The sequence below is a fragment of the Puma concolor genome, chromosome C1 (assembly GCF_028749965.1).
Source record: "Puma concolor isolate L17-30 chromosome C1, mPumCon1.1.hap2, whole genome shotgun sequence".
In the NCBI taxonomy this organism is placed as follows: Eukaryota; Metazoa; Chordata; class Mammalia; order Carnivora; family Felidae; genus Puma; species Puma concolor.
The window spans coordinates 158,866,155-159,010,333 of NC_141674.1; the positions used below are offsets into that span (position 1 = coordinate 158,866,155).

General features: G+C 39.8%; 4 protein-coding genes, 1 long non-coding RNA gene and 1 pseudogene across 14 annotated transcripts in view; 4 read left to right on the plus strand and 2 right to left on the minus strand.

The window, feature by feature from the left end:
* Positions 1 to 11,935: 11,935 nt before the first annotated feature.
* On the plus strand, positions 11,936 to 70,702 carry NOSTRIN (nitric oxide synthase trafficking). 6 transcript variants are annotated; one of them, XM_025934807.2, is made up of 17 exons: positions 11,936 to 12,075; positions 20,766 to 20,851; positions 33,851 to 33,934; positions 34,939 to 35,055; positions 37,600 to 37,662; positions 37,862 to 37,943; positions 40,612 to 40,674; positions 43,220 to 43,318; positions 49,168 to 49,293; positions 57,214 to 57,312; positions 57,408 to 57,533; positions 61,161 to 61,269; positions 62,132 to 62,220; positions 65,295 to 65,420; positions 66,345 to 66,444; positions 67,519 to 67,608; positions 70,482 to 70,702. In XM_025934807.2, exons 1-17 carry the CDS (start codon positions 12,049 to 12,051, stop codon positions 70,616 to 70,618), a joined length of 1,623 nt encoding a protein of 540 aa, XP_025790592.1. In that variant the 5' UTR covers positions 11,936 to 12,048; the 3' UTR covers positions 70,619 to 70,702. The 6 variants fall into 6 exon arrangements, with proteins under 6 accessions (XP_025790592.1, XP_086574951.1, XP_086574949.1 ...); XM_086718825.1 differs by having other exon boundaries at positions 66,345 to 66,392; XM_086718823.1 differs by having other exon boundaries at positions 43,220 to 43,237.
* Positions 20,860 to 33,842, plus strand: LOC147578518 (large ribosomal subunit protein uL4 pseudogene; annotated as a pseudogene).
* SPC25 (SPC25 component of NDC80 kinetochore complex) lies at positions 64,137 to 98,651 on the minus strand. 3 transcript variants are annotated; one of them, XR_015255290.1, is made up of 8 exons: positions 98,530 to 98,644; positions 97,329 to 97,481; positions 97,149 to 97,214; positions 92,403 to 92,549; positions 91,864 to 91,968; positions 86,827 to 86,925; positions 68,432 to 68,579; positions 64,137 to 64,274 (listed from the first exon to the last, which is right to left on the minus strand). XR_015255290.1 is itself a non-coding variant. In XM_086718828.1 (7 exons), exons 2-7 carry the CDS (start codon positions 97,465 to 97,467, stop codon positions 68,551 to 68,553), a joined length of 585 nt encoding a protein of 194 aa, XP_086574954.1. In that variant the 5' UTR covers positions 97,468 to 97,481; positions 98,530 to 98,644; the 3' UTR covers positions 68,428 to 68,550. The 3 variants fall into 3 exon arrangements, 2 of the variants coding, with proteins under 2 accessions (XP_086574954.1, XP_086574955.1); XM_086718828.1 differs by lacking the exon at positions 64,137 to 64,274 and having other exon boundaries at positions 68,428 to 68,579; XM_086718829.1 differs by lacking the exons at positions 64,137 to 64,274; positions 68,432 to 68,579 and adding an exon at positions 84,504 to 84,803 and having other exon boundaries at positions 98,530 to 98,651.
* On the plus strand, positions 77,440 to 100,840 carry LOC147578519 (uncharacterized). Its single transcript, XR_015255292.1, has 2 exons — positions 77,440 to 78,302; positions 100,522 to 100,840. It is a non-coding gene; the product is annotated as an uncharacterized LOC147578519 (long non-coding RNA).
* Positions 100,841 to 116,509: 15,669 nt separating this feature from the next.
* G6PC2 (glucose-6-phosphatase catalytic subunit 2) lies at positions 116,510 to 123,950 on the plus strand. Its single transcript, XM_025912274.2, has 5 exons — positions 116,510 to 116,743; positions 117,297 to 117,406; positions 119,300 to 119,411; positions 121,668 to 121,783; positions 122,570 to 123,950. The coding sequence occupies exons 1-5, from the start codon at positions 116,526 to 116,528 to the stop codon at positions 123,079 to 123,081; spliced, it is 1,068 nt and encodes a 355-aa protein (XP_025768059.1). The 5' UTR covers positions 116,510 to 116,525; the 3' UTR covers positions 123,082 to 123,950.
* Positions 123,951 to 138,289: 14,339 nt separating this feature from the next.
* Positions 138,290 to 144,179, minus strand: part of ABCB11 (ATP binding cassette subfamily B member 11) — a 91,532-nt gene continuing 85,642 nt past the window's right edge. For all 3 annotated transcript variants that reach the window (XM_025934958.2, XM_086718830.1, XM_086718831.1), the window contains 3 exons: positions 142,442 to 142,648; positions 140,326 to 140,472; positions 138,290 to 139,235 (listed from right to left, as the gene is read on the minus strand). In XM_025934958.2, coding sequence (XP_025790743.1) covers positions 139,035 to 139,235; positions 140,326 to 140,472; positions 142,442 to 142,648 — 555 coding nt within the window. In that variant the 3' untranslated portion in view covers positions 138,290 to 139,034. The remainder of the gene's footprint in view (positions 139,236 to 140,325; positions 140,473 to 142,441; positions 142,649 to 144,179) is intronic.

Genomic DNA, 144,179 nt, shown 5'->3' on the forward strand with positions numbered 1-144,179 from the left:
TTTGGAAACATCTACCAAAAAATTGAAAAGACGGGACTGTGACTAGGTACCATTTTTACTGCCATTATTTCAGATAAAGAGACAGATGCACAAAAAGAAACAGAACCTTGTCTTGGTCTCAGAGCCAGAAGACAGATACAGATAACTTAGTTAAGCTCTGAGATATTTCTCCATTGCCTACTAAAGTGGAACCTTGAGGAATGCCTACCAGAGAGATACAAGGAAGAAGATAAGCCAGCAAAGAACTCCACTATAACAGAGATAAGAATACAATGATGTTAATGACAATGATCACCATCCCTACTGCCTCTTTCTCTCTCCCTTCCCTTCTCTTTTCTTCCTGAAGTGTTCAGTTCCAAAGCCTTGGATGGGACAAAGCAGGGTGGATGTTTAGGCCGGGTGAGGGATTGTGGCCCAGAGTGGAGTGCTGGGTGCCAAATAGGGTCATGAAAATGTCTACAGAGGAGATTAGTATAGCATGGAGAATCAGGATGGGGTGAAGAGTGTGTCCACAGAAGGGAGGCCCAACATCAGCTACCAGGCCTAAGCAGGATGATGAAGGCATACCTGCCAAAGAGCAGCCGGTATGGGAAGTCAGAGTGGCTGCATTCAGAGAATAGTTGCATGCAGGGAAATTGAATGAACACAGAATATCTTAAGAATAACTGAAGACAGTTTCTTACAGTTAGAAAAGGGAGTTATATATATAGAGGGGTAGAAAACCCAATGAATTTAGTATTAGATTAAAATTATTATAGGTATCCATGTAAAGTCATGTCTTTCAATATATAGACTGATATCGTTAGAAGAGCAGACGTTAAGTGTTTATCTGTGTAAATGTGACTATATCTCTACATATTCCCTAGCCGTCCACCTGAGGGCCTGCCCTCAGTGAATCCCTGACGAACACAACTAGCACCCCAGGTCTTGGTTTCTAATCCAGCCTAAGTCCATTTTCCATTAAAAGGAACCAGCCTCCTTGAAGAAGTGGCTGAATCCTGGGCTGAGCAGGAAAGCACAGGCTGAAAGGGAGGATTTTTTTGAACTAGAAAGCAAGAAAGTACTCAAAGAATGATGGGAAAATGGTATAAGGACCAAGCTGTAGGGCCTGTCACTGGTGAAATCTGAGACATGTTGTGCACCAAAATTCATCATAGTAACTGATTATAATGCATTGAATAAAAAGGGAAACTGAGGTTCATATAAATTAATAAATAAAAACTGAAAGGTTGAGGAGGAGCAAGGTGTCTGCATAGTTTCATGGTAACTCCCCACAAAATATTTATTAACTGCAAAGGTGAAAGTAGTCATGTTTACAGCCAAGAAGACTGGCAGACATCATCTCAAGTGAATGCCATCAGGAATGGAGCAAATGAAATCATGAGTCACTTGACTGGATCCAATAAGAAAGCAGCATCACTTCCGTGATATTCCTGCCAAAGATGCAGATATCAGATAAATGCAAACTGAGGGGCATTCAGCAAAGTAACTGGTAATCTTCAAATGTGCAAATGGCATGAAAGTCAACCAAAGAGTGAAAACTGTTCCAGAGTGAAGGAGACGCTAAGGAGACATGACAACTGAAAGCAACGCAGGAATCTGAACTGGATCCTGTTGCCATGGAGACATAATTAGGACAATTGGTGGAACTGAGGAGTAGATTGTGGTAGTAAATCAATGTTAATCTCCTGACTTTGATGGTTGCATTGTGGTTTTGTTGAAAAATGTCCTTGTTTGCAGTAAGTACACACTAAAGATTAAGATGTAAAAAAAGAAAAAGTTCTGTGTACTGAACTTACACTTTGCCTGTAACTTTGAGATAATTTTTTAAATCAATATATTTGTTTTCACAACTCTAATAATTTCTCAAGTGAAATTTTCAGAAACCTGGATGCAGTAGAACTCTTCCTAAAAATGACAATGCCATCTTCGAGTTCCAAGAACAATAAAGTATACAAAATGCCTCAGCCTATTAAAGGGAAATTTAGTGAAAGAAGAAAATGCATTAGCTAAAACTTCTCAAGAATTCTAAATTGTTTGGCAAGTAGACTATTTATGTTAGTTTTTGCAAGTTTTTGAATTATAATAGTTGTATTTTTCAACGCTTTCTAAGTGTAATAAACCATCATCTTTAATATAATGCCTCAATTTGTTATGCAAAAATAAATGAAAATAATAACAGTAATAATAAATAGCTACTGTTCGTTGAACATTTATTATGTATACTCTGCTATGAGGTATGCGATATTATTATTTACAGCTTGCATATCAGAAAAACGATGTTTAAATAGGTTAAGAAATTGCCCATAAATAGGGATACTAATGTATAGTATAGCCAACTTTTGGACCCACGTTTTTCACACTCCAAAGTCCGTATTAATAATTCCTGCCCTCTGATGCCTCCCATAGAAGCCCAAAGAAGGGAATTTTAGGAAGGATACGAGAAGCCTGGGCTTCCCTCTAGAGTCCCCCTCTCCTTCACTGTTTACTCCCAATCCAATCTATTACCAAGTCCTGCTGTTTTCATTTTACAATTCTACCCCTCTTCTCCCCATGTTAGTTAAGGCCTCACCATTTTCCTCCTGCTTCCTGGCAACAGGTTTCCTCTCTTCCGATTCTTATCTCAGCCTTTTTCGATGTCTCCACGTTGTTGTCAGAGTGATCAGTCTAAAATGCGCATCTGAATATCACAATGTGCTTAAAGTTCTATATGGAATAAAGACTCCTTTGTGGTTCTAATTACCTTTTGGTTAAGGTCAAAACATGGCACCCAAGTCTTTCCGTGTCCAGTCTCTGGATATCTCTTCAGCCTCACTAACTATGAGGTCCCATGCAAATGTCCCCCATGCTGTGTGCTCAAGGAACTCTTGTGGGATTTATAATTCTCCGAATACACCAACACACCCTAATGCAAAACTAATGTGTGCCCTTCAGCAAGTGTGACTATGTCTCACCAGTGTTTTCTGGCATTCTCCCCTTCCCCAAACAGGCTGAGCTGGGTACCCTTTGGAATTCCCAACACATTTCTGTAAAGACCTCTTTTGTATAATCTATCGCAATTTATATAACCTTCCTTCATCACACTGAGCTCCTCGAAAGTGGGATTAGAGCTTGTTCGTCGTTGTATACCTCCTAATGGCTGGATCAAAGAGGGTGCTATAGAAAGACCCCACTGAATGAGTGAGCGAGTGAGTGAATAATCATCAGTGAATTATCAGTTGTATTAAATGCTACAGAGAGGCAAAATGACAGAAATAGTGATTTTCTGGAGAAAATCTGACTAGGGGGTTAGATAATTTGAGTAGGAAGACAGCAGGGGAAGTTTTCAAACAAGTACACAGAAAGCTGGTTGGCTGAACCTAAGTTCTGAGTAAACGTGCTTCAAACACTAGGTGCCCTCAGTCCCAGAGGTATGTGATGGCTTTAACAAATGAATTAGTTCATACTTGTGAATAGGTAATGCAAGCACATCGTATAAAATTCCAAACTGTAAAGCTCCCTCCCCTCTCCGTGCCCATCTCCAGCCCCTCAGTTCCTGGTGCAGAAGGAACCACAATAAATAACCATTTAGAGTGCTTTTGTTTTCTAAGATTCTGTCTTCATAACCTGGCAATGATTTATAGGAAATAAATGTAAATTGATGATTTGTACCATGGATATGTAAACAAGAGGCAAAGGTAAATAAATCTTGCAGGTGGCACTCTATTTCCATCTGCAAAGCTGCCAAACTCGTACTTGCCCCTGGAGACGAAAGCAACTGTGTACTGGACATTCCAGTGTGCTTATTTATCGAAATCTGTAAGACTGGTCCTAGATGAGCTTAGAAAAATGTAAGTAATGGCACACGAATATTAACATAGGTGATCGAATAGAAGATATAACGTGATTTGGAGGAATCTGCGTTTGTAAAATATTCTTCCTGAGCTGTGTTTTGTTTAATTGAAGCCGCAGACATGGCTGTCGGATGACTTAGTTGTTAATTAGTTGTCCATTAGTCTTCATTTCCTTATTAGGGAAAAGCAAATGTATGCTAATGTGTTGGAGGCAACTTAATCTATTGAATTTCATCTTTATTCCCTATTAACCCCCGAGATTTTTCATTAATATATATGAAACTTGGACATGCACAGTGACAGTTCACCCTAACACGCTGAATACAAGGCTAGTTTGCGCATATAAAGTTAGTTACGACCATTTGGACTTTGATTTAAAAACTAGGAAATTGGGGGTTGGGGGTGCCTGGATGGCTCAGTTGGTTAGGTAGGTGTCTGATTTTGGCTCAGGTCATAATCTCCCTGTTTGTGAGTTCGAGCCCCATGTCGGGCTCTGTGCTGACATCTCAGAGCCTGGAAGAACCTGCTTCGGATTCTGTGTCTCCCTCTGTCTCTGCCCCTCCCTGGCCCGTGCTGTGTGTGTGTGTGTGTGTGTGTCTCAAAAATAAACATTAAAATTAAAAAAAAAAAAAACCCTAGGTAATTTTTATGAAGTGGAAAGTGGTAAAAAACTTATTTTGTGCAATTTTTAAAGCTACAATATAATTAATACATACTGAGCATAAAAGTTACCTTAGATGCTACAAATTAGGCTGGCTATTAATAATAACAGTGTTGCTGTGTGCATCCCTGCTCCTGTTATGGCGTGACACACTCATTAGGGCTTCTGAATTAGATTTTTTTTCCATCCTGCGGGTTTGGGCAAAGTTGAATTTTTTTTTTTTTTAATGTATGCATTAAGGCAAGGCTTTAGAAATGTATTTTTCAGCTTTGGAAAGATATGGAAATTAAGCAGACTAATCACTGCAGCAACCAGAGACTAAAAATAAAAAGTAATTTAGTCAGAATGAGATTGCTTCTCCACTTCTGAGGGTGATTGGTGGGAATGATGATGTCATGTCTTGTAAATACTGTTCATGATTCTCACAGCCTGAAATGGTGGCAGAGACGGCACTGGTCCTCTGTCAGTTCAAAGGAACCAACACATAGACTTCATCCAGCACTCAGAAATGGGGTGGCCCTGGGGAGATATGTCAAGGCACTTGGAGGATGTGGTGTGCTGCTGGCCAGCCGCTCTGCCTGACCTGCTAACCCCTGGAGCCTGGCAGCCTGGCCCAGCTTTCCTGCTCACTCTGTCGTCGGGAATGCAGGCCAGGTGCTCCAAGCCAAGGGGCCATCCCTTGACATTCCTCTTGCTGTGGAAATAGTGAAAATTCTCTCCGACATTCTTGGCAAACTTTGCAAAACTTAGCTCATTTTAGACTCCAGCTTTCTCCAATGTATTCTTAGCATTAGGCCGCTCTTTGGTCCCAAGATTCTTATTTATGTCTTTTTAACTAACATACCTCCAAGAAAGTTCTCTAAGTGGCCCCTGGGGATTCTTTAGATTCCTTCTCAGTTTCCTGTTTGTCAAGGCCATTTTTAAATAAGAGTGTCAGAGATTCCCAAGTGAATTTGGGTCATTTCCCATTTTAGAGATCCTGCCCAGAAGGTCACACTTATCTTCACTCTCAATGTTTTGAACTCTGCTTCCTGAGAACTGAGGATATAGGTCTGCCCATAAGCAACATTCCCTGTGTTGGCAATGGAAAGGAACTAGCTAATGAGGTCACTTTCTCAGTATGGAATTCAGTGAAATGAAAACAAGTATTTATTGAACATTGACTTTGCTCCAGGCACTTTGCCATAAAGATATGGCTGAGGAATGTGGGAGGCAAACCATTAAACTAATAATTTTCTTCTTTTTTAACTAATAATTTCAATACAATGGGATAAATCAATCAAAAGAGGTATGTGCAATGGATAGTGGCAGTACAAGGGCAAGAGTGTACTGTGTCTAGGGAAAATGGCACTAACTGGGCTTTTGGAAAGAAATAAAAGTCAATGAGGCCAACATAAAGGTAGAAGGACTTCCAGGTAGAAGGAACCAGCATTGTGCAAAGTCCTGGATGTATGAACTAACAAGGTTTGCTGTCATCAGCAACTTCTCAGTTCTTCCTTTTTATTTTTTTTGAAAAATCTTTAATGTTTATTTATTTTTGAGAGAAAGAGAGACAGTGTGAGTAGGGGAGGGCAGAGAGAGACTTGAGACACAGAATCTGAAGCAGGCTCCAGGCTCTGAGCTGGCAGCACAGAGCCCGATGCGGGGCTCAAACCCACGAGCATCGAGATCATGACCTGAGCCACCCAGGCGCCTTGGTTTTTCCTTTTTAAAAATTAAAGTTAGCATAACTGTTATTCTTAAATGTTGTTTGTCTTATTTTGTTTCTGAAGCGATATATGTTTGGTTTAGATATTGATATTACACAGAAATGTGTGCCAAGTAAGAATCTTCCATAGCCTCAACCTTCAGGGATATGCTATTACCTGTCTAGTATATACGTGTCTAGATCTTTTTTTCTTACATCTGTACCAAACTAGAATCATACTTATTCTTTGGCAACCTGCTTCTAAGTCAGTACATATAACTAAATGTTTTATACTCTATCCTCAATTTTTGGTATTTTGTATCCCATTGTTCAGGTTGAGTGGCAGTGTAGTGTAGTAATTAAACATGGAAGTCTTAGAGTCAGATGAATCCCAGCTATACCACTAGTAACTGTGTGGCCCTGGGTGAGTCGCTCAACCATTCTGTGTAACCAAACCAATGTGAGTTCTCTCCTTGGTGACTCATAGATAGAAACTATACCTGGTGAGTTGTCACACAAAGGAAACTTTATTTGCAGCAAATAAGAAGATGATGGGGAATAACTTCCAAAGCCATGACTCCCCAAGCAAGAGTGAATGGGCTTCTACCTAGAGACAGGTATAAGGTCATGCATGCACCTCAAGGAAACACTGTATGCTTTATAAATGAGGCTTGTGCTCCTCCTTGGGCAGAGATTTTAGTGTAATAATGAGATAAAGGTAAATGTTGGTCATCCCAGAGGTGACTCCATGGTCCATCTGCACAGGCGTGAGTTGGGGGTTTAGCTCAAACTGGTCTGGATAGTCTGGGCCACCAGAACTCTTCCTCTGGGCAGTCATTATTGCTTGAGTGCTATTTTCGGTTTCCATCATGGGATGTTATGCCTGTAGGGTTCATTGCCTGAGTTAAGAGATACTTTGGGAAGAAGAGCTTAAGGAGAAATGTGGGCCAAAAAAAATCCTACAAAAAAATCATATATATATATATATATATATATATATCCCACTTTATACATATATATGTGTATATATATATATATATATATATATATATCTCCCACTATATATATACATATATCCCACTATATATATATATATATATATACATATATATATATATATATGTATATATATATATATATCACATCTTTATCCACTCATCTATTGATGGGCATTTACATTGCTTCCATATCTTGGCTATTGTAAATAATGCTACAATAAGCATGGGGGTGCATATATCTTTTCGAATTAGAGTTTTGGTTTTCTTTGGGTAAATACCCAACAGTGAAATTACTGGATCATATGGCATTTCGATTTTTCATTTTTGAGGAACATGCTTTTTACCACAGTAGCTGCACTGGTCCCTGTTGACTGATATTTGTGCTATTTCCAATTCTTTACATGTTTTGGCTACTAAAGAATCTTCCAAGGCAAGTTATGAATTGCCCTTAACCTCTAATGCATTTGAGCACCTGTTTCTTTCTGAATTACCAACACTCAACAACAGCGTATAAGCACTTAATAAATGCTACTCATGGTGTTGACTCCCTTGGAGGCAGCACAAAATGGGGTGAGTGGGGGTACAGTAGAGTGGCTTCTAGGCTAGACCAAAGGACTCCACTGCAAGTTTTCTGTCTGCAGAGATGCCCTGACAGGAAGGCATATGCTAAGCATAGACTGGGAAAGGAAGCAGGAAGATTGGGACCTGAGATGTCAAGCTGGGCTGGAAAGAAGCCAGAGAATGTGTGTAGGCCAGAAATATATGGCCAGTGATGACCTTGAGTTCAAAGAACTCAAAAGGATGCCCTGGGATCCAAATATTTTTTTTTTTTAATTTTTTTTTCAACGTTTTATTCATTTTTGGGACAGAGAGAGACAGAGCATGAATGCGGGAGGGGGCAGAGAGAGAGGGAGACGCAGAATCGGAAACAGGCTCCAGGCTCTGAGCCATCAGCCCAGAGCCCGACGCGGGGCTCGAACTCACAGACCGCGAGATCTTGACCAGGCTGAAGTCGGACGCTTAACCGACTGCGCCACCCAGGCGCCCCATGGGATCCAAATATTTTAGGAAAAAAGGTGTAGCATACTTTTTTGTGAGATGCTTCACTATATATAGTTCTCATTAATCTGTAGATAGAAATAAAGTTATATTAATATTGATAAGGGCCAAAAACAGTCCCCCCCCAAGATGGACCACTTGACATGAAGATTATTTTGAGTTAAAAAGTAATCAAAACCCAGCAGATTCAGAAAAAGCTCTTTACCTCCCCCACAAATGCCGAAAAGAACTTAGATAAGGACCTGCTCCAGGAAAAGAGCTGTCACCATAGATAACTACATTATGATATGAAGTAAGTACGGTAGACATGGAGGAACCTAGCAAGGCCTGCTTTTTCAAAGTCTTCTCTTTGTCCCACTGTTTCTGAGTGGCCCAGCAAACATTGACTTAGCAAACATTTACTCTTTTTTATTCTTCCTGAAGATTGCATTCCTTCCCTTTGAAGACCCAGCCCCTCACCCCTTGTCTTTGGTTCAGAATGATGCATATACCTCTTTTTGCCTATCTTTAGAATTTCCATGTCTATGTGGATTTGTCATACGCTGTTAAGTTTGATTTTCTCCTGTTAATTGGTCTCATGTCAATGTGATTTTTAGTCCGGCTAGAAGGACTTTGAAAGGGACAGGATTCTTTCATAATATGAGTTCCAAAACTACAAGGCTCTTCCCTCTCATGTTGGCAGGGGAAGTCAGCTTCTTTCTCTCAGTCTCCCTGGACCATTTCCCGGGGTCAGGGGGCTGGGAGATTCTCAAATGCACAAGGACAAATTTACTCACCCCAAGGTGCCTCACCAGTCACAGCCTCAAGTGCAGGAAACACTGCAGAGAACCTGCTCTGCTATTTCCTCCTCCCCCACCATTCTCCCCACCCCTGCCCCCAGGGTAAGTGTGCTTTGCTGTGTTCTTTGGCAGAGTTTGTGTAAGATGGGATATGGAGTGAGAGGGAAGAATGACCCTATCTCCAAGTCTGGGTCTAGAGTGCTGGAGAACTTAACTCTTTATTTCTCTCCCTAAACTCAGTCTCTGCAGAAGTCCCAAACATGTCCCCTGAGGCAGAATTGGGGAAAAGGAAAGGACTACAGACAGATATCAGCCATGCCCTCCATTGTTTTTATTTGTCTTTTTAGCCACTCAAGCACAAACATTGACTGACCATTGTAGTGGGTTTAATGTAAATCCCAATTCCCTGACTTTTTCTGTACCTAGGGGTGGATTCTCCCCCAACTCCCTCCTTGAATCTGGGCTGGCCTGTGACTGGCTTTGGTCAGCTGCATGTGGCTGAAGTGATGGTGTGTGTGTCAGTTTCAAGCTTACACCTCAGGAGGCCTTGGGTGCTTCTGCCCACTCTTGGCTCCTCACCAGGCCCTGAAAACAACCCAGCTTTGACTACTGGCTGATGAAAAATCACCTCAGCCCACAGCCAAGCGCCTGCCCAGCAGAACCCAGAAGAGCTGTCCTGCCAAGCCCAGCCAAGATCAGCAGAGTTGTATCGATGACTTGCTTTCACATGAGTGATGCCAGGGAGACCAGGAGAACCATCCGGCTAAACCACTGACTTGTGAACTAAGTAAGGTCTGTGCCATTTGAAGCCACTGTATTTTCTCTTGGTGACACAGCATCATTGTGACAATGGATAACAGGTATAACCCTCTTTCTGACCTCCAAAATCAATATCATTTTTCTTTTCTTTTCTTTTTTTTTTGGGGGGGGGGGGTCAAATATCTCTCTGAGAAGCTCAACAAATAGCCAAACTCTAGTTCTCAGTCTAGATTCAGTCCAGACACTCTACTGCCCGTACAACAGTCTGTGGGAAAGACACTATAGCCAGAAGAAGATACTTTAATTTAGCAGATGTCCAGAAATCCTAAAGGAAAGCTAGTCGGCCTACTGGGAGAGACATACATGAGGAGTAAGTGCAGTAACGCCCTACAAATCTTCAATAAGGCCACAAAGATTCCAGTAAGTGTGGTGGGATGGCATTTCTTGTGAAACCAGTGAGGGAGGCCAATCTCCTCATTTTGAACTGAGTTGGAGCTGAAATGAGACCAAGAGCCGCCAGAACCAGAAAGGAGATGCCGCGCTGCCCCAGGCCTTGGAACCCAGGCTCCAGCTAAGTTTACCTACGATCTCTGATGGCAGGGAAGCCCTGCAATGGGAATCCGAATGATATATTTGTTAGGGTCAGGCGTAAGGCAGGGTAAAGATAGGAGTCAGAGGCTAAAAAATTTTAGCAGTCAAAGGCTTTATTTGGGAACTAAGGTCTCAGGCGAGGTTCCGTGACTCAGGGAGAGAGAGAGAGAGAGGAGTCAGGGAAGTCGCCCCCAGGTGTGGTGGGGTGGGGTTTTTAAGCTGCAGCTTCCGGGTTTAGGTCCGGGTGGGCCTTTTTCTCGTCAGGTCGTGCTGTCGCTTGGTGATTGGTTGACCTCCAATTCGTTCTGGCAGCTACTAGGGGCTTTTCGTTGGGTTGCACTGGCAAGATGACGGTCCCCTCTACTGTGGTTCCAAGGACATCCTAACAATATTAACTTGTTTATAACCTGTCTCTACACTTCTTCCAGGATGCCAAGTGGCCTCCTCTAATTCTAACCCCTAGGTTGCCACTGCTCCATGTTGTAACCTCCAGGGGTAAAGTTCTTTGGGACAAGATAAGGGGAGAGCTTTGTCAGGTACGTGAAGGGTGATCCCTGACCACAGACTGCTCTTCTCCATCTGACTGATTGCAAGGCAGCTTCTCTTCCCTCAGGGTCCCCTTCCTCATCATTTGTGATTTCTAGGGACTTTGAACGGAGCCTGCACACCTGGGGCAGATGAATAGAGCTTGCCCACCCAGGCGGCTCTGAAAGGTTCCCCTGGGCTCTCCTGATGGAGTTCCTTTCTGACTGGGGCCTGCCAGCCACACCAAAGCTGACCACAGCCCAGCAAACAGCTACCGCAAGGCAACAGGCCAGTAGCTGGAAATCTACGGATTGACAGCTGGGTGCGGAGAAAGCGATAAACGATAAGTTGTTGATTGATTTCTAGTTCTGTTTACCCTTTTGAGTAATAAAAAACAAAAAAAAGTGAGGGTGAATGTATGAAACAGGGTAAGGCCCTGTGAGGTAGTTCACGTGGGTCCTGCTCCCTGATAACCTTTTCTAGACATTTTCCCACTACAGTCATACTTATGTGGGTGTGGTCCTAATTGTTTGGTACCTGACCTTGGGGTGATTTGGGGCAGGGGAATATTGACTTGGTGTGTGACCTAGATAAAGGGAGTGGTTAAGCGTCTGGGCTCAGGACTGGTCAGTTTGCATATCAAAGTCACAAGCAAGTCGTTTGCTATCTCTAGGAATTAGCTCACCCTAAGAGGGCCAGTCCCTCCTCAAGTCTGAAAGGCCCCTACATGCCAAAGCACCGTAAAATACAGAAACTTAAAAATATATATATATGATAAACACAGCAGGCTGGGAGAATATGCATCCTCCATATCTGCCCTGAACACCCAAATTCTCAAGACACTTGACAGCTTCTGGGCCTTCCCTCAAGGCCACACAGCTTAGGACTCGGCATTCTGCCCTCTAACTATTTACAGAAGTCATTCGTAGCACCTCAGTCCAGCTCTCTTGTCCCAGAGCAGTTCTTTGCTTTTCCAGGAAACCAACGGGATGAGAGTCCAGGGCCGGGACTTCCTCCTCAGGGTGTTTGACAAGGACTGACGTACTCTAGGCCCTTTGAATACGAGAAGTTCCAGACACACCCAACCTTGACTGTAGTTTCTTGAATGCTGAATGCTGGAACTTAGGTAGAAGGACAGAAGCAAAAACATTTCAATATGAGGGACCCACTGACAGATTGTTCGGTGAGTAGCTCAGTGTGGTTTTGCGCCTGTGTGTGAGAGGGTGGCCTTAGAGGGATATGTTTATATATTAATGGGTTTTAACTTAAGAAATCTGAGACGTTTGGAAGACAAACATGTTAGATACTGGCTGTGATACAAAAGTCTTGTGGCTTTTCTTTGGTTCGATTTAAAAGACAGTGCTTTCTAGCAAGTGACGGGTCAAGGTAATAGTCATCTTTTATTCTCATATTGTTGGAAAGACTTGGAGTGGGTATAGCATCATATTTGCTTGCAGATGGTGGCTGTTTGGAAAGCATTCGTAAGATATACACCGACGGTGCCAACATCGTGTGTAGAGTGGCTACCCAAACACTCAGAATCTGCAGCTGATTTGGGGTTCTGAGAATGCAGTAGGGTGGAGGGCTTTGGCATATTTTCCCATAACATTTAGAGTCAATAACTGCAATACGTGCAAGAGGAAGGACGGGCTCCCCACGCTGCCTGCCCTACGGTGGTTCTCAGACAGGCTTCCCAACATGTTTGTTTAGTCCTGGGGAGCATTACCAAACAGAAGATTGGCCAAAAGTCCGAGGACAGTGTGAGGTCATTAGCAGCAATTTAGGAAATAAGGAGCAATTAAAATAAGGTGTGTGTGTGTGGGGGGGGAAGGGGGTATATATGCTCTGAACAGAAAATAATCAAGAATCATCAGCGTGTTAGCCCAATAAATGATGCCAAAAAACTGAAATTGGTGACATCGGAAGCAAGGGGTTACGTTCATTCATCCCACAAGTATTTTATCAAAAAACAAAACAAAACAAAAACCACCAACAATAACAAACTGGATAAACAGATAAATGAGGGCTGTAATAAAGCCATAAAGAAAAAAAAAAAAGCAACAGGGGCGCCTGGGTGGCTCAGTCGGTTAAGCGTCTGACTTGGTTTTGGCTCAGGTCATAGTCTCATCTCACCTGAGTCTCATCTCAAGTCATAGTCTTGCATAGTTTCTTGAGTTCGACCCCCACGTCAGACTCTGTGCTGACAGTGCAGAGCCTGCTTGGGATTCTCTCTCTCTCCTCTCTCTGCCCCTCCCCTGCTTGCTCTCTCTGTCTCTCTTGAAATGAATAAACATAAGAAAAGTTTTTAAAATAAATTAAAAAGAAAAAAGCAACAGAATTAACGGTTTCATTGTTGTTTATTCAATGGACAGAGCACAGGCTTAGAGCAGATGGAGCCGTAAGTGCTCCGCCACAAAATGAGTTCATGAATCAGATGAGCTAAATGACACGAAGTCATAATTGCTAGTAATATTATTAGTGATGATGTAATAGCAGATTCTACCTACTTTTACTCTTTTAAATGCAAAAGTAAATATGTGTCTAATGTAAAAACAAAAATTCCAACAGTATGGTTGTATATAGATTTTAAGACTGAAAATTCCCCCCTTTAATAAGCATGCATATAATTTAAAATATGTTTTAATAAAGGTATATCAATATAATGTTTCCTTTGCAATCCTATGTTACTTTATCTAATGCATTTAAAAATATTCTGAGTAAAATATAGATTTCACAAGACTGCCAAAGGGACCCATAATACAAAAAATATTTTAAAATCTCTTTTGTTGGAGCACCTGGGTGGCCTAATCGGTTAAGCGTCTGATTTCGGCTCAGGTCATGATCTCACGGCTTGTGACTTTGAACCCCGCATTGGGCTCTGTGCTGACAGCTTGGAGCCTGGAGCCTGGAGCCTGCTTCGGATTCTGTGTCTCCCTGTCTCTCAAAAATAAATAAAAATTTTTAAAAATTAAAAAAAAAAACTCTTCTGTTAAGTTCATGCTCCAATGGGCAAGATAGGCTAATAACTGGGCTATTCAACATCAGACAGCTTAGTCAGTGTCCATGCTCAAAAATGGGCTAAATATTGTGTAGGCTCTTAACCAATCTTAAGAGTGGCAAAATTTATTTGAAGAAGGTTTGTTTTTTTTTTAAGTTCCGGTTTTGAAAAGGAACAGAATTGGCTCTGGGCCTTAAGGTCTTGAAGTTTACAAGTTTAGCTTCTACACCTACAAAAAAAAAAAAAAAAAATGCCAACTGAAGTCATTTTCAAATCTATGTACAAGGAAGTGGATAGGATCAAATTGTCTCCAAATGAAATAATCCAATTATTTTTAAAAAGCAGCACCTTCTTATGAAATAATACCATAGAGATAGATCATGGGCAAATAACAAGCTATAACCAAGTTTATATTTTTATCCACTCCTGTGGTATCCAGGTCGGGACCTGTCAAATCAGGCATTCTGGGCTTCACCTAGTCTGTCCCTTCCCTTAACATCATCAGCTATTGAAACAGTACCAGGCTGTGGGACTGCTCCTTTAATCTGGCTTAGATGCCAATCTGAGCTTTCTACCTCAGTGGCTCTGCCTGGGTCATGGGATATTAACTGGCCCTAAGACAGAAGACACTGGCACAATGGCCCATGGCTTCTGTGGGATTCTGGTTCTTCACAGATATAAGGAAGCAGGTCGGGTCTGGCATAGACGTCCTATGGCCCACAGCATCCCTGGTGTACACATCGAGATATGTGATATGCCATCCACGTTTCATAGACTGCTGTTTCCTCATCTGGAGTAAGAGGAAGAAAGGATGGAATAGACTATGTTCTTTAATGTTCTGTATCTCATAATTTATGATGGTGTGCCATGGGGATTCCAAATGTTACCCAGGTAATCCCTTAGAGGGACAGTGGTTTGAAATATGATCCCCCATGAATCAAGATTCACATGAAATCAGTAGCACGGTGCCTGTCATATGAAAGACATCCAACAAAACTTATCTGATTAAATATAAGTGGAATATCATAGTTTATTTGACCTATGAGGATGCCACTGTCCAAAAAGTTTCCATACTGCCATCTACAATACAAATGGACTATTCTCGAATAACTGAATTTAACCTTAATCATTCAAATTGTAGAAAGTCAAAAAGAGCTGCTAGTCCAGGGTTGATACAGAGTGCATTTAGAAGTTATCTAATTATGTCATATGCCAATTGCTTTGATTACTGCATTTTTTTGTAATGACAGCATTTATACAACAGAATTTGCTTACAAATGCTGGGCAAAAATATTTTTGTAAAGACTGAATAGGAGGGGCATCTGGGTAGCTCAGCAGGTTAAGCATCAGACTCTTGATTTCTGCTCAGGTCATGATGTCTCAGTCGGTCGTGGGATTGAGTCCTGTGATGGACTCTGAGCTGACAGGCTCTCTCTCTCTCAAAATAAATAAATAAATGAAGAAAAAAAAAAAAAAAGACTGAATGGGAAATGCCTGTGTGTACTAGTTGTGTTGTGAAGGGATTTTTTTAGGGGCTTAGAAATGTCCCAAATATTCTACCACTAGCCTGGACTCTCTCTATCAGGAAAAAAACACATAACTTTTTTCCTAGGGATTCATGAGCCCTAGGAGAGACAACATGTTAATAAAAATTCATATGGAGATGTAAGATCGATAGCAGGTCTTTTCCTGGAATGAATATTTGGTAGGGTTGGAGTATTTGAAAGCTCAACTGGGTGGGAAAAGAACACCAAAACTTCACCTCCTGTACGACTTTGAGTAGAGAAAACCCTTCTTGTACTGGTTGATGACATTACGAAGCCATTTGTGCTAATCATAGCACTTAAAGGTAACTATTACTCTGAGTAAACTTAGTGTAATTATACTGATAAGCTATTTATAAATATATTTATTTCTGAAGGTTTCTCTAATTGATTGGCTCACCTAATATTTCTAATCACAGTTCTGCCCCTAACTAATGAAGTTATTTTCAGCTCTTTGGCATTTCACTATAAAATAAAAGGATTAGATGTTAATGATTTTCAAGCTATGCTCCATGGAATCCCTTCAGTGGTCTCTCTGGTGCATTAGAGTGGAGTGGGAAGGAGAGAGGTGGGATAGGAAAGGGAGAGCCAAAGCCAAGGTCAAGAGATTTCATACGCTCAAAGCAGATATGTTCCAAGGTTTTCTGATCTCACACACACACACACACACACACACACACGCACGGCAAGATGGTCCTGGATTCCACTTTGACATTTATGCAAGTCTGCTTTTCACAGATTTTTATCTTTAAGTTTCAGTGGATGGGACATGATGAAAGGTACAGAATCACTGTTTCCAAAGAAGGGGTTGTGCTGAAATACTGGAAGTATTCTTAGCTATTCTTTTATTTACCAATATCACCTTTATCTCACGTAGATCAGGGTTTGTCAGGGAGTGTCTGGTACATTGCATGTAGGGTTAGAGATAAAAAATCTCTCCATTGCTGTAATAAGAAGAACATCCTGTTGTCACCTGAGCACTAAGTTAACAACACAATGTATTCAGAAGCTTTTGAACTAGTGTGTGCCTGGGCATCCTGGAGTTTAGGGAATGGGTTATAAGTGTACCTGAGACATGAATCTCGGCAACCCTAAAACTGGCAGGATGTGGTTGGGGGACAGAGCTCATGGGCCAATTTCCTCTGCCTGGAACAACTTCGCTCATTTACCACACTGTCCTCGTACAAATAGCATTTTCTAGATGTGTCATAATGTGAAAACAGTTAGGAAGTACCAGTCTATTAAATAACAGGAAATCATCTTCCAAAATCCTGGCAGCTGCAGCATCGATTGAAGCATAAGATGTGCTTCGTTTGAGCAGCCTCTTGCTTTAACAAGTCGAGTTTGAACGCCTTTGGAAAAGACAGAAACTCCCCACTTTCTCACAGTCTCCCTGACTCCCTCCAAAAACAATTGAGCTTTGAATCAATGGTTTAGAAACATTTAAGGCTGTCTGGCCTCCTAGAACTGGTCCTCTGGAGATAGTATTTTAAAAACATGTCTTGGAGAGTTTTGATGGCTTGATAAATTTGGGAAATTCAGCAGCCCCTGAAGCCCAGCACATAAAAATTCTCAACTGGTTCTGCTCATTTCCACTTTGGTTAGGGGCAAGATTTCCCCTCCATGCTCCCATCCTCATACATGGGGTCCAAGGTATCCTATTCTCTCCCCAGGTCTGCTAGATGCAGACTCCTCAGGTGATGGGGCTGGTGTGGGCCCATCCCCTGGGACACCTCATCTCAGAGTCCCTTCCTTGCACTCCTGGCTCTCCTGATGGGAGGTTCTTCTCATGTTGCTCTGAAACCTCCAAATTCCTCCAGTCTACATCTCTGCTCTGTCTTTTCCCAGCCCCAGCCCCAGCCTCCTAATGTTTCAGAGCAAGAAAACTCACTCTGCAAGCACCCATTCAAATCTTTCTCTCTTGCACATGGCCCCCTGGCGTTTTTGCTGGGTCTTTGTTTCTGCTTTGCTGTGGGCTGGAGAGAGAAGCAGATAGGACATTACATTAAAAACTTAATATTTAATATTTAATATTGTGAGGTATTTCTAAGTAAATCAAATAAGAAAGCTACAGGACTTAGAAAGAAAATCATAAAATTTTATTGAACATAAAATAAGATTTGAACACACGAAAAGACTTACTATGTCCTTGGATGGGAGGTCTAAATACCATAAAAAAGTCAATTTCCCCAAATTGATATATTTATGTAATGACATTCCAATTAGGATTCCAACAGGGACTTTTAAAAAAAAAAAATGTAATTAGATAAATCCTCATATGCAAGAATAAATGCCCAAGTATAGCCAAAGAAATTATGAAAAGGAATGAAAAAAAAAACAGTTGTTTACAGAAAGCAGAAGCAAAGTGTTAAATATCTCTATAACTTAGGTAACGAGTTCCTGTGTGTATCATTATTATTATCTGTGTCATTATTTTATGAAACATAAAAATGTCTCATAATTTAAAACAAAAAGTTTAAAGACTGTGTCTGAGTTTGAACTATGTTCAGCTGCACATTTTAAAAGTCAAAAATAAGAGTGGCTTTTCAAAACCCCTATTATTACATTCCTCTCACACATAAAGTAAGTCCAAAAGTAGAGAGTTGAGGGCTTATATGGTGGCCCCCAGGGCCATCACGGACCCAGGCTCTTTTTCTTTTTCTACTCTGCCATCTTAGTACATGGCATCTATCCTCAAGGCCATCTCGTGGCCTCAGCCATCGTTTCTAAGTATAGGTATCGGGGAAGAGAAGGAAGGAAACGTCACTGAAACCTCACACAACACTTTTACCCATGCTTCCTTGGGAAACGTTTAGTCACATGGCTACATCTAAGGGAGAGACACGAGAAAAAACTTTATGCTGGGGATATGTGCCCTGCTTCACATTTATTTATTTTCTTCTCATGATACCTATGTGTGATTTGTGGAATGTTATTTGGTAGTGTAGTAAGAAAATAAAAAGGCTGGGGGTGATTTATTGAAAACGTTTAGGCAACAGAGGAGCAAACAAAAAAGCTAAACAATCTTAAAATGCTCACTAAAACTTTCCCATTGTACCTGTAAGGGAAGGAAGGAGGCCTTATAAGATCATATCGTTCACAGACAAGTTATTTTTATAGAAATAAAAGTGGGTTGGTTGCCAAATAGTAATTTTACTCTCATAACTCAGGGGAGAATCATTTCCTCAGACATCCTACATCTGAACCTCACTGTAGGCATGTTTTGCTTGCTCTGCAGACAGCTTAAAAATTTGTAAATTGTTTGCTACCATTGTTTTTTTAAAACCGTATTTCAGATGCCAATCCCTATGTCAGCTTTTTGGGACAGACTAGAATATCTGGCCATCCTGGGCTGCAGTCCCTTGGTCCAGAGCAGTGGGGACAGCTGTCTCTCCAGCTCGCTCTCCCCACCCTACTCCTCATTCTCGCAGGGGTCTGCCCCTGCCTGCAGACGCGTGATTTTGTCAACTCTGCTTTAGGAGTTCACAATGTCTTTATAAAGAGCATTGCTCCCTGACTACTGTCTTTGAGCCCGAGGTAGTTTCATTGGAGCCATTTGCTATTCCTGTGTGTCTGCCAAACCCTGCCCTGGCTCTCTGTGCTAAGTTCAGGTGAAAGGAGAACCACTGCATAAAGATAAAAGAACTTGGTACAGGGACACCTGGGTGGCTCAGTCGGTTAAGCATCCAACTTCTGCTTAGGTTGTGACCTCAGAGCTTGTGAGTTCAAGCCTTGCGTTGGGCTCTGTGCTGACAGCCCGGAGCCTGGAGCCTGCTTCGGATTCTGTGTCTCCATCTCTGTCTCTGCCCCTCCCATGCTTGTGCCGTCTCTCTCTTTCTCTCAAAAGTAAATACACATTAAAAAATTGTTTTAATTATAGTTAAAAAAAGGAATTTGGTATCTATAGGATTGTATTTCTATATCCTAGATTTCGTTCATTCCGCTCTGAAGTTAAGGACCTGGATCAGGTCCTTTCCTTTAGGTCCTTTCCTCCTCTGTGACCCCGTGTCCTCTGTTTGCTACTCTGCTAGCACACACACCAGGTGTTCCCATGACAACTGAAGGGTTGCCTTGGCCCTGAGGATTCACGTCCGTGAATCTGCCAGCTGCATAGTAGGTGCTCCCTGAATGTGAGCTCTCAAAGCCACTGGAGTGCTGGACGAGGCTGGCTCGTCGGAGGAACAAAGAGCCACAGCATGGCCCTCATTTCATACAGAACTTGCATCCTCCTCTGTAAAATCTCATTTTAAAAAATGCAATGAGGTATCACACCTCCCACATGGAAACTCTGAGGGAATGTGCTTGGGACTGTTCCACTGCCTAACTGATCCACTCTGTGTCAGGACAGCTGCAGAATTCATTCACGTTTAGTCTCTTCATTTGGGCACTTAAAATCTACCATCATCAATGTCTACTTTTACAAATACAATTTTCAGGGTGACTTCGTGGAGTTCGAAATCAAATGACAAAATCTTTCCCATTGAATTCTTGTGTCTGTATGCTAAATTCATATAGGAATGAATTTATAAAGATTTATTCATAAATTTGTAAAAGTTTGGTACAACAAAAATGTTCAATGCATTATTATAACATTCTTATTACTAGAGTTAGAAAAAAAATTTTTAATGTCTATTTTTGAGAGGGAGAGAGAGACAGAGCACAAGCGGGGGAGGGACAAAGAGAGAGGGAGACACAGAATCCGAAGCAGGCTCCAGGCTCTGAGCTGTCGTCAGCACAGAGCCGGGTGTGGGGCTCAAAATCATGAGCCGTGAGGTCATGACCTGAGCTCAAGTCTGACGCTTAACTGACTGAGCCACCCAGGTACCTCTTTATTACTAGAGTTAAATCAGATTTAGAGGGACCAGGACACATTTTATTAGCAAGTTATTTCACTTACATATTCATATCTCATCCAAAAAAAAAAAAAAAAAAAACACCTTCACTTCATGAGCTCATGGTATGGCACCCAGGAATATTATTTGGGAACTTGGGGTGGAGGCACAAAATGATTACTCAGTGTACATATTTCAGAATGTACTTTTAACCATCCTGGGAAACAATAGAAGTGACAGGAAGTCAGACTTCAAAATCACCCCACTGCTGACTTGTTGCCTGGGGACAAACAAACCAGCTGTATTTTTGAAAAGTTCTGCCGGGTATTTCATATCCAGGCATAAGACACTTAATCTTTATTTTAGGAACTCATCCAAAATGTGTACATCCCCTTAGCTTCACGATCATTTACAATGACAGTCATCATTACAGAGCAGTCTGAATTTATCGTTCTGTCTTTGAAAGTGCTCATAACCCTTCTGTGCTTTTCTTTTTCAGTATAATAAAGTGTACAAGAATCTAAAGGGGTTTTCTCAAAATGGAGAGAATTTCTGCAAGCAGGTCACATCCATTCTTCAGCAAAGGTACAAAAATGCACGTTTGCAATAAACAGTTCTTCTTTCATTGCAGCTAGCAATATGACCGGAGGAGTGATTACAAGCTGTCCTACTTTCCAGAACTCCGTGTTGTATTTTGGTACTGGAGAGATTAGTTTGAAGAGTGATTCTCCTCTATTGCACACTTATCACTTGGGTGCCATAAAAATCAGGAAACGATAGGAAGTAATTCTGCTTGCGAAGGCTCAGTCAAGTCTCTTTTGACTTCGCAGACTGAGTTTATCAACCCCCTCCTGGGGCACTCCACTGGGCCTGATGTATATGCCATTATTAGATTCCCATACTGATGGCAACTGTGAATTTACATTTCCATCTTCCTTACCAGGGCAGGGGCTGTATCCTATTCATCTTTTCATGTCTGGGCTTTGGACTTCCTCAGTAAATGTCTCATGAATGAAAAGTGATCATTTTCAGCATCATCTTCTCTTAATACTAGATGTGATCATGTGTAAAGTTGTTGACTATGCTAAAATGAGCACACCTAAGTCAGTCTAGAAAGTTACAGAAGTTCCTGCTTAAAATTAGAGAACCCAAGAACTGAATTGGGCCGTAAAGAGTCCTTAAGTCTTTTCCCTATATCTAGACAGCTCTATAATAAGCAACCCTAAAGAGTTAAACCTATTCTTTTAAGATAACCATTTCAAATTTAAAGTATGGCATGTGTAGTATATATGGATCAATTGCATCCTGCATTAGTAGGATGAGAGCAAATGAGAATATCAGCTTTATCAGGAACAATCAGTAAGGCCAGGGAAAGATAAGGGAAAGCTCAAACAGGCAGTTATTAAAAAAACAAAAACAAAACAAGCAAACAAACAAACAAAACACATGTTTGTCAAATGGAGTCAAAAAGAAAAAAAATTAAAATAAGTTACTTCTATCTTAACAGCCAATTGCTTTGATTCTGAGAGGAACAGGGAGGAACAATCTGGGAGGGAATTTCTTCTTTAAGAAAATATTTATTTTTTTAGTCTCAAAAAATTATTTAAAATAGGACCAGTTAGCTATTGTACAAATTCAACCCATTATCTAGATTAGAAAGCACCCCCCTCCTGCAGATTGGGAAGGATCTATACATATTTTAGCCATGCATGTGACCTGGATTAAAGTCCTCTGGGCCTTGATTATTTGGTGTCCCTGTGTTCAAAATTAGTGCCCCGTAGACAGCAATGAAGACAGAAGGCAGGTGATAAATAATGCTTGGCAAATGGACTTAAGAATGAATGGAATAAATATGGGGGAATCAGTGCTCCGAACTGTCTTATTGTTTTTCCCTGTCCAGGTCACTCCAAACCTCCACGCTGCCACAGACACATCTACTTTATATACAATCACAACCTTCATTTCTTACCTGGGTCTCTCAGAGTTGCTTCCTAGGGCTACTATCCTTCCCAGAGTTATTCACATGCAAAGCTTTCCACCCATAGGTTCTAGAGCAGCAAACAAGCTCCAAAGAAGAAGAAACACTTGGGTAGCTAAGAATGTTTCTCTCCATAGTTTTACCTTCCTATGGAGTGGAAATTAGAATTTGAAGATCTAAAGAACAGTACTGGTTAGCAAAATTACTAGCACTTTTCTGGGATAAAAACTGCATAGCATACATATGAGAGGGGAATCTAATGTTTACCTTGACTGGAGAAATTACGCTAGGTATTAGGTCATTTATGCAATAGATGCTTTCCTGGACATTTTTGTAAAGCTGAACTTATAGCTGAACTTATTCAACAATTAAATAATTTCTCCCTAACCAAGATGCCATTTGAGTTGCTTTATATTTACTCCTGATAAATGTGCTTTTGGCAATGTCTCCTCACACCTGAACTTTTGGTTCTCCTTCCTCGGCTCACTTGTTTGATCATGTAATTAACCTGAAGGATGTTCACCCACACTAAAAGAGTAGGTATTTGGAGACAACATTTTTCTAACAAACTTTCTTTTTTTTTTTTTTCAGACACAAACTTTCTATTAATCTTTGAATATGTAACACATTGTGTTTTTTTCCATCTATATTTCTATATGTTAGCTGGCAAATACAGAGACCACTTCACTTGCTAGAATTGGGTTTTTTTTCCCCCATGGGGAGTGATTCTGAAGTCACTAACTCTTCCTATAAGGTATTTGAACTGAGTTGACATAATAATCATAGCAAAAGGAGGAATGGTCACAACATAATTGGTACTATACTTGCCTTACCCTTTCCATTCTGAGAAATCAGTATCTATTACCTTAGATATACAAAAGATAAGAGCTAGGCCATCAGCCATCCTTGTAAATGGGTAGAGTTATTACATATAAGTCAATGATATCTTTCCTCTGTATTAGAAAAATACCTGGAAACCAATACTCTTTTTAAGATTTTATTTATTTATTTATTTACTTACTTACTGACTTACTTACTTGAGACAGCAAGCATGAGCAGGGGAGAGGCAAAGGGAGAGAGAGAGAGAATCCCAAGCAGGCTTGGGGCCCCATACCACAACTCTGTATAAAAACTATCCAGTTACTTAGAGTATAGACAAGTAATGAGAAACCCCATCAGACAAGTAAATGGTACTCCTGGAACACATATAGTAGGCATTCTCTGTGAAGGTTATGACACAGAAAATTATGAAGAAAAATTATGAAGAAAAATCCAGTGGCCAGGATAATAAAAGATATAGTGAGGAAGCATATGGGGCTTCTTAGGGCTAAAGGTGTATCAGTCATATAAAATACATTCAGTAAATACTTGTAGATTGAAAGAATAAATGAATGCAAGATAGTTAAAGGTTTCTTTCTTTTTAATTTTTTTTGTTTTTTAGAGAAAGAGAGAGAGAGAGCATGAGCAGAGGAGGGGCAGAGGGAGCAGGGGGAAAGGGGGATAGAGAATCTTAAGCAGGCTTCACACAAAACATGAAGCCCAATGCAGGGCTCTGTTTCAAGACCTTGAGATCACGACCTGAGCCAAAATCAAGAGTTGAACGCTTAAGGGACTGAGCCACCCAGATGCCCCTATTTTATCATTATGCCTACATTACTAGAACAAGGTCTTTACTGCCCTTGGATTTTAACAATTCCAGACACCTTGCTTACGAATACATTGGAATGTGTTTCCGCATGGTAGTTCCACATTAGCACATGGCTACAAGAGACAGCATCACGATCAAGCTTTAAGTCCAGATAATGCTTCATTTCCAAGCTCAGCTGCCTACCAATTTGTTCTAATTGGTGGTGATAGAAAAGTGCAGTTGTTATTAAAACATCATTTTGCCTGGCAATTCTGCAATTCATGGTCATGCTTAACTTCTTTTATCCAATTAGCAGCATCAGTTTCCCTTTTTTTTTTTTTTTTTTTTTTTGGTAGTAGCAACTCTGATTTAGCCAGAAACACACAGCAGCCCCTGACATGCCTAATGCCAAAGTCATCGGGTTCGCTTTAACACAATTACAGATTGGACTTAAAGGACAAAGGCACATTCCCCAAAACTGTTTATGAATGTTTGGTCCCCTGCACCCTCACAGCTAGGGCTTAAACAGGCTTTCGTGGGAAAATCAATTGTTCTCTGTAAGGAAGCTTCAGGGCAGGTTTGCAAATGGCCACTGGTCTGGACATTAAAATAAATAAATAAATAAATAAAAAGAAAGAAAGAAAAGAATGGAACAAAGAAGTATAGCTGGTCATTGTTCCATCCACGACTCATTGCAGATGCTGTCAACAAAGGCATAAATGATTGAAATGAAAATGTTGATAAATCCTAAACTTTTCAACTCTGCCCATGGCCTGGGTGATCTTAACTTCTACAGCTTCAGCTCTTTTTTTGCATATTGATGACTCATACATTTATATTACCAGGTAATATGTCTTATCTGTACTCCAAGCCATACATCTGACACTCTATCGGGCATTTCCACCTGGGTGTCCCATGCAACCACAAAGTCAGCCTATTCAAAACAAAGTTTATCAGCTTTTCCCCAAAGTGTATACTCCTGGATGTTTTACCATGGCGACTGGGACCTCTGCCCACCCAATTAAGCCCAATTATCTGGGAGTCACCCATGACCCTTCTTCTTTCTCACCTCATGACCAGATCTTCATGTTTCTCTCTTTTAAGCACCTGTTACACCCATAGCTTTCTTATCATTTCATGGACTCTGCCATTGTTCTGGGGGGAAAAAAATCTCTTAACCTATTCTTCGTCTAGGAGTACTGCCTTGAAGTTGTGCAGTTTGTACACTGCATAAAAGCACCTGCAGGGGCTGAGTGAAAGCAGAAATCTAACCCACTCTCCACCCTCGAGCCTTGCACCTTGGCTCCGAGCTGGGCCTTTTCAAAGAATCTCCTTTTTCTAATGCAAGCAAAGTTATCTCAACTAGGGAGCTGGCAAGAGCTCTGCCCCTATCTCTCTAACACATCTTCCACTCTGTGACCATGACCCTGTCTAAGACTCTTCAAAGGCTTCCATGACCTTTAGTATAAAATTCAGCCCTCATAGCATTTTATAAAAGGGCCTTTGAGATGTGGGCCCTGCCTCCCTATCCAATTTGTCTCCCTCCATCTACCCATGACCCCCACCCCTCTTCATCTATTGAACCACTGGTAGTCACAACTCTGCTTTGTGTCCTTGCCACCCCTCCTACCAACTCCCACCTGCCCTGATGGGTCCCTGAATTTGTGCATACTGTATCCTATGTCTGTTAGACACTTCTTCACCTTGGTTACCAGTCTGCATTCAATAGATCTCCAAGATTCAGCTATCCCACTCATATGAGCCTTCCCTGACTCCAGTCCCATCTCAAAATGGTACTCCTCAGGGATGCAGAGAACTTATCTCTGCTCTAGATCCTACTACTCTACACTGTTACAGTCTGTTCACTCGCCTGTCTCTTCCACTGGAGGCTGACCTCCTTGAGAGTCTCTGTATCCCATGTGACCAGCACAGAGCCTAGAATAGAACAAGCATTCAACAGATGTTTACTGAGTGAATGAATGTGTCAGTGTAGGAGTGACTTTAGGCAGTCCTATCTTTTAAGAAGTTCAAGTTAGGCTATTTCTGAGAAGCAATAAATAAATGTGTGAAAGAAATTTACTTACATGGTATATAGATTATTTTGAACAAAAAGCTAGACAAGAATGACAGAAACACTGAAGATACCATTTGTCCAGCACAATCTACAGATCAGGCACTGTGTTAGATATGTCTTATACTTGGTGTCTTTCACTTTTTTAATTCTCACAGCTCAATGCAATGTGACCATACTCTCACTCATTCATAATATAGAGATGGGGATGTGGAAAAAAAGGATACATTTTGATTTCTACCCAGCTCAACACACGCTTGGTGTGAGGGCATCTGGCCACTGGGCGCTGCCACTGTGGGTATCCCAACATGCTCAAGGGGTCCTAGTGTAGCCCCCTTCAGAGTCTTAAAGTCCTCTGTGGGAAATGACATCAGCGGCCATTAAGCCTAGTAGCTTCTAAATCTGGTAACACGGGGGCCTGGGGGAGCCCTCAGGGGCCACTTCAAGGAGTGAGGAGAAGTTAAGCGGGCAGGGCTCAGCTCCCTTGTGACTCCCTCTCTCATTATATCAGAGTATAGTGTTTCTATGACATGGTGAAATGCTGTACACAATTTTGTTTTCCAGCTAAAAAGTTAGGCATATGGCCCTTCTTGTCCATTTTACCTGACTCCCCCCCCAAAACAACACTCTCACCTGATTCCACTGACCTCACTCAGTTCAGGAATTACCAGCCATGGAGAATCTGAAGTTCTGGAGCTACCATAGCTGTGTACTCTCTGGGCCGGAAGTGAGCAGTAACTGAGTGGTGCTTGAATTCTGGGCAGCGAAGGAGGGTCTGGTCCTTGCATTTCATCTTCTCATACTGTTCTTAGCAGCCAGAATTAGGGCAATCGATACTGATGAGGTGGGCGTTGTGGGCTAGCCGAGAGCCCAGGCACTCGAGTAACAGAGAGCTTCCATGTGAAAATGTCCTTCAGATGGCTAATAACTAACTTTTAAATACAGCCTGGTTATAAAATGGGCTTAGGACCATCTTTCAAAAGGCAAACTGATAAGGCTTGGGTATAAAATATCAATATACCAGCCCCCAAACCAGAAGCTGCTGCTGGTGGAAAGTAAGAAACCAGAGGTGGGACTGATTCACAAACATTTTCGGATTACTAAAATTTCTTCTTAATTCATAATGAAGGGATGGCTCTGTTACCTGCTGTTTTCAAGCTTGAGAGAGGCTTAGTTCAATTTTAATTAATTCCTCATAGACACAGGGGCAGCTACAGTCTTTTTTTTTTAATCACTTTTTATCATCTTAATTTTAATAGAGCAGGATATGCTAAAATTGATGACATGGTCACTTATATTCTTACAGTTTAATTTGTGCTCTATCTAAAATATTGAATCTGATACCACATATTCTTCCTCTCCCCTTTCTTTCAAAAGTATCATTTATTTTAAAATTGAAGACAAATGTTGATCTTTGACTTACTGGTTGGTCTTCATTATTACTAATGAAAATTTATTGACCTGCCTCCACATGCTGAGAGGAAATTAGAATATAAATGGATTAAAAGTCAGTGCATGCCATTTCCCTGGTTCAGGATCTTTAAGGCTCACTGGAATATTCTGAGATTGAGTTATGCATCATAATATATATACGTACATCATCAATTTCACATGTGCCAAGACAGTTGCTTGGAGAAGAAATCTCGACCTCTACTACATATAGTAGCTATAGGGCTAGAATATTAAACAGAGTGTTCTTACAAGCTTGTTTCTGATTATTTTAATGAGGGAATGAAAATTCTCTGTCTCGATTCGACATTAGCTCTGCCTCTCTTAACTCCCTTTACATTATGGAACCCGTGATAAAACAGCTCTCTTCAAAGGACTGAGAAGAAACCAATGTATACAGGGGTACACTTGCCACCTTTGCCTTGGGAAAACACTGAGGTCAGTGCATTTCTGTTCAGGAATTCTAAAAGGATATCCATCTATCTACCTATCACCTATCTATCGATCGATTGATCAATCGATACATATATCCACACATACTCTTTATTAGACCATAAGCACAGACGAGCCACATGGCAGTGTTTATTTCAATTTACAAATGTCCCGGTTTATAAAAGTAAAAGCTCTCTCTATGCTTGCCAGTGGGAACATGGCTTCTTAGAGCAATTTTCTCTGGGGAGGAATTTACTCATTAACCTCTGTTAAGATGAAGGTCATTCGTTGCCAGAGGCAGGGAACTTTTCATTAGTTGGCAGACTCACCAGAAAGAGAGCTCAGAGTGTTCCATTCCTCCTGTACCCACACCCATCCTCCTGACCTTGTTTCATTTCCTTCTAACTGGCAGGGTAATCTGTTGAGGATTCTCAAGTGGTTATTAGGGTTTAAAATGTTGGCAGCCAGCTTTGCTTGGTCAATTTGAATGCTGGGTCTAAAACCCTTCAGGGTCACCATTATGCTGAAGGTGGAGGGACAGTTACAGGTGCTCTTCAAAGAGGCCGTGTCCAACTCGGTCCTGACTCAGAGACCTACATTGATGACAGCTGATATCACAGCCCCCTCCCTCCCACCTTCCAGACCCTTAACACCTCCTCCATGTCTGGGAACATGACTTATACTGATGTTTCCAGAAGATGCCCGGCAAGCTCAGTCTGCCTGTGCTGAGGTTGCTGTGAGTTCGGTCTCTAGCTGCTAAGCCACCAGGAGCTTTGGTGATTCAGAACACTGCCTTTAAAGGCGAAGTGAGAGGCGGTGACAGTTTTTAAAAGCACTTACCTTTGACTTCCCCCGCAATTCTCCATCCCCAGCCTCTTCCCCACAGTTTCAGAGGCAGGAAACTGGAAGGACCAAGCAGGCAGTTTCTCAAGCCCAGACTGCCTGGTTTCAAGTCTCAGCTCTGTCACTTCTTCTTATGTGACCTCAGGAAAGTTAATGGGGGTAAACTCTCTGCATCTTGGCGTTCCCCTCCATGAAATGGGGAGAGTATGTGTGCCTACTTGATGAGAGTTCTCCCAGATTAAGTGAGGAAGTTTCATGCCTTAAAACACTTAGAAGGGTGCCTGGCATGTTGTAAGTGCCCAGGAAATGTTGGATGTCGCTATTTTGTGGGCAGGCAGAACACAAGTCAAGCATCAGCAACACGTCACAAGGGATGGCAACACATTTATCAAGAGGGCACTGTTTGGAATTTTTAAGCTCTATTTCAACCTGTAAAACTACAGATCTGCCCAGATTTCTAAGATACTTGTGTGTAAAGAGAAATGCTGTGCAGTAATCAAATCTCTTTAGGCTGGTTTCCTATTGTGCTCAAGCAAAACCCAGCAGAAGTCCTGGGGCTCGGAAGCAAAGCTCAAGACATAAGAGTATTAGCTTCACAGCCAGCAGGACCCTTTTCCTTTCTTGATGACAAAAGCCCAACATTTTCCCCCAGGTGAATCTGATTTAGTTAGCAATTTAAAGGAAAACAACACTTCCTTCTGGCAATTGTCCTTTTTATTTCCGCCTGGCCTCTGAGAGACTCCTTGTACAGCCTCCAAGAACATCCTGAAAGTGAAAATGAATTCTGAGGAAAAGGCTGTGCCCAACAGCATTACCTGTTGTGTTAGAAGCCATTCTGGATTGTCCTGGAGCTGATGGATGAGCAAACTGTGGATTCTTCCCCCAACACTTCCCATCTCTGTATATTCGAGGTGTTCTGAATGTTTAGAGATCCTTTGGGGTACATAATAATGGTACTTGAAAAATTACTATTTATTAAGAACTTGTTTGGTGCCTAGCACTTAGCTGAGCAGTACGAATACGTCTTCTTATTTAATGTTCTCTGTGCTGCTTCCAAGAGAAAACGGAATGCTAAAAAAGAAAGTCTTAAAAAGCCCTCTGGTTAGCAATGGACTAGGTAAGTGGATCTAGCTACTCCAAGGGCTAGAAAGCAGTGTACTCTGACATTAGGACTGAACAATGCATCGGGGCAGGAATGCATCGAAATAGTTTAAAATTTTCAAAAGCTGTGGAGCAAGAACAGATATGGCAGAGACCAGTTAAAAATTCTAACCAAGATCTGATGGGAAGTCCATTCAAGACTTATATACTGAGTGCCTGGCACTGTTCTAGGCCTAGAGATTTAGCAAGCAGCGAACGAAACAAATTCTGGTCCTTGTGGAACTTACCTTCTAGGGGTGTTCACAGAATTGTTCATAGAAATATACTGAGAAAATATGTGGTGTAAGACAGTGGTTAAGTTCTAGAACATAAAGAAAGCCTTAAGAGAATATATAGTCACAGGGTAGCCTCTGAGATAGTGATGTTTGAACAAAACCTGTTGGGGTTTATATGAAGGAGATGCCATGTGGTTATATAGCAGGAGTATCCAGCAAGGGCCACAGCAAGTGCAAAGGCCCTGAGGCAGGACGGCATTTGGCTACTAAGCAGGAGTACAGTAAGCAAGGGGATGACTGGTAGGAGAGGAAATAGAGAGGGAGATAAGTGTCAGATTATGCAGGTCAGTCCAGCAATCAATCTAGGTATTGAGCCCCTCCTAGGTTTGGATCATTTGCATATTTTAATCATCATAAAACCTCTAGAGGTGGGTCTGATTACTCCCTTTAAGCAGTAACTAAAGCAACTCCAGTAAACGGTAGAGGTCTGGGCTTCTAGAACATCCAAATTCATCAAGGTGATGGTTTCTCCCAGTTTGCTGCTGATCAGCATTCTCTCTCTCCATCGATTGGAATATATTCTTAGAGCACAGAAATAGCTTTTTAAATGCAATGATGTATTTACCTATCAGCTTCATTATTTTAAAATACTTGCCACGACCATTACTTACACTTGGGAAAGGTTTAATTCAAAATGGTGTTTTAAGCAACTAGGCCTTAATATGCATTCTACAGTGACTTTCTTTCTTTCAAATAGTGGTGAAAATAACTTAAATCACAGCTATACTAACAGGGAAAGATGAATAGAAATTTAACAATAGATCAATAGCTCATGATCTCTGGATTCCATTTTATACAACAGAGCTATCTTTCCCCGTTCGATCCATGATATTAAATTCTAATTTCATTGCACTGAAAAAAATGCAGGTATTAAGTTAGTTGCTAGAGAATTCTGGGATTGTTTTTCCAATGAAATGAAGTCATAAATCTAAAGATATGTTATAATAAAAATAGAATCCAAAGACTAAAAACTATGCAATAATAGTAACAAAATAAACACACCCACTCTGGTCCAAATTAAGAAGGAATACAATATAAATTGAACTTAATGTCCTACATTTGTATTATCTTCAAAGAAAGTGAGAAGACTGAATAAGACTATGTCTTTATTTTATCTATAGATGGGCTTATAAGTAGGACATGGTAAAATCAGTTTAAGATAACGGTGATTCAATCTATTCAAAAGAACCGAGGAGTTTGTTTTTGGAGGCATGCCCAGATTCCCTACTGAGTCTTGTCCTGCATAGAAAGTAACAGAAATTCATTTTCTAAATCTAGTTTTGGCCCCTCTGCACTTTTCCATTAGAAAGCTACTTCTTGCTTTTTGTGTAGGAGCTGCTGGGTTGGGAGGAGTGCGACCTTCTCCCCTCCCTGCCATGGCGTGTGCTTGTCCACTGGTATCAGTGTATTCTGAAAAGGGGGAGTCATCTGGCAAAAATACAACTTTGCCTAGTGTGCTCAAGGCTCCCATTCCACCATATACTGTGAACTTTGTTCATACCAACTTGCGCACAAACAACAGACAGCCCCACACTGTTATGAATTAGCAGGTCACCAAACAAGTGCTGAGTCTTAGGGTACTGGCAGAGCTGTGGCTCGAATGTCCAGAGTTTGAGGCAGCGGGACTCACCACTCCAGCCTGGGTGCTTTTGGAAACCCGTGTCACGGGGGCTCCATGTTTGCACCAACCAAAACCTGGTGTCACTGGCACCAGAGTGAACACAACTCAGAAGTGGTGTGGTCTGCCCTGGGTGCCTCAGCCTTACCAGAGCTGGTCATGTCTAAAGGTCATCATATCGAGGAAGTTTCTGAACTTCCTTTGGTGGTTGAAGATGAAGTTGAAGGCTACAAGAAGACCAAGGAGGCTGTTCTGCTTCTTATGAAACTTAAGGCTTGGAATATCAAAAATGTCTAATGCATCTCAACAAAGGAGTGCTGGAAATGGCAAAGCGAGAAACCACTGTCGTCTCCAGTGTGGGGGACCCTGCATTATCTATAATGAGGACAACGGTGTCATCCAGGCCTGCAGAAACATTCTTGGAATTACTCTATTTAGTAAGCAACTGAACATTTTGACACTTGCTCCTGGTGGGCATGGGATGGTTCCACATTTGGACTGAAAGTGCTTTCCCCAAGTTAGATGTTTTGTATGGCACTTGGTGTAAGGCATCCTCCCTCAAGAATAACTACACGCTTGATACACACCTTAGCAGAATCTGGAAAAACCCAGAGATCCAAAGAGCCCTGGGAGCAGCATGCAGGAAGATTCATCACAGAGTCCTGAGCAAGAATTCACCAAAGAACCTGAGAATCAGGTTGAAGCCAAACCCATATGCCAAGACCATGTGCCGGAGCACCATCCTCCGCCAGGCCAGGCGTCACAAACTCTGGATGGATGAGGCAGCAGCCATGCTAAAAGCCATATCGGGTGAGAAGAGGGTTCCAGGCAAGCAGTCTGTGGTAGGGAAGAAGGGAAAGAAGCCTCTTGGTGTTAAGGAGCAGAAGAAACCTTTGATGGGAAAAAGCTGCAACTACCAAGAACGCAGAGGCTGAGAAGAAGCCTGTAAAAAAGAAAGAAACCCACCATGGAAGAAAAAATCCTGCTGCATAAATTTACATTTGTGTCTTCTATAAATGTTGAATCATTTTGGGCAGCTAATTTTTTTTAAATGTTTATTTATTTTTGAGAGAGAAACAGAGCATGAGTGAAGGAGGGGCAGACAGAGAGGGAGACACAGAATCCGAAGCAGACTCCAGGCTCCAAGCTGTCAGCACAGAGCGCGACACAGAGCTTGAACTCCAGCCGCAAGATCATGACCTGAGCCGAAGTCAGACACTTACTTAACCAACTGAGCCACCCAGGCACCACCCCTGGGTAGCTAATTTTGAATAAAGACCTGATCACGGGCAGTGAGAAACAAAACAAAGAAAAAAAAAGTGACTTCTTGGCTAACTTCATCATAATTGATCACTTCATTGCCAGCTATTATAATCTAGAGCTAATCTGATGGCGTTGATGTCCCAGAATAAGTAGGAAAGTTTTCCATTCTTTGCTCGATGAATTAGTTTGCTAGGTCTGCCATAATAAGGTACCATAGACTTGGTGTCTTAAATAAAGAAATTGATTGTCTCACAGTTCTGGAGGCTGGTAGTCTGAGATCAAGGTGTTGGCTAGGTTGGTTCCTTCTGAGAGCTGTGACGAAGAATCTGTTCCATGCTGCTATCTAGCCTCTAGTGGTTTTCTGCCAATCTTTGGGACTCCATGGCTTATAGATGCATCACCCCAATCTCTTGTCTTCATCTTCACATGGCATTCTCCCTGTGTGTGTGTTTGTCTCTATGTCCAAATTTCCTTTCTTTATAAGGACATGGCCATATTGGATCTGGCCCATCCTGATGAACTCATCTTAACTTGATCATTTGCAAAGCCCCTATTTCTAAATAAGGCCACATTCACAGGCTCTAGGGCTTAGGACTTTAACATCTTTGTGGGGGTGGGAAGGGAATACAATTCAACCCATAACTCTAGTGTAGAAGAAGGTTAAATTAAAAGCTCTCCCTCCGTAGGATCCTTTTGGATACCCTTAAGGATTTCACCTAAGGACAAGATCCTTATAGTAAACAAGGCGTGTCTTTGTGCAGGCATAGAATGGTCAGCCTGATCCCTCCTTCATTTGTGTGTGCGTATGTGTGTTTGTCTGTCGTTTGGCCAGAGCATCCTACCTAACAACCATCCCTTTGCTAACAGGGCAAACTTGGAGATTAACTATGCCAAAGGACTTCAGAAACTAGCAATCAAGTTAAGCAAAACATTACAGAGCACCAAAAAAAAGTAAGTATCTGTAAGAGGTAAGGCAAAATAGTTCTTAAAAGCTATCAAAAGTGACATATGTCCAATCCCAGCTTCCTCTTATAAATGTGGAGGAATAATGTCAAGCACGGCTTACAGTTCTTGGGCACTTACTATGTGCCAGGCACTGCATTACAAGCTTTTATAGATGCTCTCTTTTAATCTTCATGATCCTTGGCAAGTCTTCTTAATTGTCCCTATTACAGACAAGGTCTTGAAGCTTGGAGAGTTTAAGAAACTTGCCCCAATTACACAGGTATTAAGTGACAGAACTGGATTGATCCTGTGTCCTTACAATGTCTACACCCATATTCATAAGAAGTCCCAGTGATAACATGTTACTTTAGAAACAGTGTCACTGAGTTGGAAGGTCTTGGAGTCAAGAAGTGTGAATCCCACTTTATCTCAACTCCATGACCTCCAAAGAATAACCTGGCCTCCCTGTGCCTTGATTTCCTCCACTGTTAGATGGAGTAATGACATGTGCTTCATTGTGTGTATGTGTGTGTGTGTACACACCTCTTGGGGGAGGTGTGTATTATATGATATCACGTATGTAGAGATTAGCTCATCGGGTCCTGAAAAACTGGTGGTTCACATTTTCCTTAGTACATCTCAGAATGAAGTTGATATTTTCTTCCAGGGGAGAGAAGAAAGATATTGGATATTCTTTTTTTTTTTTTTCAACGTTTTTTTTTTTTTTTTTTTTTTTTATTTTTGGGACAGAGAGAGACAGAGCATGAACGGGGGAGGGGCAGAGAGAGAGGGAGACACAGAATCGGAAACAGGCTCCAGGCTCCGAGCCATCAGCCCAGAGCCCGACGCGGGGCTCGAACTCACGGACCGCGAGATCATGACCTGGCTGAAGTCGGACGCTTAACCGACTGCGCCACCCAGGCGCCCCGATATTGGATATTCTAAAAGATATTCTAAAAATGGTCCATCAATGATAATTTATAACAAAGATTCTTGACCAATACTTGCAGGTGTCATCCTAAACTGGAAGTACCATTGCAAAGACCACTTTTGATGGTGAAAGAGAGAGGGAAAGAAAAAAGAAGCCTTCTGGAGCTCACATTCCTATTCCTCCTCAGGAATCCTCTGTAATAGCAAATAATGGCTTTGAAATTGTTGGACTTTGAGCTCGATTTTTAGGACGGTACTTTAGTAGACTGCAAAGGAGCCAGTATAGCAGAATGGTTGAGTATAGACTTTATTTACGCCGACCAGATTTAAATTCTACCTCTACCCCTCATCAAGTGGGTGAATAGGGCAATTTATTTTACTTGTCAGTGTGTATTTAAAATGGAAATAGAACCTATCTCATATAATTGCTGTGAGGATTAAATGAGATAATTTTTGAGAAGTGTGTTTAATTCCTGGCATAGAGCAAAAGCTCCATAAGTGTCCATTATGATTTTGATTACTCCCTAATTACCCCCTAAAGAATGAGAGGTGTAGGGGTGCAGGGGGTGTGTCTTGTTGTGTTGTAATCCTGGCATCCAGCATAGATGCTCCCAGAGCGGTGGCATGTCCAGAATGTTTTGTTAATAATAACCATTGATTGATTAATAAACTTTTATCTATATGAAAATCTGTGTTAGCTACTTGGATAGATAACCTGAACTATTTCTATTTTAAAAGACCAGTTAAGGGGTGCCTGGGTGGCTCAGTTGGTTAGGCACCCAACTCTTCATTTCAGCTCAGGTCATGATCTCATGGCTCATGGGTTCAAGCCCCACATCGGGCTCTGTGCTGACGGCACGGAGCCTGCTTGGGATTCTGTTTCCCTCTCTCTCTGTCCCTCCCCTGCTTGCTCTCTATCTGTCTCTCTCTCAAAAACAAATAAATAAACATTTTTTTTTTAAGTTTAAAATAAATAAATCAATAAAAGACCAGTTAAGTGAAGGTCAGAGAAATCATGTGATCTTTTCAAGGTCAAAGACACAGACCCCTCTGAGGTCCAAGCTCTAGGCTTCCTGCTCTGCTGCTCAGCTCCTCTGAGGATCAAATGTCAGCTTCTCTTCCCCAAAGGGTGCCTAAGTTCCTATTTATTTGTTTATTTATTTATATACTTTTAAAGTTTATTTATTTATTTTTGGGGGGGGGGGAGAGGCAGAGAAAGGGAGAGAGAGAATCCCAAGCAGGCTTCTTGCTGTCAGCAAAGGTCCCAACATGGGATGAAGCCCACTAACCATAAGATCACGACCTGAGCTGAAATCATGAGCCCAAATCAAGAGTCAGATGCTTAATTGACTGAGCCATCCAGGCACTCCATGGGTTCCTTTTTTAAAAATCCACTCAGGGCATGTGGGTGGTTCAGTGGGTTGAGCGATCGACTTTGGCTTAGGTCATGATCTCACAGTCTGTGAGTTCAAGACCCGCATCGTGCTCGGTGCTGACAGCTCGGAGCCTGGACCCTGCTTCAGGTCTGTGTCTCCCTCTCTCTCTGCCCCTCCCCCACTCATGCTTTGTCTCTCTTGCTCTCAAAAATAAATAAACATTAAAATAAATAAATAATCAACTCTATTGAAGTTTAATTTGCATGCAATAACAAGCACCCATTCTAAGTAAATGGTATGGTTGATTTTGATATGTGTATACACTGTGTAGCTACCACCAAAATCAAAACATAGACATTTTCATCACATCAAAAGATTCTTTGTGCCTGTTTGCAATCCTTTCCCCACTTAAACAACCACTGATCTGCTTCTTATCAATACAGATTCATTTTGTGTTTCCTGCAATTTCCTATAACTTTGAGTCTATAGAAGGTAGTCTCTTGTCTCTGGTTTTATGCCTGGCTTAGGATATGCAGAAAATCTGTCATCCTCCGGTGTATCTCTCCAATTCTCTGCAAGGTGCAACCTAAGTCATTTGGAGGCACAACCTCTGCACCATCCTGACTTCAGTAGAGGCACAGGTCTGTCCCCTCCCCCTCCATCAAAGTCTACACAGGCCTCTGTCCCTGAACTTTATTAATGCAATTGAGCTTCTTGTTCTGGCTTCTGAAGGCCAAGGCTATGGGTTGCTGTCAGCTATGCCCCTTCTGTGGGAGAAAATAACATCACACTTGCTAACCCTCCCCCTGTGCCGTTAGGGAGAGGTCAGTGCTCTCTTCCATGAAGTGGAGACACTGCTTACAAGACAACAAAATATCTAAGCTGTTGTCCTAAAAGCCAGCAGGAAACGGGAGCTGGACCCTAACCCCAAGAGCAGTACATGGGCCGTCCCAGGGCTCTTGGGTGCTTCACCACTTAACTTTTCTGAGCCTAGCTCAGCTTATTCATTCATGGGATGAGGAGCCTGAAAAGATTGTCTTTAGGCCCCTCCACCCCTACCTACCGCATGATCTTCCACCTGTTCTAAATGCCTTCTCACCCTTGGCTACTTTATTTTCCTGACTTTCTACAGACATGAAATGGAAAATGAAAACTGAAATGAAAAATGATGGAAAGAAAGCCATATATGTAATGACTATAGTGCAAATCAGTAAGTTGGCAGAATTTAACCCCGTGGACAAAGTGAAATAAGATTAGGGAAATGAGTGCAATTGCTGAGTGTAGTGACTCAGACGGGATGCTGTATTTCTCAGACTTTACTGGGAAAATGACGCCCACTCTTGTGCTCCCTGTTTTTGCCTCCAGCTGTCTCGTCAGTGCCTGGGCCTGGGTCTCAGAGGGCATGAAATCTGCGGCGGACCTGCATCAGTGAGTGCCCCCACCCTGGCTTACTCCAGCCCCCAGGGAGGCATAAATATTTAAAGTGGGTGTGCTACAAATAGTCTGCTTCAAACTTGCCCTTAACAGATAGACTGGAACACACCATTTTATTTCCCCAGAAAATAATTTGGAAAGTAGATATAAATCCTAATACTATGCTTGTGTGTCTTTTATGTTCTATTTCCAGAAAACTTGGCAAAGCAATTGAGTTGGAAGCAATAAAACCAACTCATCAGGTCCTGAGTGTACATGAAAAGAAGAGAAAATCCGTGAGTCAAATCTTAAAGCAAGATTTCTGTCTTTGACCCTAGGAATAAACGGTGATCGAAAGTGATGCTAGGTTTCAGGAATTTGCCAGAATAAGAAACACAAACTCAAGATTTATCTACAGAGATGTTTGTTAAAGCATTGCTTATAATAGTGAAAAACTAGAAACATCTTCATCATCCAAAAATAAATCATGATAATTTGAATGGCATATTATGCAAGCATTAAAAATATTATAGAAGAATTTAATGATACGGAAATTTTTTCACTATATAGTGTTAAATAAAAATGATCTCAATTTTTTAGACAATTTGTAAATATATGTATATATGAATAGAAAAAAATCTAGAGAACCTCCTAAGAATATTAATAAGAATTATATCTACATAGTGGAATTCAAGGTTATTTTTATTTCATTTATTGTACTTTTTGTATTTACATTGTTTTTCAAGGAATAGATATTCCTTTTGTAAACAGGAATTATATGCACAACTTTTAGAAAGATGTGCTTTTCTGTGCTTAACAGCTTCAGATTAGGTAAAGGCAATAATGGATATTGTCCTCAAATAAAATTAGAAAAAAAAAAAAAAAAAGAGAGAGAGAGAACAACTAAATACTTTCAGGACACCTGGTCCTCTTATCTAGCCCATTCTGTAGTCTTCCTGTCTACCTCTCTTCCAGAATAGTTTCATCTGTGTTTCTTTTTCTTTTTCTTTGTGTGTCATACAGTTGTTAAGCACTTTAAAATATATTTTCAGGGGCGCCTGGGTGGCGCAGTCGGTTAAGCGTCCGACTTCAGCCAGGTCATGATCTCGCGGTCCGTGAGTTCGAGCCCCGCGTCGGGCTCTGGGCTGGTGGCTGGGAGCCTGGAGCCTGTTTCCGATTCTGTGTCTCCCTCTCTCTCTGCCCCTCCCCCGTTCATGCTCTGTCTCTCTCTGTCCCAAAAATAAATAAAAAAAATAATAATAATAAAATAAAATAAAATAAATAAAATAAAATATATTTTCAGGTGATGTGAAGGGGTGTTTGATTAACGCTGCTTAGCTCTGATGGGGTGAGGTCATGGTCACTATTTGTTTCAAGGCCAGGTGCAGGTAAGAAGCAGTAATGGTGGTCCTTGTGAAGGAAAGGGGTGGTGGTGAGGGGAGTTTCAAGTGACCACAGCCCGATAAAGCAGGTCCTAAAGGTAATAAGTTAGTAAGATGAGGGAATTTGTAAAAGTCCTGATGGAAGATAAATGATCCAAAAACATTTTTATTCAGATGCATTAAACTGAGTCAGGAAATGGATTTGATGTTTGTGTGAACCTATATGTATTTTTACCAGAATGGATGTTCTACTGAGGGCTGGGGTGATGGGGGAAATTTACAGTAATTGCTAAAAAGCAATATAATCTTCCACCTTCACAAACAAACTTAATAAACACTGAACACCAGTCAATATTTCATTAATTACAAGATAGTTCTCATAACCCCGTATTTATATGATAGTCACTAGCATTTCCTTAGTACTTACCATAAATTAGGCACAGTGACATTATCATTATTATCACAGTGCTTTGGATAATTCATTCCATGATCCCCCAAATCGCTGGTCCAGTTCAGAGTCTTCATTTTGGCCTTTCTCCTCCTTGCTGCTCCCCCAAAACCCCGGCCCACTCTCTCACAGAAGATAAAAATGAGCATTTTTTTAAAAAAGTGAACTTGTTCCACATTTCACAGAGTCAAAAGTGACATAATGCACAAAATTATTTTCATCGTATTTGTTACATAAATTGTATATTCCAAATTTAATCAGCTGGTAACATAAAAGTGCAATGTTGCTAGGTCTCAGTGTGGTTGAGTGATAGCTGAGCTGTGGGCCTGCAAAAAAAAGTCTATGGTCCAGGAAGAAAAAGTTTTGCCTCATAGAATCTGATCTCCTTGGGGGGTTGGCTAGGGGCATTTTTATCATTATTATTGTCCCTTTGGCTATTGAAAAGCAGGAGAAAAGTTAATTATAATTAAGCATTCAATCTCTTTGAGGGGTGCCTGGGTGGCTCAGCTGAGCATCTGACTCTTGATTTGGGCTCAGGTCATGATCCCAGGGTCGAGTCCCGGGTGGGGCTCTGCACTGAGCATGGAGCCTGCTTAAGATTCTCTCTCCCCCTCAGCTCCTCCCCCCTGCTCACGCACACTTGTGCTCTCTCTCTCTCTAAAATAAAAAATTAAAAAAAAAATTGTTTTAAAGAATTCAATCTCTTTGAAATTAAAACAGTATTCATTTCAGGGGCCATGAGACACTTAGTAAAATTAGCACTGCCAGGACTGTTATAGATTGTCATGGTGCTAGAAGTTGGGCCACGTGAAATGATGTGGAAGAACCAATGGGAGCGAAAGTGATGCCAGATTCTGCAAGACCCCCTCCACATAGATTGTACACATTTATATTGTTTCTACAAGTTTTTATATAGTCACATCGTTTGCGTAGAAATCATTCTTTTACCAAATGCACTCAAGCTAAATCCTGTCAAGAGATTTTTGACATGGGGAAAAGATAGTTTGACTACTTTTCTCAGGACTTTGAGATTCCTACGAACTGTGATCGTGACTGTGCCAGAATTTATAAGCCAGCCCCATGACTCAACAAAAAGAGAGAAAAAAAATCATTTTTCTTTTTTTCTGTTCATAGCTTGATAATGAAGTTGAAAAGGCAGCAAACCTAGTCATTAGCAACTGGAATCAACAAATCAAGGCAAGTATACATACAAATGTCATTTATGTGAACTCAGTTTTTAGGATCGAAACTTTTTGCCTTTGCATGAATGTGATCATGTGTTGTAGTGTTAGTCTTTCTAAGTGCTAACTGAAGAGAAACATGTTTCTTCACCTGATAGAAATAGATATATCTTTCAACTAAACCAACAGAAGAGCAGAGGTCTAAATATAGTTATTATTTATAACTAACAGACATAGCATTTATTGTATGCCACATGCTATATATTTTTATTAAATCATCACAACACCCCCCCCCAAAAAAAACCCAACCCAATGTGGTATGTGACCTGTATTGTTCCATTTGACAGATGGGTGGGGAAACTGAGACACAGAGAAGTAAATCATATGCCTAAATCTGGTTAATGGTTGAACCAAGAATTGTTATAAGTCGTTGGGTTCCAGAGTCACTGCTCTTACCCATTACACTACACTGACTGCCTCTCTTTATAATCTGTAACTTAGAGCAGGAGACAAATACTATCTGAGTTTTGGATTTATCATTCATAGAAGGGCATTCGTGATCACTGTGTCACTAGTGAGAGGAGTACCGGGAAGGGTGGGGAGCGATATGTAAAGAGGAACACATATATTGATTCCACAAATATGTATGGTCCGCTTCTTGTAGTCCACACTGTACTAGGATATAGTTCCTATTTTCAAGTAATTTAAAATGTAGTTGGCTAGATAACATATGTGCAGGAAACAGTAAATGAATTCTAGGGAGAGGAATTATGATCTGGTGTGAGAATTTAGAGCATATCATTATAGGTTCTTAAGAAGAGAGAATAACAGATGGAACCTATACATATGTACAGAAGATAATTCTAGAATAATCTGGTTTAGGAGGAATTCAAGTAGAAAGAACTAGAAACCAGTGCAGAGGGAATCTGCTAAGAAAGCCCAGTGATCTGTTTTACTAGAACTTGTGCTTCAAAAGTTGAACTCCATTTTCATCTCCAGAGTGTTAATGCCCAAAGAGAACTTTCCCCAGCAGTCAGCTGCTAGTGGCAAATAACTAGAGAGGCCCTCAAAACTATAAGGCAGCCCCAACTCAGCCCTCAGGGTTGACTTTGAAGCTCCTTCATTAAAACCAATGGCTCCATAAGACCAAGGACATTAAGAAATGTTTGAGATAAATGAATTTCTATACCCACAATAGTAGTAGTGGTAAAAAGAATGGTCATGAGAACCACTTTTATAAGAAATGTTTAAAAGTCCCATAATCAGCACCCAGGCATGTGTTTTTAGTTTTGCTCTTGATTTTAGGAGCTTTCTTAAACAGGCTTTGTGTTTAAAAATCCATTCTCTAAATATTCAGCTTTCACCAGAAACTCAATATAACGAACCAAAAGAGAGAAACCGGGCTCAGCAGCTGTAATTGCTTTCAAGAACAAAAGAAGCATCTTTTATTCTTTCCCAGTTCCCAGCAAGTAATTTTTCTAAATAAAATGATCCTATTTTTTTATGAAGAGTGACAGAGAAATTAGAGAACATAAAATTCTTGAGCTCGAATAATTTTCTCCCCAGCTACAGTTGAAGGGTTTCCACATGTAATGAAGTGTGGTCTATCTGGGAGACAGAAATGGAAGCCTTAAAGGACCAAATGCTCTTCCCTCACGCTCTCATTTTTCCGGGGTTGTGTGACTGGAGGCAGAGAGAGAGGGCCAGTGGCTTCCTGTTCCTTGAATTCCCTTTTGCAGAGCCTTCATAGGTTTAGAGACATTTAGAAGGCGTTGCCTCTGATTCCTAAAGAGAGAGGGAACTGAACTTTTCCCTTCATTGCCTGGTTTTGCAGTCCTTGCAACCTTGAGGTGAAAAACTAAACAGTCTTCCAATCAAGCCAGTTCCTGAACAGGCTGAATCCAATTCAAACCAAGTTCTGTTTGTTTATTTTCTCTCTGGAACAGCATCTTCTGCCAAGTTGGAACTGTGTAGAATAGGAAATGATCACCTGACTCATAACCCACTTTGAGGTTTAAGGCACCAACAGAGTAGGGAGACTTTGAACACTTCTTCCTTCCCAACTCCCAGTCCCCTGCCGCAAATGCAGGCCATTTCACAGAATGCCAGTCAAATGCGCAGGGTATCAGGAACAAATCTCCCCTTTGCTTTAAGTTTTAAGAGAGCATCTTAAAATGAGCTCAATCGTGGCCCAGGTTGATTTTTAAAAATGATGCAGGCAGTCTTCCATGTTTGCTGTGATGTTTTCGTGGGAAAGCTGTTCCCTTCATTATGCTAGCTAGAACAATGGTTTGGAGACTTGTAGGCCTTTGTGATTTGGAGAAATGTATAATGTTCTCGAGTGCACTTGCTATAATAAAAAATATACATTGTTTTCAGGGAAAAAATGTTAGCTACTGTTTTATTGTAGGCAGATTTTGAGGTGAGGGCAGAAATGAAGATCTCAAAATACACAATCATTTAAGTTAGCACATGAACACAACTTGTTTCAAAACAGAAGAGTTTTTCTCCTGACATCCATTTCTGATCCGTTTTTGGTTTTTGTATGTTTTTGACTCTAGGCCAAGAAGAAATTAATGGTGAGTACCAAGAAGCATGAAGCACTTGCCCATCTTGTAGAAAACTCCAAGCAAACTGTGACTAAGAAGGAGAAGCAGAAGGTAACCTGTCTTGGCCGGCTGTGTGCATGTGGCTTGGAGACCAACGGGTTTCCTACTCTGACTTCTGAACACAAGAGAACTGGCTGATTCTCTGCTCTGTATGGGGTCTCTGCAGAGCTGTTATGTAGCAGAATAGGAGAGGGATTCTAAATCATTTCTAATCCACATCTATTTTTAAAATTTTTTTAATGTTTATTTCTGAAAGAGAGAGAGAGAGAGAGAGAGAGTGGAGTAGGGGCAGAGAGAGAGGGAGACAAAGAATCCAAAGCAGGCTCCAAGCTCTGAGCTGTCAGCACAGAGCCGGACACAGGGTTCAAACTCACGGATCACAAGATCATGACCTGAGCTGAAGTTGGATGCTTGACCGACTAAGCCACCTAGGTGCCACCCGTGGTCCACATATATTTTTAAATTTTTTAAAATGTTTTTTATTTATTTTTGAAGGAGAGAGAGAGATAGAGCATGAGCGGGGGAGGAGCAGAGAGAGAGGGAGACACAGAATCTGAAACGGGCTCCAGGCTCTGAGCTGTCAGCACAGAGCCCGATGCGGGGCTCAAACTCACAAACTGTGAAATCAGGACCTGAGCCAAAGTTGGACGCTTAACCGACTGAGCCACCCAGGCACCCCGGTCCACATGTATTTTTAAAAGGGATTATTGACAGACGATAAATTAGGCCAAGGGTGTCCAAATTTTTTGATAGGGACCCCTTTCAATATCTCTCAGCCCAAAAAAATTTTTAAAAAAATACCCATTCATATATAATGAATTGTACAATGTACCTTATTGATGTTGTACATAATATAGAGCACTTTATATATTGTACTAATATGTTATGAACATTATAAAACATAAAAAAGTGTTTGAAGGGTGACATAAAGATAAAAAAGTATTTTAAATGATTAGCTAATGATGATGCCTTCAAACGATCACTGAGTGACATTTCCAGGCAAAACATACACTTGGGCAAGTTTCAGCCTTGATCTTAGGAAATGTAAACTCCTGTTTCTAATGCTCCTCTTGGTAGTGTTAAACCTTCTGGTTAACGTCTTGTGAGATTTCACCAGATCGTCCCAGATTTTGCTTTTCCTGTGGGCGATGACGCACTCATAACCAGGAGCCAGAGAAAGCATCAGCTCTGACATTTTCTCCTGGCTTTCTTATGCTTCCATTGGCAGTACTGATGTCAATCTACATCTTCTTAGCAGAAACCTTTTTAAGACATTTGTTAACTTTGTGTGTGTAACCTAATTAAAGCTAGATGATAATTCTGTAAATCCCCACGCCCCGGACACATGCGGATGGCCACATGTCCCAGGATGCTGAAAGTGAAGACATTTGTGAAGGCCTGTGTCAGCTGCCTATGCTGTGAAATCCCCACTCTCCCTCCAGAGCACACAACTGTCTATGTGTGGGCAACCGTGTTGATTCACATGTTAAATAAGAGTAAGCTCCATTACTGTTTTCAGGTAAAAATGAACACAAATAATACTGGAGACATAATAGATTATCTTGCACACTTCTGGTGGTGCGTGCTCCAAATTGGAAACCTTTGAAATAGTATCTTCCCTAAAAGATAGAGTCCCCCTAAGGAAATGTGGGCAGCACCACGGCAACCCAAAACACTATGAAAAGAGAAAGGAACTTGTCATTGCAAGTAACATTATCACTTCATCTGAAGCAACTATTAGTCAAATAACTTAAATTCATTGTTAGCAAGGTTTTACAATGTTCTCATTTCTTCCCATGTCAATCTTTGCAGTATGAAATGATCACAACGCGAACTGAATAATGAGGCAGCTTCTGTGGAGGCAAAAACCACAGTCTGTTCAAATGCTAAACACCAGGTCCAGTCCTAGGCATTCAGAGCCCTCATTAGAAGTTATTCTTCACTGATGTCAAGCAATAACAAAGAGAAAAGCTCAGGGCAGCTAAATGGTGGATTTCCTTTTCCTTTCTTCATTAGCAGCTTCCCTGGGCTGTCGAAGCCAATGGACTTCCTCTGGCCTCCTCCAGACTGATCCTGTAACCATGGCCCTTGGCTGTCATTTTATCCAGACCCTTACCATCTTCATTGCTTTTTCTGGGAGCTTCCTTTGTTTTACTTTTTTTCTTTTCTTTTTTCAGTCCTAAGGCTAAACACCTAAGGCAGCATTCCCTTTTTGCATTTCCCATTGAAGCGCCCCTCATCTCCGACCTGAGCAGGGCTGGCTTTTCACTGCTCAGCAGTTCTTTCTGTTTCCTGCTCAGCAGTCCTTGTTCTCAGCAGAAGCTGATCTAAATCATTCTTCTTCCACCTCCATCCTCACCACCCATCTCAGCAGACTGAGTCTCTCGCCTCCTTCCTCACAGAGTAAATGGAAGTCAGCTCAGCCACCTGCCTATTAAAGTCATATGTGCAATGGGACAAGCCAATTCTTCCTGTGCTTGGATTCCCATCCCATCCTGCCTCCCAGAGATGCTTCTTTTGACTCTTTCTCTTTCTCCTATATCTCGGACATACCCCTCTCTAATAGCTGCTTCTCATCAGTCGACATGTCTTTCCCCACCCTGTCTTGAGAAAGTGGGGAGAGGCAGGGATTCACCTTTTTGTGGCCCTGATCCTCTCCAGATTTTTAATCATCTCCTTTTTACAATAATATTTATTTACAAAATATTTATTTATAAAAATATTTATTAAAAGGGCTGTCTGTGCTCTGTCTCCATTTCCTTACCTCCTGATTCACACCTCAAACTATACTAATCAAGCTTCCCCCCAATCCTACTAAGAGTTTCTTGCCTGGAAAACAATGTCACCCTTGTTGCTAAAGCCAATGTGTACTTCCTGATTCTTATTTTATTTAACTTCTTGGAAGCATTAAGCATTGTTGACTTATGCCTTCTAAAAAAATTCTCTTCTAAAAAAAATTTTTTTACTGTTTATTTTTGAGAGAGAGAGAGAGAGAGAGAGAGAGAGAGAATTAGCGGGGGAGGGGCAGAGGGAGAGAGGGAGACACAGAATCCAAAGCAGGCTCCAGGCTCTGAGCTGTAGGGCTCAAACTCATGAGCCACAAGATCACAATCTGAGCCAAAGTCAGACACTCAACACACTGAGCCACCCAGGTTCCGCAACATTCTCTTAACTTCAGCAATATCTTACTCTTTTGGGTTTTTTTTCTTTTGGGCAATTTTTTCTTTAACTCCTTTATGGACTTCTCTTTTTCTGCCTGACCTTTATATATTGCTTTTCCTGATGATTTCTCTCCTGGGACTCATTCTGTTTTATTCAGCATTGTATTTCCAGGGTCCAACACAGTATTCTCAAAATCAGGTACTCAATAAGTAACCAGTACGCAATAAATATACTCTCAAAGTTTCAACTACCATATCTATGCTGTTAATAACCAAATTTATATCTCCAGCCCAACCAGTCTCTAAACTGCCTTCTGGCACCTCAAACTCAACATCCAAGACTAGAGACATTATTTCCCTCTACCAAAAATATTCTTTATTGCTGTGTTTTCTGTATCTTTTGAATATTACCAGTTAACATAACCTTGCTGTTCTACCTCCTAAATGAAATACTTCTTGAATTTTTCTACTCGCACTCATCTCCCAGACCACCATCACCATCGCTTGGATTACTCTGGCTGATTGGTCTCTTGGCTTTCAGCATTGCTTCCTTCTCCTCCCCCTGGCCCCCACCATCTATAAGCCCACCCAACTTTTCTGAAACTCAAAAATGAGCATATCATTCTCCTTTTTAAAGGCCTCCTTTTACTGGCTTCCTCACCAATTCTTACCCCCATTTTAAGTTCATTCACTCAGGGTCATTTCTGTGAGCACCCAAGTCTCAGCTTACATGTCATTTTAATCCCAAGGCTAGTTTAGGTGCCCCTCTTGGTGCCCCAGTGACACCTAATCCTTGTATCATTCCAGGATTGATCATTCCAGGATTGATCACACAGGATAGTGATGGCCCTGTGGGTCTCTGACTAGAGGGGGGAGACTACCCTAGCTCCCTTTTCTAGTCCCAGAGCCCAGTACGTGACGCATTGTGGCACTCAGTAAATGTTTGATGAATAAATTAATGAGATGTTTGTTCCTAGAGAAAGAAGAAAAAAGAAAAAATCTTCAATTTTTGCCAGATTTTTGGTAGAGGTTTCTGAGAATTTCCTTAAATAAGAATATAAAACTCTACATTCTTCTTTTATATCTATTTGGGATTATTTGTTGTAAATTTGTTGAGCAGAAACTTCTAGTCAATAGCCCTCTAGTGTAGGCTGATGAATGTGAGTAGTCACCTCAAAAGTGACTTCGTTCTCATTGCCAGGGTGGCGGGGGGTGGCGATGAGCATTCTCAGTAAGAATCTAAGGATTATTATGATTTAGCAAAGTATGGCCATGGCACACTTCCAGCCTTTTCACTATATTGTCATCAGGTTAAAATTCACAAGCTCATGTTTCCATAGATAAATGTGGTTCATTACACTTGATATACAAAACCAAATGTGTCCTGTGTAAGTCATACATCAGAGCCGAGGGAGAGCTGAATGGCTAGCATTTCAACTCAAATAATAAAGTGAGTGGTATTAATATTCACCATTTTGGATGAATGTTCTTCATTACTGAAACATTAGTCAAAATGTTCTTAAGCATAAAGAAGGTCATTTTTAAAAGTCTTTGTCTCTGTCCTTGAAATTCCTAAACTGCTTAAGTCCCAGGGATCTTTGGTACTCCTTCACCTGTGGTTTGGGGACCATTTGCATCAGAATTACCTGAAGAGATGGCGAAATTCAGATTTCCCAATCCCATTACAGAACTAAAGAGTCAGTATTGGCACTTGTGGGACCCCAAAAATCTGCAATTTTATAAGCACTCAGGTCCTTCCTAGGCATATTCAAGTTTGAGAATCATTCGTGTTAACACAACTTCCTTTGTTCTCAAAGATGTGAAATTACTTCTCTGAGTATTTTGAGAAATAATTTCAGCTACCCTGGTGCAGAGAATTTTTTATCACTTTGATTTTCCAAAAGACTTCACACTCAGATAGCCACGTTGGTGGCAGGCAAGAGGGGGTTCTTTGTGAAGGAGCAGATCACTGGGGAGCAGGATAAGGGGAAAGCACCTGTCAGCTGCCCATAACTTGTGGTGAACATTAGCATGTGCCTCAGGCTCTTCACCGGTGATCTAGTTCTAAAGTTACATGGCTGCATAATCTCTGCCTGTCCTGGTAGGAAACACCAGGGCACAAGGATTTACCAAATAGAGTACAGGAATCACTAGTAGGTGACAGTCTTGAGCTGGAGGTTCTTAATCTGTGCTTGTTTCCCCTCACCTGTCATTTGGTCTCCTCCTTGATTTGATGAGCACAGGCACATCATGTCACACTTAAGGACCTCAGTTTCCTCATTTGAAAAATTGAAGGAGGGGCTGAAGGAGGGGTGCCTGGGTGGTTCAGTTGGTTAAGCGTCCAACTCTTGATTTCCACTCAGGTCATGATCTCACGGTTCGTGAGTTTGAGCCCCACATCGGGCTCTGCGCTGACAGTGTGGAGCCTGCATGGGATTCTTCTCTCTCTGCCCCTCCCCTGTTCTCTCTCGCTCTCTCTCAAAATAAATCAACAAACTGTAAAAAAAAAAAAAAAAAAAAATGAAGGAATCATATTGAAAGGCCCTTAGGTTTCCTTTCAGGTCTGATACCCCTTTTCTCTGAGAAAAATCTTTGATTTTGTCATCTATAGCTACTGTTTATGACGTTAGCTGGGAGTTGAGAAATGTCTCATTGGGATATACATAATTCTTTACCTGGAATTACAAAGAGCCTTGATAAATGTGTTAATGAATATGTCACACTGACCTTTTCCTTCAGCTCCTCAGTAAACTGAAAAAATCGACTGAAAAGTTGGCAAAAGAAGATGAAAATTACTACCAAAAAAACCTGGCAGGCTGTGCTACCAGGCTGAAGTGGGAAAACACATTAGAAAACTGCTACCAGGTGAGTTCTGTGCTCACATTTTTCTCTTCTTCCATTGGGCTCTGTGAGGCCTTGAAAATGAAGGTCAGATCTACACTTACGGGACCTGATGGTCTCTGCCCTTGGCTAGGACCCTCACTCTAGAGGTGACTTTAGACAAACCACATAACTTCTAATTGTTTCCATTTCTCTGTGGATACAATAACCAGTGAATATTTATTGAGTGTCATTGGCCAGAATCTAATTCTCAATGGGCACAAAGGCACTCAGCTAACTTCAAAAAGTGCTGTCAAAGTAAAGTATTAGGTACTCAGAAATGAGTTTTAGGCCTGAGAGCTGATTTATACAGTAATCACTTAATGCGGTTCCTTTGTGTCTAAGGCTCTGTGGTGGGCACTGGAGCAATAATGACAGTCCCGTCTCAACTTGGGATGTGTACAGTTTAGCAGCAAGGAAGACGTCTAAAGAAAGAATTGTGGCAAATCATCCAATAAAAATTAAGAAGTGTGAACAAGCAAGTCACGAAAGGGAAAATCAAAATCACCGACAAACATATGAAAAGATGCTCAATCACTTGGCAAAAATTAAAAAGTAGCAATGCCAAGTACTGCTAAATAAGAATTGCTGGGAAACAAGAATTCTTGTCCCTCTCTAGTGAGAATAATTTGATGGTATCTAGTAAAACTAAAATGTGCATGTATTTACAACATGCAGGTCCCCTCGTAGGCTTATATCCTAAAAAAAAAAAAATTTACACCTATATACCGTTATGTATAACAATATTTATTGTAGGACAGGTTTATAACAGAAAAAATTGTACACAACCTTCCTGCCTCTCAATAGAGGAATTACTCTAAAAATTGCTCTAATTTAGAAAGTAGACTAATATATCTAGCAATAAATATTAATTAAAACTACACTTAAACACAAATTAACCTCAAAAAACATGATGTTGAAGAAAAGAAACTGCTATTCATACAGGGTATGTAAGTTAAAGCATTTGAAAAACGCACACCTCAAACTACAGTGTTTTTATGTGTGTGTTTGTAAACTTATACATATAGACTGAATGTATGTTGGAGGAGGGAAATGGGAATTCAACAGGCTGCCACATACAGCCTCGCAGCTTGTGGACAGTCTGGCAGAGGACCAAAAAAAACCCCATAAAAAACAAACAAAAAACAAAAAACAAAACACAAAAAAACCCAGGCTTAAAACTTACTCTAACTACTGTATATCTGAATAGCTTGGTTCTCTATTTTTTTTTTTTTTTTAAATTTTTTTTCAACGTTTATTTATTTTGGGGACAGAGAGAGACAGAGCATGAACGGGGAAGGGGCAGAGAGAGAGGGAGACACAGAACGGGAAGCAGGCTCCAGGCTCTGAGCCATCAGCCCAGAGCCCGACGAGGGGCTCGAACTCACAGACCGCGAGATCGTGACCTGGCTGAAGTCGGACGCTTAACCGACTGCGCCACCCAGGCACCCCGGTTCTCTATTTTTAAAGTCAACATAAATATGACCAGCTTAAATAATTCTCAATTCTGGATGCTAAGAACATGAACGTTTGGGTTTATTTTTTCCCCATATTTTAAGTTAAAAAAATGTTTAAAGCAAGGTACAGTTGCAAAAAGAGGCAATCACGATACAATTCGATAAGCACAGTAATGTGTGGATGATAATGGCCAACATGTAACAGGTGCTGCTTATGGACAGGCACTGGGTTAAGTATATCCACTGCATTATATTTTGCATTCATCACAACATTTTGAAGAGGTCATAATTTTATTCTCAATTTATAGTGAGGGAGTGGAGGCTGAGAGACATGATGGAACTTGCCCAAGATGGCAATAAGGTTCAACGTAGGCAGTCTGATGCCACAGCCTTAACCTCTACTCTCTGCTTCGGCGTTAATAGGAGCTGGGCAAGCAGAAATGGAGGAGCTGGGCAAGCAGAAATAAAAGAGCTGTGTTTAGTCTCTTGTTATTGCACTTTCAAGGTAGGATAGATGCAGTTAGGAAAAAACGGGGAAATTAAAGGAGAGACAAAAATTAGGCCATAGAGGAAGAAATGAGAATAAACCCTTCTTTAATTTATGCCTTCAAACATAGGGTCCTGGTATTTTCCTTGCTTTTGTTGACTAGGTTTTACATGCAGATGGTGAGAAAGGGCCAAGGATTTAATTTCCAACCTTATCCATCTGAAACCTGGCCCTCCAAACTGGCTCTGGTCTTGCCTCATCCCCTGGGACTGCTCAGTGGCATTGTGGTTGTCCACAGAGGCTGGCTTCCTTGGAAGCCCTGTTAGATTATGGGAAAGAAATTGCTGTTCCCATCCCATCTTCCAGACACCCTTCAAGGGTGATAAGAAAAATATTTCTCTATGTCTTTACCCTTCTCACCTCTACATCACGGCAATGGAGGATAATTATGGTTCTTAACCGGTATGGCTGCCATGTCTGGTGTAGGTGACATCCAGTTGGCCTTCAAAATGTCTTAGATAACTGCTCTTAATGACTACCTTCTCAGAGGCTCTTACTAGGTCTCTCTTTCCTTTTTTCTAAGTTTTCTTTCTTCCTATTAGAGTCCTCCTACACCTGACCTCCAGACCCATCCCCCTTTTAGCAGCATTAACTTTTATATTGAAGCATCATGGAAAGGATCTTCTTTGTTTGTAAAGATTCTCTGATGGTGACAAGATACACATTTATTTACATTTTGAAAGATGTCTTTGCAGACAAACAAAAACACAGACTCTTAAATATAGAGAACGAATTGGTGGTTGCCAGAGCAGAATTGGGGGAGGGAAGATGGGTGAAATAGGTGAAGTTCCCTATAAGCGAAGAGTACACTTACATGATGAGCGCTGACTCATGTATAGACTCGTTGGATCGCTATATTGTACACCTGAAACTAATATAACTGTATGTTCATTACACTTGAAGTTTTTTTTTTTAAAAATCCTTTCAACTCAGCTTTAAAAATATTTAAGACTCAAGATTTTTTATTAGAATCTAAGTCAGGGCACCTGGGTGGCTCAGTCAGTTAAGCCTCTGACTCTTGATTTCAGCTCAGGTCATGATCTCATGGTTTGTGGGTTTGAACCCACATCAGGCTCTGCACTGACGGTGAGGAGCCTGCTTGGGATTCTCTCTCTCTCTCTCTCTCTCTCTCTCTCTCTCTCCCTCTCTCTCTGCCCATCCCCACTCATGCTCTCTCTCTCTCAAAATATGTAAATGAATAAACATTTATTTTTAAACAATTAACAAAGAATCTAAGTCAAAATCAGAATCTCCATGAGGAAAAGAAAGATTTCTTTTCGTCCTTCTTGTGTCCTGGTTTATTTTTTACCAGCATGCCAGCAGCCACCAATCTTTCACCCCCTCTCCCTTTTAGTTCACATACTCCCTTTTACTGCAGCCTCTTTAGGGCCACCTTCTGCCTCCTGAGTCAAGCCCAGCCTTTCAAACGCACTCGAGACAACTTCTGCCAAGTAAGTCATCCTTGCCTGGCCCTAACCAAGAACGATTCCCTTATTTTGTATTCCCTTGACTTGTTTATACTCAGTCCACACCAACAAGTCGCTGACTCACATATCACTGTGTTTACACCATTGTTTGCAAACTCAGAAGTAGAAAGTTATATTCATAAAGACACATAACAAAAGTGGGCTGAGCAGAATTAAAGGGGAATTTTATTGTAAGTGTGGGAGGTGGAAATGTGACAACAAAGTTCCCTCATTTTCATTTTTTCCTCCATTCTTCCACCAATCTTCTGCAAAAATGGAGTATAAGAATTCATTCAAATGTCCTCTAAGGTATCCTCCTACCCCTTCTTACTCTCCAAATTAGATTTACAAATTCTTTCAGAGAACATTCATTGACCTGCATTTGAGGCAGGATTTACTAGATCCCAAGAAACGTGAGGTTTCAAATGTGGTTATGAAGTTATAAAACCAATTCCATAAGCCACATGTAAAATTAGTCTTATTATTTATAATCATACTATGTTCAAGTCATATTTCCTACCCTCCAAGAAAAAACAGTTCAGCTGGTAGAAATAATCTTTAATATATTTTGAAAAATAATAGCCACGCTAGTAAGAATTACCAAGAGCCAAATGTTTGGTACTAACAGAACTTACTCAAGGAACTATTTATTTTAGAAACTTATTTGCAGTAAGTGTCAAGGGCATTAAGAACGTTCACTTTCTCAACCAGTATTCTTCATCTGAACCACAGAACACAGAAAATAATCTGAGTGGCTGCTCCCAGTTCTCCTAAGGGTTGTAGTGACTGGTACCAATCTAGATGCAGGGGGGCAGATGGTCACTCACAAGGTGTAAAAAGCTGCCTTATGACCTTAGGCCTTAATCCTCTCCTAGAACCCATGTTGAAAAACATAAATTTCTTTCTATAAATCCATCTTGAGAACATAGCTGAAAAACAAACCAATTTCTGCTCAAAATACATTAAAAACAAAAGGGAGGAAACAATTCAGCCGGCTAACATTAAGAGGACGGCTAAATGAATCAAATACACTATATGCAATCCCACAAATAGACCATATTCAGTGGTGTTTTGGGAGACTAACAACATGAAAAATTGCTTTTGTATAAGTTAAGTGAAAAAACAGGGTACCAATTTGACTAATTTGATAGATAATTAGAAAGAAAAAATCTTACATACACGCCACCTAGATGGACTGAAATACACCAAAATGCTAATGGGTTATCTCTAGGTGGAAGAATTAAAAATAATTTTTAAATTAAATTTTTTGTGGCCCTTCATAGTCCCAAGATAATGTTTCAAAGCAGCTAGCATGCTTGTTAAAATTCCAATTCCTGAGCGGAATCATCCCTAAATGGGATGAATCAGAACCTTTGAATGGTTTTAGGAAGGCATCTGGGTGATTGCTATGCATACTAAAATTTGAGAGTTCTTGCTCTAGAAAGAACATGATATTTCTTTGATCAGTTTTATGAAAGCAATTTAGATGAAATCTGTCCAAATTTCTTGGGTAGTGCAGACCAGGAGGCCAGGACAGAAGGACCAAAAAGAATGAATGAAGAGGATGAATTCTCACAGTGCCTGGGCCACAGATAGACTTCAAATCTGCTAACTCTGACCATACTCTCCACGTACACACTATTGTAAAAGCAGAGGAGGACAGTTTCAGTTGCTTCAGAGTATTTTGCTTCTCTGCCACCCACTTTATACAAAAATAAAATGATAATAGAAAGCAATAATTCATTAGATGAGATATGGATTTCCCCTTTGCACAGTGGAATTTATCTCTGCCTCTTTTCATGAGCAAACATAGATCATTTTAATGATTTCCCTGAAATGTAATTAAAATCTCTTAACCATTACCGTCTCCACCAAGGGATACTGGTTGTTCCAGTCTCAAATTGAGGCTAGTGGCTCAGCACTTGTCAAAATAAGGAAACAGCTGCCCACTAGGATACAATGTGTTCTTAAACACATTGTTTTTTCTCCTGTCCTTTGTTCATGGTGCTAAACTAGAACAGGTGTTTCTCTAAATCTTTCTCTAAGGTGTAAAGTCTCTTATTGAAGATGGTTCCAGTTGAGGTTCAAGCAACTGAGCAGAATTTGTCCTATAGATTGGTTAGGAAGCATATATCTCTGTCCTTGGAAGAAGCAATACATTGGATAGGCTACTTTTCTGTGTCTTTAATCCTATATCTGGGAAACTGAGGGCACACAACCACTTTCATGGCTGGTGCCTGACAGTATTGAAGACAGACTCAGGAGATTAAGAACAGAAACAAAGGCATTTTTCTCCCACTGACTTATAAAAGTTGTATAGCTTCTGACTCAATAAAGAAGTGGCCATGGGAGAGCAGAGCTCTGGCTTCTTGCTTCAAGAATGTCATGACACTTGGCACAGAATTGAAATTTTCATGTGATCGGCATAAATTTTCATAGTTACTGCCTGAGCTTTTTACTACTTGCATTTAATAGCAGTGTTAAAATGACTATATACCAATAAACAAAACATGGAATATACATAGAATGGAATATTATTCAGCCTTAAAAAGGAAGGCCATTCTGTCACATGCTACATGGGTAAAACTTGAAGACTTCATGCTAGGTGAAATAAGCCAGACACAAAAGGACAAAATTTATATGATTCCTCTTATGTGAGATACCGAAGGTAGTCAAATTCATAGAAGACATAAAGTAGAATGATGATTGACAGGGGGTATGGAAAAAGGGGTATGGGGAATTTGGCTTAATGGGTAGAGTTTCAGTTTTGCAAGATGAAAAAAGTTCTGGAGATGGATGATAACTATAGTCGCACAACAATGTTGAATGTACTTAATGACACTGATGTGTACACTTAAAAGTGGTTAAGGGGCGCCTGGGTGGCTCAGTCGGTCAAGTGTCTGACTTCAGCTCAGGTCATGATCTCACAGCTCGTAGGTTCGAGCCCCACATCAAGCTCTGCGCTGACAGCTCAGAACCCGGAGCCTGCTTCGGCTTCTGTGTCTCCTTCTCTCTGCCCCTCCCTCCCTCACTCACGCTCTGTTTCTCTCTGTCTCAAAAACAAATAAACATCGAAAAAAAAATTTTCCAAAGTGGTTAAAATGGTAAGTTTTATGTTATGCAAGTTTTACCACAATTTAAAAAAAAATAAATTTTTACAAAAGTTTAAAGTGACTATGCACCATAGATAAAATAACAACTGAATGTGAATGTGATCTACCACAGGGATATAAAGGACCGCCATACTGTATTAGGTCAGTGGGCCCTATAGATGTGCCTGGAGAGGCAGATGGGAGAACCCAATGATCTTTGTGACCACCCCCCTGCACTACCCCCACCCTGCCAAAGGCCTTGAGAAGGACTTGACCTTCTTACTTCCTATGGAAATGCTACCCACCAATTTGACCAAAGCCTTCTTCATGAAAGACTATTGCTGAGTCCTCTTTATCGTGTGGCATGGAGTTGGGTGGGATGGTGGGCGTGAGAGCAACCAACCTGACCTCTGAACAAAGCAGGGACGCCCAGGCTTTGTCCTTACAAAAATGGGATGATGAGCATGTGGTCTTGGGCACCTGCCACCTCCATCAAAGCCCAAAGTCCTCTGTGCACGTACCCAGTAGCCTCCCCCCTCCCCTACATGGCCTAGGAATCCCATCTGGCCCAGCCTTCTCACACAATGCCTAGCAGCTGAATTTCCCTGCACTCCCTCAAAACAATCAGCAGCCCAGCTAGCAGTGAGTGGCAAAAGCCTAATAACTAACTTTTTCTAAAATCTTAAGACCAACAAGGGAAATGTGACATCCCTTTGTTTACCCTTCCTAGGTAAAAGTTACGAGACTCTAGGAGTAGAATTTTTATCATTCCACACAAAGTGGAAAGGCTATGTTCCCACCTTCACACAGTGGTCTTCGACCCCCCAGGCCTAATTTTAGGACAGGATTATGAGTTGATCAGACTTTGGGGCTCTGCTGTTTTCAATAGTTTCCTTAAATTCACCTGCCCCGCAGAGGCTAGCAGAATGCCTTGTATGTACTATAAACAGTTCTAAAAATATTTAGTGTCTAAACGCACTTCCAAGGTATGGATACGGGTTTTACTGGGCTTCGCTCTCCTTCTCTAGAACTCACAGATGCTTTTCAAATTATTCCTTTTCTCCCCTTTTTTTTTTTGTGAATGTCAGGTAATCCACAACATCACCTTATATACCTTTTGGACCAAAACAGCCTGGGGAACATATGTGAGTTAAACCAATCCTACATAAGACTAAACAGGAAATACACCAATCTCCCCCCCACTGCAGCTTGGATGTGGCATAAACAAGAGGCACTCACATAACAGTTCATTCAGACTTTCTTCGGATGTGTCAGTGCTTGGTAGGTAACATTAGTTTTGCACAACAACGGGCCAGTCTTACACCATTTTCCATCCTTTTCAGAGCATCCTGGAGCTGGAGAAGGAAAGAATTAAACTTTTATACAATAACTTAAACCAGTACACCCAACATATTTCTGTTTTTGGCCAAACCCTGACTACAGTGAGTAGTAAAGATTTCTCTATTTCTGATATGCATGGTAAGAACTGGCAGGAAACATTCTTCAGTAAACTTGCTCTGCTTTCTTGGCTTTTCAGTGTCACACTCAGATTCACTGTGCCATCAACAAGATAGATGTTGAAAAAGACATCCAGGCTCTCATGGAAGAAACTGCAGTCTCATCCACAGAAAATAAATCTGACTTCCTATTAACCGATTACTTTGTAAGTATGGAATGGAAGGAAGTTCCATTAATGGGGCACCTTACTCATATATTGAGGGATTCACTTTGAAAAAAAAATTGAGATCAATTATAAATGAAAGTATTGGTTTTTTCATAGTCTGTATAAATAAAAAACAGTATGTGGTTTACAAACTGGGCAACAGAAATATGTCTTTGGTGTTCTTTGGAAGGGAGGAAAGTTAAACGGGATTCCAGACTGAATCTTTATACTCAGTCTTCTATAGAAGAGTAATGCCAGGCAGACACGTTTCATGATCTGTAAATAATCACTGTATATCATATTGGATGTCTATTGTTGCATAACAATTATCCCCAAGCATAACTGGTTAAAACAAGCATTTATTACCTCACAGTTTCTGTGGGTCAGGAATCTAGGTATGGCTTCACCCTCAAGGTGTCAGCCAGGAGTGCTGATATGTCAAAGCTCTCCTGAGAGACGACCTGCTTCTGAGCTCATGTGGCTGATGGCAAGCCTCCGGCCCCTCCCGACTGGTAGCTGGAGATACCAGCTTCTTGCCATGCAGGTCTTTCCACCTATGGGAGGTTCACAACATGTCACAAAATGTCTGCTTCCCCCAGAACTGGTGATCCAAAAGAGACCGAGCTAGAGTGTCCAAGATGGAATTTAGTCTTCATAAGCTAATCTCAGAAGTGACATCTCTTAGTATTCTATTTGTTAGAACCAAATCAATAAGCATGGCCCACATTTAAGTGGAGGAGATTATACAAAGGCATGACTCCTCAAATGTGGGAATCGTTATCAACATTCTTCATGGTCTTTGCCTTTGAAAATCTTGAACCATATTACAAAAACTTATTTTGAGAGCATTTGGATGATTCTACTATTATATGAAACTTGCTAAAAACTGATCAATCATCTAACCTCTTTGTTATCTTGGGGTAAATTCTTTGTCTTCTTGGATCATGCCTCAAAGATTTTGTCTTCTGCTCCCCTCTTGTTACCCTTAATTAGTGTTCTAGAAGCTGATCATTAGTTACCAAAATCTGCAGGAAGAATTCCCCATAGCTCCTCCCTGTGCCTTCTGCTATATTTCACTCAGACTTTCAAGGTCCAGACTGGGAAGGTTCATTTCTCCCTGTATAGGGAACTAGCCTACTGGTCATGTCCTGCTCTAGAATTAAAAGTGTAGCTGAAGTCAACATCCCAGGAGTCCTGTGCAGGGAATAAAAGATGAGGGAGGGGGAAAGTCCATCAGATTAGGCACAAAGATGACACCTGACCAGCTTTTTCCCTCCCCATCCTCCAAATAGCCATAAGTGGCCACCTATTTCTTTAATCAAATCTTTTTTTTTCCTATTCTGGCAACGGTGAAGTGAATTAGCAACAGCAATGTCTGCTCAGAGCAGTAACAAAGGTAGCAATGGGAGTGGAAAGGAAGATTTGATGGGGGAAGTGCTCTTCTTTTTTTTTTCTCTATCCTTTTTAATAGGTGACCTCTTAGATGGGAAACGTACAATAAAGTATTTTTGTTATTCTCTTAAAAAAAGTGTCCCTATTGAATAACTTGTCAATAAAATAAGGGTCATTCTCCTTGAATATTTGATTAGGCTTCCAGTGAAATGTAAGGAGGCAGCCATGACAGTTTATCTTTAATTGCCACGCCCATGGAAATTTTGGGTTTCTATGGAACTTCTGTGTACCAAAGCTGATGACTACATATCTGTTGTCTAAATAACGGATTGTATCTCCAAATGTGTAAACGGGATTTTCTTAATATCCTCAAAGCAAAACACTCCCAAATTCTGACTTACTAGACATTAGCAGTAAGTATAGACTGGTTTATATCTAGTGCCAAGAAATGTACATGGACTAGGGTAAGACAGACCAATAAGAGTACAGATATTGAGGGGCTGGTGACCAGTGTGAAAATATTTGTAAGGTTACCATAAGGCCATGCTCAGAAGATTGTATCTGAAGTTTCATAGGCCACCTTCAGTATTGATCTTCTTTCCAAAATCTTTGGAAGAGAAGGACAAATTTAAGAAAGTTAACGGACAGCAGTATATTCTAGCCTCAAGTTGATCCAGTAGTGATCCATCTCTGGAAATACATTTGTAAACAATAGGTGTCCCTAAACAACCCAAATGAAGTCTCAGCCTGGCATGGGAGCCAGAGTGTGATGTGCATTTCTCCAGCAAGGAAGTCCTGAGGGTTGGAGGCAGGCAGCCATGCAGTTCCATTGGGGCTCATGTGGGGTGTGACGACCACCATGGGCAGGCATGTGTAGGAGCAGATGGGGAAGAGAACTGGGACTCAGAAGAGCGGGGTTTCAAGCTGTTTCCTTTGGGCCTTCATTTATGTCTCTGAGTGTCACAGGTAAAATGGGGGAAATAAAGCCAACCTCATAGAGTTGTTGTGAGAATCACATGTAATAAAGATACATACTTTTATAATATGTAATTCACAATATATAAATATTTTTATCTAGAGCTCATTATTTCTATAATGGCTGTTTGCTTTGCTCTAAATTCTCATGCCTCCCTTTCTTTGTGATGATCTCTCCACCAACTTTCAGGATCCTGGTTTTTCTCCTTCCATATTGGAGAAGTCCTGACTCCTTTAGTGCCATCTTCAGTCATTGGTGTCCCCTCTTTCTCCACGGGTTCCTGTCCCTCTGCTACACTCATGTTCAGCCCCTCGCCACCTGACCCTAACATCCTCTTTTTTTTTCCTCATTTAGATCTTGAAATAATGTATGTGAAAGTTCAGGTATTGTTATTACTTTCTCACATTATATAGGATAAAATCTCTACTTCAGCCCAAATATCTGGCTTAAACTACGAAGACAAATTTTCCTTCCACTATGTTTGCTCATGCAAATGGCTGGTCTGTTGATTGTTCCTAATACGTTTTTTTGCAGTCCTCCCTCTATCCTTTGGCTTGAGCCATTTCCCCTACCTGGGGTACCCTTTGACTTCTTTTCCCTGGACTGAAAAATCCTGGTGAAGTCTTCTAGCCTCCTTGAAACTTTCTTGCCTTGGCACTTGCTGAATCACGCATTCCTGTCTGCACCATTCATGAATGAATGTGGCCTTGAATTGTTAGCTCTCTTCATGATATGCTTCAAGGCTTGACTAAATTATAGACCCATTCTGGGAAGAGCTCACGTGTTCCCAGCAGCTGGCCAAGAAAGCAGAACACAACAGATATTTGTTCCACTCCGTAGGCAGTCCTGGTTCAAGGTAAACACATGATGCTACATTGGACGTTTAAAGAACTCTAACTGGAACCAAGACAAATAGAGAGCAACATGTATCCAAAAAACCAATTTACTTATCAAGAAACTATGAAATAACTATAGTAAGGCTCTTCCTTCAACAATAATGTGTTCTATTAAGGAAGTCCTCGGCTATGTACTGACAAGCTGTGGGCAAGATGTTTTCATAGTAAGCAGGCCTAGAACAAGTAGAACAATCCGTATAAAACCAAAGGTTATCCTGCTTTTATTTATTTATTTTTTTACTCTTTTTCTCCTGTCCAGTTAATATTAAATACAGTTATCAGTGAAAGTATCAGTATAGCCAGGGGGAGCAACCCTTACTTTTTTCTCCTTAAATTGTTAAGCATCATTTTCTCCCCCTAAAGGAAGAAGATCTTAACAATGCAATGAATAAAGAGCGACAAGAGTCTTCAATAAAATCCAAACTGTTGAGACTGCAAAAAGATATCGAAAAAGCCTCAAGAGACCGGGCAGGTGTGTAATTGTATCTGTGAGTGGCCTGATAAGTGTTCTACTTGGAGGGTTCCTTCAGAGTTAGGGTGATTCCACTTTTGCAGACTGGGGCAGGGACCATCTCATTTACAGAATCCTATGTCAAACCTAATTTGTCTGAATAAAGAACAATGAGAAAGAAGACAGGAGAGCACAAACAGGCTGGAAATTACACTTTGGTCTATTTGAGAGAGCTATGTCACCATTTCCAAAAATGCAGCATATTGCTGTGTTTCTGAAATGGCTGGAACGAGGGACAATTTGTTTGGTTGAAAACGTGGTAAACCTGTGCACACAGCTTTTGGTTTTCTTGTTTGTTTCTTTTTAAACTATCCTTCCAAATGACGAAGCTAGGTATGTCAGAATGTGAAGCGGCTCTAAAGGGATACGGATAATAAAAACGACCCCACACTTGTGATTCTGGAATATGGAGCTTATCTTATGTGGACCAGAGCGACACGTTGAAATGTAATCCCTGTCAGGAAATCCGAGGGAGTGAAATGTTTAGAAACCTAAATATCATAGTGAGGAAGAGCCTAACACTGTGGGAAGTGTTGGGAATGGACCACGGACTGGGTCCGCAAGGAGATTCAAAAGCTTATCTTGCAAAATAATAATCAAGATTTTTTTTAACTCCAGCATTTCTCAAATTTCATTAAATGAAGGTACAGGCCACTGGTTCAGTAAAATTTAGTAACAACTACGTGCAGAAAGAGCCTCAGCCATTGGGAAACCCTCCTGGTATCACCTCTGGGCCCAGGCTCTGCTGCCCGTGGCCCCTCTCAGCTGTGTTCTGCCAGGGCAGGATGGACAGCGGTGACCGAGAGAATCATTTCATTGCTAGGTTTGGAACAAATGCTGAAATCCTACTCTAGCAACTCTGCCTTCTTGGACACAGAGAGCCAAAGAATCACAGCAGCCTTAATGGACGAGGTAAATATTTGCAGATTCCACCTTCCTAGGTTTAATGATGAAAGAGTTATTTTTAGGATGGTTGTTTTCGGGGCCCATTTGACCTCTCTTTGCCTCTCTTTTCTCATGACATACAACATTCTAGGAAGAGAGCTCCTATAGTCACCTCCTTGACGAACAGTTTGAGGGATCCGGAAAAATTCAACTTAGAAATGTTTGCTTTAGGGTCCTTCCTGGAAAAGAATTGTGCCTAAAATAGAATTCCCCAAAATAGAATAATTCCATCAAGGTCTGGAAACCACGTGTACTTTAACCCAGTTAGGAAAAGTGATTAAACACACACACACAAACCCACAACCAGGGCCTGCATTCAGAAAGGTCTGGATCTGGATCCAGCCCTGCCATTTACAGTGACTTGGGACGACTTTAGTTTTCTCATCTGTAAAATGGGGATATTGGTCCCTACTTCAGAAGGTTATTGTGAGGACATAGTGTTGGTTAGAAAATGTCAGCACAGTGCACAGAGGAGAGCTGAAAACCTGGTAACTATGAAGATTCCACTTTCCACTGATCCCTCAGCGAACATCACGGTCTTCTGAAAATAACAGGGGAGCGGAAAGATGTGAGGCACAGAGTGAGGGGGGTAGTCTGGGAGTGTGGCAAAAGCTCCTGAGAAAAAGGGAAAAAACTTCAGAGGCTGAGGTTGTCTGAGGGGAGGGGAGGTGCTGTCAGGAGAGGGCAGGGAGAGAGGCAACTCTGGGCCTTTTTGCTGAGAGCCTGGACCTCAGCAGCCCCCAGGCATTTGTGGGAGTGATGGACAATGCAGCCGCTTCAGAGGAGCCCAGGTGAAAGAGAGGTTAGCAAAGTGCTGTGAATTCTATATAGGAATAAAGGCAAACAGATGCTATGAACTACGTGTGCTAGATGCAGGTTTTCTGCTATGATTACAGAAATAGGAAGTTGACTGGGGTTAATATGAGAAGAATTCAGGAAGCGATAAAATCTTTAGCAATGTTTTGTAGGATATAGGAAGCTGGGCCAGCTGTCCTTACTTGTACCTAGCCTAACTGTCTTGTGAAAGCAGGTACCTAATAATTCTGTCCAAACAGGTAATTTCAGTAGTTCTTTGGTGAAAGGAGACAGATATAGCCAGGTACAGTTTAATCGATTGTTTAGCAGAGGCTTCCTTTAGAGGAGGTGCTGTTGGAAAAACAAACCTAACACTCTTAGGGAAAGAAAGGCCTGAATTCTGTTCACTTGGGAACAGAGCTCTAACATATTTGCAGTGACACATGGCTATGGTTTTTATGAAATTATAAAGCAGTCTGTAGAACATTTTCTGTGATAGTGCAAAATGTTTGGTTTTCTAACTCCATGCAAGTAGTATTTACCAAAATAAAGTCATATGGAGCATTTTTTGATGGTGTTAAGTTGTAAGTTTATTTCTTTGGTTGTTCTTGCATAGAATTTTGTCATCATCATTACCAGCACAGAACATGTATTGGGATCATCTGGGTACATGCTGGCCTGATCCACATAGTGGAGGGTATAAGGTCCGGGAGGGTCTGGCTCCTGAATTAATGGTGCTTATGATGGAGTAAATATGAACCTTTGAGCAGCGAATGGCAAATATCCGTGTAACTTGGCTACACACCCCTGCATCTGATGGATAACACGAAGTCTACCCAGGGAAGGTTTCTTGCAGGAGGAAACTCTGTTTCATTTAAATTCTTCCTAATTCATTGCCTCTTTGTCCTTCAAGTGTCATATTTGAAAGAAGAAGAATGTTGATAACACATGTTCTAGGAGAAAGTGTTGTGGAAACTGAATATATTTAGAATAGATACTATCTTCAGACACTGGAAGGAGCACCACATAGGAGAGGAAGGAGATTTGTCCTATGATGCTCTCAGATGCAGGCTAGGTCTAATGGTAGAAGATATGCGGTGGGTTTTGGTTTCATCTTAGGTAAGCCTGTCCCACAATGCAGTCGATCAGAGGTGTTCAGTTCAGTTCAGTCCAACCGGAGGTGTTGTGGTCCCTTGGCAAGAATGTTAGGGTTAGGAATCCCCCTGCTGGATATGTGGAAAAGGAAGAAATAATGGTCAGGAAGAGATTGGATAAGCAGTCCCCTTCCAATGTTTAGACTCTGTTATTTGGTTTACCCTAACTGAACACAGCTTAACAAAGAAGTTATTACGAAGTTTCTAGTTCAAGGTCAAATGGAGAACAGGAGGTCAAATTCAGAACTAGGAGTGTGTCTTTAGCTTCACTTATTTTTTTAAATGTTTATCTATTTATTTGTGTGTGTGACAGAGACAGAGAAAGCGAGGGAGGGGCAGAGAGAGAAGGAGACAGAGAATCCCAAGCAGGCTCTGCACTGTCAGCAGGGAGCCTGATGTGGGGCTCGAACTCACAAACTGTGAGATCATGACCTGAGACGAAATCAAAAGTCAGGATGCTAAACTGATGGAGCCACCCAGACACCCCTAGCTTCACGTATTTTTATACTCAGATACTCCAGACCATTGTTTCCAGTGTCCAGAAGTGTTACTGCAAACTTGTTGGGTAATATAAGACCTAATCTCTTTAAGAAAAACAATAACAGCAGCAGCAGCAGCAGCAACAAAACCCATCTCACACTATTTCAGTTGGATTCTATCGATACAAGTTCAGTTGTGTTCACAATGCTGAGCACAATGTTCAACATCCTTTCTTCAAGGCCTCTGGAAGTCTACCTTCTGCAATCAACACTCATTATTCCCTTTCTCACTGCTCAGCAGAAAATAGCTCAGAGTAAAGCTATTTGTTGCCACAAAATACTGAGTAATATATCTATCAAGGTTTCTGGTTTATCCTATGTATAGAAGAGTCCAGAATGTGGTGCACTTCACAACTAAGCCTTTCCTTTAAAATACTGAAAGTGTCCACTTTTTGCTCCCTTTAGCATTTTCTGTGCCTATCTGCATGAAGTTGAATGTGTACCTTTCTAGACCTCTTTGTCATCTTGGAAGTTATCCTGGTATCCCTTTACCCATCCAGTCGTACCTCATGTTCTAGAAATTTACTCACATGGCCAAATGATGTATCCACAGACCAACTTGAAACTAGACCTTTTGCAAGCAAACTCCTACAAACTGTCATCAGTGTTAGCAGAACTTGAGCAAAGACCTCAACCCAACCATCCCTGCAGTAACTCCATCTTCAGGTGGAAAGAAAAGGTAAAAATTTAAGAGATTTGGTTGTAATTTCTTGACTGGGTTTGCTGTATGGAGTGGCTTCAAATAGTACCGGGGCAAAAAGGCTATTATGAATTACATGTGCCACATGTCCCAAATCCCAGTTGTGGAATTTTAAGATAAATTTATGTCTTACTCCTTCTGGGTGAAGTAACAAGAGTTAATCACAAATGAATACATTCTTTGTGGACTAAATATGAGGAGCTAATAATTCTGTGGATTCCTTCTTCATCTTCCTCATACCTTAACTTTATTCTTTGAACATGCCTCTAGAATAAAATTTCTATGTGCCTAAATTGTAAGATTTTGTGATATACTCTAGTCTCATCCATTTCACATGGTACATGACGTGGATAAAGTGTGAGCATAATTTTAAAAATTCACACCGGTGTATTTTCCTGGTGATACACTATAAGGATTGATAATGAGCATGTGCATATATGTGGGTCACTGTACCTTGCAGCTGTTTTCCATTTCCAATCAGAAGGGGGAGCTGTAACCACCTTGTGATAAGGGGACTTTTTCCATGAAACTCAGCTCTAAAATGGTCTCAATCATGGCAGATTGAGTCATAGCAATTTCACTTGCATTAAAGCCAATTAAAGTTGAATTTGTAGAAGTAATGCTGTGAACGTTATTATTTGACCTTGAGGTGCACGTCAGAATTGCAAACACAGGGTGTAAAATGCGGTAATTGTCTAATTTTGAAAATATTAAGGCTTTAGAAATAAGAAAGCTTTATGGTAGAGTTTTTAAAACTATTGAATAATTCATTTATACTCTCCCCCCAAAATTAAAAAAACAAATTCCTTAGGAAAACAGCTGTGGAAGAGTTACTTCTCATAAATACTTTTGATGACAGTGTTGTTAAAAATGACTTTTTTTTTTTTTTAACAATTTAAACAGCAACAGACACATAGTTATGTGAAAATATCTCGGCCTTTTCTGATGAAGGTGAGCAGGGCATCTTGTGGTGGGCAGAGAATCCCGAGTGCTTCATCTGCAGGTAATCCCAGGCCCACAATAATCTGGGGGAGGTTCTATCGGTAAAGCACGTTGCTACATTTACATTTTATTTTCAGAATCCTTTGGGCATATATCAGCTCAAAGAAATTTGCATTTCAGTTAGGACTGATTCATTTGTTGGTATCTGTAGCTTTCTGTGCAGATGTTATCCAAAATTTGGGAAGGAGTCAAAAAGTGGAGGGTTGAGGAAAAAATGTATGATATGAGAAGGTACCTTTGATGACTGGCATCCGTGTTATTCAGACAGTCTGCATCTGCTGTCCTTACATTCAACCTCAAACCCTCGTGAGGAGTTCTGTCTCCACTGCCTCCTCCAAACTTCCGTGGAAATCCTGTCCTTTCTGTGAGAAACACGGTGATCCCGACCCTACCTACTCCCTTTATTCAGCTGCCTTATATTAGCCATTTGCCAGTTCACACCCACCACATTTCACCTTTCAACACACAGATACAAGCTCACACACACACACACACACACACCCTACCATTGTCCCTTGTGGTTTAACTATAGTTGCCATAACCTTGATTCTCAAGTTTCTTGATGAGAAGTTGGTGAAAGGAGTTTCAGTAAAACCCAGGACGTTATGGTCCACTTGGTGTATTAAAGACTCGCGATCGCATTAAGAAATAGTTCCATCAGTACCTAGGGAGGGTGGTAACAGACACGTGCACTAGCTGGCTCTGATCTATTCCTGAATGGCAAAACTGGTGTATGTTTTCCAAAATATGCTTCAACTACCACACATACTAGCTAACTGGTGATGACAAGTTCATGTGGGAAACAACTTTAAACTGTCATCTTTATTGTTTTTTCTCCAGACTCATTATTTTCTGTACTATGATATAGTTTTCGATTATATAATATACATAGTCCATATACACAGTAGGTATATCATAAATGGTTACTATACCCAGGAACGAAGATTATGTGAAATTATAAACTTTCCCTTTGAGAAGCTCAGCACCACACTATTCAATAATTGAAGAGCTTCCCATCATATTCATCTTGCCTACTGACACAGAGTTACTAATTATTACTGGATCCAACTTTCAGCGTCTGGTGTGGCCCAGCTCGGCAGTGGTCTTTGCAAGGCTTTATATTCTTTCCAAGCCAGACAAGATGATGAATTAAATTTGGAAAAAGGTAAGAATCATTTTCAAATAGTTTGACTGCCTTCCCATTTGATTTGACTAAAACTCCTGTCCTTGTTACAACAGCCTTAAAAGTTACTACAACATCAAATCATTTCAGGTTTATAATGACCCTTCTTAGAAAATAAAGATAAAGCACATCAAAAATAAGAGTCACATAATAAAAATAGCTAACATTTATTCCGTGTTTACTGAGTGCTAGATATTGCTACAAGCACATTGTACCATTTAATGTTCATAAAAGCCCTGTGAGGTAGGTATTATTATTTATTCCCATTTTATTGTTGAGGAGACTAAGGCATAGAAACGTTAAGTACTTTGGCTAAAGTTACAGGAAGTGGTAGAACATGCTTTGATCTCAGAAACCCAGAGTCATGCTTTTTATCACAGGGCTAACCTGGGCGAGAATGTCAGTAATGGAAAGTTACTAGAAGGGTAGCCTCACCTTTTTCCTTTTCAGAAAACTAAACACACAAGAATGTGAAATGACTTCCTTTCATGGCGTAGGGTAAGCTCGAATTCTAGAAGCCAGGTCAGAGGACTTCCAGCTTAATGTTTCTCCCACTTATCCCTTAGAACAGAGTTTTATGGCCAATCTAAGGAAACAACCCCTTTCTCTGTGTCACAGATTTTTGATGAACATGGAAAGGTATGCTGTCATAGGTTACCTAGACCTCAGCATTAAATAAGAAACAGCCACTAGCCTCAACTTTCCTTGTGTGTCCGATGAACAACCATATTTGGATGTTAAAGCTGAGATCTGGAGATGAAATGGTTAGTGAGAAAGGGTTGTGTTGTAGGAGAGAGCTGTTTACCTGCAAGCAGGACATGGCGTCCAGAGCCAACAGGAAGTCGTGATGGATTTTGCAGCCATACAACAGGGACACCATGTCTTTGCTCTTGGTTAATGGGTGCTTCCTTTTCAGTTTGCTGGTCAGATTTCTTCAGCGACTACTTCTCCTTCTAGTTCAGAAAGAAATAAAGATAAGAAAAAGGGTAATATAGTAGACCCTCTCCTCTGTTCATCTTAAATCAATGTTGCCTTTACCTAAAGTTGGGAGTGTTAGAGAAGTCACTTTGTTCTTCATCACATCATCATAAGGTTACCTACAGCAGTAGGTAAATGAAATGCTGTATTCCCACTTTCCATGTGAATAAAAAACACATTTCCCAGATGCCACCTAGACCCCAGGGCCTGAGTTTGAGGTACATAGTTACACAATAAACTTACTATCTTCTTTGTCTTCAGTTCTCTGTTGGCAGCAAAGTCTACTTATACTTTATCTCGTAAGTGGGTTCTTTATTTATTAAAACATTTTTTTAATGTTTATTTATATTTGAGAGAGAGAGAGAGAGAGACAGAGTGTGAACGGGGGGGGGGGGGGGGGGTGGGCGGGCAGAGAGAGAGGGAGACACAGAATCCCAAGCAGGTTCCAGGCTCTGAGCTGTCAGCACAGAGCCCAATGTAGGGCTTGAACTCATGACTGTGAGATCATGACCTAAGAGTCACCCAGGCACCCCTATAAATGAGTTCTTTAAATAAAAGGAGCCATTGGAGGCTTCAGAAAGCTGGCAACAAGATTTTAAATTATTTGTTTGAATTCCTGTTAGTGGACTGTGTCAGTCTGCTGACTTGAGAGAATTCATTGGAGGTAGAATGTAGGCTGAGAATGATCTTTAAGAATAAAAAGTGATTTATGAGTGAGGTGAGATAGTAAGGGTGGGTGTGGACAGTCTTCTTTGCCTAAGAAAGAAAATCACTGGGGAAGAAAACGAATGGAAGAAAGACTAAAAAATGACCTCAGAAGGATGCTCAAGGTCAAGGAGCTCTCTTGCATCACGAAGGAAGTGGACGTTTCTACTCTAATGTGCAGAAAGCAGCCAGAGAGGAAGGACTCTTTGTCACAAGGGAAGGATTTAGCCAGAGTATTTGGGGGCATCTATGGTTAAGCTTTTAGGGTTATTAATATCAGAATAGTATTTGTTAAAAGAGAGAGAATTAGAGAAGGGCCATGTGTTTCTTAGGAATTCTATTTGAATCATTGCTTTAAAAAGTATTGTCTTCAAATTGACATTTTATTAAACTTACCAAAATTGCTGACTGGGGAGTTAAGTTTCTGTGCAAGCTATGAGTTGGAACTTTGGACTGTGAAATTGGCACATGTAATGGAGGGAAGCCGTCTCGATCTAAAGAAAAGTCTGATAGCTGAGACATAATAGTCACCATAGCAGACTGTCTTGGCCACCAACATGAGAAACCCTTAACACACAGACACCAGGAGAAGAGTTTGATGACAAGCTGTATCTGACGTGAGTCATCCATCCAGCATGAGAAGGATATATGATCCAACATGATTCTGGGTTTTTTAAAAAATTTTTGATGTTTGTTTATTTTTGAGAGAGAGAGAGAGAGAGAAGAGAGTGAGAGACAGAGTGCAAGCAAGGGAGAGGCAAAGAGAGAGGGAGACACAGAATCCAAAGCAGGCTCCAGGCTCCAGGGTATCAGCACAGAGCCTAATGCGGGGCTCGAACCCGGGAACTGTGAGGTCATGACCTGAGCTGAAGTCGGACACTTAAGCGACTGAGCCACCCAGGGGCCCCAATGCCACTCGTTTTTAATGAAACTATTTTATGGCATAACTTCAATTGCTCATTATCTTATGCTTTTTAATATTCTCTGCATTATGCCTGCTTCACACAGAGGTGTTCAATAAATTTGGCTTTACCTAAATCACATGCAGAGACTGATGCTAACAAGTAACTCCTTGAAAGCACAATCTCCTTAAAATTGTTTTACCAACTGGATTCAGGCTTGTGCTTAAATGGCAGAGGCCTGTTTGTCTAACTAAATGTGCATTTTTACAGGTGACATTGTGACTATATACAAGAAAGAAGAAGAAGGATGGTGGTTTGGTTCTTTGAACGGAAAAAGCGGTCATTTTCCTGCCGCTTACGTGGAGGAGCTCCCTTCAAATGCTGGGAACCCGGCTACACAGACGTAAGACAAGATTCCGAACATGCCGCCTTAGTCCGTAAACTTCACAATGCTGTGCAAATAAAGATAAATGCTGTAATCTTTACAAATAGGTAACGGTGTCCTCCCGTTGGCACTTAGCACTCCTGCTTATTTGCCTGAAACAGAGTTAGAAGATGGAGAGCAAAGGGAGAAAAGAAAGAGACCCTGCAGTTCCTAGAGTTTTCGAATCCTAGGAGACCCTAGAGATGCCCCAACACAGCCCCTGGTGTCACACACAGAGAGACAGAGCTCAGATCATTCAGCCACTTGCCTGAAGTCACATAGTTTTCTGGTAGTGCCGCAGAGATTAGGACTTAGATGTCTTTTTCATCTGGATCTTGTGCCCACAGGCCAGAGCAGGCCTGTGAGGGGTCAGGCAGTGTCTGGGAGACAAGGAAGAACAGATTAAGTCTGAGAAGAAGAGTTCAGCAGAGCCCTGGCAGATAAGACCCCTGGGAGATAGGCCCAGGTTAGGAGAGGGTAGAATAAAGAATCGGGAGCTGAGGCCAAGAGTCCCTATGATCAGGAGAGGGGATGCTAGACAAGAGGTCTGGATACTCGGTGAAGCTCAGTGTAGAATGGAGCCCCATCCTGAGCCAACCTTCTGATGTAGTGGCTTCTTGTAAACCTTCTATGCACAACCAGAACTTCTATTAGAAGTGAGCTCAGGTGTGAGCCAGAGATGGTTTGGAATCTGAAAGCGAGAGCAAGGTGGATAGGAAAGGGTTAGGAAGGAGACAGTGCCTGAAAACTCTTGCCTCCTTGTCCATTTGGAAACTTCATATACCAATTTAGAGGTACGAAACTCGCACTTCCCAATTAGTCAGTGTGAAGAGAATATCCTCAGCAGCTTCCTAGTGAAAGGAACCTTAAAACGCTAATGAGTCTCTCTGGATGGAAAGTTCTGGAAATCAACATTTACGGTTAAAATGGAATATTTAGAGAGAAGCAGTTTTATGTTCCATCCTCAAATGCCCTCTAATGGGTGAAGGTTGGGGATGAGACAGGGTAGGCCTCAAATTCTTCCCAAGGGGAACATTTTAAAATGGAGAGAAGTGGTTCAGCAGCATCTTTCAGAAAATGACCTAAGTCAGCCTGGAGATCACACTCTATTGAGTGGAACGTCCTGGTGTTAATAGAAACATCTGGGCATGTTTACTATTGTGCCTAACAGTCTGACATTAGAGTAATTAAAATCCATTCCATTACTGTCCTGCCACCTACATCTTTACTTTTAATTAAATTTTGCACTTTCAAAAAGGAACTTTTCAAACCAAGGTACCTATGTTTTTTATACTCTGCACCACTGCACTCCTATAGCAGGATATAATGAACACATAGAGATATTTATAGATAGAGATACCAGACCTGAAGGAGCTCGAGTAAAATTTGTTATGTGAGACATAACTTACAGCCTAGAAGAGCAGATCAGAAGTTTTAATGTCACCCTTAATGGTGTACTAATGAAGGCTTTCTACATGTAGAAAGTTGGCTGAATAATAGGCCATTAGACCATGAACAGAAAATTTGAATTTATATTTCCTCTTCATCTTACTTCTTTCCATTAAGCCTTGATGTATAAAAAATTGTGTGGCAATTGACTGCAGCCTACAATGGATCATTTGTGTAGAGAAAGTGATGATAATGGTGGTTGGGCCCTGAAACTCACTGGAAGCAATTTTCAAAGAAGGACGCCCCTCTTTCTTCATAAGTCAGTTTTACTTTGTGAAAACATAAATGATTTCCCTGTTTTGTAATGTTGCTGAAAATTCTTTTTGCATCTGTGTTATATAATATTTAAACCTCAAAGAAATACTATAGGGAAACTATATATACAAATACAGTTGGGTAGGACAGACTTGTTGAATATCCTTTCAGTAGGGCAAGAATTTTCCCATTGGACATGTAGGAATGGTAGCCCTTATATTTAGATAAAAATTAAATGTATATTGTGAAGATTAATGATGTACAAAAGCCTTCCATAGAGAATAAAATAATTTTTTTTTCAACGTTTTTATTTATTTTTGGGACAGAGAGAGACAGAGCATGAACGGGGGAGGGGCAGAGAGAGAGGGAGACACAGAATCGGAAACAGGCTCCAGGCTCCCAGCCACCAGCCCAGAGCCCGACGCGGGGCTCGAACTCACGGACCGCGAGATCGTGACCTGGCTGAAGTCGGACGCTTAACCGACTGCGCCACCCAGGCGCCCCGAGAATAAAATAATTTTTAATATTCATACTTTTAAACTCTTTATTGGGCTTTCATAATTACACTACACTATTCAGTTCCATATCTCAGGAAGTTTTTAGCAACATTAACAACCTGAAATATAGGCAGTAGGGGTCTGAGCCACTGAAAACATCACAAGGCATTTTTCTACTTTATCTTCTTTCTAGTAGAATGCAAACTGATACATCTATCATGCTATCAACCAGAAAGATCTAAAAATTTCATTTTTTTTGCATTTTCAATTACCTGTAATAATTAATATGTATAATGACAAAAAGCAATTTTATCACTTAAAGTGCCTTCCGATCTATCAAAAAGTAATATCCAGGTTAGGGTAAAGTAAATTTTATTGCACAGTATTATAAGGCTTTAACTGATCAGTAATTTGAGCAGAGGGTAACTTTGTTCTCCCCTCCCCCCAAAAAACCCTCCTCCCTCAAAGTCTTAATGGCCTTGGGGTTGTAATCAGCCTGACCTAGAGCAAGAAAAGTGCATTAGGATCAAATAACATGTCTTATTGCTCTTTGCAGTGTTACACAGGAAGCGTGTATAATCCCAGGGCGGATATGCTTGGAGGTGGGGGCAGGGGGCCTACAAACCGGTGGGACTGGACTCGGACTTGGACCAGGGTTGGGGACACAGCAGAGAAGAGCAGGAATCTTTTGCAGAGGGAGTGCAGCTACTCGGATAGAGCTACAAGGATAGTGTCAGAGATTTTGGGAAGCTGTGATCCAGAGTGCAGAGCCCTGCTGAGCCGAGGATGCCAGGCCTCCCACTCCCAGTCACAAGCACCATGGACGATAAACCACCAAGCCAGAGAATCCAGGTTGTGCTTTAGCCGGGAGCTCGGTTTAGGGAAACTAGGTGGACGTGTGGGTGCCTGCAGCTGGGGAAATGTGCCTAAGCGGCACATCCCAGTGGCCACCCCCTGGAGGGGGGGGGGGGGGGTCACGGCAATGGGAGGAAAGCAGCTTCCGCCAACCGGCCAGAGTTTGGAATAAAGAGACTTGCACAGAATTCGAGTGAAATACTCTTTCTTGGAGGAGCTACAGGATAAGGAGAAGCCGACCTGGGAGTGGAAGCAAACCGAACTGGCCAGAGAAAGACCTTGATTCCACAGCTCAGGACTAATGATAGAGATCTGGGGACCACATAGGGAGTCACACCAAGGAGTGCCTGGAAAGGACTGGGACCTGCCTAGCCACGTATATGAGGTGGCAAATGTGTTACTGAGCTCAGTCTCAGCTGGCTTGTAACTTGGGTTTTTCGGACACTGGGGCAAAAGGCTCAGTGCTTGCTGCAGCGATTCTCTGAGTGCGGTGCTGGGACCGGCAGCACCGATATAACCTTGGACTAAGTTAGAAATGCAAAATGTCAGCCCATACTTTACCCTCGGCCAGAAACACTGACGTCTGTGGGTTAGGTGTTTCTAGTGCAAATTGAAGCTTGAGAACCACTGACTCACTTGAATGAATCCTGAGAATAGTGTCTAAACTACAGACGCACCGCGGAAGGAGCACTGTTGAAGGAGAAAGTGGAGAATACCACGTACCCAGGGAGGCCGCTCTAAAAAAAGAAATATCCCTTCCTTTTGGTCCAATAAGTTTTTAAAGATGAGTGTTGCTGGGGACTGTGTCCAACAAGGCTTTCTCCATTGTGAGGGCTGCTCCTTTCCTCTTCTGTCACATGCTCACTCTTGGCCCAGGGAAGAAGGAACACTTTGGACTACATTACCCCCCCTCACAAGAGACTCCTCTTCTTTCTCAGCCACTTACTTGATATTCTTGTTAGCAGAAGAAAGCCTGGTATGGTCCCTATCTTGATACTAGAGAATGAGAAGCGAACAGCTCTCCCCTCACAATCCATTCCCCTTTATGCCCCACCCCACCACCCAGGGTCTAAGAGTAGATAATCCTCCTTCTGACTTATGATCAAAAGTCAATAGTAGCCTAACAACACTATGCCACCAATGCCTATGTCATCTATCTCACTATCTCATCAGGTAGGCATTTTATCATCTCACAAGAAGAAGGGTAATTACAGTACAATAAATACAGTACAACAATCGATCATGCACTAGGCCACAGAACAAGTCTCTAGAATGGTCTGACCACAATATAAGTTAAAAATTACTAAGAAAAGGATAATTTAAAAACCACATGCATTTGGAGAACACATACATATGTGCACCTGCATGCACCTAAGCACATGTATGTACACACACACACACACAAACTTCTAAATAAGCCATGGTCAAAGAAGAAATCTTAATAGAAATTTTAAAATATTAGAAATAAAAAATAGGAAAGCTACTACATATTAAAACCTGTAAGTCTGGGAAAGCAGCTTAAAAAATTCTATAGGGAAAAGTAGAAAGGCTAAAATTAATGAACTAAGTATCCTAAGTATGGATTTATAAAAACAACAGCAGAATCAACCCAAATAAAGCAAAGGAAATGAAAAGAAAAGAAAGAGCAAAAGTTAATGAAGTATAAAACAAAATAAAATATTGAATTAAGCTGTTGATTGGTTCTTTGAAAGGATTAATAAATTGAGCAAACCTTTGGCAGAATTAAGACAAAAAAGCATAAAAATATTATTTATAAGGTAAAAGTGGACATACTACAGCAGATACCTAAAAGTTAAAATCACATACTATCAACAACTTTACACCAATAAATTTGTAGAAAAGCAAGCCCAAAAGACAAAATTCTAAAAAAATACGCATTATCAAAACTCACTCAAGAAACAAAATATAACTGGATAATTTAATTACTATTAAAGACATTTAATGAGTATTTGCAAAATAAATCTTCCTACAAAGAAAACACAGGCCAGATAGTTCCATAGGTGAGTTCAAAAACAGATAATCTCATTCAGACTTTTTCAGGAAGTAGAAAAAAAAGGAACACACCTGAACTATTTTCAAGGTTTGAGGGTCTAGGATAACCTTGATACCAAAACCAAAGTTAATATACAAAGGAAAATTATAAGCCAATCTCATTTATGGCTATAGATATAAAAATTTAAACAGAATATTCACAAACTGAATCCAACACTCTTGCCCGGAACTAGACCCACAAACGTACGGCCAACTCATCTTTGACAAAGCAGGAAAGAACATCCAATGGAAAAAAGACAGTCTCTTCAACAAATGGTGCTGGGAGAACTGGACAGCAACATGCAGAAGGTTGAAACTAGACCACTTTCTCACACCATTCACAAAAATAAACTCAAAATGGATAAAGGACCTGAATGTGAGACAGGAAACCATCAAAACCTTAGAGGAGAAAGCAGGAAAAGACCTCTCTGACCTCAGCCGTAGCAATCTCTTACTCCACACATCCCCAAAGGCAAGGGAATTAAAAGCAAAAGTGAATTACTGGGACCTTATGAAGATAAAAAGCTTCTGCACAGCAAAGGAAACAACCAACAAAACTAAAAGGCAACCAACGGAATGGGAAAAGATATTTGCAAATGACATATCGGACAAAGGGCTAGTATCCAAAATCTATAAAGAGCTCACCAAACTCCACACCCGAAAAGCAAATAACCCAGTGAAGAAATGGGCAGAAAACATGAATAGACACTTCTCTAAAGAAGACATGCGGATGGCCAACAGGCACATGAAAAGATGTTCAGCGTCGCTCCTTATCAGGGAAATACAAATCAAAACCACACTCAGATATCACCTCACGCCAGTCAGAGTGGCCAAAATGAACAAATCAGGAGACTATAGATGCTGGAGAGGATGTGGAGAAACGGGAACCCTCTTGCACTGTTGGTGGGAATGCAAATTGGTGCAGCCGCTCTGGAAAGCAGTGTGGAGGTTCCTCAGAAAATTAAAAATAGACCTACCCTATGACCCAGCAATAGCACTGCTAGGAATTTATCCAAGGGACACAGGAGTACTGATGCATAGGGGCACTTGTACCCCAATGTTCATAGCAGCACTCTCAACAATAGCCAAATTATGGAAAGAGCCTAAATGTCCATCAACTGATGAATGGATAAAGAAATTGTGGTTTATATACACAATGGAGTACTACGTGGCAATGAGAAAAAATGAAATATGGCCTTTTGTAGCAACGTGGATGGAACTGGAGAGTGTGATGCTAAGTGAAATAAGCCATACAGAGAAAGACAGATACCATATGGTTTCACTCTTATGTGGATCCTGAGAAACTTAAGAAAAACCCATGGGGGAGGGGAACAAAAAAAAAAAAAAAAGAGGTTAGAGTGGGAGAGAGCCAAAGCATAAGAGACTGTTGAGAACTGAGAACAAACTAAGGGTCGAGGGGGGGTGGGAGGGAGGAGAGGGTGGGTGATGGGTACTGAGGAGGGCACCTTTTGGGATGAGCACTGGGTGTTGTATGGAAACCAATTTGACAATAAATTTCATATATAAATAAAAAAAAAAAAAAAAAGAAGATAATCAGGGAAAAAAAAAAAAAAAAAAAAGATTGCACATCATGGATAATTGGATTTATTCCAGGAAGGCAGGGTTGATTCAATATTTAAAAAAAAAAAAAAATCTATTGATATAAATCACTATGTTGACAGATTGAAGATGAAAATCTATATAGATGCAGAAAAAACATGATAACATTACCAAACATTCATAATTAATTTAATTTAATTTTTAATGTTTATTTTTGAGAGACTGAGCACGAGAGAGGAGGGGCAGACAGAGAGGGAGACACAGTACACAACGCAGGCTTCAGACTCTGAGCTGTCAGCACAGATCCCAATGTGGGGCTAGGACCCACGAACCGTGAGATCATGACCTGAACCATGTCAGACGCTTAACTGACTGAGCCACCCAGGTGCCCCCATGATAATTACTTTTAGTTAACTGAGAATACAAGCAAACTTCCTTGACCTGATCAACAGAAAAGAAAATGGCAAGTTTGGGAAACTGCCATAGTACAGTATAGCTGAAACTCAAAAAGATTAAATGACTCGCTTAAGATCAGGTACCACAGACTGGACCACATCTTAATTCTCAGATTTTTCCACAACACCATTTTGATGCTGGCAAACAGAACTTTTCACAAATTATTCAAGATTTATCATTATACTTTGAATCTCATATATTGCCTCTTTCAAATGAAAGACCTTATCCTCAGCTGCTTCCAGCTGGTTGCTAAGAGAACGGGAAACGTGACTAAACTCTAAACATTCTTCACATCATACCACATCATAGAGTGTTCACGCTTCTCACCATGATGTATTGAACGATAACCAAGAAAGGGGCTGATTTTAAATAGCTTCTATTTCCTCCAGTTTACTTGACAACTGGACTCTATTTCTACTTAGATGAAACTCTTTATTCGGAATGAATCTTATTCTCTATTAGCTCGTCATTAAGTCAAGAGTCGCCTGCAGGGCCATCTTTATCACCTAAAAATGGCTGAAGATAGCGGAAACACACCTGCAGGTATTATTGAACAAGTTAGCTCCTTTTCAAACGCTTAATTTTGATTTCCTATTAAATAATTTTCTATTGAGTCTGGACGGTGTGCTCGACATTAACAGGTATTTCTTAAGCTTCTACTTTGTGCCAGATACGCTATGCAAGGGAATAGCAAAATAGGCAATTTGCTGTCACGGTACACAAATCAAAACAGAACTAATGGTCTCTGTCTAGGAATTTTCTGAGTTGGAGGAGAAGTAACTTTGTAATCCTCATCAGCTGGGAAATTGAAATTTTTAATGCATTTGAACTTTTTAGCAGATTCTGTGCCAATTTGTTTTTTAAGTTGAACAGTGTAGTGATTGAGTTTAATTTTTAAAATTTTTTTCTATTATTATTACTTTGAGAGAGAGAGAGCATGAGCAGAGAGAGGGGCAGAAAGAGAGAGAGAGAGAGAGAGAGAGAGAGAGAGAGAGAGAACCCCAAGCAGGCTCCGTGCTCAATGTGGAGCCCAACACGGGGCTTGATCCCACAATCCTGGGATCATGACCTGAGCCAAAATCAAGAGTCAAACGTTCAAACAACTGAGCCATCCAGGTGCCCCTTTTAATATTTTTTAAATTTAATTTTTAAAGATCTCATTGTTCATTTTATTACAAAATTAGTCTACTCCATTTGGATCCCATTTTATTATTTGTTTGTTTTTAAGTTTATTTATTTTGAGACAGAGAGAGGATGAGCAGGGGAGGGACAGAGAGAGGGGGACAGAGGATCTGAAGTGGGTTCTGTGCTGACAGCAGAGAGCCCCATGTGGGGCTCGAACCCATGAACAGTCAGATCATGACTTAAGCCAAAGTCAGATGCTTAACTGACTGAACCACCCAGGTGCCCTTGGATTCCATTTTAATCAGCTTTACTACTTGTGTGTTTCTTTTCCATTTAGGAAAATCTTACCTTTGTATCTTGTGTTTTATTTCCGTATCAGGAAGATTTTAAATGGTTAAAATTATTTTTTCAAGTTTATTTATTTGTTTTGAGAGAGAGAGAGCAAGCACGTGAGCTGGGGGAGGGGTAGAGGGAGAGAGAAAGAGAGAGAGAGGGAGAATCTTAAGCAGGCTCCATGATCAGTGCAGAGCCTGATGAGGGGCTCAGTCTCACAAACTGTAAGATCATGACCTGAGCCAAAATCAAGAGTTGGATGCTTAACCAACTGAGCCACCCAGGCACCCCTAAAATTATTTTAGTTTTGCAATATACCATCCTAAATACAATGTATAAAAAAGAGCAAACTTAATGAGATAGTTTGGTTTGCTTTTCATGTGTATTTTTATTCATTCAAAGTGACATTTTCACAATGTAGCCACTGTATCATTTAAGATAATATATTGGTAATATTAGCTCCAGAATATTCCTGGGTTGGCACATAGTGACCCTCAACAATTAAGGTCTTTATATTTGACTGAACAAAGAGTTATACCTAAGTCAACAGCCCTCCGTCCAACATTTCCATAAAATTGATGACCGCAGTCCTCGAGGCTTAGAGACTGTTTCAGTGAGCCTTTCGGGTCCAAAAGGCCAGGTACTCTGCTCATGGTCTTCCCGAGATTTGAAGCTGTTTTGTCGTCTTGGTGAAGGTATTTCCTATGGATCCAGACAAAGCATATTCCTCTACTTTCAAGAGAGTTTACCTTTCTTTCTCTTAATCTTTATACTTCTAAAGAAACACAAATGCTACGTTATATTATTGAAGTTCAAGTTTGTTTAGAATCTTTGTTAAGGGCTTTGTCTTCATATACTTTTCCTGCAATGCAGCACAGAAATGCATAAGGTATAGTCCAGGTGAAGTTTGTGAATTAGGTGGTAGACCGCCACCTACATTTGAATTCCGACTCTAACGCTTACTAGCTGTGTGACTCAAAGTTACTTGAACTCTTACTATGTTGGATTTCTTATCTGTAGAACAAGGTTATGGATAGTATCTACCTCACAGGCTGTTGAGGAAATATAAATGAGTAGGTATACGTAAAGGGCTTAGAACAGTGCCAGGCACATAAAAGTTTTTAAAAAGAAATAGCTATTTTTCTAAAGCGTCCAGCCCGAACCAATTCCAATTTTGGAACGAATCAACTTCTCAGGTGAGAAAACAATTCACTATAAAGTTCCACTGCTTAAGGCCTTTTGTTTCGTATGATAGTGCACTTTTCTTTGGACCCCAGCAGTAAAGCTGGTTCCTATATTGTCCTTTTGGGACTTTCCTCCTACCTGGCCTTACCTCCCAGATCTTGCCCTACCTCCACGCCCATTTAGAAATGAAAAATGGCTGTCCCTAAAGAGAAATGGACCCTAGGTGGAAGGAAGCTCCCCATTTCTTCTCTCATCCCCAATCTCTATTTCTGTAACTTGCAGGTGAAAGGAACCCTTCAGAGTTTCTTACCAAGGCAAGCCCGCTCAATGCCTTCCTCACTACATGATACAAAACATTGTATCTTCAAGAGTTTGTGCTATGAGACATGGTTTTCGTCTAGTTTCAGTGAATGAAGATTTTTCTTTGTTTTATGCTTGTTCCTTGTAGATATAATTCAGGTAGGGAATTAAGTAAATATATATTCACTGTAGCAGTAACCTGATATTTTTTGATGTCAAATTATCTAGTCTGTCCCTTAGAGAACTATAATGCCCCTTCTCTTAGCTCCATTTTTGAAGTTAACCTACCTCCACACCTGGGTTACAGCCAGGAGCTAGTCTAATCAAAGTATGTACTTTACCCCCTGATCACCAATGATTGGTTCAGGGATTGGGATCAGCTTGAAGTTGCTGGGGTCTACCATGTGGGGCCTCAACCTTAGAAAAAAACAGCTAAGCAATGGATCCACTAATATAATTTGAGCTCCAAATCAAGCTAGGTCCACAAAAACCAAAATCGGGTTTTGATACAATTTTATGTATTCATTTAAATGTAGTTATATCAAAAAATAAGGCCAAATGTAAAGGTCTGCTTAGGAAAGCTGTACTTTTGCTCATTGTACTGTCACTGTTAAAATATTCCCTTGAGTCAAGACGGTGATAAAATAGGATAAGACGTTGTCAGGCACAAGCTCCAGATGCCTCTCTGGGGACAAAGGAGCTGGCTGGAACCATCTCCCTCCCCTGCTCCTCAGCATAAACACAGAGCCACCTGAGGGAAGCAGCTCAGCCTGTACACTGGCTGCCTAACTTGCTTATACCAACGCCCTCCCCGTCCCCCTGCCCTTACTGACCCATGCTCTGGTGGGACTGCCCTTCTCAGTCAAGGTTGCCTCAGTCCCTGTGTGGCAGGCCCCTCCCCCAGGAGACCAGCACAAACCCCTGCCCACACCACCTCTCTCAACCAGAGAGTTCTACAGGGCCTGTTCTGGTGGAGTTGGTGTCAGGTTTCACAGACCAGAGCACATCTAGTTAGAACTCTCCACATTCAGGCCGGGGACCAAACACTGCCCACAGTGGTCAAGGAAAAACTCTGCAGACAACTGGCCTGAAAGACAGAGCAACCAAAACATGCAGCACATACCAGAGACACCCTGTGAAGTGCCATGAATTGGCAATACCTGACCTCTTCATACGGCTATTACTTGCAGGGGCAGGAGTATAATTGACTTTCCAGCACAAAAAGGCAGAGACTTAAACAAAATGTCAAGACAGAGGAATTTATTCCAAATGAAAAGATAAGACCATGGCCGAAGGCCTAAGCTAAACAGATATAAGTAACATGCCTGATGGAGAATTTAAAACAACAATCATAAGGATCCTCACTGGGCTTGAGAAGAGAATAGAAGACATCAGGGAGACCTTTACCACAGAGATAAGTTAAAAAAAAATCAGAATGAAGACTGCAATAAATGAGATTGAAAACAGGCTTGGTGCAATGAAGAATAAGTTGGAAGAAGCAGAGGAATAAATCAGTGACTTAGAAGACAAAATAATGGAAAGTAAGCTGAACAAAAGAGAGAAAGAAGAATTATGGGGCATGAAAATAGAGAACTCAGTGACTCCATGAAATGTAATAACACTTATAGGAGTCCCAGAAGAAGAAGGAGAGAAAAGTTAGCAGAAATTTATTTCAAGAAATAACAGCAGAGGGGTGCCTGGGTGGCTCAGTAGGTTGAGTGTCCAACTCTTGATTTCAGCTTGGGTCATGATCCCAGGTTCATGGCATTGAGCTCGGTGTTGGGCTCTGCACTGAGCATGGAACCTGCTTAGGATTCTCTCTCTCTCTCCCTCCCTCCCTCCCTCTGTCCCTCTCCCCCACTCACATGCTCTTTTTCTCTGAAAAGAAAAGAATAGAAAAGAAGGGAAAAGCATAGAAAAGAAAAAAAGAGAAAAGAAGGAAGGGAAGGGAAGGGAAAGGAATGGAGGCAGAAAATCTCCCTCATCTGGGCAAGGAAGGAGAAATCCATATCCAAGAGGCACAGAGAACTCCTATCGAAATCAACAAAAGCAGGCCAACACCTGGGCATATTCTAATTAAATGTGCAAAATATAATGATAAAGAAGAAAGTCTTAAAAGCAGCAAGACAAGTCCTTAATTCACAAGGGAAAACCCATAAGGCTAGCTAGAGATTTCTCAACAGAGACTTGGCAAGCCAGTAGGGAGTGGCATGATATATTTATTCAAAGTGCTAAATGGGAAAAAACTGCAGCCAAGAATATTCAGCAAGGCTATCATTCAGAATAGAAGGGGAGATAAAGAGTGTCCCAGACAAACAAAAACTAAAGGAGTTCGTGACCACTAAACCAGATCTGCAAGAAATATTAAAGAGGACTCCTTGAGTGCAAAGGAGAGACCAAAAGTGACAGACAAGATCAGAGAAAATCTCCAGAAACAACGAAAAAACAAGTAATAAAATGGCTATAAATACATGCCAATAATTACTTTGAATATAAATGTACTAAATGGTCCCAATCAAAAGACATAGGATGCCAGAAAGGATAAAAAAACAAGACCCATCTATATGCTACCTACAAGAGACTCATTATGAACCTTAAGACATCTGCAGGTTGAAAGTGAGGGGGTGGGGAAATATTTATCATGCAAATAGATGTCAAAAGCAAGCCAGAGTAGCAGTACTTATATCGGACAAATACTTTTTTCTGTTCTCATATTGTTTTTATCCTGCTTTAGTGTTAGGGTAATACTGGCTTCATAGAATGATTTTGAATGTGTTCCCTCTATTCCAGTATTTGTAAGATTTTGATACAAATTGTCATTATTCATTTAAATGTTTGGTAGAATTCACCAATGAAACCATGTAGTCTTAGGCTTTTCTGTGATGGGAGATTTTTGATTCCTAGTTCAGCTTTCATTCTTATTCTTGATCTAAGATTTCCTATTTCCTGGATTCAAGATTCATGATTCAATTTCAGTAACTTGTGCATTTTTTGGAATTACCTGGGCTTTTCCCCTAAGTTTTAGAAATTGATTTGTTAGTGATGGTTTATGGTAATCTGTTATCACACTATGTATTGCCAATTTTGTTCATTTTTTTTTTTTAGAAATCTGGTCATTACTTTCAATGTTATGTTATTGTTTATTCTGGTCTCTATTTCCAATTTTTATTTGCTTCCTCTACTAAATATTGGCTAACCTTCTTTTTTTAGTTTCTTGGGGTGCAATATTATTTAAACCACTTTTCTTAATACAACCATTTATGGCATAAATTTCACTCTAAAATCTGCTTTTGCTGCATCCCATAGGTTTTAGAATATTGTGTTTTCTTTTTCTTTTGTTTTCACATATTTTGATTTGCCGTTTGATTCCTTATTTGGCCCACTGCTTGTATATTAGTATGTTGTTTAATATTTACATATTAAATATTTGATATTAAAAAAATAAAATGTTGAAAAAAAAAGTCTTTGTTAGTAGCACACACTCCAATCTCTAGGGCAGTTTATTAGCTTTTTATCTCTGCAGAAAAATCCCAATCAATGGTTCCTAAAAGCTGGCCTGCACACTGGGATGGGCCAGTGATAACATTCCTACCAACCCATAGCATTCTTCTCAGATAAATTCTACTGCTATATGATGGTAAGCAGAGCTCTGAGCCAAGTCCTAGGCATAAGAGGCAACTGAGGGGAAGTGCTCTGAAACTCTCTTCCTAATATATATATATATATATATATATATATATATATATATCCCCACACACACATTTATCATAGTATACTATCTTTCATCTTAAAAAGAACACATTTGACTTTATAAATTTTATTTAAGATTTTAGTTAAAATAATTTAAAGAAATAAACCACACAGAAATGTTACAAAAATACAAAAGAATTACAGGCAAACAGTGGATAATGAGAATTCTTTTAAAAGAGATACACAATAGGGAAGAAAAATAAAGTGTTTATATACTATTCATATATTAATTATAAACCATAGCAGTAAAAGCTTTCCGGACATTGGCAAGAAAAGCCGAGAAATTGTTGGTCTTCCTTACTTTCTCTTGAAATTCTGCTAGGCACTCAAGATGAGGAGCACTATCTGACACTAGAAGAAAAAAAAAAAAGGGAAGATAATGTGAATGAGATTTTTTATGGGAGAGAAGTGTTTCTAACTTAGATGCTTTCATCTGATTCAAATTATTTCAATTCCATTTTACTGAAATGCTTCCAGCATAGAACAACAGATACACTTGATTTTCATATCCTAACTATCTTTTGGACCTTTTCTTTGTTTAATCTGTAAATATTAAAATCTTAAGTGCTATAATTGTACTTTAAATTTAAACAGATGGTAGTCAAGGGATTGAAGAACTCAGTGATAAAAAGAACAGAATGCCACTTCCAGTCATCTTTCTTACATTTTAACTAAACTGTTTTAACAGGTGTGTGTGTGTGTGTGTGTGTGTGTGTGTGTGTGTGTGTGCGCGTGCGTTGGGTTTTTTGTTTTGTTGTTTTTTTAACTGTTAAGTCAGTTTTCTCTGTAAACTTTTGGCTTGAATTCTAGTTCCTGGCCACTGGATCAAAAAAAGAACAGCTTTCAATGACAACTTTTAGTAATTTACAATTATGGGGAAAAAAATCTAAGGTTTTACAAGTGTTCACTAGAAAATGTGGTTGCTATTCTAAAAGTGGTATTTACAGGACCTACTAATCAAATGTGACACAAAGTCACAAATAACGGTACACCTCTCAACATGCAGTTGTACAAATTGTAAACAAATCTCCAGTGAGGGTGGTCAAAGGAAAGGAATGATTCAGCTTTCTCTCCCAACAATTTGGTCCTTTGCCCAAGGGGAAGAAAGTCAACCATATCAGATTTCCAGTTCTTTGGTAGAGATTGTTTAGGACACAAGGACCAGGACCACAGCAGAGAAAGAACAAAAGGCACTTGGTTCAAAATCACACTGTAGATTCTATTTTAACACACTATCAAATACCATGACCCTATGTGGCAAGAGAGGATATGCAAGGTATGTGGGTTTTGGGGTTTGCTTTTGAAACTTTAGCACTCATTAGAAGATATTTACAGAGAGAAAAAATTTGCACATGAATTAGGTTCCTAAATACAAATTCCATGAGAATGAGGATCAAGTCACCGGGGCACATTAAGGAGACAACTCAGCAGTCCTCCTGAGTGTATGTGTGCTATAAATGCTTTCAGATGAGAACACAGGTCTAATGAGCTGAGAACCATTTTTCTGAATTCCAATAAATTAAAAATTACTTTAAAAGGGGCCCAAGAATTAAAGAGAGATAAATATATTTCCATTCTCTTCTAGTTCCAACTATTACCAATCACATATATTCCCCATAAATCGATGCCTTTCTGGCCTGCCGGAGAATCAGTAGGTGAGCTAAATTACCAATGTGTGCGATTTTTCAGGAGAGGATAATATTTCTTAAATTGATTTTTGGTAAAATAAATGATCACATTCTGATGACTTAGCATTTGCTTTTAAAATCACCTACTTGAATACATTATAATATTCACATTTATATAGTCATATCCTTTATAGTTTTATGTTCTCTAAAAGGATAATTCATACTTGCATATGAAATGCAGTGATTGGTGGTCTTTTAGACTTTTCTACCAAGGTGGCACTGTGCCATCCTGAATAGAAGTTACATATTAAGGCTCCTAGATAATAACTATAAATCAAAACTACATTCACAGCCTTTAGAAGACCCTATCCCATGAAGCAAGCTGGCAAAGAAAGGGACACCTTGTGGGAACATTACTTTCTTTCATATTACTTTATTTTTTTAAGTTTATTTATTTATTTTGAAAGAGACAGAGTGCTAGCAAGGGAGGGGCAGAGAGAGAGAGAGAGAGAGACAGAGACAGAGGCAGAGAGAATTCCAAGCAGGCTCCTCAGGGTCAGCACAGAGCCCAACATGGGGCTCATACTCATAAAACTGTGAAATCATGACCTGAGCTGAAACCAAGAGTCAGACACTTAACTGACTGAGCCACCCAGGCACCGCTCCTTCATATTACTCTATATGCTGAGTCAGATAACATTTTGGATGCCAGTCTTAAATACCAGTTAAGAGAGAGGAATACATACCCTCATATTCCCTTGCTTCATTTAGGTGGAGGGAAAACATAAAAGGGTTCTCAGGATGCTTAGGGTCAATATTAGTAAATATAAACTGCAACTTATCACCTGAAAAAAAATTAAATTATTTGGTGTGAGAATATTTTATTGTGCCAAGTCTTTCAATGGAGATGAGCTTTCTCACCTCTGTCCTTAATCAGTATCTAGACTGCTAAACGTATGTATATATACACTTAACCAAGCCTCCAAATGTACAAGTTACAAATTAGTTTTAAATGAATTACAGTTTAAACATGATACAAAAACACAAGTAACAAAAGAAAAGAACTGATAAATTAGACTTCATCAAAATTAAAAACTTTTGTCCCTTAAAGGATATTACCAAGGCAGTGGAAAGATAACCCACAGAATGGGAGAAAATATTTGCAAATCCTATCTCAGATATGGACTTAATATAGAGAATACATTTAAAAGAACTACAACTGAACAACTAAAAGAAAAGCAATCCAATTAAAAACTGGACTAAGGACTTGAGTAAGTATTTCTCCGAAGAATAGATACAAATGTCCAATAATAAGCACATGGAAAGATGCTCAATACCACTAATCACTGGGGAAATGCAACCCAAAACTACAATGAGATATTATTTTATACCCACCAGGACAGCTATAACAAAACAAAAAACAAAACAAAACAAAACAAGAAAAAAGAAAAGAACAGTGTGAATGAAGACATGGCAAAATCAGGACATTGCTAGTAGGAATGTAAAACGGCGTTGCAGCTGCGGAAAGCAGCTTGGCAGTTCCTCAAAAAGTTACATAAAGAATTGCAATGACCCAGTAACTCCACTCCTCAGTACATATCAAAAAAAAGAATAGAGAATAGGGACTCAAATAACGATGCCAATGCTTATAGCAGCATTACCCACAGCAGCCAAAAGGTGGTAATAACTGTGTGTTCACTGACAGATGACTAAAGAAACAAAAAAATATGGTATAGTCACAACATAATATCATTTGGTAATAAAAAGGAATGAACTTCTGATACATGCTACAACATGAATGAACCTCGAAAACATCATGCTAAATACAATAATCCAGATGCAAAAGAACAGGACAAATACTGTATGATTCCACCTACATGAAATACTTAGAATAGGTAAATTTAGAGAGAAAGTAGAAGTTATCAGGGGCTGGGGAAGGAGGAATAAGTTATTGTTTAATGGGTACAGAATTTCTGTTTGTGGTATTAAAGAATTCTGGAAATAGTGGTGATGGTTGCATAGCACTGTTAACGTAATGCTACAGAATTGTACAATAAAAAATAGTTAAAATGGCAAATTATATGTCATGTAGTTTTATCACAATAAAAAATATTGAACAGATTTGACTTTTTCTACATAGTTATCTGCAATTAATGCCTATTTTTCCAAAAGACCTCCAAATGTTCCCAAAGGAGTAAATGCCCAGAAGAAATTAAAAATGGCAGCCACAGAGGTGCCTGGGGTGGTTAAGCATCCGACTTCAGCTCAGATCATGGTGAGTTTGAGCCCCTGAGCTGTCAGCATAGAGCCTGGAGCCTGCTTCCGATTCTGTGTCTCCTTCTCTCTCTGCCCCTCCCCCTACTCATGTGCTCTCACGCTCTCTCAAAAACATTAAACATTTTTTTAATAAAAAAAAAAATGGCAGCCACAAAGTAGAAACTCACATGCATTTTAGTTTTGCTCTACAAAATAAAAAATTAGTAAATTTCATTTAAAAAATGCTTTTTAATTATAAAAAAGTAAAGTTTAGAAACTTTGAAAAACATTTGTCTTGCATTTTTATTCAAAATGAAATAATTACATCAGTAGACCAGATTTTTTAAAGTGTTGATAGCTGTTGGCGAAGATGTGGAGAAAGGGGAACCCTCGTGCTCTGTTGGAGGGAATGCAAACTGGTGCAGCCATTCTGGAGAACAGTTACTTAAAAAGTTAAAAATAGAACTACTGTATGATCCAGCAACTGCACTACTAGATATTTATTGAAAGGACAAAAATATTGATTTGAATGGAAACATGCACCCCAACGTTTTTAGCAGCATTATCAACAATAGCCAAATTATGGAAAGAGCCCAAATGTCCATCGACTTTTGAATGGCATGCGCGCGCGCACACACACACACACACACACACACACACACACACACACACACACAGGAATACTACTCCGCCATCAAAAAGAATGAAATCTTGCCATTTGCAGTGATGTGGATGGAGCTAGCGTGTATTATGCTAAGAGAAAGACAAATACCATATGATTTCACTCATATCTGAAATTTAAGAAACAAAATAGATGAACATATGGGAAGAGGGGTGGAGGGAAACAGACCATAAGAGACTCTTTACTATAGAGAACAAACTGAAGGTTGCTAGAGGGGAGGTGGTTGGGGATGGGCTAGATGGATGATGGGTATTAAGGAGGGCATTTGATGTGATGAGCACTGGGTATTGTATGTAAGTGATGAATCATTGGGTTCTACTCCTGAAAGCAATATTGCACACTGTATGTTAACTAACTACAATTTAAATAAAAAGTTGAAAAGAAAAAAAAAAAAAAGTGTTAATGGTAATGGAAGAGATGTATGCCAAGGAAAAAAGACATCATAAGATAACACAGAGTTTAATTTGGGTTTCTCTTTTAAAATCCTTTTAAAATTCTTTTTAAAATCCTTTTTAAAAAAGGATTATTTCCTGACTTTGAGGGCTATGAAAAGTTCTAATTCTTTTGTAAATGTTTCTTTACTTATTTTGAGAGGGAGAGGAATACAGAGTGAGCAAGGGAGGGGTACAGAGAGAGAGAGAGAGAGAGAATATCCCAAGCAGGCTCTGCAATGTCAGCACAGAGCCCAGCTTGGGGCTTGAACCCATGAATTGTGAAATCATCACCTGAGCTGAAACCAAGAGTTGAATGCTTAACCCATTGAGCGATCCAGGTGCCATGAGAAAATTCTAATTTTTTATTTTTTTTAATTTACATCCAAGTTAGTTAGCATATAGTGCAACAATGATTTCAGGAGTAGATTCCTTAATGTCCCTTACCCAGTTAGCCCATCCCCCCTCCCACAACCCCTCCAGTACGCCTCTGCTCATTCTCCATATTTAAAAGTCTCTTGCGTTTTGTCCCCCTCCGTTTTGACATTATTTTTTGCTTCCCTTCCCTTATGTTCATCTATTCTGTGTCTTAAAGTCCTCATATGAGTGAAGTCATATGATATTTGTCGAGAAAGTTCTAATTTTAAATCTGAATATAATTTTAAAGCTTTCTGACCCCAAAACACCTCGGGATGACAGTGAGTCCAATGGATCAAAAATTCAGAGTTGGACCCTGTATTTCCCTCTAATCAAAAGGTTAATATTTTGGGGGGTACCTGGGTGGCTCAGTTGGTTAAGTGTCCGACTTCGGCTCAGATCGTGATCTTACAGTTCATGAGTTCGAGCCCTGCATCAAGCTCTCTGCTGTCAGTGCAAAGCCTATTTCAGATCCTGTCTCCCTCTCTCTGCCCATCCCCCACTCATGCTTTTTTTCTCTCTCTCTCAAAAATCAATAAACATTTAAAAAAGGTTTAATTTAATATTTTTAATAAAATTTAATATTGTATTTTAATAAAATTTAACTTTTTTATTAAAAGCTTATTTCAACAGATGGGGGGCACAAAAAAGACTAATAGATACATGAATGAAGAGACCAAACAATCTAAGAAATACAGTAAATATTCAGAAGAAAAGTTTACCTGTTCATTAATAAAGAAATGCACTTAAAAACAATGCTCCAATTATATCTACTTTGCTGCCAAACAACAACAACAAACAAACAAACAAAATACAATTCTGGCAAGAATACAATGAAGTGGGTACACTTTACATCATAGAGAGGTGTGCACAAAAGAATTAACGCGGCAGGCCTGACGATGCTATCCTTAGAATCTTAGAAAGGTCTGCTTGCAAGCTGGCCCTTGGCTGATGTGTTGGGAGTCCCCCAAACCACCCTAGGTTTGAAGATTCGCTAAGAGAACTCATACGATTCACCAGAGGGTCATACACAGGGCTATAATTTATCACAGCGAAAGACTATGGCAAAATCAGCAAGAGGGAAAAACACATAGGGCGAAGTGCAGGGAAAACCAGCACAAGCTTCCTGAGTCTCTGATGAACTTCCCTGGTAGACAACCTTTCCCGTGTATCGTCACATTCAATGCTAAAGGAATTAATAAGCAGGTCTTGTGTGACTCTGCTGGGTTAGGACTCTTAAAAAACTATGCCTGAAAAAAGTGTTTCTTTTAGACTTTGCTCCAGTGCCTTTTTGGGGCTGTTTGGCAGTTTATTGCAGTTTCTGCCATACATCTGAGACGGCAATATGACTGATTCTATGCTGCATCCTGTAGGTCTTTCTAGCGAATCCCCAAACCTGACGGTGATCCTGGGGACTGCTAACACCGTGAGTAGTGCTATAAACTGCCACATACACCACACATCACGGTCATTAAAATATTTACATGCTTTACCCCAGTAATGCCTCCCTAGGAATTCCACGGAAATTATACAAAAGAAATGGAGAAGTCTGTATTCACTATAGTACTTCTAAAACTGAAACGTTGGCAGAATCTGAATGTTAAGTTAGAAACAATACCTGTATTAGGTAGATAAAAGATTGCATAAATTAAGAGACATTAATGGAATGAATTATTACGTCGCTATTTTAAAATTACCATGGGAAGGCTATAGCAACTGGAAAAATGCTGATCATAGAATACCAGGAAGAACAAGGAACAAAAATTACTTTCATGTTGGCAATCATGCCAAACATACATTTATTACAATACTGGATGATAAATAACCAAGGCATCAGTAATTATGTTACGGTGATAAAAAATTTTTAAATTCTTTCCTGTTTCCTAAAAAGTTAATAATGTGGTCATTATTTTATTTGAAAATATTTTTAAAATTCTTCTCTACTTAAGAAAACACACACCTTTCTAATCTTGTTTTACTTACGTTAATATACTCACCATAAATTTTTCTAATTTCTAGTCCAAGTCGATCTTTATACAAGTCTGCAGATGTCTGTAGCCTTTTCAACTTCTCTTCATTAGCTTTGTTAGCAGCAGAAATAGCTATGATTAAAAAAAAAACAAAGAAATACACATATTTGAATATGAAGGATTTTTAGACAGACACTTTGCAGCATAAAGAGTGTGCTTAATAGTTCCTGGAAGAGAATGTGTGATCAATAACTTTGTTGCATAAATTATACTATGGCTTCTCCAATGAAACTGCCCCCCACTCTCTTTAATTAAGCTCCCACATCAATTGCATTATGACTCTGGTTACATTAAAAAATCAAAAGGACCCTTAAGTAAAACAAAAGAAAATAAAACCCACTTATTTAACTTCAGACAGCTTCCTTGCAGAAATGAGTGGCTGGCTATGCCCCTGAGATGTTATCCATTTTTACTATGAACTGGAGAGAAGGCAAGAGATAGATAATTGTGAACCATCACCACTTTGAAATTTAATGTTTTAAATATGTGTACAACTAGAAACTTACTTTCCTTCTTCCTAGCATATTCTTCCTTAAGATCCTGAATATTTGCAGTCAGTACTTCTAGTTTCTCATTTTTGTCTTTTATTTCAGCAACCAATCTTAACAAGTTGTCTTTTTTTTCTTGAATGAGCTTATTCCGCCTACAGATCTCTGTAAGAAGTACAAAGTATTAGCTAGAATATATATACTTTGCTCTCCAATATCTATCTCTGGTAAGAAAAGACTAAAATATTGACTTTCATTAGGATTAATAAAGAGTGTTTTATTTACTTATTTTATTTATTTACTTACTTTTGAGAGAGTGAGAGAGCGCGCGCACGCAAGTGAGCATGAGTGAGGGAGAGGGAGACAGAATCTGAAGCAGGTTCCAGGCTCTGAGCTGTCAGCACAGAGCTCCATGCAGGGCTTGACCTCAGGAACTGTGAGATCATGACCTGAGCAGAAGTCGGATGCTTAACTGACTGAGCCACCCAGGTGCCCCAAAAACGTTTTGACTGATAAGTGCTTTCTAATGGTTCAAAAATTATAAAGAAAAGGGAAAAAAAATCCTATTCTTTCCTATTTGTCTTTGAGAATAAAAATGAGACAAAACTCTTTTTAAAATGAGAATACCAAATTATTATTTAAAAAAAAAAATTTTTTTATTCATTTTTGAGAGTGAGAGAAACAGAACATGAGCAGGGAGGGGCAGAGAGAGAGAGGGAGACATAGAATGCAAAGCAGGCTCCAGGCTCCGAGCTGTCAGCACAGAGCCTGACGCGGGTTTCAGACTCACAAACGGTGATATCATGACCTGAGCTGAAGTCGGACGCTTAACCGACTGAGCCACCTAGGCGCCCTGAGAATACCAACTTAAACCACAAAAAGAAAATCAGGTCATGACGTTTGCAGCAATACCCTTCAAATAAGTACATAAATAAAGCCCACCATCAAAGACAACCGAATCTGAAAATGTTTTTACACAGTACTTAAAAGAAACAATTCATTATAATGCAGTATAAATGATTCTGGAAAATACCAAAAAGACAAAAAGGAGTGAAGGAAGAGATGGGGCGCCTGGGTGGTTCATTCGGTTAAGCATCCGACTTCGTCTCAGGTCATGGTCTCACCATCCGTGAGTTCGAGCCCCACATGGGTCTCTGTGCTAACAGCTCAGAGCCTGGAGCCTGCTTCGGATTGTGTCTCCCTCTCTCTCTCTCTCTGCCCCTCCCCTGTTTGTGCTCTGTCTCTGTCTCAAAAATAAATAAACATTAAAAAAAAATTTTTTTTTAAAGTGAAGGAAGAGAGGGAAAGAGAGAGGTAGGAAGGGCGAAACTTCATTTACATTAATAACAAACAAAACATCCAGGAATAATCTAAATTAAGAAATATAGGCCCTGTATGAAAAAATAATGCAAAACTTGTCTGAAACAAATAACCTATATATATGGAGAGACATTTTATGCTTCTAAATATTATAAAGATGTCAGTATTTCCCAAATTCATTTCTACATTTGATGCAATCCCAATGGACTCTGGAGGGAAGGGAAGAGGAGGATCTAACAAAATTATAAAATTTATCTGATGAGTACACAGGAGAGAACAGTTAAGGAAATATGGTAAGAGAAATAACAAGGAAAGGTACTTGTCCCACCAGATTTAACATGTGTGAATGTGACACTTTTAACACAATAATGGAGTACTAGCTGAAGAAACGACATACAGCTCAGTTAAACAAACAAAAAAGGCATTCCCAAACAAACACTGGTATCTTTGGGAAATATGAAAAATGAAATATCATAAATCAAGTGGTGGACGGTTTCCCAAACCATGCTGAAATCCAAAATAAATTCCATATATATTAAATATTTAAATATAAAATGATATCTTGCAAACCTAAAAGGCAGTATCTGAATATAAAATTAGCCTTTCCTGTGGGGAAAGACGTTTTTACTAAAAGGCAAAAAGAAATCAAAGAGAAAGTCATATACCAGCTACATAACAGTTAATAAGTGGGCAAAAACCCTCATATTTGATTCAAATAAACATAAAACTCTACTATATGCTAGGAACTTTGTTCAACACCTTATATTTCCGTAAATTTACTTAAATTTCACAATACATTATGCAGTTCTAATTTAAAAAAGGAAAAGGCTCAGCAGTTGAGTAACTTGCCCAAAAGTTTTATTTGCTAGGATGCAAAAAATAGTTAAGACCTGGATTCAAACTCAGGACTTGACTTCAAAGGTCAGGCTTTTGACCATTAAACATCCTCCCTGAACAGTTCTTAATCTAAAGAAGACACAAATATAAATTCCTAAGACAAAAACAAAGAGATAAACAGAGGAAATGTAGAATGCAGACGGCTAATAAACATGAAAGACAATTTAACCTGAGTAGTAATCACAGAAATGCAAATAAAGCAAGTAACATACCAATTTTCATTTATTACAACAATGTTTACAAAAATGACAGCTGGTGTCGAGAAGAATGGAAAATACTAGAGTCCTTGTGGAATATTTTTGACATTGCAAAACAAGTTTTAAGGATATTCATGTCCTTTAATCCAGTTATTTCATTTTTACAAGTTAACCTAAGAAAATAAGATGTATGCATTTATATACATAACATTGTTTTCAGTATTATTTATAATGATGAAAAGCTGAAAACATCCTAAATGGCTAATGAGTAAATCATTAAATAAATATGGCATATTAATAAGGTAGAATATCCTCTCAGGGGTACCTGGATGTCTCCGTTAGTTGAGCATGCAACTCTTGATTTCGACTCAGGTCATGACCCCAGGATCGTGGGATTGAGCCTGGGATCAAACCCCACCTCGGGCTCTACGCCAACTGTGAAGGTTGCTTAAGATTCTCTCTTCCTCTGCCCCTCTCCTGCTAGCTGTCTCTCAATAAACAAACAAACAAACAAACAAACAGGTGTACAGATGTTTTCCTGAGTTAGTGTTTTTGGTTCCCTCTGATAAACACCCAGAAATAGAATTACTGGATCATATGGTAGTTTTAATTTTCTGAGGAACCCTGCATATTATTTTCCAGAGTAGCCACTATGGAAAAATGCACTTAAAAATAATAAAGGAGACATGTATGGCAAAAGAGATACATATTAAAAGTCCAAAAGTATCAGTTCCAATCTGGCTCTTCAGTTGTTACCCAAGGACCTTGGTCAAATTATAACTTTGGAGACTCTTATAAAAGGAGGATAATAATGGCCGCCCTAATTCTTTAACTCACAGGGTTAGAGTACACAATAATACAGAAACTTTTAAATTATTAAGTGATACATAAATACCATATATGTCAGTGTTTTTATTAGAACATGTAAAGAACTGTATGGATTTGTGCCAGTATAAATGTAAGGGCCCTTGATATGGCATAACTCATGTATACACTGTCAGTTGTCTCTTTTATTCTCTAGGGCAGGTATTTCAAACTTTCACTACTACTCAGCACATAAATCCTCCCTTGAGTTTTCCCTTCCATGTGGAAAGATTGTTTTATGGTACACTAGAAAGAGCAGACATTTGGCTGCGATCCTAGACCTTTTATCTATCCAATGTATGACCTTAACCAAGTTTTGTAACCTCAGTGAGCTTCAATTTTTTCATCTGAATAAAGGGATAATTTTGGTCTTGTAAAGATTTCAGGACTTTTGTTCTTTTTTTTTTTTTTTTTTTTTTTTTTTTTTTTTTTGAGAGAGTGAGTGCCAGAGGGCAAGAAGCAGAGGAGATGGAGAGAAAGAATCTTAAGCAGGCTCCACGCCCACCCCGGAGTCTGACGAAGGGGCTTGATCCCACTACCCTGGGATGATGCCCTGAACTGAAATTGAGAGTCAGACACTTAACCAACTGAGCCTCCCAGGTGTCCTTAGGATTTTAGGGTTTAAGAGCCTGGTCCATAGTAAACGCCTCTCACTTTGAACAGATGATCTTCCTCCTTATAATAATATAGAAGCAACAGATGCTCTAGGCAAGCCAGAATTTTTGAACAATTTGTTCTCTGCAGTATCTTCCTTGAAGATGCAAAGTAGCTGCTCAACAAATATGTAGTGAGTGAATGAGTTCCCTCCACCTTCCATACTCCCCAAATGTATCCAGATCAGTGTCCTCTCCTGAGAGTAACAGTGGCTCCTTCTCCAAAACATGGTTAATCCAGATTCCTTCCCCTAAGGGAAAGAACTGAAGAACTGAAGAACTCCTGCTTTTTAAACCCCAGTCTATGATTTCCAATGGGAAAACAAACCTGTTTTTCAAAAAATTGTCATTTACACATCAGTATAGATGATCACAAGCACAGTGATGAATAAAAAAAGGGACAGAATATATAGAAAATGATGCGATTTATATAACATTCAAAAATACAATACTAAATATTAATAGGTTAGTTCTGGAAGGTAGGATTAGAGAAAAGTATTATATAAGATGTTCTATTTCTTAAGCTGGGTTGCAGATACATAAATGTTTATTATTTTTATATATGTATCTGCATATATATATGCACACACACACAATACACTGGTTTTTTTTTCTTTTCTTTCTTTCTTTTTTTTTTTTAAAGTAGGCTTCATGCCCAGTGGAGACCCCAACACGGGACCCGAACTGACAACCCCGAGATCAGGACCCGAGCGAAGATTAAGAGTCAAGTGACCGACCCAGGTGCCCCACAGGATATTGTTTTACTTGTATGAGGGACTGCATAAAGATGTTTAATCTAAAAAACCCTTTGTGATCTATAGTTTGTCACCTACGATTTTGATATTCCAGAAACATCTCAACCATTCGTTCCTCTTCCTTTAATTTCACAGACAGCTTTTCTGAAAGAGAAATTGGAATTGAAGTTTCGATTCAGCTGAAATAACATAAAAAAAAAACAAAAAAAAAACAAACAAGAACAACAAAGCAGCATGTTACAAGTTAACTTTAGTTACCTGTAAGTGCTTTGATGGAGTCTTTGTAGGTATCTCTTAGTCCCATCATTTGACAGGACGTGTCACTGAGAGTGCTTTTGAATTTATTCCAAAATTCATTTATGCTTTTATCAAATAGTGCCAGTTCGTCCTCTATCATCTTGTAAGAGAATGCTACAAAACATTGATTGTATTTTTTATAAGTTGTTGAAATAAAATCAAGCTCATATTCCAATCAAGCATATTTTGGCAGTTTGACTTTTGCTAGGAAATAATTAGCAAGCTTGCTTTTTTTAAAAAGGATATCTTACTTTTTAAATATTTACTTGTTCTTGAGAGAGAAAGAGAGTACAGGCAGGGGAGGGGCAGAAAGAGGAAGACACAGAATCCCAAGCAGGCTCCAGGCTCCAAGCTGTCAGTGCAGAGCCCATACGGGGCTCAACCTCAGTAACTGTGAGCCTAAGTAGGATGCTTAACTTGACTGAGCCATCTAGGTGACCCAAACAGCTTACTTTTAACTCTAGCTATTCCAGGGCGGATCAAGCCATCTGGACTTAATTACAGTTAAGATGCAAGATTCCAGGAAGGACATCCTTACCTCCTAGGGACTTGTTAGTAGTTTAACTGCACAAGACACTCATACAGCTCTGTGACCCTGGAAAATGACTCTGCCTCCGTTTCCTCACAAGTAAAATTGGTAACTTTTAAGGCGTTTCCAATTCTGATCTTTTGAATTCCAGCCTGGATTGCCAGCCAGGTCCCAAATGGACGGATGACTGGCCCCCTCTCATAGGATAAGACCCTATGAGACATATCTAGCCCGCCTCTCCCTCCCACCCAGATCAGGAAAAGAAGAAGTAGCACTAAAAAGGCTACTTGGAGTGGGAATTTAGTAGGCTTAGTCCAGGAAAGGTACAAGTCACCCTGAACTCTCTGGGCCTTAGTGTCTTCTGTAAAACAATGTCCGGTAAGACTCCAGGCCCCGCCAGTTTTCTGTAACGCTAAAACCATCCCAATAACTCAAAACCTTCCCAAGAAGGCCACACACATCTCGTTCGGTGGAACCCGGAACCCTTCGGCCTCAGCGAAGCCCAGCAGTGCAAACAACAAAGCCGTGCATTTCACAGACTTCGCTCCCGAAAACAAATCCGGCCCAGAAATACACTTTCCCCTATCGCGAAAGGCAGGTCGAGGAACCCTGGTCAGCCCCCAACTCTCTCACCTTTTCCAGGAGACCTGAGCCCCGCCGCCAACCCACACAAGACCAGAAACAATTCAAGCCAACAGCAGGTCTTCAGACCCAGCTCCCGCAGCCCCGCCAACTTTCCTATTTCAAATTTTAGGGCGCCTTCCTCCTCCCGCCCCCGGTCGCTCATTCGTCTTCAGATTGGCTGATAATTAGGCTCTCCATGAAGGGATTGGTTAATCTAGCCCTCCGGGATTCTCGCGGAAAAATATAGGGGGAAGTGCATTCTGGGATTTGTAGTTTTTTTTTTTTTTTTTTTTTTTTTTCTGAGAGACAGTCAGACTCTCAGCTCTGCTTTGTGAAGTGTTAATAGCTCCGGGAGGACTCGCCCCAGCATAAGTCATTCATCTGTTTCAAATAAAGATTTCTGCAACAAATATAAATATTGAACTTTAATCGCATTCTGTTGCCAAGTATATACTGCCTTCTTTAATGCTCTCTGTAGCTTAAAGTTAATTGAAAATACTAAAGCTAATGAAAACACCATTTTTTAATATGTCTCATCATTTAATTACTTTTCATTGGGAAGTGGTTAGAACATTACTGTGTATTGGCTTCTAATATGAACATTTCCAAAATTTCTTGATTCTTTTATTTTCGACCATGTGAAACAGAAACAAAACGCAGTACCTAGTACTGGTAGTCCTTGCCCAGGTGAAAACTCAATGACACAAAACTTTTCATGGGCGAGTTCATTGGTACCTATCCTCTCTGACAGTCTGTGTTGCATTTAAAAATGAAAAGAAGCGGAGAAGCCAAAAGTAATTCAAGGTTTTTAACTTCTGTATTTGTAAGAATGGTGATGCTGTTGGTAGAATAGAAAATATCTTCATGGCTGTTTGGGTGTATTGGGGAAGGGGTGTTGCAGGGAGGCAGGGGCAGGAGTTACTATTTTAAAGTGCTGAGTTTCTGAGGATATTGTTGGGAGATCTAAGTGTTAATGTTCCATAGGCATTTTACTTCTCTAGTTAATCGATAGTGGCTAACTGCTCCAACTCTGCAGTAAGAGTGCCTGAGTTTAAAATCCAGCCTCCATCATTTACTAAGTTTGTCCTCGGGTAAGTTACTTGGCCTATTGGACCTCAGTTTCCTCATCTGTAAAATGAGGGTAATAGTAATAATAATACCTTCTTCCTTCGTATACCCAATGTGAAGACTAAAAGAGATAATAAATGCAAATGCCTTAAAAGAAGTCCCTATAACATAAGTACTCAAAATGGTTTCCTGTTTTTATGATTTCATACCCTACCTACCTCCTATGCAATAGATTGTCCTATTAAAACACATACAAATAAGGCTTTAAATAGAACAAAATCTAAGTTGGCAAAGAAATAGAGATCTTGCAATTGAATACTCATTTTAGCTGAGGTAATACATATAACTCCCATTACAAGATGATCACACTACTTACTGAATTCTGATTTAAAAAAAAAAAAAAACATGGATTCTGGTAAGTCTGAATAAGTATAGAATACATCCCTCCCACCCAATCCAAGTTCAATTAATTAATTAGTTAGGTGTTGTTATTTACCATTAATAATAAGACCATTTAATAATTTGCCAATATAACAAATACAACAAATTTAGTTTCCACATAATGGATACTAAACTTCAAACAATAATCTGAAAACAGTGTCAGTAATTTCTTTAGGTCATTACTAGTTCAAGATAATAAATAATTTCCTCAGCTTGGAATAATACTTGGACCAACTCTCTAATGCATTCCTAATAGAATCTGGCAGAGCATGACCGATCCATGAGCAAAATGGAAAAAAAGAGCTTATTAGCAAGGCTTTGAGATATTCATGACTGACACAAGGCTAGAACTATATCTTTTAAACTAAGGTGAACTTTAGTGGATTACTCTTATTAAGTTCACTCCAATGATTAGTGGACGAAAACATCCAGATGATCCTCAGAAGAAATTCTTATTGTTCACAGAAAATCTCTTCTTTTCTACTCTTCTAGCTTCTCTAACAATAATTTGGAGGGATTACTATAACAGTACATTGCTATCTCGCAGAACTTCAAACTGGAAGTAACTAGAACTCTGTTAGAGTCACCTGCTATGTTCCTTGAGGACCAGAAGGAGACACAGGCTATTCAACTTGAATTTGCTAAAGGATGGGCAAGATGCGTGGAAGCTGTACTGGTCAAGACCTCCAAGTAAATGAAATTGACTTCCTATTTGCATCCTTCTTGGTAAAGCCGAGGAGGAAAGAACAATATGAAAAGAACATAGAGGATATGCACTTTAAAGAATGGAAAATAAATATGACTTGTATTACGGAGTTAAAATTATTATTTTTATCTCTGACCATGACACATTTGTGAAGATAAAGCCCTCGATTACAGGCGAAAAGGTTTCTATTGCTATTTTTTTCATTATCATTAAAGGATCCAAACACCAACGATAAAATAAATGTGTAAATAACTTTCCCAGGAGTACCTGATATTGAGCATTCTATCCTAAAAGCTAAATTCAGACCAACAGAACCAGGGCAGGTTATTACTAACGCTTAACACATCACAATGTAAGTCAGCTTCCAGCCTATGGACTGTTATTAATAAGCTTAGACATATAGTTTGCTGTAATATCTTCTTTCATTTCAGAAATATTTGTCCAAGGACTTCTGATTTCTGGTAATATTTATCTTAAAGTGAAATTGTACCTATTGGGCATCTCATAATTTCACCTGAATGAATAATGGTCCTCATTTCTCAGGTTTTCACTGGTCCAGATTAGTGAATACATTACTTACTAAGATTCATGGAAGGGTGCTGACTGGATGACCAGCTCGATGAATTACTTACTGGGTTTTTACACTGGTCCTTATTAGGCTGTTGAGTGAAGGTTCTAACTCTCTTTGGATCTTGGACTGGGGCAAGTGATTACCTCACTGATATATAGTCTTTAGGGAGCCCCCGGGGGTCCATTGTCTTTTATTCTTTCTCAAGGCTCATCCCCAACCAAGAAGTGAGGGAGAAACTTCTGTGTCGTTTGTCAAAATGTTCCTCTCTAGAAGACAAGAGGAATGGGTTTCTCTTTACTCCTCCAGTCATAGCTAGAAACAACTAGCGAAGCAACCAGCTATTCTTTCTGCTCAGCACCACTTTCTCAGCTTTAAAGAGGGGATAAGAGGAGCTCCCCCATCACAACCCCATACAACACCACCATCACCATTATCATCATACATACCTGCCTTTCGTTCCAACCAGGATTTTAGGGGTGTCTATTATGTGCTATGCAATGAGCTGGGCACTATATTCTCTGAGATATATGGTCTGTAACCAAGGTAGGGTGGGGAGCAGGAAATAAGCACACATTCCCAGTCTGGAGATGTTTCTGGTCCATGGTTATAGGAGCCTTGGTCAGACTGACTAAAAGTTCCGTTTTTTCTTCCCTGAAAACTTAATTCTTTTTCTAGTGGATGAAGGATCATGGGGTACCAGAAGAAAGGTCATTGTCCCCTAAGGCACATACCTTTGCTGAGTAGATACTTTCCATCTTGGGGGCAGAGCTCAGGACTAAAATGATAATAAACAATGCCATGCTTAAGATGAAAAGTTTTCCACTTTTCTGGATACAAGGATCTCTTTATGACATACACATTCATAGTGACCTCTCAAAATGCTAGTAACGTGTACTGTCAATATCCATTCACTGACAAAATTAAAAATGATAAAAGCTACTATGAATTCAGAAGAGGAGAAAGCTCTTTGAGTAGATTCCAGGTTAAGAACAGCCAACAGGAAATGCTTGCATTCAAAAGATTCTTGAACAGAAACTTTAAATTCTCTAGATCTCTGTATAGCTATGTCAGGAATCATTGGAAAAGATGATTCAAAAAAATGTTTCTTCTGATAGTTGTTATAATCAAAGCAAAGTATATCCAAGGTGGAGTCACCTTTAGTGCCAAGTCCATGTGGAATCTTTTATTTCCTTCTTAAATTAAAAAAAAAAAAAATTAGGGGCGCCTGGGTGGCGCAGTCGGTTAAGCGTCCGACTTCAGCCAGGTCACGATCTCGCGGTCCGTGAGTTCGAGCCCCGCGTCGGGCTCTGGGCTGATGGCTCAGAGCCTGGAGCCTGTTTCCGATTCTGTGTCTCCCTTTCTCTCTGCCCCTCCCCCGTTCATGCTCTGTCTCTCTCTGTCCCAAAAATAAATAAACGTTGAAAAAAAAAATTAAAAAAAAAATTAATTAAAAGAAGAGCTAGGGCCTCCAGCATGGTGGAGTGAGGAAGTCACCAAATCCTCTCCCAAAAAAGGCAAGTATAAAACTGTACACAATTGTCAAAAACAACCATTTCAGTTTCCTGGAAATTAACCAAAGGCTTACAGCAAACTAAGAAGCATTTATTCATGAAAAAAAAAAAAATGCTCAATAACATTATTAAGTGAAAGAAGCCAGAGGCAAAAGACTACATATTATATAACTCCCTTTGCATAAAATATCCAGAAAAGGCAAATCCATAGAGATTGTTCAGTTCTTGCTTGGGAATGGGGGTGGAAGCAAACATTAACTGCACACGGGCACAAGGGAACATCCTGCAGTGACAGAGATGTTCTAAAACTAGTTGTGATGGTTGCACAACTCCATAAATTTACTAGAAATAATTGCACTGTACATTTACAATTGTGAGTTTTATGGTATGTAAATTATCCCTCAAGTTGTTCAATTATACCTCAAAATTGTTAAAACAAAAAAGAAAGTGTACATTTTCCAAGCACCCAAAAGACATTACACACAGTGAGAAAGATTCTAATGCACAGTAAAGTCTGAGAATACACACAGCAGGTATTCTTTAGGCCATCTATAAAATAAGAACCCAGGTGCAAAGTATCTTAACTCTACTATGAAGAAAGTGAATAGTCCTACCCAGTGGGCCACCTCTTGGGTCCCTTGGTGATCCAAGAAAAAGTTTATGAATATAGTAGTTCATGGTCATTTCTAGAGAAGAATGCATACTGAGACCAGTGGAGGAGGTACCTGGAAGAGTTATAGTTAGGTTACTTATCATTGTTCATTACGGAATGCCAATATTCCTGGAATCCTAGCCAGAATGGAAGTAAGTATTTTCTGAAAGTCACTAGGGTCTCAACTCACTCAGAAATAAGTCCAGGGGCGCCTGGGTGGCGCAGTCGGTTGAGCGTCCGACTTCAGCCAGGTCACGATCTCGCGGTCCGTGAGTTCGAGCCCCGCGTCAGGCTCTGGGCTGGTGGCTGGGAGCCTGGAGCCTGTTTCCGATTCTGTGTCTCCCTCTCTCTCTGCCCCTCCCCCGTTCATGCTCTGTCTCTCTCTGTCCCAAAAATAAATAAAAACGTTGAAAAAAAATTAAAAAAAAGAAATAAGTCCATTTTACATTTCAAGGTGACACTGGAGAGATTTCAAATACAAGTTATTTTACAACAGGCACATAAGCTGGTAGTAAAAGGATAATGACCATGTACAAAGACATAAAGGTCAATGCCTCCAAAATACAGTTTTGTTTAGTACCATTGCACCAGCAACATAAGCTAAAGTCAAATATCTCCGAATGATGTTGAATTGCAATGAGCACTATAACTCAGAGAGGAATGGTTCATCTTATAATAAGAAAGTATCTTGTGGTTATATTTGGCACGCAGAGCATATTAAAGAAATTCTAGTCTCTGCCCTGTAGGTTGCAATCTAAGTAAAACAGGCAGGATTTGCTGCCAATCAAAGCCTCAGGAAAATCTAAATGAATCAGAATAAGGAAGTTTTGGAAAGAACTGGAATTATTCAACTTTTGGAATTAACTGAAAAGAAGGTAACAGTACAGGGTTTTGAGACTGGCTATAGTATTTTTTTTAAGGTTTATTTATATTTGAGAAAGAGACTGAGTGGGGGAGGGACAAAAAGAAAGGGGGACAGAGAATCGAAGCGGGCTCCACACTGACAGCAGCAAGTCCAATGCAGGGCTTGAACTCATGAACGTGAGATCATGACCTGAGCTGAAGTCAGACCATCAACTGACGGAGCCACTCAGGTGCCCCAAGACTGGCTATAGTATTAAAAGATTTTTAAAAAGTCATTAAGAAGAAGGAAGACATTCAGACAAGGAAATCATGCTGGAGAGACTGGAGTACTGAGGATGACTCTGAAGAAACTGAGGAAATGAGAGGATCCTGGGCATAGGTGCCATGGGAAATAGATGGAATTACAGTGAACCTGATGCTGTACTTAACTCCTTTGGGTCAGGGATTCCATCGAGAATATTGTGAAAGCTGTAGCCTTCTTCCAAGAAACATGTATATGCACTAATATTTTGCATATGATTCCAGAAAGTTTGATGACTTCTAAACAGGTCAAATTCAAGTCATAGACCCTTGGCCTAGTAGCCAAAGAGATTCACCTAATATTGGAACCGAATCACACACTCTTAAAGATTTCTTCCACTCAAAAGTGCTTTAACTGACACAGCAGAGTTCTAGTTCTTGAACAGAACACGGAGGTATTAAATGGAGAGTGCTACCACAGCAGGAAGAAAAAATCTTGATCCCAAAGGTCACGGTGGTTGTGCAATTTTCTGAGGACTCTCATTATGTGGAGGACATCTGGTTTGATTCTAAGATGCAATGGTGAACAGTTCAGATTTGGCTCTGCTCTCTTGAAGTTGTCTTTGCTTTCAAGGTACAGAGGAAGGTTGAAGTTTGTGACCAATTCAAAGACTGAACTCAGGAAGCATTTGTCATGAGAAAGAGGGTGCATAGATTTAGCGTGAGAAAGAGGGATAGAGAGAAAGGGAGAGAAAGGAAGGAGAGAGAAAAGGGAAGGTGGGAGGAAGAGGCAGAGATGCCAGAGTACAAATGAGAAGTAACAGAATATTTGTGTATAAGACTGAAATTTTATCCCTTTGTCCTACTTCTACTCTGATCAAAAATATCATAATTGGAGGTCAACTCCACTTTTACAGCCTACTTGGAAAAATAAGAATAACTAATGTTAGGGGTGCCTGAGTGGCTCAATTGGTTAAGTATCTAACTCTTGGTCTTGGCTCGGGTCATGAACTCTCAATTCACAAGCTGGAGCCCCGCATCAGGCTCTGCACTGACCGGGAAAAACCTGCTTGGGATTCTCAATCCCTCTCTCTCAAAATAAAGAAATAAACTTAAAGAAAAGATTTTTAAAAAAGAAAAACTAATATTAATTATAGCTAATATTTTTGAGTGTTTACCATGGGCCCTAATAAAAGCAACAACAACAACAAAAGAGAATGAGATAGAGATTCCAAAAGAAGGGGAAAAAACATACCGAATCTGCATCCATAGGGAAGAGAGTGGAATAATATAGACCCCAAATAAGGGCGTTGAGAAAAAATGCCTTATGGTAGAAGTTGAGAAAGCAGTATAAGAAATGTTCAACTACAGGGGCGCCTGGGTGGCTCAATCAGTTAAGCATCCAACTTCGGTTCAGGTCATGATCTCACAGATCATGAGTTCGAGCCCTGTGTCAGGCTCTGTGCATTCTGATAGCTCAGAGCCTGGAGCCTGCTTTGGATTCTGTGTCTCCTTCTCTCTCTGCCCCTTGCCAGCTCATTCTCTCTCTCTCTCTCTCTCTCTCTCTCTCTCTCTCAAATAAATAATTAAAAAACATTAAAAAAAAAAAGAAATGTTAACTATACACAGGACACGCAGAAGGGGTATGACACCTTGTGTCATCATTCATCATTCATTCAGAGATGAATTAAGATGGAGTTTCTATGGGGAACCTGGGTGGCTCAGGACACTCGTGTCCAACTCTTGATTTCAGCTCAGGTCATGATCCCAGGGACATGGGATAGAGCTCAGGGTCAGGTTCCATGCTGAGCATGGAGCCTGTTTAAGATTATGCTGCTTAAGGTACTCTTTCTCTCCCCACCCGCCCCCCAGACCCCTCTCCTCACTCATGATGTCTCTCTCTCTAAAAAAGAAAAAAAAAAAAAAAAACAAAGAAAAGGAAAAAGAAAAAAAAAAGATGGAGTTCCTACAACTTGATGTGCATAAGAACCACACAGGAAGCTTACTAAAATGCACATTTTTGGACTTTAATTCTAAAGAGTCTGATTCCACAATCTGGAGTGGGCCCGGGAATCTATATGCAGATGGCAGGAAGCAGGTGGTCCACAGACGACACTTTGAGAAAGACAACTTCAAAAGGAGAAGGGTAGAGGTAGATCTACCCTTTTTTGGATCATAGCTGAGACATGGCTTTGTCCCATCATTTGGCACAGACCTTAATCCTAACAACCTTGACTTTGGAATGACTCAGTGTATGAGACAGTCTCTGTTATTTAAAAAAAAATTCATTTTTGAGAGAAAGAGAGAGAGAGCAGGGGAGGGGCAGAGAGAGACACACACACACAGAATCCAAAGCAAGCTCCAGGCTCTGAGCTCAAACTCATGAATCACAAGATCATGACCTGAGCCAAAGTCAGATGCTTAACTTACTGAGCCACCCAGATGCCCCTAGGCAGGCTCTGTTATTTAAGGGAAAAACTCTACCTGAAGATTATTAGAACCAGAAGAGAACCAACTCCTACCTTTCTTTCTTGCTATGAGCTGCATAGGATAAGTACTGGAGAACATCCCTACCCTAAACCATGGCAAATGTGGTGGCAGTTGGCAAACTGAGGAGGACCCAGGAAATGCTTAGAAGGAGGTTTCCCACAAGGAACAAAAATCATAAAATATGTATAAGTGCTGTAGAGCTAGAAGTGAATAGTTCACAAGTATGATGGGTCCAGTAAACATTGTTTTTATTTCTATCGTTTGTTTCATTTCTAAATTTTTATATTAACTGCTTATTAAATTTAATTTAGTTTTATAATTACATAAAATATGTACATAGTTTCAAAGTTAAATCTAGAAAATAAGTCCCTACAGAAGAATGACCATGTGAAGACGCAGAAAGAAGATGGCCATCTACAAGCCAAGGATAGAGACTGCAGAAGAAGCTATTCCTGCCAACACCCTAGACTTGTACTTTCAAGAATTGTGAGAAAATAAATTTCCATTGTTTAAACCACCCAGTCTGGTGCTTTGTATGTCAGTCCTAGCAGACTAATATCATTCCCTAAAAGAAAAGAATGTTTGAAGAAAGAAGTCGAGCTTTTCCCATTCTCTCCACTCTCTCCCCTTCTTTCCTTTATAGATAACCTTAACTTTTTAAATTGTTTATTCTTCTATTATCTTTAAATGTAAACAGATGTGTACATATATTACTTTTTTTCTTAAACATATATATATATATATGTAAACATATACATAATTTTCTCCATCCTAAAGAAGTGTTCTTTTTAAACAAAAAAAATTTTTTTAGGGGATGCCTGGGTGGCTCAGTTGATTAAGAATCCAACTTCAGCTTAGATCATGATCTCACGGTTTGTGGTTTGAGCCCTGCATTGTGCTCTGGGCCAACAGCTCGGACCCTGGAGCCTGCTTCAGATTCTGTGTTTCCCTGTCTCTCTCTGCCCCTCCCCCACTCTCACTCTGTCTCTCTCTTAAACACAAGTAAACATTGAAAAAGATTTTTTTGGGGGGCGCCTGGGTGGCGCAGTCGGTTAGGCGTCCGACTTCAGCCAGGTCACGATCTCGCGGTCCGTGAGTTCGAGCCCCGCGTCAGGCTCTGGGCTGATGGCTCGGAGCCTGGAGCCTGTTTCCGATTCTGTGTCTCCCTCTCTCTCTGCCCCTCCCCCGTTCATGCTCTGTCTCTCTCTGTCCCAAAAATAAAATAAAAACGTGGAAAAAAAAAATTAAAAAAAAAAAATAAAAAAGATTTTTTTTCTTAATGTTTATTTGTGTTTAAGAGAGAGGGGGCGGGGAGAGATAGAGCATGAGTGGGGGAGGGGCAGAGAGAGACGGAAACAGAATCTGAAGCAGGTTCCAGGCTCCGAGATGTCAGCACAGAGCCCAATGCAGATCACGAACCCACAAACAGTGAGATCATGACTTGAGCTGAAGTTGGATGTTTAACTGACTGAGCCACCCAGACGCCCCTAAGGAAGTGTTCTTGACCCAGTCACTTTATAATATCTTTGCATAAGAAAATGCATTTGAGTTTAGACTAACTGAATAACAAACTTTTAATTTTTTTTTTAATTTTCTTTTTTCTTTTTAAAAATTACATCCAAATTAGTTAGCACATAGTGAAACAATGATTTCAGGAGTAGATTCCTTAATACCCCTTACCCATTTAGCCTATCCTCCCTCCTACAACCCCTCCAGTAACCCTCAGTTTGTTCTCCATATTTATGAGTCTCTTCTGTTATGTCTTCCTCCCTGTTTTTACATTATTTTTGTTTCCCTTCCCTTATGTTCATCTGTTTTGTCTCTTAAAGTCCTCATATGAGTGAAGTCATATGATTCTTGTCTTTCTCTGACTAATTTCACTTAGCATAATACCCTCCAGTTCCATCCATGTAGTTGCAAATGGCAAGATTTCATTCTTTTTGATTGCTGAGTAATACTCCATTGTATATATATACCACTTCTTTGTCCATTCATCCATCGATGGACATTTGGGCTCTTTCCATATATTGGCTATATATGGAGCCAATCAGCACACCTGTATCCTATGGATAAATGCCTAGTAGTGCAATTGCTGGGTCATACGGTAGTTCTATTTTTAGTTTTTTGAGGAACCTCCAAACTGTTTTCCAGAGTGGCTGCACCAGCTTGCATTCCCACCATCAGTGCAAAAGAGATCCTCTTTCTCCACATCCTCGCCAACATCTGTTGTTGCCTGAGTTGTTAAGGTTAGCCATTCTGACAGGTGTAAGTTGGTATCTCATTGTGGTTTTGATTTGCATTTCCCCGATAGTGATGTCGAGCATTTTTTCATGTGTCGGTTGGCCATCTGGATGTCTTCCTTGGAGAAGTGTCTATTCATGTCTTTTGCCCATTTCTTCACTGGATTATTTGTTTTTTGGGTGTTGAGTTTGATAAGTTCTTTATAGATTTTGGATACTAACCCTTTATCTGATTTGTCATTTGCAAATATCTTGTCCCATTCTGTCAGTTGCCTTTTAGTTTTGCTGATTGTTTCCTTCACTGTACAGAACCTTTTTATTTTGATGAGGTCCCAGTAGTTCATCTTTGCTTTTGTTTCCCTTGCCTCCGGAGACGTGTTGAGTAAGAAGTTGCTGCGGGCAAGATCAAAGAGGTTTTTGCCTGCTTTCTCCTCAAGGATTTTAATGGCTTCCTGTCTTACATTTAGGTCTTTCATGATTTTGAGTTTATTTTTGTGTATGATGTAAGAAAGTGGTCTACATTCATTCTTCCACATGTCGCTGTCCAGTTTTCCCAGCATCACTTGCTGAAGAGACTGTCTTTATTCCATTGGGTATTCTTTCCTGCTTTGTCAAAGATTAGTTGGCCATATGTTTGTAGTTCCATTTCTGGGTTCACTATTCTGTTCCATTGATCTGAGTGTTCTTGTGCCAGGACCATACTGTCTTGATGATTACAGCTTTGCAGTATAGCTTGAAGTCCGGGATTGTGATGCCTCCTGCTTTGGTTTCTTTTTCAAGATTGCTTTGGCTATTTGTGGTCCTTTCTCGTTCCATACAAATTTCGGGATTATTTGTTCTAGCTCTGTGAAGAATGCTGGTGTTACTTTGATAGGGATTGCATTGAATATGTAGATTGCTTTGGGTAGTATCAACATTTTAACAATATTTGTTCTTCCTATCCAGGAGCATGGAATCAGTCTCCATTTTTTTGTGTCTTCTTCAATTTCTTTCATAAGCTTTCTATAGTTTTCAGTGTATAGATTTTTCACCTCTTTGGTTAGATTTATTCCTAGGTATTTTATGGTTTTTGGTGCAACTGTAAATGGGATCCATTCCTTGAATTCTCTTTCTGTTGCTTCATTGTCGGTGTATAGGAATGCAACTAATTTCTGTGCATTGATTTTATATCCTGCAACTTTGCTGAATTCATGAATCAATTCTAGCAGTTTTTTGGTGGAATATTTTGGGTTTTCCATATAGAGTATTATGTCATCTGTGAAGAGTGAAAGTTTGACCTCCTCCTGGCCAATTTGGATGCCTTTTATTTCTTTGTGTTGTCTGATTGCAGAGGCTAAGACTTCCAATACTATGTTGAATAACAGTGGTGAGAGAGGACATCCCTGTCTTGTTCCTGACCTTAGGGGGAAAGCTTTCAGGTTTTCCCAATTGAGGATGATACTAGCATTGGGTCTTTTGTATATGGCTTTTATGATCTTGAGGTATGATCCTTCTATCCCTACTTTCTTGAGGGTTTTTATCAAGAAAGGATGCTGTATTTTGTCAAAATACATTTCTCTGCATCTATTGAGAGGATCATATGGTTCTTGTCCTTTATTTTATTGACTTGACGAATCACGTTAATTGTTTTGCGGATATTGAACCAGCCCTGCATCCCAGGTATAAATCCCACTTGGTCATGGTGAATAATTTTTTTTTAATGTATTATTGGATTTGGTTGGCTAATATCTTGTTGAGGATTTTTGCATCCATGTTAATCAGGGAAATTGGTCTATAGTTCTCCTTTTTAGTTGGGTCTCTGTCTGGGTTTGGAATCAAGGTAATGCTGGCTTCATAGAAACAGTTTGGAAGTTTTCCTTCCATTTCTATTTTTTGGAACAGTTTCAAGAAAATAGGTGTTAACACTTCCTTAAATGTTTGGTAGAATTCCCCTGGAAAGCCATTGTGCCCTGGACTCTTTTTTTTGGCAGATTTTTGATTACTAATTCTATTTCTTTACTGGTTATGGGTCTGTTCAAATTTTATATTTCTTCCTGTTTCAGTTTTGGTAGTGTATATGTTTCTAGAAATTTGTCCCTTTCCTCCAGATTGCCCATTTTATTGGCATGTACTTGCTCATAATATTCTCTTATTATTGTTTTTATTTCTTCTGTGTTGATTGTGATCTCTCCTTTTTCATTCTTGATTTTATTTATTTGGGTCCTTTCCTTTTTCTTCTTGATCAAACTGGCTAGTGGTGTATCAATTTTGTTAATTCTTTCAAAGAACCAGCTTCTGGTTTTGTTGATCTGTTCTGCTGGGATAACAAACTTTTTAAAAGCCTCTTCAAATAAGTTAGAGCTCACATCAAGTTTTGTTCAACAATTCATTCATTCATTCATTCAAAAGAAATTTATTGAATAATTACAAAAGTACCAGGAGCAGTCTAGGGTTTGTGAGAAGAAAATGTCTTCTAATATTGGGGCCTCCCTTTAATAAAAAAGAATAGAAAATTATTAGTATGCTGTACAACTCCCAGCAGCTCCCAGAAATAACCTGCCATTTCATGAGTCCGTGCAAGTTTCATGAGACATCTGCCCCTGCCTGGGCTTGTGCTGGCTGGGGTCTATGCTAATGGCTCACACACAAAGTGGATATGATCCCTTATTTGATGGAGCTTGCACTATGGAGCAAGAAAGAGAGATTAAACACAGAAGCTCAAATAGAATAAACAGTTACAAATTGTAATTAAATCCCTGTTATGGGCTAAATTTCATCTCCTAAAATTCATATGTTGAAGTCCCAGCCCCTAATATCTCAGAATGTGCCTATTTGGAGATAGGGTCTTTAAAGAAGTAACTAAGGGGCACCTGGGTGGCTCAGTTGCTTAAGCATCCGACTCTGGCTCAGGTCAGGATCCCTCAGTTTGTGAGTTGGAGTCCCACATAGGGCTCTGTGATGACAGCTCAGAGCCTGGAGCCTGCTTCAGGTTCTGTGTCTCCTTCTTTCTCTGCCCCTCCCTGGCTTGCACTCTGTCTCTCTCTCAAAAAATGAATAAACATTTTACAAAAATTACAGAGGTAACTAAGTTAATATTAGGGTGGCACCTAACCACGTATGACTGGTGAACATCCCTACAGAAGGATGACCATGTGAAGACACAGAAAGAAGATGGCCGTCTACAAGCCAAGGATAGAGACTTCAGAAGAAGCTATTCTTGCCAACACCCTGGACTTGTACTTTCAAGAATTGTGAGAAAATAAATTTCCATTGTTTAAACCATCCAGTCTGACTAATATCATTCCCTAAAAGAAAAGAATGAGAGAAAATTTTGTCAAAGGAATGGCAAGGATGCTGGTCACAGGTGGCATCTCTAAGGAAGTACATATAAGCTGAGATATGAAAAGACTAAAAATGATGAACTATGGGGTATAAAAAGAGTTAGCAGATCCTGTTAAAAGGCAAAAGAAATCAAGGTGCTTTTACTTCCATTAGATATACCATAGCCTATAGAACCAGATAGTCTTCAGGAGACAGCCAGTCTTTCCAAATTAACTACCTAAGATGAAAAACTAATGTGCAGCTAAATTCATCACAGTCCACAGACTCTGAAGAATTGAATGAGCATGAAGCTGAATTTTTAATTGTAAGACAAAATGTATTTGATATCATCCACACCTAGGTTTAGGGACAAGACATTTCCAAAGAAAATGAATATGATGAAATATGTAGCTTAAACACTTCTCAGAAAAAGAATAAAGAGAACTAATGTCCTTCCTCATGGCTCATTAAAGATATTATGGAAATCATAGAACCTGAATATGCAAAACAAAAAAGCCAGAAGCATAGACTCTGATTAGTCAAGGCTAATGCCTCACACAGAGTAGTGCATACTTGAATAAATTCATTTATCTTTGGTAAGCAAGTCTATGCTCTCTTTTTGACTCAATGGATAATAAGAATTATAGAATTATAGGATAGACAAGGGATTTCCTTATTTCTTGGTGGGATGCTACATCAACTACTACATATACTTATTCAATTTGTTTTGAGAGAGACTGAATATACAAATGGACAATGGCCAAGCCAAACATGACAACAGAATTCTGACCCAAAACCTCTGAAGCAATCTGCCCAGAATGGTCAGGATTTGGTCAATGACTGTCAGCTTCCCCATTTTTTGCCCTAGCTTCCTACTCAGGACCAACCAGAGAAAGCTGAATATGCTCCCCCAACCAATCACATAAAACATGCTGCTTCTAGTTCACTCATCTCCAGCTTTCCTGTGCCAACAACCTCTAATCAGAGCACATCTGAGGTCTTCCCTTGTTTCCACTACAGCAAAGCTTTTCTATTCCCTGCCTATTTCCGAATCTTTGTCAAATGCAGGTGATGGGTAGTTTGCTATAGCAAACTCAGAATAAATAGCCTCTGTTTTTTCTCATTTGAGTGGCTTTAATTTATTTCTATACTTGTCTGTCTCCAGAGAAGAAAATGTCTGTTGGGTTGCAAGGCTATCAGTAAAGGATAGGAGTCAGGTCAGCTTCAAGCTCTGAGGTGCCCATCTTGATACTTCCCCCAGAGAAGATGTCAGACACTGGGAAGTGAATTCCCATAACACTGAATTCCCATAACAACAGTGTCCCTGCTGTCAAATGATAGGATAAGCCATCCAAGACAAGTTCAAAGTGATGATTGTATCTATGAACTTCTAGTACTCTGGCAGCTGGCCAGATGTGCTTGGGTGTCAACCAATTTTCTCTCAGGACTACACAGAAAAGCTTCATAGTTAGAATGATGACACAGGTCAATTGGAGGTCTGGGTGGTTGAAAACATTTGAAACAAGTTGGTCCTAGCATAAGTTTTTATTTGTTTTGCTGCCATTTAAAATCTCACCAATGTTGGCTTTGAACAACCTGGACACAGCCGAGACTAAGAAGAAACACTGGTCTGGAAACAAAATCTAGTCTCTACGCAGGGCTCCCACACTGAAGAAATGACCTCGGCCTGGTTGCTTGCACATTTCCCCATTACTAACCAAGGATTACTGGACAGCTATGAAGTTAATTTGGAAGATAAGATAGTGTATGTTTAAAGGTAAATAATTGGAAGAGCATAAATGCAATGCTCCAATGTGTTCTAAAGCACAACCGAGTTTTTGACACATTTGATTTTATCCCAAAACATACATCGTTCAGATCAGTTTAGCACACTAGTTGGAGAACCAAGGGTGTAATTCTGGGCCACCTGGAGGAAGAGCAAAATGTGGGGAGAGCCACTGTTGGCTGACTTCCTAGTTCTCCTCCTACTGAAATGATAAGAATGATAAAGGAGATCAGTAAGTTTCTCACTGTGGATAGAGATTGATACCCACTTCCTGGTAACCATTTAAAGTCACTTTCTGAAAAACGACCTGCTGCCACTCACCACCAGTCAAACCAGTGTTCTTGTCCACAGATACCAGGCTGTATTTTAACCTCCTTCCAGATGCTCATCACAGAAAGCTCAGTGAGGGAGGCGGCCATCAGCATGCCCTGCTGTAGGAGTGCCACTTCAGTCGTCACCACTGCCTCACCTCTTCTGGGCCACAATGCCGAGTTTGTACGCAAACTGTCACCAGCTTTATAATTTCTCATTAGAGTAGGGTTTTCTTTAATTCTAGACAGAATCTCTGAAGTCTTGAGAAGATACATCAGTCGATGTAAACATTGAATTTGACAGAAAAATCCAGTTACATACAATGATTTATATACTAAATGTCATTAAAGCTTCTTTCAGGTTGACTTTTGGCAGGGCGGGGGGGGGGTGCTTAAGGCTGAAAGGAGAATAGATAACATATAAATTTCTTTATAATAATGATTCTCAACCCCCTCTGTACATTGGAATCATTTGGAAAGTATTTTTGAAATACCAGTGCTTGGGTCCCATCACCAGAAAGTTAATTTGTCTGGGGTAGGACAAAGGTAGGGCATTTTCCAAAAATATCCAGAAAGATTTTAATGGGCAGTCAAAGCATTTCCTCCAAAGGCAGCAACAGAGGCTGGGGGTGGGAGGTGGGGGTGGGGGGAGCACCTAGGGAGGCTGGATCCCCATGACAATGGCGCTGTTGAATGATGGGGCAGGACTCCCAAGAGAAATCCAAGGACCCCAAGAGATATCCTTTGAAGATGGTTCCTAGTGAGGAGGCTAAGCTGAGAGAAGACAAGGATCTGAATGGTAAAAGAACAAACACGTGACTTACTTTCACCCTCCGCCGCCGAGTGGGGGCGCTTCATTGCTTTCTGGGGACCCTGGAACGCTTCAACCTCTGGGTCTTTCTGAGCTGTCTGCCCTTCTGTGTATTCCCAATCTACATGTTTGTTTGGGTGTTTGAGTGCTTCCCTCATATTTCTGCTGAACACTTTTGTTTTCAATAAACCATTTTCCTGATTGGTCAAAAGCCCTTTAAAGTTGATTTTTATCTTTCTGTCGCAGGAGTGATTCCCTGACTCAATTGTATTCCCTTGTCCATAAAAATATGACTCATTCTTAACACAGTTCTATTACCCAGGTGACCTCTGTGTCTGCTTTCTTGCTTTATAGTCAAAAGCCAATACGTTTCCTTGCAGATTTCATGTATTTCATGTATTTCCTTCTCTATTCCTTATATACCATATCATTCTCTCTGCTAAAAGAGAAATATCAAAATATTTTTAGTTAAAAGTCTTCAATCAGAAAATAACCTGTCATAACATATAAATTTTTCATGCCCAGATATTTACCCATACGTTTTTCTCTAAGACCCAATAAAATAGTCAAAGAGCCACAGTCTATTTTATATTAAAATGCATGGCTCTAAGGGCTATTTGACATGCAGTAATTATTTGCGTAGTCTTCTAGCCAAGCATAGAAATTGCCAATGTCTCTGCCCTTGAAGGAAATGAACTGTGCAAAAAATTTCAAGCAAACATGATCCAACTGTGTACACAAAAGGGAGATTGCATAAGAAATTCATTGTGTCTCCACCCAAATTTCCCCTCGACTTGCCACAGATCAGCATGTACTTCACCTCTTTGGCACCAATTAAGATCATCAACACATGAGCTTTTCAGCAGAGGAGGACTGATGTACCCTCTCACAGATGGCCAGCATCACATGTTACAGTAATGGCCAGATATGCCACATGGGTAGTGTATAAAAACGGTGGGACTCAGAGCACTTCAGCTCCGATTGCTCTATGTTTAGAATTGCCTCTCTTTCAAGATGGATTTCCTTCATAGGAATGGAGTGCTCGTTATTCAGCATTTGCAGAAGGACTACCGAGCTTACTACAATTTTCTAAATTTTATGTCCAATGTTGGTGATCCCCGGAATATCTTTTCTATTTATTTTCCACTTTGGTTTCAACTTAATCAGACAGTTGGAACCAAGATGATATGGGTAGCAGTCATTGGGGATTGGTTCAATCTTATTTTTAAATGGTAAGCCTTCTGTTTTCTTTCATTTTTTGTAAATCTTATTCTTAAACTTGTAGCTTTGGCTTAATGATCACATTTCAGATGTGTGTAGTTTCTACTTAGAAAATCTTTCAAACATGCCAATTGACTTGAAACACCTATTCATAAATAGAACTTACAAAAAGCATAGAAATGTATACTTGATCTGACTTATAAGTAAATTCCAAACCCTGTAACACATATGTTGTGATTAAACAAGAGGTTAGTTAAATGAGCAGCACCATAATGAACAGATTGATAATTCCAGGGACCACCCAGTCTAAGAATCCAAAGCACCCACAGAAGTTTCCTTACAAGGAAAAAAGTCCCCGTTTTTACTGGAAACTAGGATACCAAAGCTCCAAATGACTGTCATCCTCTGTAATAAGAGACAGACCAGAACCCAGTCTCTTAACCATGAACTTTCCCCATCAACCCTCTGCTTGAGTCATTTTTATAGGAGAGAATAACTAATCTCCGGTTAAGCAATAGTTGTGTGTTTAAATATGTATGCATATTTGTATTTCTTTAAATACAGGATATTGTTCGGTCATCGGCCTTACTGGTGGGTCCAAGAAACTCAGATTTACCCAAATCATTCAAGTTCATGCCTCGAACAGTTCCCCACTACATGTGAAACAGGTCCAGGTAAGCAATTATAGCAGCCTCAAGTTACTAAAGATATTCCAACAGAGAGTCATTATGTATGATTATTATCTAATAACTATATGATATTATACAGGGTATTAAAGAAAATGTCATGAGTAAGGATACTAAAAGTTTATAAGCACAACAATTGCTAATGAAAAGGAAAGCTTTGTGAACAATCATTTTGTTATTTGTAAAAGGGTAAGTTGGGAGACTACTTTCTAAATGATTTTATATTTGGCATTTATTTCTGGGAAGAATGTAATGGTTTTATTCTAAAAAAAACAAAAAAGTTAGCTAGAAGAAATTACCAAAGAACTATATTAAAATTCTAGAAATGCTGACTTGTCTGTTGCTGAGCAACTTTCAAAGTTATTATGGATCTTTTGAGAATCTCATGAATGAGGTAAGGACTTCCTGGTTTTACTACTGCCAGTAGAGATTATTTCTAATCATAGACTTTTTTCTTTCAAATTTCTTTTTTTCTCTTGTATATATAGAATATAAATAGACTTCTTGGGCCACTTCCTTTTATAAGTAAGATTCTGTATGAGTGTAAAATATTTACTATGAAAATTGAGTTTAAGTTTTGAAAAGGTTTTTAAAATATATATTAAGGTAAAATTACATGTTGTGTTAATTTATAAGAATGTGTGACATACCTTACCACAGTTTGTTACATAGCATAAAATTCTTTCCATTTGACATCCTGAAACTCATGCTGAATATAGTCAATGTGTAAGTTCCTAATGAGTTCTCTGAATATCTTCTTTATTGCTCCCATAAAAGTACATATCCATCTGTTATATTATTTATCACACTGTACTGTAATTAATTTGGCTCCTCCAATAGGCTATGCATTCCATCAGGACAGAAATGATGTATATTTTTTCTTTGTGAAACCAACGTTGGATGGACGGATGGATGGATGGACAGACAGACGGATAGATGGATAACCTTTGAGACAATTGAAATGCTACTTTGGTTTATCCCAGAATTTCCCAGTGTGTGTTCTATCTCATAAAACATTTTCTGGAAAAGAAAAGGAATAGTGCATTCTATATTCACTCTCTAATGATTTACAGCTCATGTAAGAGTGTAAAAGGCTCTGAAAAATCCGGTATAAGATGTAGCTTTGAAAGAAGTAGATCTATAAGAAATAGATTGTCTTTTTTAATGTAGTGGTTTTCAAAGAGGTGTGTTTAATCTGAATAAATCTCCACTTGGTAAAAACTCATGGTGAACATCAAAGTAAAGTGATCTTTTAAAAAAAATCAAGCAGCGTGGAAAAGACATTCTGGGAGCAAAAAGGCTGCCAGGCTTCATGTGTCAGGACTGATGCCCATTACGGCTTCCCTGGTCCATTTCATGACAAAGACACCTTTTGCAGTGGCCAGACACAAGATAGGCAGTGAGGTATCTACTAGTTTATAGCAGTTAATTGTAAGTCAGTTGGTAAACCAGAACATAGTAATGATACCCTTCAGATGTTTTGACTTTTCAGCCCAAGGAAAATAAATGGATTCCAGATCCAACACAAGTACTTTAATTTTCTCAACAATTAAAAACAACTAGCATGAAAAATAAGCAGGGATGTGGCAGATTTGGGTGTAACAGCTCAAGTTCTTAATTAGCCTTGAACATTTTGATTTCTAGAATTTGATGAACTTGAAAAATCTGAAAAAAAAATTCTTGAAATAGTGTTTTGAGGCTCAATTTGACTCAACTTCTTTTATTTCTACCTATTCCTAAACATTACATATAGCCTGTGGTTTTTTTTTTTTTCCTGAGTTGTTTGTAACTTTCATGGCTAATATGCTATTCTGTGGTCTACTTCTAATACTGATACGCTATTAACCACCTTTCAAATGGATCAGCACTTTGTTGTTGCAGGAAGTCCATCTGGCCATGCAATGGGCTCATCATGTGTCTGGTATGTCATGGTAACAGCTGCCCTGAGCCACACTGTCAGTCGGATGGATAAGTCGTCTACCACTCTGCACAGGTCAGCTTTGCTCCAGTGTCTGTACCACTGGAATGTGAATACAGAAATTCTTGAATACAGAAAGACTTTTTAAAACATTTCCTTTGGCATATTTTTAGTTGTTGAAATGTGCTTATCCTATTCTATCATAGCCAAAATAGCAAAATGAATAGAAAGTTAATATTTTGCTTTAAGGTAATCTACTCTTTGGCTCAGAGCTATTGCCACATTGGTTGGAAATGTTTAATTGACTAATGGCTTGCTGGAAGTGCCTTTGGGTTTCCATAATACATTATCACTTTAGTAGCTCGTAAATAAGCCATCTAAAATTATATAAGGAAGTATTTTTGCATGCACATTCCCTTGCTTTAAGATTAACAAGAAGTTTTGAGAATCATCATTCCCTTTGAATGTATCAGTTCAGAAAAATTATGTTTTCTTCTTTGAATAGCCAACATTTTTGACATCAATAACATATTCTAGCTTAAAAGACTATTCAACCTTTTTAATTAAAAACATTCTAAAGGCAAACTTAAATTTGAATGTTAGTAGATTTAATGTTAATAGAATCATAATGTTTAGAAAGGCCTACAACTTTAAGATTATTCATAATTCTAATAGGAATTGGGATGTTTCCTTCTCTTCTCTCCTGAAATACTTTTAACTATCATTAAAACAATCCTGGGCATCACTTGAAACTTGAATCATAAATTATTAGGCTACTGAGATAAGATTTTTCAGTTAATTGCTTAAGAATACTATAACATATACCATCATGTTAAAGTTCTTCTAAAATAAAAAATTTCCAGGGTGCCTGGGTGGCTCAGTCGGTTGAACATCTGACTCTTGATTTCAGCTCAGGTCATGAACTCATGGCTTCATGAGTTCGAGCCCACATCGGGCTCTGTGCTGACAGTGTGGAGCCTGCTTGGGATTCTCTCTCTCTCTCTCTCTCTCTCTCTCTCACTCTGTCTCTCTCTCTGCCTCTCCTCCACTCATGCTGTCTCTGTTTCTCTTAAATTAAACATTTAAAAATTAAAAAAATAAAATTAAAAAATTCCAAGATCTATTGCACATTTCACTTTTAAAGTAGTATTGGACAATAAAAGAAACAAACCACCAAAGAGATTTGGGTATTTTCAAAGTTTATTTTAGTGAGACTGCAACTTGTACGCCTTAAGGTGTTTATTATCCAACTGCAAACAACAACAGTAAAGCATTGTAATGAAAAGAAATTAACATTTTCTATCCATGGACAAGTTTTCAAAATAGGAATCTTAACAAGCCTCACCTTTTCTCTGTAGTTCATTTCTTCCTCAAATTTCCAAACCTTAAAAAACCTTTCTTTCAAAAAAATTCTATGATTCCCTTTAGATTTTTATAACTGTAACATTTCCTTTGTCCATCGATATTTATTGAGTGCCTACTCTTTAGCTTAATATTACCAAATTCCTGTTTATTCTTCTTCCCTATGCATAACTCCTGCTTACCTCCTCTTGGAAAGTCTCGTTTCTTTCTATTTAGTTTTTTCCATAACCAGTCTGGTCCTATTATCAGCAGCAAACATTTGGGAGCAAAACCCCAAGGATTCCTATAACTGAATATTGCTAATTCTTTATTAAAATGATGAGCTTGGACTTCAATATTTTTATAAGCTTTATTGCACATTGCTACTTCTAAGCTAAAGTATATAATGTTTAGGTCAATTCCCTTGTCTCTTATTTTCTATATGTGAAAAAACAAGGAATCAGGACTCTTGAGAGTCTGTGAAATTGAACCAAATGAAAATTTGCCCCTGATGAAATGCTTGTATGATGTTCATCAGAGTGGCAGTGGATTCTCCAGTGAATTTTCTCCAGAGAAAAAAATGTTGAGAGGATAAAGATGAAGCACATACCACAGAGAGTAAAAATGTATAGGATCCTTTCTAGGTCTTCCTGGATATTAATAATTCCCCCCAAACTTGAATTTACCATACTCCTTTAAAATAATTATCAGGGTATCAAATTATCTTCCTTTTATAGCATTTATTAAAATCTCAGGATATCGCACTGGTCAAGTTTAATGCATTGCTAAATTGTAGGAACCTCTGTTAAAACTTTTCAAATCTTACGAAGCACATGGAAACATTTTGGGGAGAGAAAAGTCTCTAGAATCATAATGTTATATCACAGTTAGAAGAGTCCTCTGAGAAAGATCATCTGGTGTCACCCCCTTAATTTTATGAGTGATACAATTTCTCTACTTTTTACGCTTATATCTATTCTTCCATCGTAGACTGACCTGGTCATTTCTTTGGAGTCTTTTTTGGTTGATTCAAATCAGTGTCTGCATCTCCAGAGTATTCATAGCAACACATTTTCCTCATCAAGCTATTCTTGGAGTAATTGGTGGTAAATATGATCACTTACCTTTAGTTGTATCCTTGGAAAGCTTTAGTGTCATTTGTTTTATGTTGTTAGATTCTCCCTGGTAGGTAGTATCCCAGTCTCAGGTAATTCTGTCAAGCCACTGATACTAAATGCTACCCTGGGAGTGTAAGCAGTTCAACACACCTCTCAAATCCTCCATGTACACAATGGCACAGTCTCATTCGATGGCATTAGCACATAACCCGCAGGGAGATGGGGCTTCTCTGAAGTGTGGCCAGGGCCACGTCTGACTCCCAAGCCTTCACCTCAGACAGCCTGCTCGTGTCTTGGTTCGGGGGACTTCATAATGGCCCTCCAGCCTGCACACTATGTCACTGTCTTTGATACACCTGAAGTGATTATTACATGACCATGGACTTCATTTAGCAGCTGCTTTGTATTCCTGAAGTGGCACTCCCTATGACTGAGTTTCCCCCACGTACCTTTTAAAGGCTCTGTAGTTAATTGGCTATGGCAATTGAAATATTAATTGCAAGTACCCAAATCAGTGCTCTGCCTATGTAGTATTTGTCTCCCAGTGCCACAGATTCCTGAGTGATCCACCTGGGCTAACAGGGATGGTTGAAAAGACCATGCAGGCAAGTGTGTGTTTTTATTTAAGAAAGGGGCTTTGGAAAATGGATAGAACCTAGACGTCTAAAGACTTTTATCATGAAGACAGTGGTAAATTCTTTAATGCAGAGAGGGATGATTCCTGAGGGGCTTGAGGGCTCATGGTCATCTTCAGTATCTTTTTCTGATCCTCAGGCATGCTTGTGGCAGAGGCTTTTGAGCACACTCCAGGCATCCAAACAGCCAGTCTGAGCACATACCTGAAGACCAACCTCTTCCTCTTTCTGTTTGCACTGGGCTTTTACCTGCTTCTCAGACTGCTTGACATTGACCTGCTGTGGTCTGTGCCCATAGCCAAGAAGTGGTGTGCCAACCCGGACTGGATCCACATTGACACCACACCTTTTGCCGGACTCATGAGAAACCTTGGGGTGCTCTTTGGCTTGGGCTTTGCAATCAACTCAGAGATGTTCCTTAGGAGCTGCCGAGGGGAAAATGGCTACAAGCTGAGCTTTCGGCTGCTTTGTGCTGTGGTCTCGTTGATCACACTGCAGCTCTACCATTTCATCAAGATCCCCACTCATGCAGAGCATTTATTTTATGTGCTGTCTTTCTGTAAAAGTGCATCCATCCCACTGACTGTGGTTGCTCTGATTCCCTACTGTATTCATATGTTAATGAAACCAAGTGAAAAGAAGATTAATTAGAGTTGTACAGGGAGTTAGTGCTCTGTGGCCCCAGCCTGACACTCCTGTTCCATCCTCCAGCAGAACCACGGGAAGGGGGAGACTGGAGACTTCCAAGCAGAGGTCACAAAATGGCAGCCACTGGCCCCATCCCACTATACCTATGTTTAGTTTGGCCTTCACAGTGGTCTCCCTCCACCCCAATTTAAATTAGTTGCCAACATTTGAAAACCAGAATATTTGGCATAAAAGTCTGAACTGTGTTTTCTTGAAAAATCTGACAATATGGCACCTCAGGACCTGCATTCCCTCCTGGAAACAATCTACTGTTATTGACTGTCCCTAGTAAGAAGCAGTATTCTCTATTTTCTCACAGTCTTTAGCACCCCAACAGGAGCCTCAGTATCAGTTGTCATTACTATAAGAAGGTCAGGGTGCTTATGGTTCCTGTGGGCATTTTAGTGGGAGCCCCCCCTCAAATCCAATCCCTTCAGTTTTCAGATAAGGGGAGGGAAATTCATTCAGGAGAAAAAACTTGCTGTTGTCACACCACTGTCAGAACAGGAATTAGAACCCAAGTCTTCTGACATATATTTCCATTACACTGTTTTGTTTCTTCATTTTTAAGAAGTAAAAATCTGTAAGAGTGAATGCTTCTGTGATGATTGCCATGTAAATCAGCTGTTTTTCCAGAAATGTCATTAAAATGCCATAACCTGTTTGACTCACACTATGCAGGGTGTTGATGGGGCCAGCGATGGCTCTAGATGTGGCTACATATCCAGGGGAAAGGGGTCAGGTTACTGTATAGACTTGAACCTCTGCTTAACTCCTGGTCTCTTTTTGCAGTAGTGCTTTCCAGTGTCAATAAATGCTGCTGAAGATGCTCTGCTCAGAACATTATTTACCAGTCTTTCAAAACCAAGAAAATCAAGTCCTTTCCTCAAGGTCATGTTCCAACCCAAGAAAACTATTAATTGCATCTATCTATTCGGGTTAATCTCTATGTATACTGAGCTGTGATGAAAAATCTATAGCTTTACTTTAGAGAATTATTATTGAAAGAATATTAATATTATACTGAGAATTTCTCAACAAGAGTTTTTTTCCCCCCCTTTTTCCTTTCATTGTGTCTAGTAATTCGGGACTTTAAATTGATAAGTATGTCATTCCAATCAGGTACATTTTGAGTCAGACTTTGCTACACATCTTAGTTGCCTGTGGTCCACTACAGTGTTTTATGTAACTCTACTCAAAAATATAAATACGTGAATTATTTCAGATGATATAATAAACCATCCATAAGTATTTATGAAAACTTAACAGTTCAAGTAAGTACTAGTTGGCAAAACATTAGTTGAGGGTAACAAAAACTCGAAAAATCAAAGATTTTCCTCGAAAGGAAATTATTGTTTCCTCCTGTAGATGTATTTATAGAGTATATGCTGTTGCTTTTACAAAACACACATAAAAGTTTTGGGTTTTTTTAATGTTTATTTTTGAGAGAGAGAGAGAGACAGAGCATGAGCAGGGGAGGGGCAGAGAGAAAGGGAGACAGAGTCTGAAGCAGGCTCCGGGCTCTGAGCTGTCAGCACAGAGCCCGACACTGGGCTTGAACTCACGAACCATGAGCTCATGACCTGAGCTGAAGTCAGATGCTTAAGTGACTGAGCCACCCAGGTGCCTCACAGATTTGTTTTTAAAGGTAATTGAACTTGGTTTCAGTGGTCAGGTGATTCCTAAGCAAGAAGCTGAGGGATGAAGAAAGATCATCTTAAGAATGAAATTTGTCTCGTGTTGAAGGGACATTCAGGGTGAAAGAGAAAAGAATGGTTCTTAAGGTAATGACTTCTGGTTGTTGGTTCAAGCCCCTCTGCCCCAGTGTTGCCCTTAGAAGTTCATTTCAGTCCTTTGACCCTTTTCAATACGTGTGTCTCATCCAGTACTCTCCTGCACTTGCCAAAGAGCTCACTGCTCTCAGGACCCCTTTGTCAAAGTTTCATTTGAGATTAATAATGTTAGGTTGGAGGAATCTTCCATCCCAACACAGTCTCAGACTGCTTCTCACCAAGCCTGGGGAAAACTGGGGCATTAACAGCCAGGGGCTGCTGCTCCAATGCTCACTCCACCATACATCCCTCCTGGGTTCCCAGAGAGAAGCGCTCCCCAGGCACCCATAGTGAGCGCCCTCTGTTGGGTGACACTTGACCCTCAGAAGGGGAATAGGATGAGGTGTGGGTTCATTTACTATAATTAATCGCCAACAAATCCACCCTATCTGCCATCAGGCTGAAAGTCCCCATGTGATGAGATTTCCCTTTTTACTCTAGTTGAAGTCTCCTGGAGGGATCCATATGGTGGCAAATTGCTTCTGCAATGGAAACTGCTTAGGCAGCAAGAGGAACAGCTTCTCACAGCCTTGGAGAAAATGCCTCCCTTTAATAATGATGGAAAAGACTCTTCTGCTTCCAATTTATTTGCTAAACGTAAGTGGAATTGAGCTCATTTGACTCACTGTTACTATATCCATATATTCAAAATGTCTACACATCTACATATTCAGGAGAAAAATGTCAATATTATGAGCTCTCAGGATGAGAAAATCAAGACAAGCGACTTGAGAGACTGCCCAATCAAACACACATTTGAAAAGAGAAGCCAAGTAATTTATTATTGCCGAAACTAGCTTTCAAGATGAGTGTTGAATCCCTTTTCTCTGACAACCTATTGATTGGACATCTGCATTAGGTTAAATTGGGCCTTCTCTAGATCTATTTGAGTATAACAGAAGAGAGAGTTTTAAAAATGCATTATAAGATGCCCTTGAAAGTTATATCTGTAAGTAAATGCTTTATATTTATTCACAATCTGTAAATAAATTCAAGATCAAATTGGTACATACAGATACAAAAAAACCTTGGTATAAGAAAAAGTCAAAGACTTGGTTTTAAAATGTGACTCTTAAGTATTGTAAAACCATACATTCTAGCACTCTTCAACTGAACTTTTTACAATAACGGAAAGCCACTAGCCACGTGTGGCTCTTGGGCTTTTGAAATGCAGCTAATGTGACCCAGGAACTGCATTTCAAAATTGTATTTACTTTTATTTTTGTTTTTTTTTTTTTAACATGTTTTGAGAGACAAAGAGACAGAGCGGGAGCCGGGAGAAGCAGAGAGAGGAGACACAGAATCTGAAGCAGGCTCCAGGCTCTGAGCTCTCAGCACAGAGCCTGACATGGGGCTCAAGCCCACAGACCTCGAGATCATGACCTGAGCCAAAGTCAGCCACTTAACCGACTGAGCCACCCAGGCGCCCCTGTATTTACTTTTAATTAACTTAAACTTAAATAGTCATGTGTGTGTCTAGTGGCTACTGAATTGGACAGCACAGATCAAGTCCTATAGTGCTTTTCCTTAAAAAAAAAAAAAAGGGGGTATTTTTTATATTGTCACCTGCACTACAGTCCTGTGTGAGACAACATGAATGGTATCTGCTTTATTTTACATGAAGAAAGTGAAGCATCAGTGATTTGCTTACATAACATACACAAGGTATGTTTACCCTAGCCCAGAGATCTCTGATTTCATTTGAGATTATGGATGTTAATAACATGCATGTTAATTTCCAGACGAAAATAATCATAGTTACTGTTAACAAGGTATAAGGCATGTATAGTGACAGGGAAATTCTAATTCTGAACCTTCCACATTAAAAAAAATTAACTTGTGTGGTAACTGGCACTAAACATTTCTGGGGCTGGGAGAACTCGAGTGACTATAAAAAGTTAACAGTAGGCTCTGCTGCATGTCCCAGCGAGACCGTCTACAGACCTAAGATTCCCTCTCTGTGCAGCATCCTTCTCTCTCACTCTGTCCTGCAAGCTCTAGTCACCCTGGTCTCCCTAGACTCTTAGCTCTCAGTTGCTTCAAATCAGGAGGTCTAGTTCCCTCTTGCTACACAGTGTCCTGGAACCCTCTAAGGGCCACTAGGCTGGACAGAGTTTTATCCAATATTCACAACCTCATCCTGAAGTTTGGATGACTCTCTGACCAAGTTTTCCTGCTTGTCTGGGTCTACCACACCTGTATGTTGGACACCAGTACTTCTGTGTATATTCAGAAACTGTTCAAAAAAGGATCCCTAGTGTCCAATTGCACCTGTGGATTTTGCCCTCATTGAATGACTGTTGTGGCCACTTTGGAAATTGCAAATCGCTTTCTGAATGAATACGTGGACCTCAGTGCTGCCAAGAAACTAAGGCGGCATTTTGGGGCTCCTGGGTGGCTCAGTTAAGTGTCCGACTTCGGCTCAGGTCACAATCTCACAGCTTGTGAGTTTGAGCCCTGCATCGGGCTCTGGGCTGACAGCTCGCAGCCTGGAGCCTGCTTCAGATTCTGTGTCTCCCTCTCTCTCTCTGCCCCTCCCCCACTCACACTGTCTCTCTCTCTCTCAAAAAATAAACATTAAAAAATTAAAAAAAAAAACACTAAGGTGGCCTTTAAAAATTTTCCTCCCCCACCCCTTACCTTTAATGCTTTATGATGGTGATTTCACACTGAAGGTCATATGGTGGTGCCACTTGTTAACTTAAAAAAAAAAAGACCTATTTTTTTTTTCTTAAAAAGAATTATTAGCCGCAGGAGAGGTCTATAAGAAGCAACAATCCTGGAAACTTCTGCCAAATGACAGCAACTTATGGGAAAATTCTAGGAATTAAAAGTGCTTCTCTTTTGCTCTGCAAAGGACAAGTGCAGTCCGCGTCAGAATTGAGGCTGGTTTAGTGTGGCGTACTAATTACCGTCTTTGCTCGTCTTTGATGGAGATCACAGTAATGACGCGGGAGGAATCCCAGTGCATTTCTTTTGGCAGCACCAAAGTGATTGCTCTCAAGGAGGGAGAAAATTCAAAGACTGAGGTTATGAAGGTTAGAGTAAAGCCGAGTAATTATTTTCTGTTTTGAATTTTTAAATTTCTTAGAACCATTTCTTTTCTTCTAACGTTCTGCCGTGCGATACTGAAAAGAATCTGTCTTCAGTTCAAAAACTGTGATATCTCCCGAAGAACACTGTGTCTGAAGGAACTGCCAGGACCCGGGTGGTAATGACTGAAGGGCGGCAGCCGTGGTCCTGCCGGTGGGGTTTAGGGCACAAAGCAGGGCCCGCAAAAAGGAGTATTCGCTCTGGCAGCACCTCGGCCCATTGCCAGTTCTGGCTCAGAGCAGAAAGCACTTCCATGGGACAATCTGCATACCCTGCGGGAGCGGCAGGCCATATGTGTGCCTGGAAAAGAAAGCCAGAACTAATTAAGATGAAGTGCTTCTTTCCTCCTCTAGCTGTCACCTGCCCTTGCACATCAGTTGGGGCAATCACATTCTGACTTTTCCCTGGATTCACCGTGTGTCTTATGAACAGTAGCGGCCAGATTGTCTTCCTTGCTCACACATTCTGCCATTAATGGAAGGGCTTTCTAAAGGTGGTCATTGTATTTACATATCAATGCCTTTCGCGGACACCACCCTTGCCCTCAAGCTTAATAATTCCACGTTAAAAGCATCTGGGCCTTGCGATTTCTTTCTTCTATGGAATCATTCTCAACTCTGCCTTTTTATGATTCTTTGAATGAAAGAAATTGGAGAGGTGTTGCTAGCTTTCCATATGAAGTTTGCATTGACTTAACAAAGGGAGAGGAAATGTTCCTGTCTGAGTTAGGGAGATTTTATTGTGCACCTTATTTTTTTAGCACTGAAATGTTGATGCCCTGCTCATGCTGGCCAATCAAGAGGCAGTGCCACACATCCCTAAGTGGATCCCAAAGCGTGTCAGAACACAGCGGGGTAGGTGGTAGCAAATTCAAAGACAAAGAGATGTACGAGACTGAGGAGTTTGGCAGCAAGCTCACTGGACTGGAGCCACTGGACCTACATTCTAGTCCACTCTAGTGAGTCTCCACATCTAACCACTGTGATGCCAGGAGGCCAGTGAACGTTGGAGGCCTCAGTTGAGTACTTTCTCAAGTGAGGGGCTTAAAATGGGCTTAGAAGGGAAGGTTCGTGTATTCCAACCCTGACCTTCTGCAACTCTCAGGGTCTCATTCAGTCAAGTTGGAAGAAGAGCCAGAGCGTATTAAATTTTACTTATATGCAATGAACAAGGCTGTAAATTCTAAAAATTACTGCATTTTTAATTTGCTGCTTTAATAAACAAATTTGGATTTGTGTAATACATTTCTGTCTTTAAAACAATCTACTCCAATTAGAATCCGAGTTTTATAGCTATGAAAAGAGATCCTGGAGACATGAAATAATTTAACTGATGCTACTGGGCAAAATTATTAACATGAGAATATTCAGACTTCCTACTCACCTAGCTTACAGAAGAGATCCTATAATGAAATTACCAGCTCCATTTCTCCTTCCTCAACATCCTAATGAGGAAATTTTTCTTGCTGGAAGAGATACTAAGGGGATATGTGTAATAACAGGCTGAGTGAGAAGAAGCGAAGGAGGAGGGAAGTTTGCTTCGTGGGAGAGGGATTGGAGGTGCTTAACCAACTGTGCTGTGTGGGGAAAGTGACTAGAAACTTGAAATAGCATTTTAGTAGGTTTGTTGAGGACTAATTATGGCTCCCTCAAAGATGTAAAGACGAAATTTACTTTTTAACTCTTTGTGGCTGTTGAAATGTGCTTCCTGAATGTAACCCCATTTTAACACCAAATTATGTGGTACCAAGATTTTTGAGGACTACCATGCTAAATGAAAATTAGACATCCCTTTCCAAACAGCTTCTAAGATTGCCTCAAGTTTAAACAGGACCCCTTTTGTTCATGCTTTTATTTTCTCTTGAATCCCCCTGCCTACCCACCTGACAAACACTTAACTAAGTGCCTTTAGGTGCTAGAGATGCATGGGTGAGTTCAACATAGAACTTTCCCTGCCAGAGATCCCAAGGTTCCAGGCTCGCCTGATGCAGCTCTGGGTGGGTGGACACCAGTGGATGCCATTGGCCTGTGGGCTTGGAAGAATTGGGTGGAGACTTTATCTAGCTACAAATTAGATGGCAACATTATTCCCCATCATTTCTAACCCATCCTATTTCAAATTCATCCTCTTCTTGAATGACTTTCTTTTCCCTGGCTTTATTCTGCCAATAGATCCAGATCATTCCCAGGCTAACAACAATTTCGTCATATGAGAGGATGAGAAATCATGACCCACAAAACACCAGATCTCTAAGTAAAAGCCCGCTTCACTTGTAAAAGCATTAATAAAGCAGGGTACCTGGAATGTTCCCAGAAAACCACTAGAATGAGCTGCAAGGATTTCCTTTCAGTGTGATCTCCTTTTCATAGCAGTGACATTTGAAAGAAGACTGTGATTAATTCTTTCTTCAACTGATGTTTTGGAATACCTCTAGATATCAAGGTCATATTTTAAGGTCATTTAAGTACACATCAATACTTTAACATGGCATTATTTATACTTACATTTCAGTATTTTTTTGTTGTTGTTGTTAACAAAAATATCTATAACAATAGTATCTATCTATTAAGATTGTGTTCATCGGGAAGCCTGGTGGCTCAGTTGGTTGGGCATCTGATTTTGGCTCACGTCATGATCTTGCCATTCATGCGTTGGGGCATCACGTTGGGCTCTCTGATGACAGCTTGGAAGCTGGAGCCTGCTTCAGATTCTGTCTCCGTCTCCGCCCCTCCCTGGCTCAAGTTCTGTCTCTCTCTCTCTCTCAAATGTAAATAAACATTTAAAAAAAAATTTAAAAAGATTGTGTTCATTGGTAATTAACAGCAACATCTACAACTACAAAAAAATACTTCAGTGGCTTAAACAAATGAGAGGTGTCTTCTTCACATGGAACAGGATGGCTGGAGGTAGGCGGCCCAGGCTGGAGTAGCTGCTCAAGGATGTCCAGGAATCAGGCTCAGTCTATTTTCTTGCTCTGCCATCCATGGTGTATGGCTTCTGACCAGATGACCACCACAGCATGGCTGCCGTGCCTCCAGGAAAGAAGAAATGAGGAAGAAAAACAGCCTTTCTTCAGCCTAGCCTTATTCTAGAAGGCTGTGTCTGTATTTCATTGATCAGAACAGTGTCATGGTCTCCCCTGGCCTCAAGGGAGTCTAGGAAGGGAGAGACTTGACTTTCCAACCTCTGTAGTAGAGGCAAGCAAGGGAAAAGGATGTAGAATTGGGTGTCAAGTAAGCCAGCCTGACACCTGCACGGTGACTTCTCCCATATATAACAATAAAGGCAACTTACCTGCTAACTGCTTTCACAATAACATACAAAAATTGTGAGGGCACACTACTTTCTAAATTATAAAATGCTTCGTGAATGTTATTCCAGGGTATATTTAAATGATTAATCGAATTTTCATCTTCCAAGAAATTCTATTAAGACATTGTGCATCTTTTAGTTTGATTCCATTCTTGATATATTAGAAATATGTACCCTCAACAAATAAATTTGGAGTAGTTTCTTTCTTTCCTGTAATCATTCATAATAATTTTTGACATTTGTCTGGGTCACCTCGGGTGAACATTTCCCTTTCTATCTCCAGCTATTGTGTTGTTCTCCAATTTATCTTTTTGTATCTGAGAGTAGGACCTGTACCTGAATTATACAAAGGATGGAACTGCAGATTCACCAGCTACATATTCTTCTTCCTTTTTCTACTGCACTTTCTGTCCTGGTGTTGATTTATTGGGCTGAGTAGCTGCATGCAGACAGCTACATGTCAGTCACGTGTATCCTGATTACTCATTATGAGCCTTAGGATGCCATACGACTCACTAATGAGCACATTATAATGCTGGCCAGTGCTAATTAGATGATAATCATGTGCACTGCTTTATTTACAGTCTATTCATTTAAATTAATTGGGCATTTAATTGAACACAGTGTGAAAGAAATTGGAATTGGGTTTTAAAGTTTGTTTAAGTTATTTTCATCTCCCACCTCTTATAGGCAGGTGACATTATTCACTTGATCTGGAAATTCAGAACAAATACAAATGGACTAAATGTTTGTTTTATAATGATACACACACATATGTAAAGTTATCTCAAAATGGGTTTGGAAACAGCAACCAAATTTGCAATTTTTTGATCTCTACTAACATACTTATGTGACCTGATTACAGAGAGATTCTACATGCATAAGAGATAGTATTAAATCCAGCACTTAGTTGGAAATATGAAGTAGGATCCTAAACCAACCTAATGGAAATGTTCTGTTATTTTCTTAGGGTAGGAGATTTACATTTAATTCATGAATAAATATGTGGCAAACTATACCTAATTATGATCCTATGTATTTTCCTCTTTCAGGACACAATATCAAAATACCTCAGGGTATACGTTTTTAAATGAATGCATAAGTGCCAAAAATTGCATGCATGAATGCATTGCTAAATTCAAAGTGTCTTTTCATTGAAATTATTTCTTACGAGCATACATAGAGTAGACATCGAGTCACTATATGAAAGAGTTTCCAGACAAAATAATCTAGAGGTCAATTCTACTTTTTTCTCAAATAACATCATTTCTGTTTTGTGGTTATCTGCTCTCATGCAATTTTGAGATGTACCAAATGACTCAGGGTGTCTTTTCTAAATAAGTTGGAAAGTGTGCTGCTCTAATTATTTATAAGAATTGCTTATAGAAAAAAATCATAAACAAATCTTATAAATTACCTGGGATAAAACTTGTCTTGGGAAGAGAACTCAAGGGGATTAGATGAAATGGCAATTTAAAAAATTAAATTGTATTACGTTAAACAATCTTAGTTTTCTCTCTTTGTCGACTCAAACCAGTAAATCAAGTAAAATTAATGATGTGAAGAATTTTAACCACTCTTTGATAAGGGCCTATATGACTCTGTCATCATAATGTTTGATTCTGCCAGATTCTACCACGATGCTTGTTACTTCAAATGAGTGTCATGATCTTCAATCTAAACAAGTTCTGCAAAATTTGCAAGTACGGTATAAAAACATGTTCCAAGGGAAAAGCTGGGCTCATGTTTTTATAAGACTCAAATCATGCAGGGACAACTGAGGCCCAGGCCAGGAAATCTACAAAACTGGATATTCTAACCCTATCTTTTGGATATAGTAGCTGCTAGTCACATATAGCTAGTGGGAATTTGACATGTGGCTAGTCTGAACTGAGCTGTACTATAAGTATAAACACATCAGATTCTAAATATTTAATATGATAAAGTAAAATTTAAGTTTAAAGTAAAATATTTTATTAATAATTTTATATCGATTATATGCAATAGTAATATTTTGTAGATTTTGGATTAAATGAAATATATTAGCATTAATTTCACTTGTTTTGTTTTCCTTTAATGTGACTAGAAAATTTAAAATTACACATGTAGTTTGCATTAGTGACTTATATTTCCATTGGAAGGCACTGCTGTAACCTAATGGGCTGGTTGTCTTGGGGCTGACAAATTATTCACTACTTGTATACATTTAAAATGATTATTCAACCAAGAGTCTTGAGTTATCACTGTATACCAAGTACTGAGAAAGTAGTAGGGATACTATGAACTAGACACAGTCCCTGTCCTCAAGGACCACAGACATTTAGTATGTGCAGGGAGCTGTGGCCATACAGAGGATAAATGACTGGAAATAAAGACTACCAAAAATTTGGTACAAATCCTTCCAGATATCTCTTTAAGCATATAGATACATACAAACACATAAACACAGACACATATATACATAACAGATGTGTGAGGTGTGTGTGTGTCTGTGTGTGTGTATAGATAGAGAGAGAGAAAGAGATGGGTAGATGGTATCATACCACCCATCATGTTCAGAAACTCACTTTTTATGTACAGCATATAATGGACATAGTTGCACAAAAACAATAAACATAGGTCAATAGAATCATTTTATTGGCTTCATGGCAAATATCACTGTATATATGTGTCTAAACTATTTTACCTTTTCCCCATCCTCTTATTTATGGACTTTTAGATTGTTTCCAAGTTATTCTGAACAATAAAGGAAGAGACAACAATGCTCACTTTTGTGATTAGAAATTTAGAATAAACTATGAGAAGTGGGACTCCTGGTGAATCAATTTCTGGACTCTCTTCTGTTCCTGTGATGTATCTTTCAAATCCAGTTTCAGTACCTACTGTTTTTATTATTGTGCCTCTGTGCTACATTTTTTCTCCTTTTGTTTTAATTTGTTTACTTTATTAAAAAAAATTTTTTTTTTAATTTTTTAATGTTTACTTATTTTGAGGGAGAGAGAGACAGAGTGAGAGAAGGGGAGGGGCAGAGAGAGAGGGAGACACAGAATCTGAAGCAGGCTCCAAGGCCTGAGCTGTCAGCACAGAGCCGGTGCAGGGCTCCAACTCATGAACAGTGAGATCATGACGTGAGCCAAAGTTGGACACTTAACTGACTGAGCCACCCAGGCACCTTACCTTTGTCTTTTAAAGTAATATGTTTTATTGCTATTTGTTAAATTTGTAACTAATTTCTACCATGGAATATGAGGCTCCAGTTCTCTTACACTCATGTCCTATCGCTAAATCACCTCTCCCACATCTTTTTATCCCCTTTCATAACCTATCTCTAATTTTGGTTTAGATCAGCATTCAGCATTTACATTGGTATGGCTTTGTAAATAGCATTCTTGGGTGAGTCATGCAATTGTATTATATTACAAATAATATAAATATATTTCCTTTCATGCAGAAGTTTTCTTTTCCCCCCGAGCTAATAGCTAATACTCTTCTCTGTCTCTCTCTGTGTCTTTCTGTATACACATCGCTAATTCACCGGCAAACTCTGCCAGACAGTATGTTGGAAAGTATAGTAGAATCACGATTTTCCTAGAGACATCCCTCTTGGAACCTCATTTCCTTATTTCAGTTGGGGCTGGCTATTTACTATAAATAACTACAGCATAGTTGGGATTTCCCTTCCAATTCATCCTGGAGATTCCCATCACCTCATTCTGTTTTTTTTTTTGTTTTGTTTTGTTTTTTAAGTAATTTTTGAGAGAGAGAGAGTGAGAGAGAAAATGAGCATGAGCAGGGGAAGGCAGACAGAGAGAATCCCAAGCAGGCTCCACACTGTCAGTGCAGAGCCCAATGCGAGGCTTGAACTCATGAACCATGAGATCATGGCCCAAGCCGAAATCAAGAGCCAGGCACTTAACCAACTGAGCCACCCAGGAACCCCTCCCCTTGCCTCATTCTTGAGTTAGATCACCTGTTTCCTGGGTCCTATACCCTCTCCTCATTTACTTTTATTTCAGGGAAACCTTCCTTTGGCTTCCTGAGAAAAGATGTATAGGGAGGTAAAGTTTTGAAACCTTACATGACTGAGAATTTCTTTAGACTCCTGTCATTCTTGAGAATAGTTTGCTGGATATAAAATTCTAGGCTGGAAATAACTTTCCCTAAGAATTTTGAAGGCAAATCTTTTCATCTTCTGGCTTTTAGTGTTATTGTTAACAGGTCCTATGTCATTATGATTCTTTATTATGTGTATCATGTCCCCACCCCACCACCCCTGATAAATTTGAGTATCTTCTTCCCCAATTTCCTAAAATCACATAATAGTGTGCTCAGGGAAGATCTTTATTTATTTATTATATTCAACACTTTTGAACCCTTTCAGGATGAAAATTTACATCCTTCAATTATAGGAAATACTTTTGGACAATTTAAATAATTTATTCCCCTCTTTCTTTCTGGACTGCAATTAGCTAATTACTGTACCTTTTGGATTGATCCTCTAAAATTTTTCTTTTTCTGGGGTGCCTAGGTGGCTCAGTCAGTTGAACATTCAACTTTGGCTCAGGTCATGGTCTCACGGTTCGTGGGTTCAAGCCCTGCATCGGGCTCTGTGCTAACAGCTCAGAGCCTGGAGCCTGCTTTGGATTCTGTCTCTCTCTCTCTCTCTGTCCCTCCCCCACTCACACTCCCTGTCTCTCTCTCTCTCAAAAATAAACATCAAAAAAAATAGTTAAAATAAAAAATAAAATTTTTCTTTTCCTTTTTTCTTCTTGTCTCGTTTTGTCCTACCTTCAGAGAAATTTCCCCAACTTTCTCTTCCAATTCTTCTTTTTTCTACTATAAACTTTTTTTATCTGGGGTTATGGGATGAGTTTGATCATACCATGAGCCCATCCTGAAAACATTAGAAATTCAAAAAGACTTGGAATAAGTGTCAGAACAGAGAAAGCAAGTAACCCCATTATCTGAGAAACATTAATAATGTAAAATTGCAGAGAACATATCTTTGTTAGTGATACAGGATGTGGGATAGATATGGAGACATTGGTGCTCCCTGGTGTTGTAAAATAAACTTGCAACTTTATTTATTTCTATATTTTTAAGATTATAATCCTTTCTCCCTTGTCACTGAGCCTCAAAAAACAACTATTTCCCACATCATTTCAAAGCCTCTGTAGTCAACCTTTTCATGCTTATCAATAACTTTCAAGTACCTTATTTAAAAAAAAGTTATCTTTTTTTAATGTTTATTTTTGAGAGAGAGAGACAGAGAGACAGACAGAGTGGGAGCAGGGGAGGGGCAGAGAGAGGGGGAGAAACAGAATCTGAAGCAGGCTCCAGGCTCCGAGCTATCAGCACAGAGCCCAACGTGGGGCTCGAACCCACAAACCGTGAGATCATGACCTGAGCTGAAGTCCGGCACTCAACTGAGTGAGTCATCCAGGCATCCCAAAAATGACTCATTCATTTTTCACACCCCACACATTCTACCCCAGGAAACTGGCAGCCTCCCAGCGCAGAGCTTATGTTCTTTTCCTCTGAAATGCATACTTACACAAATGGATTCTGGTCTTCTTTCTTCAATATTAGAGGATGAGCCCATGCATACTGTAAAATTTAATTCCTTCTTGCAGGCATCTTTATTCTGCAACATACTTGTCATTGCTGTTTTTCATAACTTAACTAGAATGCTGTCCCCCACACTCTCCCTCCTTGATTTGAATTTTTTTTTTTCAACGTTTTTATTTATTTTTGGGACAGAAAGAGACAGAGCATGAACGGGGGAGGGGCAGAGAGAGAGGGAGACACAGAATCGGAAACAGGCTCCAGGCTCCGAGCCATCAGCCCAGAGCCCGACGCAGGGCTCGAACTCACGGACCGCGAGATCGTGACCTGGCTGAAGTCGGACGCTTAACCGACTGCGCCACCCAGGCGCCCCTCTCCCTCCCTGATTTGGAAGCCATTAATTCTTCTGACCTAACTAGTTAACTTGCTAAACCACCTTTATGGTTATTTACCAGGAAACACTGGACCAGAGACAAAAATAATATACCTCAATATACAAACAGCTCAGGCTTAATTTGTAGGCAGAATGTGATTTGTTCTCCACGGGAAGAAAAAATTTACGCATCGAGTGCATTTGGGAAGGAGAGAGAGTAGGAAGACATCTTGATGGCAGGACAATTTGGTAGGAACTGTTACAGAATTTTTCATTTGTGTTGTCAAGAGCTCTTTTTGTATGTTCATTTTTATGGACTCTTATTTTTATTTACATAGATAAGAATATCTTCTCATCTTGTTATATACATTTAGCATTGGAATGTTTTCCTAATCTTTACATTGGCTCTGTTACCTCTAATATTCTTGTTCTGGGCATTCTATTGTTGTCATTTTGCTTTTTGTGTTATAATATTTCCTCAGTGCCTGGTGATTCTTGACAGTCTATTCCTGTAGAAGAGTGAGACACTGAAAGGCCAATTGGTGTGTGTTGTTAGAAGGTGGGCTTCACAGTAGAGTAATCTGGTTGGGGAGTTTCTTTGGAGGATTTCAGGCATTGGCCTGATAAGGTATCTTTTCTTGGATTGGCCAGTTTCCCCAGAGGCTACTCCTAAAATCTTTTTTTGCCAGAGGAAGAGGGAGTTGGAATTTTTTCTGCTTGTGTATTTATAACTTTATATTTAATCCCCTTTTCTCCTGTATGTTTAGCTGCCCCTTCCGATGTGACTTGTGTCTCTAAGTTCAAGCTTCTCTCAGTGAGATTCCCCACCCAGTCTTTTGCAGGAATTAGGGAAGGGCAGCCATCCTGCTGCAGGAGGAGGGTTTATACTTCTGTTTCCACACAGGCAACCAATACGAAGGGTGGCAACAGGGACTAAAGGCCTGGGATACAGTCTTTATCCCAGGTTGCTGTCCTTTGTTTCCCCAAAGTCTATTCATGAAATAAAAATACTGCATTTTATTTTGTCATAGTTTCACATAGCATTATACAAAAAAGCCACATTAGTAGATTCTAATGACTTCACCCCTTAGGCATTACACCCTGATTCTACAAATCAATACCCCTTCCTAGTAAGTCCTTGTGAATACTTGCCCCTTTCTGCCTTTCCCATTCTGAGAACATCCAGAGTATCAAAGTCCTCCTTTTCCTATCCCCATCCTTAAAGATGAATGAATCTCTTTTAACATGAAAGAAAATTTTAGTCAGGAAATAGTTGGGTGTCAGTCTTCCTGTTGTTTTCACATATGACCTTGGTCCAGCTTGATAAACATTTGTTGAGTGCCTATTATAAGTGCATAGGCTCTGGGTACACTGAAGTTTCAAAAATGCATAGGACAATCCTCTGCTCTCAAGGAATTCAAAGTCTCATTTACTCTATGCCTTCCCACTAATTCCCATGTAGTAACTGCGAATGGCTTCTGTATGGAGAAGCCACTGGGTGATGGCTGAGCAGTTGCTTGCCATTGGATTTTAACTCACGCTAACCCTAGTTTCTTTCATTTTCTATATACAGATATTTAACACTAAATTGTTTTGAAAGCCATTAGAAATTAGCTTGGATCCCAACATATGACAATGTCTGAAAAAGTAAAGTATTATCATTTCTCCTTAAAGAAAAAAACACAACCCCATGGCACTCTTGTAATTGGTACATCATCTGTACATGAAGTTCTTGAGTCAGGTCAACTGATGGGGGCTCCTGTGATGACTAGTTTGTAGTAGGCTCCCTTCTGGTCCATCAGTTCTTCATGGGTCCCCTTTTCAATCACTACCCCCTGTGACATGACAGCAATGATATCTGAGTTTTGGATGGTAGACAAACGATGAGCAATGACAATGCAGGTCCGACCTTCTCTGGCTTTGTCCAGGGCGACCTGCACTGTCTGCAAAGAGAAGGTGGAAAGTTGATGCAAAGACACATGTTTGTACCCTGGCCCAACATCTCAAGAATTCTGCTTAATACTACTTGAGCAGCATTGCTATACTCAGGGGTTAAACCCAAAGCCTTGACAGGAGAGAAAGGATCACATAAGTACTTGCTGTATGCAATGTCTCAATGATTTAAATTGCATTCTACAGGGGCGCCTGGGTGGCGCAGTCGGTTAAGCGTCCGACTTCAGCCAGGTCACGATCTCGCAGTTCGTGAGTTCGAGCCCTGCATCAGGCTCTGGGCTGATGGCTCAGGGCCTGGAGCCTGTTTCCAATTCTGTGTCTCCCTCTCTCTCTGCCCCTCCCCTGTTCATGCTCTGTCTCTCTCTGTCCCAAAAATAAATCAAAAACGTTGAAAAAAAATTTTAAAAATAAATAAATAAATAAATAAATAAATTGCATTCTACAGACTGAGAACTTTCAGTGAAGCAAGAATGAACCAAACTATGAGGTCACAATATAACTTTACAATACCTGATGGTCTAATTTGCAAAAAATGAAACCAAAGGAATCATGTAAGGTAGCAGTTAAGTGGTCATTACTGATATTGTTATTCATTAAGGACATCTTAGGTCTCTTTAAACTGAATCCTGATTTTTAAGGAATTAATTATAAATGGCAAATTTCATAGTTTTGTTTTGTTCAATTGCATTTCCTTCCATGCACATCAGATGTCACCTCTTACTTTGTGTTTTGTGCTATCTCCCTGCTCTACCATGTAACTTTGAAATTATAAAATAGGAAATGCCTCACAGATGACCTAGATTATTTTACTTAAGAAAGCTAACTACTAGCCCTTGAAAAAGCATCACCTAGCCTAGAGAATCTTAACAACAATTCTTAAAGTTAAAATATGCTTTTTCATTTGAAACATTCCTATTTTGAATCACTTCCTCTAGATTATTGTCTTTTGTTCCACCAAGTATTGGCCATTTATACTGTTAATGAATCATAAAATTGAAAATAGTGCCATTTCATAAGGGCAAATATTACAGCAAAAGACCCATTTATAATGATCTAAGACTTTAGAAAATCAATACATACCTTTTCACTTTCTGTGTCTAAGGCAGAAGTAGCCTCATCTAGTAGCAAGATTTTAGGATCTCGTACAATGGCCCGAGCAATAGCAATCCGTTGTTTCTCCCCTCGAGACAGTTGAGACCCCTGGGGCCCAACATTAGTTTCATATTTCTGGAAAAAGTATGGTGAGTTTGAGACCCAGAAACAGTCATTGCTCCTATGCTGTATGGAGCCCACATTAATCACCTCTCTGAGGATTTAAACAATTTTTGTTTTTTTTTTTAAATTAGGAATAATAAATGAGTCCTTCTATAAAGGATATAAAACCCATTTAGGAATATAAAAAATATATAGCATTTGTTGGGAAATTAGAGGATTTTATATCTCCATCTCTGCATTTATTTTAGGTTTGTGGTGTTTTTTTTTTCTTTCTTTCTCCCTGTCTATAAGATCTCTCTGATTTAAGATTCCCGGATTTCCAAACTCTCATCTGGAAGAGCTTTCCAAGATGGAATAATCCTGTGAATGCAAGGGCCCTTTGAGAGATCTCCTGGTCCATCCTCTTATTGAGGAGACATCATTCTGGAACATAAGCTTAGTTACAAATCCTCACTGTGCTGTCTAGTAGCTCTATGAGCATGATCAAATTACCTAAATTTCTGTGAGCAGCAAACTTGCCTGGAAAATGAAGATGTTAATCACTAGTCCATACATTTACTGCAATTATGAAGGAAAATTCCTAGCTAGATGCTAGGCATGGCTACATAAAGAATAGTTAGCATTCACAGAATATTTATGATGCTTTAGGCATCATATTAACTATTCTAGCCAGGTGATCATTTAATACTCACAGAAATAATTTTCTCCCTACTTTACAGATTACAAAACTTAGGCACAGACAGGTAAGAAAATTATGCAAAGACAAGTAAAAAGCAGAACTCGAAATCCACGTGTGTCATGTTTCTGAGACTTTGCCCTTGACCACTGCTCTCCCCTGCCTTCCACAACAAGGTGTGTTTCCTTCCCCCTGATTCCCTTGCCTCCTGACAAATTCTAACCACACCAAGTGAGAATCATGACAGCCTACTTTGTCCTCGTGGAGAAAAAATGCTCAGTGGAGGGTACCATGGGTTAAATCCATATGAGAAAGAGGCAATAAACTGCCTCTGAGCCACTGTCTCCCACAAAATGAGAAGGTGCTCAACAAAGATTTGTGGAATAAATGAATCTTCCAGAGGGAACACAGCTTTGCTTTTCATTCAGGATACAGTACACAGTAATTTCCACATGCTCATGGATTGAGCTACCCAGGTTAGAATCAAGCTAAGACTTAAGGGCCTTTGTGAAAAAACAAACAAAACAAAACAAAAAAAAGGAAAAAGCCACCCCAAACAACACAAAATTTATAAACATAATCACGTGCAAAAAAAAAAAAAAAAAGTAATTTAAAAGTGGTATTTAAAAGAAGTCCAAAGGTTAAAAGTTTGGTTCCTAAAATTTAGTTTCCATGTGTTAACTTTTTTTTTTTGTGATCAACCACCAAGAGACTCTTGGTGGATGGAAAAATGCAAAGTCAATATTGTACTAAGTTCAAACTTAGCTCTGGAAAAGTGAGATGCATCAGGGCAGATGCAACTTACCTCATCAGGCACAGTAAATGCAGCCAAGTAATGAAATTATGGGGATGACAATAATACTAGCAGCATAATGACTATCTTGTGTATTCTTTCATTTTCATGTAATTTTTTGCATTTTGTAGATGATCGAGTCTCAGAAAAGATAAGTAACTGCCCCAAAGTTACACAGCTAGTAAGTGGCAGAGTTTGGATTCAAACCTATATCTGTTCTGAATCTCAGGATTGTTTCTCACCACGCTACACTAATGCTCAGTATAATACTGCTTTAGGTATAACAGGTTCTATGGCATCCTTTGCACTGGATGATATAATACTTCCCAAAGCTCAAGAGTATGTTGGTGGAGGCCATTTATTTTGCTTAAAAGACAGAGACAATCCTAGGGCACTAAGAAAGAAACCGTGTTGACTTTGACCTTCTCTCTGAGCCACAGTCATAATACATTTTGGCCGTTCTACCTCTACCCATCCCCATCACCCATAAGGAGGTGACCTGAGGTACTCACCTCTGGGAGTGACATGACAAAGTCATGCAACTGAGCCTGCTTTGCAGCTTCTATGACTTTTTCCATGGGAATTTCCCTGGTGTTGTCCCCATACTTGATGTTGTCCATTATGCTACAAGCAAACAGCACCGGTTCCTGGGAAACAATTCCAATGTTCGAGCGGAGAAACTGGACATTTACTTTTTTGCTGTCATGCCCATCTATCATCTGCCAATAGAGGTGACAGGCAGAGCATTAAGTTCTAGAATTCTAGCAGTGAGGAACCTTCATATTCTAGAGGTAGTATTATATAAGACTTTACTTGAGAGATAAAAATCCCAGGAATCATAAATAAGTGATGTTGCCTTTGACCTCTGGAGGTAGTATCTGTCAGAAGTGGTGTCAAAGTTATGATCAGACTATGGTTTTGTTTGTTTCCCAAAATTTAGCTGTGTAGGTATTTGAAACAAGAAGGGCACCCAGGACAATATTTTGTTAAAAACAAATTTCCCCTTATACTTTGGTGTAGCACATCCTTTACAAGTATGAACAATTGCTCAATTTTGAGACTCCACAGGTTATGAAACAGGTTTTTCTATGTAAAAAGCTATTGGACAATATAGCAATTAAACCTATTTCCTTGATTTTACTGATACTAACATGAGATAATAGACTCAAGTAAGGAAGGAGTACATTTATTCACCTAGTCAATCAACAAACATATATTAAGTTTTCTGCCACAAGGGCACCATGCTAGGGAGTCTTTTGTCTGCTATATAAAGAAAAAATAATCTCTATTTTCTAGTAATTCATGATCTAGCTAGGCAATTTAGTGCAGGAACTCAAATATCTACCATTTAAGCTGTTTCACTTAAAAGCCTTAATATAGTAAAGGTGAAGTGTGTCTAACATACTACTATAAAGTGTTTGGCCCTATGGTTTCAGAAACAGATTATGTTAAATGGTGTGAACACACTATATTGTAGATAAATTCTTAGCAATGGAAAAAGCAAACACTAGTGGGAAAAGATATAAGGCATTACTCAACAATTAGCCCTGGCTCATCTTCCTCTATTCATTTTCCATAGTACTTATAGATTGCAAAGCACAATTTAATACCTAATTAACTACTGGAGCAGCTCGCTAAATATTGTACATGAGCTAGTAAGGTAAACTCCTAAAAGACATAAGATATGCTTCATACTTCTTAGAATTTGCCACAGGGCCTAACACAGTACTGCAGATCACAGGAATTATGTGTTGAAAATGTTGAAGGCTGCATTTGGTAGCTTCCTTAAGAGTAAAGACAATTTTTAGCATTTATTTATTTATTCATTCATTCTATCTATTTATTTGTAATGTTTATTTATTTTTGAGAGAGAGCATGTGCGAGCAGGAGAGGGGCAGAGGGAGAGAAAGAGAGAGAGAGAGAGAGAGAGAGAGAATCCCAAGCAGGTTCCATGCTGTCAGCACAGAGTCTAACGTGGGGCTTGAACTCAAGAACCCTGAGATCATGACCTGAGCTGAAATCAAGAGTCAGAGGCTTAACCAATTGAGCTACCCAGGTGCCTCAAAGACATTTTAAAATTGCATAAAACGTGGTATTTTTTCCTACTTGAAAAAGGTTTGTAGAAATGTTTTACAATAATATAACAAAATATATTGTGTTTATGAAATTCAAGGAATCATACTAATTTCTTCATGGGCATTGCTTCTTACTTACGATCAGAACAAGCACTGAGTACATTCAGAAAAATAT

Bases quoted from the DNA above. Each gene is read 5' to 3' on its own strand.
- NOSTRIN (XM_025934807.2), top strand. From the start codon at position 12,049: ATGAGGGACCCACTGACAGATTGTTCG. The intron at 66,445-67,518 runs GTAATCCCAGGC...TCCAACTTTCAG, and splicing joins CCCGAGTGCTTCATCTGCAG to CGTCTGGTGTGGCCCAGCTC. The intron at 67,609-70,481 runs GTAAGAATCATT...GCATTTTTACAG, and splicing joins TGAATTAAATTTGGAAAAAG to GTGACATTGTGACTATATAC.
- SPC25 (XM_086718829.1), bottom strand. From the start codon at position 97,467: ATGATAGAGGACGAACTGGCACTATTTGATAAAAGCATAAATGAATTT. The intron at 97,215-97,328 runs GTAACTAAAGTT...TTTCTCTTTCAG, and splicing joins CTCCATCAAAGCACTTACAG to AAAAGCTGTCTGTGAAATTA. The intron at 92,550-97,148 runs GTAGGTGACAAA...TACTTCTTACAG, and splicing joins GTTTCTGGAATATCAAAATC to AGATCTGTAGGCGGAATAAG.
- G6PC2 (XM_025912274.2), top strand. From the start codon at position 116,526: ATGGATTTCCTTCATAGGAATGGAGTGCTCGTTATTCAGCATTTGCAG. The intron at 117,407-119,299 runs GTAAGCAATTAT...TTGTTGTTGCAG, and splicing joins TACATGTGAAACAGGTCCAG to GAAGTCCATCTGGCCATGCA. The intron at 119,412-121,667 runs GTCAGCTTTGCT...CTTCCATCGTAG, and splicing joins TCGTCTACCACTCTGCACAG to ACTGACCTGGTCATTTCTTT.